The 144,179-nt window shown below is 47.3% G+C and overlaps 4 protein-coding genes across 5 annotated transcripts; 2 read left to right on the top strand and 2 right to left on the bottom strand.

Moving 5' to 3' along the window:
• The first annotated feature begins 31,094 nt into the window (after positions 1–31,094).
• LOC119402779 (uncharacterized) lies at positions 31,095–33,035 on the top strand. The gene is made up of 2 exons (XM_037669851.2): positions 31,095–31,426; positions 32,325–33,035. Exons 1-2 carry the CDS (start codon positions 31,145–31,147, stop codon positions 32,751–32,753), a joined length of 711 nt encoding a protein of 236 aa, XP_037525779.2. The 5' UTR covers positions 31,095–31,144; the 3' UTR covers positions 32,754–33,035.
• A 7,910-nt stretch (positions 33,036–40,945) lies between these two features.
• LOC119402026 (zinc finger protein 346) lies at positions 40,946–92,056 on the bottom strand. Of its 2 annotated transcripts, none has more exons than XM_037669090.2 (3): positions 91,857–92,056; positions 61,841–62,101; positions 40,946–41,839 (listed from the first exon to the last, which is right to left on the bottom strand). In XM_037669090.2, exons 2-3 carry the CDS (start codon positions 62,099–62,101, stop codon positions 41,417–41,419), a joined length of 684 nt encoding a protein of 227 aa, XP_037525018.1. In that variant the 5' UTR covers positions 91,857–92,056; the 3' UTR covers positions 40,946–41,416. The 2 variants fall into 2 exon arrangements, with proteins under 2 accessions (XP_037525018.1, XP_037525017.1); XM_037669089.2 differs by lacking the exon at positions 91,857–92,056 and adding an exon at positions 68,193–68,460.
• LOC119403277 (endothelin-converting enzyme 1) lies at positions 85,776–91,756 on the top strand. Its single transcript, XM_037670223.2, has 2 exons — positions 85,776–86,854; positions 90,174–91,756. Exons 1-2 carry the CDS (start codon positions 85,776–85,778, stop codon positions 91,618–91,620), a joined length of 2,526 nt encoding a protein of 841 aa, XP_037526151.1. The 3' UTR covers positions 91,621–91,756.
• Positions 92,057–96,939: 4,883 nt separating the features above from the next.
• Positions 96,940–138,775, bottom strand: LOC119402025 (uncharacterized). The gene is made up of 3 exons (XM_037669088.2): positions 138,163–138,775; positions 101,899–102,163; positions 96,940–98,482 (listed from the first exon to the last, which is right to left on the bottom strand). Exons 2-3 carry the CDS (start codon positions 102,158–102,160, stop codon positions 97,350–97,352), a joined length of 1,395 nt encoding a protein of 464 aa, XP_037525016.1. The 5' UTR covers positions 102,161–102,163; positions 138,163–138,775; the 3' UTR covers positions 96,940–97,349.
• Between the last annotated feature and the right edge of the window lie 5,404 nt (positions 138,776–144,179).

The raw sequence follows: 144,179 nt of genomic DNA, 5'->3' as shown, positions 1-144,179 counted from the left end.
TTAATTAATCCAATAAAATTTTATGTTCTACACTATGGTAAGCTTTTGAGATATCCGATGTTACCAGGGCTGCTATTTGTCAGTGACGGCGCGCTAATTTGATTCGGCTCTCCAAATCCACGTGGGCATGCCAAATAGAACATCCAGGTCTAAAGCCAATTTGGAAGTGGCTGAAAACGTCTTTTACAGCGAAAGCTGTTATGAGATCATTTCAACGGCCGTTTTTGGCGCCGTAGTTGTCCGCCGCCGCCGCCGCCGGTGTGCGTAACCACTGTCGCACGAAATAAAAAAAACTAATATAAAATATTTCCAGGATGGAACGGGGTTCGAACCTGGGCCCTCTGCGTGGGAGCCCAGTGTTGTACCTCAGAGCCATGCCGTTGCTTGGAACTGCCTTGCAAAACGACGCTATACAGGCCTCATGTCCAGAAGGAACCACATTACCATATGTAATTTAGTGTGGTAGAAGAGTGAAATAACAACCACGCACCACACAACGCGAATTCTGTAACCAGGCGTCACACAATGCGAATTGCGCAACGAGTGGGCTGTTGGATGCTTTCAACCCATTACAAGGGGCTCTGCAATAATTCTTCATCGTCATCAGGCACAAAAACAATAAAGTGCGCATAATGCCTTACATGTTTTTAGCGGGTACCACGGCTCTCCGTTGAATGACGAAAAATGGCATAGTGGCTGTTTCCCTACTTCACAGAAATTATGATGAGTTATAGCGTAGTGGGTTCCTCGCAAGTGCACTTGCATTGGTTGCCAAGGAAGCCCATAAGCCCATCATTCATTTCTTCAGGGTCTCAATAAAGTTCTTCCCTCCTCTCTCTTTCTTACGTCAACGTATGTTATATTGCATGGTGGGAGAGTGAAATAGCGACCGGGTGTCACATAATGCGAATTAAGTAACTGGTGAGCCGTTTAAAGCTTCCAATCCATTACAAGGGCTGAGCCACAATTCTTCATCGTCATCAGTCGTCACGTAAACAAAGTGCACATGATGCCTTACATATGTGTACCTGGAACCTCGCTTCTGCGCACAATGACGAATAATGGCGTTGTAGGTGCCTCCCAACTTCACAAATATTGTGATTTATGGCGCAGTGGGTACCTTGCTAGTGTACTTGTATTAGTAGCCCCAAGAGAGTTTACAACGGGCTCTAGAAATGCCGCTCTTCCAGCTTTCGCTGTGACTGTGCTGCGCTTTCCGCGCAGGCCTGGCGTTTTTTTTTTTCCTCTACCAATTTCATAATACGAGCATAAAGAATTATTTCTATTAATTTAACCAGATTAGAAGTTTGCGCAATTGGTCTAATATTGTCAAGGTTGTATCCTGCAGAGTTGTTTTTAAGAACTGGGATTATTTTAGCAATTTTCCAATTAGAAGGAAGCCATCAGCATTTGATAGAATGATTAGCTAATAAAATATCAGGGGCCTCCCTGAAAAGGATTTTTAACATTTTTGTAGTTATTCCATCATCACCTGGAGCGGAATTGGGCAGTCTTTGCATTACCGTGGCCACTTCCGTCGATGATATCTAGTTATAATCATCACTCGGTATTTGGACTTAAGTATACGGTGATAGGAGAGATGAAAACCTCCTTTCTAGGCCGTTTGCTATATCTTTTAGCATTTGCTTAATTTCTTCGTCAGAGCCCACCAAAGAATTTATGCTTAGACGCTGAAGAATATTCCTACTATGGAGAAATTTGAAAAGCGCATTTTTATTTTTGGCCTTGGATAGGTAATCGCGTAATGCTTAATGTCGTACTCATCCTTTGCTTTAGATACTGTGTGTTTGAATATGGTTCGGTAGAATTTATAGTCGCTCCAATTTTTCGGACACTGGTTATGTAATAAGCTTTTCCAGGCAGCTTTCCTTCTTTTAAAATCGCGTGAACAATCCGAATTCCACCAACGGTTGAACGAATGATTTTCCTTTGATTGAACCATAAATTCTGCCTTTTTTCTAGAAGTTTCCACAGCACTGCAAGTTATCTTTGAATTTTGTTCATCAGAAGCATCCGACACTGAACAAAATGCAGATATCAAGCAATTCTTGAATGTGATGTAGTTTAAAAATGTATTCGTTTGTTCAACAGCGAATGTCACTGGGTGGGAAATTTCGTCAATTGCTGGCAGGTGATCACTATTGTTGAAGGGCCCTGTCACTTTATTTACCTCATAAGCCATTCGTTTGTTCGCCAATTTTCTTTCACTAAGTTGTTCACTTATCGTCACTCTGCAAGAAAATATCTGTTGATTAATTCACTTTCACTAATTCACCGAAGTGCAGTATCTCTCAATTCATTCCCCTGATATCTCGGAAATCCGCCTAAACACAAACCACTTGTCATCGCCATCATGCACACCTCGCGTGTGCGCGACATTAAGAAGAAGATATCGCCGAAGACCCCAGTGCAAGCTGTGCTTGGTTCACCAATCGTCATGCATTACCACAATCCCGAAACTACTATGCCTTTCTCCGAAACAAGCAACGTCACCCAGATACCTCGGTCGAGCAACCGCAGCAACCTTAGGCATTCAACGATGCCCGCCACGAACCAGGATGACATGGGAGAGACACCGCTGATTACGCCTGACTCTCTAGCGACCAGTGGTGGCATGGATCCCGCTTACACTTACGTCGACGGCGACTACGATGAGAGTCCTTCTTGGCAAATATGGCCGTGGAATAACGAGCCACAACATAGCATTGCGGGTACTCCCACTGCATATCCGCATGATCTGCAGTCGGATGATCAGAACCTTCAATACAAACTCGAGAACATGCAGGAGCGAGCCGCACCTCGGAATAGCGCCGAAGTGCCGCAGGTAACGGGGCTGCCGTCATCGCGTGATCGGAACCACCCGGACGCTACGAGACAGCAACCATCGACTTCCCGCCAGCGAAAACAATCCGCAGTTCAGGACCACACGGCGTCGCGCCGGTCACGGAGTGGCGCTCCGAGTGGCGTAAACGTTGGCAGTGGAGGCGCGTCGCCTGGTAAGACCCGAGAGCATAAAACAGCGTCGATCAAGCTGCAGTCCACTGTCTCTCCACCCAAGGACGTCAATTGGAAACACCCGGACGCTACGAGACAGCAACCATCGACTTCTCGCCAGCGAAAACAATCCGCAGTTCAGGACCACACGGCGTCGCGCCGGTCACGGAGTGGCGCTCCGAGTGGCGTAAACGTTGGCAATGGAGCCGCGTCACCTGGTAAGATTCGAGAGCGTAAATCAGCGTCGATCAAGCTGCAGCCCACTGTCTCTCCACCCAAGGACGTCAATCACGAGGGAGCAGCGACGACGCCGGCGTTGGAAAGTGTCGTCCATCCGAGTGGTCGCGTCACGCCAGCGGTAGCTTTGCCGGGTATCAAGAAGCCCACGACGATGACGCCGGCGTTGGAAAGTCCATGTGTCGTCCCTCCGAGCGGTCGCGTCACGCCAGCGGTAGCTCTGCCGGGGATCAAGAAACCCACGACGGACAAAACCACCACACCTACGTCTCCTGCGTCGATGTGGCGACACGCATATGTGACGTCTCCTACGGCACAGATGCGAGTCACTCCCCAGCTAGGGGAGACTCCCGACACGCGGCCACCGTACGGTGGATTCGCCGGAGTCCCTGCCTACGTCGAAGATCCGAACGTCATCGTGTTCGTACCCAGGGCGCAATCCACTAGAGGACGCCTCGTACAAACCTCGACGGTGACGTCCGCTTCGCGGACGCCACCACAGGGAGCACCCGGTTCGGGCCCATCCGTGAGCCCGCCCTTCTACTCCCAAACTATTCCGTCGTCCCCGGTTGAAGACGAGCGAACGGAGTCATTACCAGCGCACGTCGGAATTCCTATCACGAGGGTGTATCTCCTCTGCTGCACAGTGGTGGCCACGTTGATCGTGCCGTTCGGAACTATACTGGTTTCCTACACGACCACGCATGGCGGATCGAGACCTGTTGTAAGAAGCCCGAGGACGTTTAACTATCACCTTACACTGCCTCTTACACAACCGACCATGTCAACCACTCCGCCACCTTCAGCCGCCTGTCTAGACCGGGTACACATTGATGACGTGCAAAGTGCGATAAACGCAACCGCTCAGGCGCACGTCACGCACGTTCCGAGGCGCATGAACCTCTTCTGCATCTACAACAACTCGCGCGTCTTGAAAGGCGCGGGTCGCCACTTCATTCCAGCAGACCTCCCACTTAACTACTGCACAAATATCATCTACTGGTCCCTGGCCATCAAAAACGGCTCAGTGAAAAGCCGGACGCCACTCTTCGATAGGACCCAGGGGTTGAGCAAGCTGCGCCAGCTGACCGACGCAGCAGGCCACCCGGACTCCAAGATCCTGGCTGCCATCGGCGGTTATCCCGAGGACAGCCCCGAGTTCTCACTTTTGGGCCACGATCCGCTCGCGATTGCGAGATTCACCACGAGCACTGCGAGCATCGTGAAAACACACCGGTTGCACGGAATAGCCATCCACTGGGTAACCCCGCATGCGCGGTGCCATGACCCTGGCGACGAGGCTACCCTTATCGAAATGGTGAAGCTACAGCGGACCGTCAACAACATTAATGGCTATCCCGTCGTCATCGCCGTTTTTTTGCCACACAGTACGGAGTATAGCAAGTCGTTGTGGCACGAACTCGAACCTATCGTCGACTACGCCTTCGTCGAGACGCAGGCGTTGTGGCTGGATACTGGACACTTCGACTTGGGCGTGTGCGACATCATCTCTGCAATAACGTCGATCCTTCTCAGTCAGGTGTCCGCAGACCCTAGAGACAGACGCAGGATCTGCGCCGGCGTGTCGCTCGCGCCGTGGATGGCAGAGGGACATAAGATGCAGGGCTTTTGGAACCTTTCCACGTCCTTCGCGACGCAGTTCCCTGGCGCGCCGGGAAGGGTTGCCGTCTCCGAAATCTGTGCCAGTCCATTATGTCGGTTGTCACAAAGCGCCGCACAGTGCTTGGCTTTGACACAGCGAGCGCTGTACTCCCCCCAGTCCGTAATTCCCGTGTACCTGTTTCTCGACTCGCCAAATCTCAACACCACATTGACTTGGGGTCCAGAGCCACGTCCGGGACCGAACGGCAGCTGCGTAGTGTTGTACGACATAGATCTGGATTCATATGACCAACAGTGCGCTTCCGCGTACTGGCCCAGCCTGAGCCATTTCGAAATAGCGTTGGCGGCGCTTTCTGTCACTTCGCCTTTCGCGGGAATTGCGCAGTGCTGAGTCCAAGCAGAGGCGACAGCAGCACCGAACCCATGTGTACCCTTGATGTGTCCACGGCAGCGGCAAAAACTTTTCCTGTCTATTATAAATAAAATGTGATGGTAATGCCTCAAGACTAGAATTGCATACTGCTAGTCATTGTCGAACTTTTCGTCTAACTTCTGTCAACATGTTACGAACTCCGCACTTCGACGCGTCACGCGCGTCGTCTTATTTCCTTTTATCTGCTCCTGATATATAACATCTTGAAGGATACGTTCATTGCGAAGCATGTTGTTTTACAGCGAAAGCTGTTATGAGGTCACAACAACAGTCGTTTTTGGCGCCGTAGTTTTCTGCCGCCGCCGCCGCCGCCGGTGTCCGTAACCCAGTATTCTACCACAGAGCCATGCCGGTGCTTGAAACTCCTTTTCAAAAAGACCCTATACAGGCTTCATGTCGGGATGTAACCACATGACATATGTAATATAACGTGGTAGAAGATTAAAACAACACCTAGGCGTCACACAACGCGAATTCTGTAACCAGTCGTCACACAATGCGAATTGCGCAACGAATGTATCGTTGAATGCGTTCAACCCATTACAAAGGGCTTATACATAATTCGTGATCAGGCACAGCATCAAAAAAGTGCACATAATGCCTTACAGATGTGTAGCGGGTACCATGGTTCTCCTCAGAATGAAGAAACATGGCGCTGCTCCCTTAATTCACAAAAATCATGATTTATGGCGTAGTGGGTACTTTACAAGTCTACTTGTATTAGTAGCCCCAAGAGAGTTTACAACAGGCTCTAGAAATAAGAAAGGGAAACTAAACAACCACCGTATGGATGACAACCACCGTATGGATTTCCTTGTGGCTTCTATCCCGACGCGTACCCCAGCGACACGTGCCCCTCGTGCGGACACACGGCGACACTCACACACATGCTCTGGGAGTGTAGAAACGCTCATCCCGGCTCTACCTCACACAAGTGGGAGACGTCCCTCAGAAGCTCGCTTCTCGCCGACCAGCAATGGGCTGTCCAGCAGGCCCACGAAGCGGCCGCCAGGTATTCTCTGTCGGTCCCTACGTGGGAGACGCCCGCTACGCGCTGAGCGCGTCCTGCAGGACGTAAATAAAGTTTTTCCAATCCAATCCAAATCGTGCTACAATCAGGTGGTTGTCTATTTTTCCTATCTCAACCCTTCCGCCACCTTGCGGGTTTCCGCAGAACTGATTTGCAGTAGGCTCTAGAAATGCCGCTCTTCCAGCTGTCGCTGTGACCGTGCTGCGTGTTCCGTACAGGCCTGACGTTTATTGTTGCTTTACAGCGAGAGCTGTTATGAGATCACAACAAGGGCCGTTCTTGGCGCCGTAGTTGTCCGCCGCCGAAATACTACTATCGCGCGAAATAAGAAAAACAAACAAAAATATTCAGGATTGAAAGAGGTTCGAACCTGGGTCCTTTGTCTGGTAGCCCAGTATTCTACCTCAGAGTCATGCCGGCGCTTGAAACTGCTTTGCAAAAAGACCCTATACAGGCTTCACATCGGGAAGGAACCACATTAGCATATGTAATGTAGTGTGGTAGAAGAGTAAAATAACAAACAGGCGTCAGAAAACGCCAATACTGTAACCAGGCGTCACACAATGCGAATTGCGCAACGAGTGGGTTTTTATTGCGATAGCAATTATATGGACAGTCTCGGCTGATTTTTGCCGTCGCCGTCGCCGCCGTCATGCACCGTATATGTATACGTCTATATATATATATATATATATATATATATATATATATATCAAAGCCACAAAGAAAAATAATTAAGAAAAGCTTTCCGACGCGCGGAATCGAACGGGCGACCTCCCGCATTCCAGCGCGCGGCGTTAGACGGTTACGTCACGAACAACACCGTCTTTCAGACTTCTAACGGCGTGCTATTTATATACACCACTTACATCAGCATGCTTTCTGAGTTACCACATAGATGGCGCGATGTCCACGCGTGGCGCGCTTTAAAGATCGTCGCCCCGTTCCTGCGAACGCCGTTGCTTTTCGCCCTACAGGGCGTGGTCGCCTTCGTGCGCTTATCTCGAGGAAAGAAGGGGGCGGCTGGGAGGGGGGGGGGGGCGGGGGGGTTGTATGTCTTGTGCTTTCCCCGCGATGTCTGCGCTGAAGTCACAGAGCGTACGAAGGTCGCTTCGACGCTGCAGCGGCCGCGTCTGCGAAAGGGGCGCGCTGTTCAAACAGAAATAAGTAACGACTGGGATAGTTAGTTCGCGCTCGTCCTGTGTGTACCTGTTCGTTCGTTTCGTGCGCCCTGCTTTATGTTTGAGCAGTGCGCTTCCAGTGTCGAGCTGTGACGCCGGATGGTTCGCGCTCGTACTGTGTGCGTTCTTTTCGTGCGTCCTTTGGGCTCGAGCGACGCGCTGGCAATTTCGAGCTGCTTTCCGTTCTTCGCGTTACATTCCAATTTATTGCTATCGCATTCATTTCTTCGCCGTTGCGGCGAAACTGTGACTTTTTGAATGCTTCCAACCCATTACAAAGGGCTCTGCCATAATTCTTCGTCGTCATCAGCCACAGCATCAACAAAGTGCGCATAATGCCTTACAGGTGTTTAGCGGGTGCCACGGTTCTCCGCAGATTGACGAAAAATTGCATTGCGGCTGCTTCCTTCACAAAAATTATGATGATTTATAGCGTAGTGGGTTCCTCACAAGTGCACTTCTATCGGTTGTCAAGGAAGCCCATAAGGCTCCCATGATCCATTTCCTCAGGCTATCAATGAAGTTAATTCCCTCTCTCTCTCTCTTTCTCAAGTTAGCGTATGTTATAAAGCGTGGTGGGAGAGTTAAATAACAACCAGGCGTCACACAATGCGAATTACGTAACTAGTGGGTGGTTTAAAGGGACACTAAAGGCAGATAACAACTTATGTCAGAGTGAAAGTTCAGTGTGTGAGAACACCCAAAGGGTCAATATATTAACAGCAGTGCTCTACTAATGAAGAAATTAAGGTAAATGTAGGAGACGACATGCGCCACGAGTGGGAAATTTTGGAAATTATCCTGATGACGTCAAGAGTTCCGAGTGCAATTAACCACTATTAAATAAACTAGTTGCGATAAAAAAAGAACCTTCCGTGCATCAGAAGACGTAATGAAATGCTACTTGTTAGTTTCTGTTTGATTTATGGAAAAATCCTCTTGGCGTTACCATCGGGAACGGCGCGAATGGCTCAAAAGTTCCGTTTTCGCCGAGCTGCGCTTCGCTCACGCGGTCACGTCTCAGTCGTAGTTTCGGTATCGCGTACTGCTGCGTGTGCTTGGCTCTCGCTATTTTCGCACTGTTGGTACTCTACTTCTGCTGCTGACCAAGCTAAGCTACTGGACTATTCAGTTTCAGAGTGGCCCATGGCTGCGTCTTGGCAAGGTTGATGGCTGCTGTTGCGCAAGAGACCGTAGCGTCGGCGGCCGGGCAGTAAAGGCGGGCAACGTTGGGCACGGCAACCCGTACGTCAGAAGGACCGTTGAGGCGGGTGATTTGAAGTGCGCTAAGCTGTGTGGACCACTAAAACGCTATTTTCTTTCAAAATAAGCATTTTGTTGGCACGAAAAAAGCACTACGAGGTTTCTGGAGTGCTATTTCAACAATCAACGCTGACTTAATATTTGCCTTTACTGTCCCTTTAAAGCTTCCAACCCATTACAAAGGGCTCAGCCATAATTCTTCATCGTCATCAACCGTGGCATCAACAAAGTGCACATAATGTCTTACAGATGGTACCTCAATTCTCCGCAGAATGACGAATAATGTCGTGGTGGGTGCTTCCCAACTTCACAAAAAAAAAGGATGGTTGATCCCTCCGTCATAGGAATCAGAAAAACACGAAAGTAAAGCGTGCCCTTAAAGAAGTAACTGAATGTTTACTGTACATCGATATAAGAGAGTTTGCACAATGTATATTGATGTCTGGCAGCTATAGCAACGTTTAACGTGGCTGCACCCACTTTGATGATTGGTGATACATCTCCATCCCGACGACTAATGTCCATGTTGAATGATTACACAAAACCTTGTGGTAGCTGTAGTAGTTAACGGTGAAAGCGTAATCAGAGAACGAGTTGTGATAGCCAGAAGAGCGCCGCATATTGGACGCAGAACCTGGTCGCCATCCCACGGCATGTTAAAATGTGATTGAACAGAACGCCCCGCCACGGTGGTCTAGAGGTTATGGCACTCGACTGCTGACCCGAAGGTCGCGGGATCGAATCCCGGCCGCGGCGGCTGCATTTTCGATGGAGGCGAAAATGTTTGAGGCCCGTGTACTTAGATTTAGGTGCACGTTAAAGAACCCCAGGTGGTCAAAATTTCCGGAGCCCTCCACTACGGCGTCTCTCATAATCACCCACATTCGACTCGCCCACATTCGACTCGCATCTCGATCGTTTAGAGGCGATTCTTGACGCTTTCCGTAGAGCCGGACTTCAATTGAACTCCTCCAAATGCCACTTTGCTCGTCGTCAAATCACCGTGCTTAGCCACCTCGTCGATGCCACAGGCGTGCGCCCAGATCCTGAGAAAATTCGCGCCGTTACCAACTTTCCTGTTCCGAGGTCCCCAAAGGATGTTCGAAGTTTTGTGGGGCTGTGCTCCTATTTCCGACGCTTTGTTAAGGACTTTGCGACCATTGCACGCCCCCTCACCGACCTCTTGAAGAAAGACGCCCCTTTTTACTGGGGCCCTGATCAAGCCTCTTCCTTTTCTCAACTTACGACCCTGCTTACCACTCCGCCAGTCTTGGCCCACTTTGATCCATCAGCTTCAACCGAGGTCCGCACTGACGCCAGTGGGCACGGCATAGGAGCAATGTTACTGCAACACCAACGTGGATACGACCGTGTTATAGCCTATGCAAGCCGGCTGCTATCTTCCGCAGGGCGCAACTATTCAATCACAGAGCGCGAGTGCCTCGCTCTTGTGTGGGCAGTCGCAAAGTTTCGTCCATACTTATACGGGCGCCCATTCCGTGTCGTCACCGATCATCACGCGCTCTGCTGGCTAGCCTCACTCAAGGATCCCACAGGACGACTTGCTCGCTGGGCGCTACGCCTGCAAGAATACACGTTCTCTGTAACGTATAAAACAGGGCGATTGCATCAGGATGCGGATTGTTTATCCCGCTACCCTGTGGAGGAAGCAGCCGATACTGACACCATCGCAGACGTTTTTTCTGTGTCGCAGCTGCTCAAAATTGGCGAAGAGCAACGCCGGGATGCATCTTTACGAGCCATCATTGACCAACTTGAGTCAGCACCTCGTGACGCGCTTCTACGAATGTATCTCGTCAAAGACGGGATCCTATACCGCCGCAACCTCGATCCACTCGGCTCCGACTTACTTCCCGTCATACCGGCACATCTGCGTTCGACTGTCCTTCACCAACTTCATGACGCTCCCTTGGCGGGCCACTTGGGCGTTTCCCGCACATACGACCGTGTACGTCGTCGGTTTTTTTGGCCTGGACTTGCCCGTTCTGTTCGACGCTATGTCGCCGCTTGTGAGCCCTGCCAGCGCCGCAAGAAGCCATCTGCCCTTCCAGCTGGCTGCCTTCAGTCGATCGAGGTTCCCGCTGAACCTTTTTTTCGAGTCGGTCTCGACCTGCTTGGCCCTTTCCCACTCTCCAGCTCCGGAAATAAATGGATTGCTGTCGCCACAGACTACGCGACGCGGTACGCTATCGCACGAGCACTTCCGACGAGTTGCGCTACCGACGTTGCGGACTTTCTGTTGTACGACATAATTTTAGTGCACGGAGCCCCACGCCAACTCCTCACTGACCGTGGCCGCACCTTCCTCTCAGCTGTCGTTGAAGAAATCCTACGGTCTTGCAATACCAAGCACAAGTTTACAACTTCGTACCATCCACAGACGAACGGTCTCACAGAGCGCCTCAACAGGACCATAACCGACATGCTCGCGAAATACGTCGCGGCTGATCACCAGGACTGGGACATTCATTTGCCATATGTGACGTTCGCCTATAATTCTTCGCGTCACGACACTGCCGGCTACTCGCCATTCTATCTCCTATACGGACGAGAACCCGCGCTACCCTTGGACACTTTGCTGCCCTCCGCCACCGAATATGCCGCCGAAGCCATCGCCCGCGCCGACCACGCGCGCCAACTCGCCCGTAACCGCCTAGAAGCTTCGCAGGAGCACCAAAGACAGCTCTATGATTGTCGTCATAGAGACGTGCACTTTTCCCCGGGTTCTCTTGTGCTTCTCTGGTCACCCACTCGGCGTGTGGGGCTTTCTGAGAAACTGCTGTCACGGTACACTGGACCATACTGTGTCGTTCGCCAGGTGACTGACGTCACGTATGAGATCATCCCAGCCGATCCAACGCCGTCATCGTCAGCTACGAGCGACATCGTTCACGTGTCTCGGCTCAAGCCTTATTACCCTCCTTCGACCACATCTGTGTAGATTAAGCACCGAGACGGTGCTTCTACCGCCGGGGGGTTATGATACCAGACAGCGTGGCTCTATGAAAGAGGAAGACGACGTCGCTTGCTGGTTGTTGCTGGACTGTCGCCATCTTGTCCACCCTGCGCTGTGCATTGTGAATAGTTATTAAACGAGCTACCTGTAACATTATAGTGGTTTTGGGACGTTAAACCCAAAAAAAAGATTGAACAGAACGGCCGAACTAGAGGGAAACGCAAAGCGCGTCTTGCCGCCCCGGTAGCCTGGCCGCGATTTTTCTCGGGGCGAGCGCGTGAGCAGGTAACGCGGTGTAATAGCCAGGTGAGGCAGGCGCGCGTCGCAGAGCTATTTTAAAGACGATAGTCTTTCTTGGGGAACTTAAACGCAGAAATTTTGGTCTGTCTTTCTGTCTGTCTGTCTTTCTGTTTGTCGGCACGTCCCTCGATTCAGCCACTCGGCCAAAGTTGAACCACTTGCCCAAGGGCCAGCCGTCTTGAACTGGTACGGCTGTTCATACTTGTGAACGTTGTCGATCAAAAAGTAAATATCATGCATATCTGAGGTGCAACATCACTAGGTAAGTATTAGGTGGCGCGTTCCTTTAATAGAAAATGCATACATACGTAATTTTAAGGACCCTAGTTTCTTAAGCTGCGCTGAAAATGCATAAGAATGGAAGCTTGAGCGAGTTGGTATGCGTTCATCTTTGTTGAAACAGCGCTCACTAGACGACGACGAAGTAAAAGAAGGCACAGGACAGGCGCTGCCTGTCCTGTGCCTTCTTTTACTTCGTCGTCGTCTAGTGAGCGCTGTTTCAACAAAGCTGAAAATGCGACTGCGCTGAAATTTGCCTTCCTCCGTGCCCTTCGCACGAGCTCATTGTTGTGTTTCGGTTTCGGTTCTGTATTGCACTGTACGAATGCCATGGGTTGGTGTTGAAAAACTTTAGTTTTGAGAAGGCCAAGAAGGTGAAAAAAAAATATTTAAAAAATGAAAAAGCAGCGTTGTGGGCGACCTTCAGGCTGCCGGTTGTGGGCGCCGCTTTGGCGTTCCTGTTTTACCCAGGCGACGTGTAAATAAAAGAGTGTGTGGAGAGTACTCGTTGAGTGCGGACGTTTCTCTGCTTCAGCGCTTCGCGCCAAACCGCGTTTTCGGGCTGGCTGGCGTCCCCGCCGGTCGCGTTGGTCACCGCCGGTCTTCGAAGTTGTCAATTGCATGCTCAATTTCCTGTATCGTAATGGGTCAATTAACGGTAGGCCACCTTCAAAAGTCGAATTTTTTTCACGAGGTCGATTTTTTTTTCTTCACGCCCAAGCATTAAAAAATATCTTGCAACAAAAATTATCCTCCTATCATCATTAGTTTGCAAGTTACAGCGAGTTTTCCATACTCCATGCACGTATAGCGAAGCGGAAACCACACTGTGTTTTTTTTTCGAAAGTAAGTGTTGTTTCGTCTATAATAATGCTATTCAAAATACCTTATAAATTTTATTGTGACTGTTACACAAGAGAATGTCATAACTTAAATATAACTTTGTGTTTCTAATTGTTTTTAAATCTTTAAAAACGGGCACAGGGGGACGCACGCCTCTTGCAAGCTCTGAAACCATTGCATTCTTCGCAAAATAAGAATTTGCTCCAAATCATGTGACGCCAACTTTCATAACTTTTTTCTCAGTGTGTACTTCGAACTGAAATTTTGTATAATAGTTTACAACGTATATACCTCTGCAATGAACTAGAATAAATGAAATTGATGGAATATTTTTAAATTCACAGCTAATTTTGCAAACAGGCTCAGTCTAAATTGGCTCTTTTTTCCAGTCTTTTTTGTTTTTTTAGCATTACTTCCTTGATATTTGCTGCATAATATTTATCCTAGTTCATTGCATAGCTCCAACCTGTAGTTACACAAATGCCAAAGTTTTACTGAATTAAGCCACCCATTAGTCACTTATCACGGCAGGCGTAACTACCACTTTTAAGGCAATTTTTGACAAAGATCACCTCCCAAAAAATAAATAATCAATATTTTGCACTATAAATGACTGGGTAAATTAAATATTACATGCTTGTTTTCAAGAAAAAGTTATTTCAACGCTGCTCCTAAAAAAAAAATTTTTTTAGTGGCCTACCACCTTAATCCAGTCAGTTACCCTTAATGACCACCGGTTATCCTGCCGACGTGCTACGTGCCCGGCCCATATCCATTTCTTCTTCCTGATTTCAACTATGATGTCCTTAACCCCCGTTTGTTCCCTGACCCACTCTGCTCTCTGCACGCGTGAGGGGGAGACAGAAAATTAGGTGGGTAGATGAGATTAAGAAGTTTGCAGGTATAACGTGGCAGCAGAAAGCACAGGACCGGGTTGAGTGGCGGAACATGGGAGAGGCCTTTGCCCTGCAGTGGGCGTAGACAGGCTGATGATGTTGATGATGACCACCTTAATGACTGCGCAATCATCGTCCTTCAAGGGGCTCAAGAGAGAAACAAAACTAGCCTTCAGGTGAACGTCATGATCATCAGAGAGAGAACTAAATGAACTTTCATAGTACTTTTCGAACTTCCAAGTAATGTCTCTTGTATCTGTTATAACAGCACCGTTCGCGTATAAGTCTGGAATTACGTTCGCGTATAAGTCTGGAATTACTGGACGCCGCCAGCGGCGCCGGCACGCCGATGGCGGCGTCCAGGCACCGCTTGTAGTCCAGGCCATGTTCATAAGAGGTGGTTCAGTTCTACTTCCTGCACTAGCGCAGGACAAAATGGGGAGATCGAAGTTGTTTCGATGTAAAGCCCCACTTCGCGCGGATTGAAGGCGTCACAGCCGCACTCACGCGAACTCTTCGGAGCGATACCTCCTCTGGACGATGAAAAATCCATAAACAGGAGAGGGGGGTGCTGTTGTTCACGTTTCGACAAACGGAATTTTCTTTAAGGTTGCAACCTTGGAGCCTTGAAGGAGAAAAGTCCTCTTGCCGAAACGTTGGCTCCAGCGACCCCCACTCTGTATACGAATTTTTCATCGCAAGCTTCCATTTTACCCTAACTCCTGCCTTCTTTTGAATCTCCTCTTGACGAGTAAGTCAATTTACGAGCTCATGACCACACCGAGGCACGAAAGCTGGCGTGACGAGCCTTATTGACCACCAGAGTTCAACCACCAGAGCCCTGGAGGCACAACCGCAATTGTGGGTACGTGCCATGCTTTACAAGCACATCATCATCGTCATTACCACCCCAGACCGACGACCGCAAGAGGGATGGATTAGACGCTGAATTTCTCTAAAAGCTTTCCGTGGCTCTTTTCGGGCAGTTTGAGGAAGGCTGCGCGTAGAACATTGCGAGGATTCAACTGCCGTAAGTACCGATCTCTTGTTTGCGCCACATTTCGCTTCTTTTAAAAATATAAGTGTTCTTTTGTTCGCATAGCGTGGACACCGATCTGTCAGCCCGTCTCCATAGCCTTCTTGTCCCCACATATGCGCTGATTGCGTCAGTGTGAAACAGTAGTAGGACTGACAGGCGGGTGAGTTTGGAACCTATCTGTTGATGGGTAGCGCGCAAACGGACAAGACACGAAGGAAGAAGATGGGACAAGCGCTGGTCTAACAACTGAAAGATTTTATTTTAAAATTCAGATATATACAGAAAACGTACCACATAAACGCTTACGACTAATCAATGAAAAGAATCTCTTGTTCTGATAGTGACACCGACGGTGCCACATGACAAAATGTGATAGCAATTGCACAAGCCAGCCGTTGGTGTCACATCGGAACGAGAGATTCTTTTCATTGATCAGTCGTAAGCTTGTGTGTGGTTTACGTTTTCTGTATATATTTGAATTTTTCAAATAAAATCATTCAGTTGTTAGACAAGCGCTTGCCCCGTCTTCTTCCTTCGTGTCTTGTCCGTTTGTGCGCTACTAATCAATGGACGTGAAACGGGGTCCACAATAACAATACAACAGTGCATGCATTTGCCACTTTCGTGTGCGATAATAGCGCCCACGGTCCGGAGTGCGATCTTCTATATCAAAGAAGTATTGACACAATTTTACTTTTCGCTTTTCAAGCGAAGCTTGTGTCGCCTCACAAGTGTCGTTGGCGTTTTAAGGTTTTAAGTACGACCGCAAAGAAACCCGGCGCCCCCGAGCGCAAAGAGATGTGGTCCTCGAAAATGCGCCCGTCACATGCGTAACTGCATGCGCCGTTTTCCAGTACATGATGCTCTCTCGATCATGGGCTTGTCGACGATCACCGTTTGTCATACGGTAATCTGATCTTTGATCCAGGCTCTCGAGGTGGCTTGTCGTTTCACGTTGTCACATTTCATTGTTGCCTGGATATGAACGCAAAAGAAAGAAAGAAAGAAAGAAAGAAAGAAAGAAAGAAAGAAAGAAAGAAAGAAAGAAAGAAAGAAAGAAAGAAAGAAAGAAAGAAAGAAAGAAAGAAAGAAAGAAAGAAAGAAAGAAAGAAAGAAAGAAAGAAAGAAAGAAAGAAAGAAAGAAAGAATAGCACAATGTGAGGCAAGACCGTCATGTTTCAGTTGCTCCCATTTTCCCGATAGGGGAACAGCTCCTGAATCTTTTTTCTTTACTGTGAATCGTTATTATGGACGGCTCAAACGATGGACTGCATTCCTGGGAAACAATAGCGTCCATATTAACGAAACATGCCTGCACGTGGTTTAAAGCACAGCGATTAGATCATTGAGGTTATACATGGCAAAACTATTTCGCGCAAGCGAACACTCAGCAACTCGTTCACGCCCTGATTGGTCAGAGTACAAACAGCTCACCTGTGTTCCACACTGCGCAAATAATTGCCCCTGTAAAGCATAGTCGCAAAAACCAACCAAGTGGAATTTCCGCTGTCACTTAACGCACATATCACGCTATACCGAACTCACTGTATTTAGTGAGTTGCGCTTTCGAGATTTTTTTTTTCGGTTGAATGCCAGATATAATGCGCACATGATGTTCATGTTCCAACGTCCACTAGTGTTAGTTCATAACTTATTTCCAATGGTTTGAATTATTGCTTATTTATATACCCTCTTGACCTAATCTTCCTTCTGTGAAGTGTCACTGCCCAATATTCGTACAGCTCGTGTGTTGTGTTCTGCCTCGTGTTCTTTTATTCTTATAGTTTATATTTTGTGTTGTTCTAACATTTCTTGTGCAACTTCTATAATACCCCATTACTAAATGTCCCATAGGACCTTGTAAGGTACGTCGAATTAATATAATTAATATACAATTATTTATTAGAATAAACATAATGGGCAATCATTCAAATGAGCCTCAAGCCATTTCCTCCCACTTGGCAAGTCGGCGTGGAATCGTGGCGAGAAAAGGTATAATTCGGTGCGCAATATAAATATTCACTGCGGCAACAAACCCCTAGTTGAATGTGTTCTTGTCATGCAAGGTCAAGTTACAGTTATAAATACAAACAAGTTTTCTTAACCCCTTAAGGGCTCATTTAACAAAAAAAATGTTCCAAAATTTTCAAATTTTTTTATGATGCGAAATGCTTCAGTAATGTGCTCAAAACAAAAAAAAAATAATTGTGAAAACTTTTTTCGGCAGATAATAATGTTTCATTGGCCATTCTTCGCTCCATCATGTATTACTCTATAATACATGGGGCATTTGAGGTGTATTCTACAAAAGATTTCTGCAACTCTAGAAAGTAAAGGTTGGAATTGAATTGCCGCGCACAAAATGCACTATTCCTTGATAGTTCACTTAGTGTGATAGCATTCGAAGCACGGAACTGCGCAGAGAGCCTTCTTGCACCACCTGCACCAGATCCTGGTTTCCTTGCGGATGTTTTTGCCATTTCCGTCAACATGTGACCATGTTTGTTTATAAAAAGCGCGGGAAACACATCGCGCGCATTCCGTCAACTGCGACGCAAACGCTCATTCAACAAAAGCGCCAATGACGGAACCCATGCTGCCATCTATGGTGTAAATAGAAAAGCACCATGGCTCGTAAAAACCTCTTGGAACATTGCAGAAGACCCATGACGACCACAGGTCGTCATAAGCAAAAAAGTGGCGACTGCTCATGACGAGCTTAGGTCGTCATAAGCCCTTAAGGGGTTAATACTGTATAAATTATTTAATCCCGGCTAGAACGTCGAGCCTTCGTGTGGGAGGAGCCGGGGCGATGACATCACGGCTTACCATACGTCCAAAAAACATAGGCTGCCCCGACGACAAACAACGCAAATAAATTTAGAGACGGGCGTGGCTAAACCACAATTCTCATTAAAAAAGCGAACATGAACCCAAAACTCAGGCACGTGTACGCTCCACTTGCGTATGTTCGCACTGCTCCCGTGCTCTTGTGTGCTTTCAAGTCTCGTTTTTCTTTTCTTTTCATTTGGGACACGTAAAATCTAATCAACCAAGCCCGATTAGAGGGGTGAGTAGGGGGATGAGCTGTGGCTGGGAACATCTTGGATCGGGCTAAATTCTTCTTTCGGTGACATTACCCAATTCTATAGAAAGTCGAAGTGCATATATGCACAACCTGGCCCAAAAGTGGACAGGTCTCAGGCGGTTGACTGGAGGCGTCTTCAAACCAAACTTATACGAACCCGGTACCTCTTAACCTCATGTTTCCGGAATTATACCCTGAGGCCAAATGTAAATTGCTATCACAGAGGAGCCACCCTAGACCATACACTCTGGTGTTGCGCAACAGTCAACAAGAGATTCGCAGTGTCCCCGCATGTACTAGTGGCGCGGTGTTGAGCCGCAGTGACCAGCTCAGATCTCCAGTGGCAACTTTGAGCGATCCACCCAGCAATCTCGGGAAGCTACCAAGAGACAGTGTCTTTTTACTGCCCTCGGCGCGACCTAGACCTATGCCACGAATCTGCAGGATATTTACTGGAAATTTCTCACTTGCTCACTTTCGTAAAAACTTCGTTCCCGCTAAAACTTTTCGTTCTGACTGCGGTAATGTGTTCAGGTGATATGTTCGAGGTCATGGGTTAGATTGCGGACCGAGGGTCGGAGTGGGAAAACGCTTTAGTGCACCACGTTTCGGGCGCATATCAAAGAAGTTTAGACATTGAGAAAAATTATTCGGAGCCCTCACCCTACTACATTCCTCACTCCGACTGCGCACTTTAAGAGCGGTGAACCCGACATGTCTTAACTCCGAAAAGTCCAAACGTCATTTCCGCATCACTAATAAAAAGAGTGACAGTTTCGCTGCAAGGCTGAAGCAATGAATTGATAGCAACAAATTTGAATATTACACGAAAAATGCTAGCAGCTCATTCCTTAAAGAAACGCGGCCGCTGCAGCAAGAGAAGTGACCTTGGTACAACGCAGACTTTGCGACGAGAGCACGACACGTACAAAGCTATGAGCCAGGTTGTTGATCCCCTCTAGAGATGAGCGCACGGCCACAGGTGACCGCTGCCCCCACTCTGGAGGATGTATGCGTTGCTGGCCGAGCGGTCCAACGCGTCGAGCCGCGGAGGAAGGGTCGCTGATTTGATTCCGCGGTCACGAGCTTCAGAGTCCCATGTAATTGCTATCACAATAATAAAGATTCACATACATCCATGACCATGTAGATTACATTCGTACACAATCCAAAGAAGCTTGAAGTAAAAAAATGGTGAAAGGGCATGGTAATGAATTGGTTCGCCAAACAATGCTCTTAACAGAAAGTTCCCTCCAGCACAAGAAAGCTCTATTATGACGCTACTATATGCTTGCTCTGCATCGTATAGAAAGATTCGGGAGACGAAAGGGATGACATACACCAACGCTGCTTGCGATGAAATGCCAGTTGGGCCATTCCATGCCAAATGTCCCAGTCATTTTGACGACCATCTCAAATGTATTCGAAAAAATTGTGCTGATTAAGTGCATTGAAAACAGTGGATTTTTAGAATACAATGGAGAGAAAAAAATTCGGTAACGTGAGAGCCTTCCGAATTTCCCAGAATGTCGTCTGGGTGTTGTTTGTAAGAAAAGTTACTCTAGGAGTATAGTTTCTTGTTTCAATACTAAATTTGGTTTACATATTAAGCAAAGGCGTTTGGGTAAGGTGTTTGAAGCTTAATAACATTACTGCAATTTTTCTGCCATATACGCCACCAGCAATTTTGCCGGAATGTTCTATGTTTGCATATTTCCTATTGCGATATTGGGCCATTTATGAATATTTGCGAAATCTATACTTAGTCCTCTGAAGGTATATTTTGCGTTCAGAATATTTTCGGACCACTGAGGTTTCTAAAGATTACGAGAAAAAAATCACAAATTTCAGAAAATCGTCATTTTGGTTCACATTGAGACGCAATTTATACCACGTTGTGCTCCAATTAAAAGTCAACTTTATACCTCAATCGAAAGCAAATAAAAGCAAATATGGCAAAAGCAAATATACAAAAGCAAACACGACAAGTTTTATCATTACAATTCTTTTAATGAAGACAATAATTTTTGAAGTTCCCCATTGATGGCTATCTTCCCATTTGGTCATACGACAGCTTCCTCATTGGAGGTTCCCGTTGCCGTCAATTGGGGAATTTCAAAAATAATTTTCTTCCTTAAAACGAAAATTGTAACGATAAAACTGTAACGACCCAGTTCAAAAAGATCACATAGTTCGCCATAGCAGGGTTGTCAGCAGAATATTTGAAACACGCTGATGTTAGCAGGTTTTACACATCTGGTTTCTATTATTTTTAACGGTAGGGATTACAATCCAGCCCGCGAGATTAATACATTCATGTATGTCGGGTTATATTATAAAGTTATCGTGCACTTGATGTTCGCTCTATCCACATTTTCTTACATCGCATTGTCAAGTACTATCGTCGTCTATCGATCTACGAAAGTTGTGACCCATCTGCAATCATCCGCAGATATGGCGACCAACACATGCGAGCTGTGTCAATCAACCAATCGCAGCGACGTGCAATGTCCGAAGCATCGCAGGCAGTTCGAAGCTGCGCGTGACACCAACGGGGCGGGCGAAGTTGTCGCGTCCTCTGTTACGTCAGGCACAGCCGAAGGCGACGGAGAGACCTTCAGCGAGAGCCCCTGTGCACTGAAGGCTCCGTTTCCTCGCATTTGTACCGGATGCCAAGTCCTAGTACGCCATCATGAAATGCACCACGGACCTGGTGTGCAAGTAAGTGAGTGTTATGAAAGGAGTACACGTTTATGATCCCCTCCTGGTGTTGCTTGCTGACCGCGGCTGTCGCTGTCTTCCTTATGTATTCGACTAATATGAGTCGAAGGCGAAAGCGATCTTTCTCTTTTTATTCTCACTCGATTGCATTGATCAGCCCACACCCGACAGCTTTCTGCACCTAGCGTGGTTTCGCGTTGCTTGCGTGGTCGGAGGCATTGCAAGCTTTCTGCACCTCACGACGTGCCTCCAGGGTCGGCCCCACTTATGACAAAGCGACGACTTTATGTGATGACGTCATTTTTATGTGACGTCAATATATTGTCAGATATTTTGGCAATCTGTGAAGTCATGACGACGTCATCTCGTGACGATCATTTTTTGCATCATTTGTGTTGTCGCCGACGGTCATTCTTAGTGTCTGAAAGACTTTCGCTTCAATAAGAAGATTGCTGCACATTTGTCGCGCCCATACCGAACTTCAGTTATTCCACCGCCAGTCGGCCAAGTGACTACCGGGCACGCACCTCCGGCCTCCCTCTTACTTCCGCTTTCTGATTCCGACGTCTACTTCACTTCAGCATCTTGCGCAGGACACAACACAAGGACACTCTGTCCTTGTGCGTCACGTACTTATTACGTCATACCACTTCCGTAAAACTTGAATGAAGTGGAAGGTTGTGCCTGACGTTCCGTAAGTGTCGCGATTTCGCATGTGTCAGATTTCGCCTGGCCCGTGCCGCTAGGGAACCAGTAACCTAAGCCGTGCTGGTTCTCATTATTTTGCGTACATCGTTACTGCCAGAACCAAGCTAGAAAGCTACGTGCCCGTCTAACAATGACGTCATACTTGACGTTTCCCCTCAGGTCACGTGGCCCTCCCGCATGTGACGGCGACCGGAAGTTTTGCTGCGAAACTGTTTAGGGTACGGAAGCGCGCTGTCGCACACTAGATCAGGGGTCTCAATCTCACCTCAGCTAACGGGTTGCAGTCACGAAATTTAGCCTCCCGGAAGGGCCGAGACAGAGCAGATTGGAGTGGGGTGAGGGGGGTATTCGAAGATGTCAGCTAACGCTGCCATTTAAAAGAAGGCATATATATATATATATATATATATATATATATATATGGGTCAATTCTGAAGGAGCTTTGACGTCAGGTTTCAAAAACCATCGATAGGGATCTACAGAATGACTGAAATCTGGATGCCGATTCTGAATTATAGTTATGTTCCACGCTGGTTATTCAGCAGATTAGAAGCAGCACGGCATAGGTTATACTGGCCCACGCTTGTTATATTCCACGGTTATGCTTTAACACATCATGACTGCATGGGGCACCTAAAGAAAAAAATGCTTGCGACTAGTCGCATCTCTGTAGCTCATACACATAGTTCTTAAGAAAAAAATTTGCAGTGGCTTAGCTCGGCTATGCTAGGATGTACGTAGCGTTAGCAAAGGTTCAGCTGATTATTCTTAGCTTTCCAGATTGTCTAGTATTATTAGCCTTCTTCTGTTCATTCTTCGTACGCTCAACCGCTAATTGCCAGGCAACTACTTCGGGATCCGATGAGATTAGCTTCTCGGCTCTTCTGCGCCATTGAGCAGCATTTGCGCTCTCCTTCTCCATGGCGTTACCCACCTGAAAACGCCAGTCAGAGGCGCTATCAAGCGGCTCCAGCACAGTGTCAGACGGCGACTGCACAGCGAAGGCGAATAGCTGCGCGCGCGCTGGCGCCAATACGTCTGCCAAGGCTACGACGTCACTCCTCTGGAAAGCGCAGACCGGCGGCGGCGAGTCGCGCGCGGTGGTGGCGCCAGTTTGTCTGCCGTGGCTACGACGCCACTCCTCCCGAACGCGCAGACAAGCAGCGGCGAGCCGCGCGCGGTGGCGGCGGAGAGCGCGTGAGATGCCGGCTCCGGTGACCCAGCCAATCCAGCTGTGTGACATCACTGATCCTCGCGCATGCGCAGCACGGCTCATGGCGATCCACGCGAAATCGGCTCCGGCTAGGCAAGTGTAGCTAACGCTATAATATAAGTATAGGACGAATACAGTCAAATGCGGGCCGAGCCGCTGGCGAGAGGTCCGCGAGCCGCATGCAGCCCGTGTGATGGAGACCCCTGCGCGAGATGATGAAATGGAACACCAACATGCCCAAACTTGCATTATTTCTACTTCCCTTCCGGGTATACCTAGCGAAGGGAGGCCTCTTAGGCTCGTTCGGTCATAGATTACCGTTGATACCATGTATATATCAATCCCCGTTACACCGGGTGCATGCGTGGAAGAGGGACTGGAAGGCACGTCGTGCCGTGTGCATATCTGACAATTGGGTCAAATACGACTATGCGCGGTAGCTCCAGTGTATGTAGATTCCGACAAGGCGCGAAGTATCTGAATTGGATTGACGCGTCACTGACGTATGCTTGTGCAAACTGCAAACCACATCACATCTTGTTGGCATTCTAGCCTATCAGAGACGTTGCTGCAGTCGCGTGAGCCAATCAGTCATGATATTACAGCCTGCTTCGGCAGTGCCTTGAACATTCCGTTGCTCCTACGTATGGAGCAAAAAAAAAAAAACATTTAGGACTGGAAACTCCACGATTTGTGAAGGCCAAGTAAGGTCACGGGCCTGCGGAGCAAATACGCTAGCGGCATCTAGCGGACGGCAAGGAAATTTCGTTTCGGATGACAAGGAAACCGATCGCGTGTGTTGCTCCCGTTCGACCACTGCGTGATCCGGCCGTAAGATTTATTAGGACCTTTTATCAGTACTTGCTTACCGTACGGCAAGTACGGAAATACCGTACTGTTGGAGTCGGCATGTTGCCTTTTTTTCGTCTGCAAGACCTCCATTAGCCACTTTGGTCATCTCATCAATTGCCATCCGCCATACGGGCATTCCGCGGCCAAAAAGTTTTCAAAAAAGCGGTTGAGCTGACCACGTCGGTAAGGTATTTTTGCATTTGCCGCACGGTATTACCGTCCCTGCTAAAACACCCTATTGTCGCTGCGACTTCCGCAAGGCGCCGCCACAACATAAACCTTCTATCAGTGCACATTTTTTGTGACGTTATCCGGCCACCCGCGCCCGGTCGCACTAATGGTCAGTGGCGTAGGCAGAAATTTTTTTCGGGGGGGGGGGGGGGGGGGGGGGGGGGGGGGGGGAGGCACCTCCTTGATCCGACATTGGGTCTGGGCAGATAAGTGGGGTCGAGTGCCATTTTGTGCTCTGCATCTCATGGGGAAAAAAATTTCGGGGGGTGGGGGGGCGCGGTGTGCCTCCCCCCCCCCCCTGGCTACGCCACTGCTAATGGTAGTTTTACCTCCTGAATATTCTCGCTCTGTGCCACTCTCTAAAGTACTCAAATTAAATGAAAGGCGGAATCTTGTGCTAAGTAAGATCTTTGATCTGTTTTCGAACGTTCGCTTTCCGCTCGCACGATTGGCCAGATGTCTGGTGTTCGACAACAAATCCTAACTCATGACCAAGCTCTTGAGCCGTAAACAAATGTTCGAAAAGCGAACGAAGACCAAGCGTGCCCGAAATTCAAGCCTGAAGACAAACGCTGTAGCCGAGACCGCATACGTTCGAGAACCGAACAAAAAACGAATGTCCACGAGATTCCTCCCCGGAAGCCCGGTTGGGATGAATACAATTCATGCCCACTTAACACACGGAAAAGAAATGGCAATAGGCAGCTTTAGAATAGCGTACGCAAAGCTTTGCGTTAGCATTTGTCGCCATTGCACACGCGTCGTACGCTATCCTCTATTGCGGGTCCCCGTCAATTGAACGAAATAGCGGGCCGCAAACGCTAACTTAGCGTACGCTGCTCTAAAACTGCCTATTAGGCAGTTTTAGAATAGCGTACGCTAAGTTAGCGGTCCTTGAGGTCGCCCGCTATTTCCGTCACTTAACGATAGCCTGCAAGAGGATAGCGTACGACGCATGCGCAGTAGCAACAAATGCTAACGCAAAGCTTTGCGTACGCTATTCTAAAAGTCCCTATTATATCAGTGAAAAATAAAGTATGCTGGCCCTCGTGAAGTGATATGCGCCACACACGTTGCTGCGCAATATCCTTGTTCTCACTCACTTCGCGGGATGTGACTCGTAATAACCCTGTGTATAACTACTACAGTGCTTTTGGCAAATCATGAGGCAAAACTTTTGCAGCAGCAGTGATTGATCGTGTGTGGGCTGACGCGCGATCATTGATGCGCATGTGGGCCGTCGGACAGCAGCCAGATGCTGCCTTGCAACGAGGAGAAAGGCATGAATCGGCAGATTGGCCATCGCCGCTCCTGCCGTCATTGCCGGCTGGCGCGTCTGACGCCACGGCCAGCTACCGGACGACGCCGTCAGACAGCGAACGGACCTCTCGCGAAGCAGATTGCGCTCACGTAAGTCGTGGTTTTCTTTTTCTTCCGATTTATACAGACCCTGCTGTGATGGCTTGATCTGCTTAATAACTTATGTGTTTGAATAATTAAATAAATGTATAAAGGCAGGAACAACTGAGAAGCTTGCGCGTGTAGATGATTTGTGTTGTGACGTCACACTCTACAAGACCAGAATTTCCATCACTTGTAGGAGGCAGCCGTCGTTCGCCGGGGGCTGCGGTCAAGGTGCAGCGAAAAAGCACGATAGCGCTTGCTCCCCAGTTATCGCATGCATGCTTGCCACTACTGTTTCCTCGCCATCAGCTGTATACGTCAAAATACCAGTAGTACCAGCTGTGCCGGCCGCTCCGATAACTGACGAATGATGTCCAAATTATACATGCTAGCTCCAAAAACCGGTTGCCACAGTAAGCAGGAAAATATCTAGAGGCGTGCTGTCACGTCTTCGAGGCGGCTGCCATTTCGTTGCAAGGCCGGCACAGTGAGAACCTTCGAGTCATAATGCTGATAAGTCGCATCTGCAAATCGTTGAAAAAAATGGCGCACGTTGAAGTCACTTGAATACTTTATCTTATAACCCCTGTGAACGTGTTACCAAATAATATCTGCGGTTTTACATACCTAAACCACCTTATGATTATAAGGAATGCCGTAGTGGAGGGCTCCGGAGATTTCGACCATCTGTGGCGGTATTTTGTAAGCATTCGTAAAACGGACGGAGGCGGTCCGTCCGTTTGAGTCGCACGTGACTAGTCAATGTGAGCACGCGATTCGTCGCGGCGCTCATCACGGCTCACATTGACCAATCGCGTGCGACCCAAACGGACGGACCGGCTCCATTCGTTTTAGGAATGCTTACAAAATACCGCCACTGGTGTTCTTTAACGTGCACTGACATCCCACAGTGCACGGGCCCCTAGCATTTCGTCGTCTTCGAAACGCGACCACCGCGGGCGGGATCGGACCCACAACTTTCTGGGCAGCATCTGAGCACCGTAACCACCGTGGCGGACCACGGGTTACCAAAGGCGCGGCATCCAGAGTGGTCACTGCGAAACCGGACAGCAGTACAAACCGGGGGCTTCCATTGAGTGGAGGCTAAGGTCTGCACGCGAGAACTTGGCACTTACCATTCCTGAAGATGATGCGAAGCCTTTTGGAAGTCGTCGTCCATCAGCTGGCGAGAGTGTAGTTGAAGCGCATGCGAAGTCACGGTTGCCGCCATCCTATGTAGCCTACTGGCACATCCAGAATTCGCGTAAACCAGAAACGTGAGACAGCACGTCAGGCGCTTCTCGGTAACATCGGTAAAAGTGATAATGCAGTCAGGGTCAAGAAGGCGATAGCAGGTGCGTTCGATTCGTCTGCACTTAATGAATGCAATTGTGGCAGAGAAGCACTTCGCAGCTCATTTCAGCGGTGCAAGCGCTGACGGGGTCCTCTCCACGGCACCGTTCATTTTAGAAAAGTGCGCGTGAAGTCCAGGCTAGGTTCCTGAACAGGGTCACTGTTTTGGCCCCTATGTTTCGAAAAATAACGTTGAATGTCTGTGGTTGCAGAGGCGTACACTGCACTTAACGTTGCACTTAAACGCGCCCATATCGGTGTAACACACATGCGAAAGTTGCTTGTCGCACACAGCCCGTATACCAAATATATATATATATAGTACAGGGGTCAACATGCTTGTCTAGAACGGCGCAGCGTCGTGCACTGGAGTGGACATGCGGCATCTATGGATAACACGTGGTTTGACGTAAAACACATCTGAGCATGTGCGGCCCCCAATGACGTGCGTGCCTTGCATTTTCTTTCCTTTTGTTTACCGCCGCGCCTACATCAACAGTTTTTGGTCGTCAGAAGCGCTGTCGGTGGTGTAGCGCAGCAGAAAATAAAATATTAATAAAGCACCTCGAACCGCCAGGCTCGGCGCCCGATGCAAGAGATGCTGCAAGATTATTTTCGGTTAGCTGTGTCACCATTACAGCAGTCCGTTGCACATGTCACATCGACTCAGAAGAAAAAAATCACAGCATATCCACGTGGTGAATGATGATGAGTGGGGCGAAGCTACGGAGGGAATCATCGGTAAACCGTGAATCTTCTGTGTAACGCCCCATCAATTATCATATAAATAGTGAGAAACACTGTGTGTATATTTCAACCATCAAACTTTTATTTTTCTTAAATAGATGATGCTTGGCTTGCGTTGTCCCTTCATTATCACGGCTTTATGGTCCATGAAATGAAGTGATAGCGGTTCCTGTACGGGTTGCAATTGGAAATTTGAAAATACCAGGTCTATACACGTCCCTCGGATGGTCGTTGGTTTCATATGATCAAAGTACGTGCACGTGAGAGCATATCTGGCTGACATATGTTGTATTAACCACTCATTGTTCTTTTCGATAATATCGACATTCAGGTCACCAACTAACACGGTCTATTCTTGTACTTGTCATAATTACACCATGCCGTGTCAATGAATGTCTTGATATTCCCACTCGACAAATTGGGTGCAAGGTACATGGTCATGATGATGCATCCATCAAAATCGATGGCGGCATATTCACCGTTGTGACTCTGCGCCGTTGGTAGTAGTTTCAGATCTCGTGCTTTTTAAAGACGATAGTCTTCCTTGGGGAACTTAAACGCAGAAATTTTGGTCTATCTGTCTGTCTTTCTGTTTGTCGGCACGTCACTCGTTTCAGTCACTCGGCCAAAGTTGAACCACTTGCCCAAGGGCCAGCCATCTTGAACGGCTGACTAGGTTCATACTTGTGTACATTGTCGATCAAAAAGCAAACATTACGCATATCTGAGGCGCAACATCACTAGGTAACTATTAGGTGGTATGTTCCTTTAATAGAAAATACATAGATACGTAATTCTAGAGACCCTAGTTTCTTAAGCTGCGCTGAAAATGCGACTGCGCTGAAACTTGCCTTCCTCCGTACCCTCTGCACGAGCTCATTGTTGTGTTTCGGTTTTGGTTCAGTATTGCACTGTACGATTGCCATGGGGCGCCGCTCTGGCATTCCTGTTTTACCCAGGCGACGTGTAAATAAAAGAGTGTGTGGAGAGTACTCGTTGAGTGCGGACGTTTCTTCTCCTTCGGCGCTTCGCGCCAAACCACGTGTTCGGACTGGTTAGCGTCCCCGCCGGTCGCGTTGGTCACCGCCGGTCTTCGCCTGCCGCTGCGTCGGGACTACCAGCCCGCAACACAGCACTCATATTTCCCGACGTATTGCCAGATGGCGTCCATATCTCACGCAGCGCCTCTTCTATCGTCTTTAGACGACATTTGCAGCGAAGCACGCAGATATGCGGCCAATGTTTTTCTGTTTGACGTATACGGCCACACCACCTGCAGGACGCTCTGCATCATCGATGCACACGACTGGAACGTATCCTTTGATATACGGTATGTTGGCTGTCTCGGTAAGACAGAGAACGTCCACCGCAGTAAGTATGGGGTCCCGTTCCACATCGTCTACAAGCTTGACATAAAAACAGCTAGGCTTGCATGGTAGGCGCGAAACTACAGAAGGCAACAACAAGTAAGGAAGACATAAGAGAACGGCAATCTTTTGCCAAGACGTTCGACCACTGCAAAATTAACGGCTATCTCGTGGGTGGGTCTCTGTAGCCTTGTCTTCCATCCGGCGACTCCGAGCGAAAGAGAAAGCGCGCCAAGAGGGAGCCTCATGGCGCGCGACTTCTTAAATGTCTTCGGGCGTCGTTGAAAACACGAGACGTAGTAAAGAAGAAATAACGCCACACAGGCGAACACGCAAAAAACGAGAGTCTCACTCGTCAACGTCGTCTTCTTCTACTACTGCATACCGGAACGCGCGCTTCTCACGAACTAGAGGTGGCCACTACAAACAAACAAATGGAGGATGGACAGACCCACGGCATAAGAAGCTTCGCCCCTAAAAGAAGGTGGCTTCCGCCTTAGGGTCGCCTAGGGCGAATGCATAAGCGACCGGGTGATTTTTTTTTTTTTTTGTAGCCACCTAGATAAAAATGAAGCCTCGCAAGATGAGTTTTCGGTAGGCTCTGTGGGAGCTCTGTGTGTGGTGGTACCAGTGTGACGACGACGACGAAGTGTGGCAGGCCAGAGCGAGCGGAGTGAGCGCGCGCGTTGCAGAGGATAGATGACGCTCGTTCATAACTGTTTCTCGACGTGGCATCGGCAGCATTAGTCACACGTTGATTTTCCTTGTGCGCGTCCGCATGTTCCATTTCAGCAGCACCTGCAGCTACCCCCTTGACGTGAGTCAGCGCATACAGTAATTCTTATTTCAGATAATTTCCATCGCAAGAACGGTCTTCTATAGGACGTTGCGACTTAGATCTTATTCGATACGTTTCTTTAACGCTGTCGAGAAAAAAAAGACGGAGTGCAACGTATGTCTTCGACATTATGCCCGTCGCGAATGTGGCCGTGCAAGCACCACTAGATTAAGCGACGCCCATACAATGTAAAATGCCTCCGTTCATTCATTTGCGAGGAGGGTTCCAGTCAACTACTTCGACGAGGACAGAAAGACATACGTACGACACACCTCTGGACTAGCAACTGAACTAGCTGCTAGTCCAGCGGCGTGCCGTTTGTATTTTTGTCCTCGTCCAAGTAGTTGGCTGGAACCCTCTTTTTTATGTGCAACCAACGAGCTCATGCAAGCACGATTCTCAATTATTCATTTGCTTTGTTGTGCATACATAGTACGCGCTGCGCTAACACTTTTAACAGCGATTGAAGACTAATTATTTGCGTTCTGTCCGCTCATGCCCATGCCATAGTTTTGTATCCGCCATCCAAAATGTATGGTAATAGCATATTCTCTTCAGGTGTTCAATTGTACTTGTTTATTGATTTCTTTTGAATTACTGTGCGTTATCTTGATATGTATATTTCCCTCCGTTAACAAAATTCTGACATAACGCTTACTGCGCTGCAGCATGTAAATAAATAAGAACAGTCAGCTGCGAATTTAGAACACCTCGTCATCATCATCTAAATTATAAGGTAAAATATTTGACGTAGGTCGGCCTTGCAGAATGAGTTGTTTTATAACTGATTTTTTTTTTCAAAGGACCCCTAAGCAACCTCTGGAAACTCATACAACGAGCGCGTTATTCTCCCCTGGCGTTTCCCGTCTTTTCGGCACAATTCATGACGCCAGCAGTCTGTTCACGTGACGTCATGAGGAAATGAGCTCTCGAATGGCCCATATACGGGGGATATCAGTAATGAATTGTCTCCTATCTTGTTTTGCCGTGCAGTCGTACGCCCGTTCTGCTTTGTCTCGCATGACTATCGTGCGTGGCCAACTGATTTCGCTTCGTTTTGTGCGTTTTCGAATACGGAAGCGTAGATAGCAGCGTGTACCCGAAAAGCGCGAAATCCTGGTAGGTTCAACGCTTGGTGCTGACGTTGTACACGTGTTCTATGAAGAAATAAGTAGCGAGCAGGAGATGGCGCCTGTAGGAAGGGTAATGAAGGCGAGAAAGAAACCACTCTTAGGCAGGGGGGTAGCCAGAAACTTTTTTCGGGGGTGGGGGGGGGGGGGTTCAACCACACTTTATGCATGTTCGCGCGTGCGTTTGTATGTGTGCGTGTATATATAGGCAAGCAATACTGAAAATTTCCGGGAGCGGGGGTTGGCTACGCCCCTGGTCTTAGGGGCCCTTCAACAGCAGCGTTAACAAATTCATGTCAACAAATCGCTTCGTTCGCAGTGGAGCCCGTTGGACCGAGTCTTCTTCTATCCGGAAGATCAAGCAGAAGCAGCCATAATGGAGGTCCCGGAATGCCATCTTTCGAGTTCAGAACGGCTGGATGACCGCGCACCACAGGAGTGCCAACATGTACCGCAGGAATCGCGAGAACCATCCTTCGAGAACGCAGCCAAGGCCTTTGAAGAAGGACCGGTCAGTCAGGAGAAAACGATGGACCATCAGGACGCAAAGGATCCGGTCCTTCGAGTGCGGGACGCTGGCGATTACTTCGGAGACCCGACGCCAAGGATCTCAAGACTGACGACGCTGCTGGCTGCTCAAGGGGCTTACAAAATGCTGGTAGGTTTCAGCTTGACCGTTTGTTGGCGTTTCCTCTCGAGATATAATTTCACACTCGAGGCAGCTTGTCGCTTGGTTGAGCCACACTTCGACTTCGAGTCTTGGTTGAGCAATAGTTCAGCGCTTCTCTCATTCAAATATTTTGCAGCTGCTTGCCCGTATGACAAGTCGAATACCTATAACAAAGCAAACAAGCTCGTAATTGTTACGTACATTTTTACGAGCTACGTGCATTGTTACGAGCTCGCGTCAGGTCGTAACACTGCAACGTTGTCGATACGCTCATCACGCTTAAGTAGCAAGTTTCATTAACGGTGCCACCTGAATTTGTATGTCATCTTTCTCACGCACGAGGTAACGCGCACAAGGTGTTGGAGTTGTCACGGTGATTTGGCTTTTACGGACATTTAGCTGTAAATGGTCAGTGCGTTCATCGATTACGTGTGCATGCGTGCGCGCGTAACGGGCAGGCTATCCTTTGTTTTGTTTTAAGTACAGCTTCTTCTGTGGGTCTTCTCCCACGCTCATTCTGTAACGTGGTACGATGAATATTTGTGATTGAGCTCAACTACCATATTTACCCGCATGCTATCAGCACCGATGAGCCCTAACCGATCCACTGTTTGATAAATGATGACTCATTGAGGCCATAGTAACGCCCAACGGTCGCTAATGGTCGTTACTGCTAACGATGGTTAATTAAAGCATTGCTTAAGTTGGCTAACTATTGGAAAATGTCAGATGCTGCTAAATCATGGCTGTTGCTGGCTAAATGATAATTGTCAGCAAGTGTTGGTTAATGTTTGCCACAAGCCGTTGCAAAGAACATTTTATTTCATGCAACCTCATGCCAATGACTGCACTGTCCACACATTCTTTTGTTCTTTGTGTATGGCAGGGAAATAGAAGTCAACAAGCGCTGAAAGAGTACGAGAAATCCTGCCTCGTCGCACCCAAAGAGGCGACGTCCACAGACACATCGCGACTACCGTGCGAAGCTTGCCGGCAACCGGAATTCTCCGACGTCGGCCGCTCCAGGAGACCTTCGAGCGAACAAGCGCAAAACGACGACCTCTACGATGACTCGGGCGACTCCGTGGAGCATTTGATGTCCAAGCTAGAAGAGCTAACGATCGAATCAAAGTGTTTCCAACGGTGTCATGTTCCGACTGCGTGCGAACACTTGGGCACGGAGAGCACCGACATCTTGGGAACAGTCGAGCGCCAACTGGAAGACATGGAGCTGAACCCACACCATGCCGAAACACCGATAGCTGCCTCTGGAGATGAACCGAAACGCACCGATATCGCTGGCCCGATGCCGTAGACACAGCCGCGGAAGCGATGCAAGACTCGCTGCATCGAAGCGAGGCCTTCCGCTGACTATTGACGGACGTTAAATGTCAACAGACGACCGAAGACACCGTGGCTTGTGTGGACGTCGCTTTGTCAGTAAGCGCATCTTCGCGGAGATGATGTCCCGATAGCTGGCTTTACGAGGCTGATGTTTAAACTTCTAGTCAGCAGTATGGATCTCCATTTCAAAAGTTTTCGGCAAAATCCACTTACTATTTTTTTTAATATAGGCAGCTAGTAGATCGCTTGAAATCTTTTTCTTTTAATAAAAATGAACTGCTTGCTTATACCGCCGACTGTCTTTTACGAACACGGTACGCTGCTTTTTACAAAATTGCCAATGATCCTAAGATCTATACAGTACCATATCATGCTTCAGCAAGCACCGGTTCAACTTGTGTGTACATGAGTGCCTATTGCTTTTCTTTTTTAGTCTTATTTTGCGTCCACTCTCAATAGAGTATGTCCATCACACCATGTCCGGATCTAGCCTGTCCTTAGACTTGCTTTCTCTTGCTGATGTCCCTTTTCAAGTTGTCGCGTTCAGGACTGACAGCGATGCAGCTGAGATAAAACCGAAGTTGGCCTATAACAATGCGCTTAGTTGGAATGCAACCTTTCGAGAATTTAGATGGGAATGTGTTAAAACGGGTGCGAATACATTCGGTCTAGCGTTTACTATCACGTGACTGCGGCGGTCGATGAAAAATCCAGGAAAGTAGCACAGGTCGTAAAATAATTCACACTGTCTCGTATGCACTCGCCCAAGAAGAATCGAAGGCGAAAGCCGACGTAACGTAGCTTTGCACTGCCTCCGGGATCGGAGTCAATAGCTTTCTTTGAGCCCTTGTGCCACAAGTTCACGTATGAATGAAGGAAAGAATATTACTTTTAAGGGCTCGGTTCTTAGTTAGGCACGATATTAATGAGAACAGACAATAAAGTTCACGTATGTCATTTACGTGATATAAGTGCTACAGCTTACCCCCTACCGGCACGTACGTTTATGTATGTGGCATGGCTGCAGAGATCCAGGCTGCCATAAGAACAGGCGCGCATTACCGTCTAAACACGCAGGATGTAGCCTGGCGCACTGAATGAGCGCCTCGTGTTCAGGCATTTAGAGTTTGATGTTTGCATTGCGTCATGCATTAACATGCACTAGCCATGCAAAGTAAGCTGTCATATATTTCATCGCTAACTCATCAACAGGTAGGTTTAGCATACCACCAGGCACGCAGGCAAGGGGGGGCGCCCCCCCCCCTCCCCGAAATTCGTCCGGCCTTCTATATTCCCGGGCAACTTTTGTTTTATTTTTGCCATGGAAATACTTTCTTTCGAACAATTACGCCTTGCCCCCCCCCCCCCCCCCGAAAAAAAATCCTGGCTACGTGCCTGCATACCACCACATAGCTGCACCACATCTACACGCTACATCAAGCCCGTTTTGCATTCTCTCAGGTATGTAGGATGCATGAGCAGCACAGATCTGCTAGAACACCTAAAGCTGACAGATGGCACAAACCACAGCACTAGAATCAGGGAAGTAGCTGTATAGAAGTCACTAACGAAAGCTGCTTATTATGCAAGGTAAAAAAATTGGAGGACGCTTGAGCTTCACCCTCAAGCGTGTAACACGATAGTGTAATAGGGCCCCGTGCGCATCGCCTTCTAAACTGCTAGCCAGGCTTCGGTTCTCGGTGCATGCCTCAACCGTGGCGCAAGGTAACGAACGACTGTGCGCGTAAAATGGGCGTTTCAAACTATCCTAGAATGCCTACACTTCAAGGGCCCACTACGCGTCTGTAAGGCAACACGCGAACCTACACAGCTGCTCACGTTGTTTATGCTTTTGCAGCTGATAACGATTAAATATGTCTGAGTGCCAGGGAGAACTGGGCCTCGACTTGGGCGAACCATAGCTCGGGCGAGTTCGCCCAATATGGCGGAAGCTTGACAGCGACACGCCAGGTGCAGTGTATACAGCAACGTGCGGGATGCCGTTTGCAGGAGTTCTGAGATCCTCAGCGGAACCGGCAGGCATGGCCAGAGTTGAGGAGGCGTTGTCAGGATGCTGCTGCATGGAATGATTGAGTTGGCGCGACCGTTCCTTAAGCTGTTGCCTTTGCTTCTGGATCAGTTCCTTTTGTGTGCAGAGCTGGCTCTGGAGTAGTTCCGGCTGTTGTCGTAAGGCCTCTTGCTCGTCCATGGCGGCGCGTTAAGGCCGAGACAGACGGTACGATTTTCCCTGCGATGCGGCGTCCGACACGGCGGTGGGAAAACCGGAATGGTGACCTTTCATAGCATCGGACAGCCACCATTCCCTCTCCCCCACCGCCGTGTCGGACGCCGCATCGCACGGAAAATCGTACCGTCTGTCTCGGCCTTTACTATTAGTTTTCCGGGTCATACCAGATGTGGGATGTCGTGTCGACAGAAGCACGAATCCGAGCATAAAAACGTAACAATCGTTTATTCGGTAGGCTGCAGCAGCGGGCGAGCATGATGACGTTAGGCACGTCTCGGTAGCGAAGCAATGATCTTCCGAGCTTGGCAGCCTGGCTTTGTAGCCACCGCCGGTGACGTATGCCTCGGGTGACGCTGCGGTGGCACCGTGGCTTATCGGAAAGCAGCGCAACGTGCAGCCGTCTCACGCCGGGCTGAATGATAACGAGGTGGAGGCTGCGCAGAATTATGCGCAGACTGTGTCGCCACAACACTGTCCTAGAATTCCTACTGCAAATACAGTTAAGTGCCCACTACGTGCATAATTCCTTTTGCGAATCAGCGAAGGGCCCACTACGCGTCCGTAAGGCAACACTCGAAGCTACGCAGCTGCTCATTTTGTTGATGCTTTTGCAGCTGATGATGATAAATTATGTCTGAGCGCTTTGTAATAGCTGGGATTTTAAAACACCCACTCGTAGCGCTATTCACATGTTTTGACGCCTGGCGCGATTCTACGCTTCTGTGACGCAATATTACATGCGTTAACTCCTTCCACTACGTGACATTTTTTTTCCGAAGCAGTTTCAAACAATAGAGTGGCTCTATGGTAGAACACCTGCTTGCCACGCAGACGGCCCGGGTTCGAAAGATTTTTATTATTTATTTGCATCTTTCTCGATTTTTCGGTCACGGAAAAGATTTTTCGCTCACAACCAGCGACGCGGACACCGGAATTTCTTCGAAACGAGCTCTGTAACGCTATCGCGTTAGAAGTGTCACGCTGAGTAGTAATCACTACTTCAGCCATTATACTGTGCGAGGAGGCTTGTTAGAGCCGCAAAAATAAAAAGTCAGTTTCACTGAATGCGATGGCAACAAAGGATAGCGCTCACTTTAGGAATTCTGTGTTCAACGCGAACCTTTCGATAAGAGCCCAACACGTACAAAGGTATCAGCCGTCTGCTGATCTCCTCCAAAGACGCGCGCGACCGCGGGCGACCACGCCCGGTCGAGCATAGTATATACGTACTACCTGCCGGAGGAGGCAGGCAGCCCCTGGCTCCCATATCCATGCGCCTCTCGTGCGACACGGAGAAGGCCGGCACATTCAATCTGTTTGAGCCGCGTTGTAGGCAGCGCTCGAGCACTTTCACTCGCACATAGAACGACGCGCGTGGCGGTGTTATCGGCTTGGACTAACTTTATACGGAACATGACGGCGACGTCAAAAATGCGATTGGAGTGTCCATACGTTACTACTGCAATCAAAGACGGGTGGCAATGACATCCTTAGGTTTCCCCACAAACTCACTCAACCATGGTTTCTGACCACTTTTTGTGAGCCGATCCAGAAAACTATGATCATCACAAACGGGTATGTGCCACAGAAATTGGGTTCATCCCGCTACTCAACACTGGTCCACTAAAAAAGAAGGCAACTGTTAGCCCTACAAATGGCTGCGAAGCGACGGCGGTGAGCCAGAGAGCCCAAGTACGTACGAGAGAAAACTAGGGAACGGGAAAGGCAACGGTGGCTGTGAGAAGACCCTGAAACGATGGAAGGTCTACGCCAACGACAACTTGCCTGTAGATCTATGAGAGGTGCAAACACTTGGTTTCAACGCGAGCTTCTGCTTCTGGAGTTTGGACAACCGTGTCGTGTCTGTGACTGTCTGTGGTTTAAGTCCAAGCTCTCTGCACTAAGAATCAACGTAGAAACAACCAAGCATCACCTAGCTAAAGCCTAGTAACAACCTAGAAGCAGCCTAGAAACTATCTAGAAGCAACCCATATTAGTCTTCAGAATCGTCCAGTTTCGCTGTTTCAAGACTAGCGCGGCTTAGCACAAGCTTCGCCAAATTTTTGTTTACTGGACATAATCCTTATCGCCAAGTCAGCGCAAACTTATGGCACAATCTTTACAGCCAACTTTAGCGTCAACTCACAAGTTAAGTACTGTGGATTATTGACAAGTCCACAATCAAGTGAGCACCAATTATTGAAAAACAGCACACACAAATGCGCACGCGACCGGCGCACCTTAGAGGCTGCATATGTGCACGCTCACCGGCACCGGGTCTTCTGCGTACGATGCCACCTAAATCTGTTGGCTTCACTGAACCACTCAGTTTCACTACGCTTGCGGTAACCAGCGCAAAATATTAGGTTATGGTAGCACCCTCTGCTACATCAGAAAAACAACCAGATGCACGGTATGCTCAGGCTGTCATTGGTAAGAGAATTTGAGACATAGTATTGCCACTAGTCCGCGGTTGTAGACATGCTAAATGTGTGGATGTTCTGTGCACGTCAACTTGAGGTGAATGGGGAACGTGTGTGTCAACCAGGCCACGGCTTCATTATCAGAAAAGGAATATGTATGTACATTTGCTTGGCAGGCGTGCTCACCCTATTCAATGTACGTACAGGTGAAGACTATTGCACTGTGCTTGCACGTCGTATGTTCTACTGTGTGACATTTTGTGCCCTTCTCGATGGCACTAACAACATGCACTTTGGGCAGGTAACGCATGCACCACATGTTCTCTAGATACACAAATGCCTCAGAGTCATGCCCTGTAACCATCCAAACAATGACAATGCCTGTAGTTCACTGGGATGCAATGAAGAAATTTGTTACAGAAGGCATTTGTGATTAGCATGTTTAAATAATAATTTAAGTCTGGATGACTTCTGCAACTTCATAGAGTATATGTGGATTCCACATAAATTCCGTTGATCCGCAAGAATTTCGTGGACTGCATGTGGGATGTTTCAACAGAGAAGGGGAGTAGAAGGCTTCATATAGGACAGCAGGGGGCTATGTCCAACGACGAAAATGGAAAATCTACAGACATAAGAAAGAGTAAGCTCATGTAATACGAGAGCATCTAGGAATGGCCGTCAATGTAGTGATGGTGATCACGTTTCTTTGCCTGTTCTAACCTCGCAATCATTAGTCGGTGTTTCAGATAACTGTGATAAGACATCGGCTGTAGAGACGCAACCCAGCACAAACATTAGCTGTGCCACAAGAATTTGAATGACCATCAAACCATAACAGGCGGTCAGTCATGGGCGCATTATCAAGAAAAGAAGGACTTTTGCAGGTAGGACTGATGATTGTTGGGGTTTAACGTCCCAAAACTATGATATGATTATGAGGGACACCGTAGTGAAGAGCTCCAGAAATTTCGACCACCTGGGGTTCTTTAAGGGAGTACCGACACAAAATTTCGAAGGCGAGATAACCTGTAGGATAGATTTGTGTGGACACACACACATCATCTACGAAATATCCACAGATAATATAGCCTAGAACATGTTTCAAATCATGTTTAAAGTGCGCGTTGCACCACTCCACGCGAAACACGCCTTTGGTGTTCTTATAAACAACCAACCACCACCTGCGTCATGAGTTTGTGTTGGCTGCCACGATTGTTGGAGGTGTTCTCTCCCACTCTCCCCTAGTAGACCTCTTCAACGGAAAGAAGGGGAGACCTGCACGGAAGTACAAAGGCTGATGCTCTCGCCTCAGCAGTGTATCTTGGAGGGGGTTACGCATATTTACAACGTCTCAAAGGGCATTGTAGCAGCACCCAGGAAGCCTTCGTTGAAAAGAGTTGTCGACGCGGTGCTCATGTGCACGTGGTTTTGTGTGCTCACGTAGCCAGCGATGTTTACATAAAAGCCAGTCTGGGTTCCGCCTCCCTCGGCGCTCTCTGAAATCGAAACTGCGACTGGGCGCTATAAAAGTGTCTCCAAATAATTAACGGTCACGTGCTCGAGCAAACGAGCTTCCCAGCCGTGATAAGTGGGTCGTTAACTACTTATTGCGACAGAAAAATGAAGATGCAAAATTTTGGAGTCAGTGCTCCTTTAACATGCACCTAAATCCAACTACACGGTTCTCAAGCATTTTCGCTTCCATCAAAACCACCGCGGCCACGATTCGCAGTTTGGGTTAACTGAAGCAGAAAAATAATCCCGTTAAAGCTAAAAGTTTCAAGGCGGTGACAGTTACTGTCGATCATGTGATGTCATCATTTTGCTGTTACTGTAATAACAGTAACGAAAATTGCACAAACAGGAGCAACAATTCGCGTTGTCTGGTTGGTTTACGGAGTTTAACATCCCAAAGCAACTCGGGCTGCGAGAGACACTGTAGCGGAGAATTCCAGACACTTTCAACCACTTGGGGTTCTCTAGCGTGCACCCACATCACACAGTACACAAGCCACTAGTATTTTGCCTCCATCAAAATGCAACCAACGGGGCTAGTATTGAACCCACATATTGAGTCAGCAGCCAAGCATCCTAATTACCGAGCCACCACGACAGCAACACGTATCTTTTCTTGCTTCAGCTTAGTTCCATGGCAGAGATTGCAGCCTTTTTGTGACTAATATATGCACCACTATTACTATCCCATTTCTTTTCTTTCATCAATAAAATGTGATCATTTTTTGCGCATTCATGGTCACACGCAGGCATTTAACTCATCATCGCTACCTCGAGCCACTGCACATTGGAACGATCTTCCTGATCACATTGTATCCATCCCTAATCATGAAACATTCCGTGCTAACCTCATTTTGTTGCACTAGTATTGCATAACGTTGTTGCACCTTGCTGTTTGTAATGCTTGATTCAATTCTTTTTTCTTTTTTTCGTCTTTTGTATTTCTCTTCATCGCTGTCTTGTATATACTGATGGCCCCCTTACTCAATGCCCTTCAACGGGCCTGTAAGGCATTTTGAATAAATAATAAATAATTACATATTTTGAGTAAACATAACATAAGAATGTTGCCATCATTTTGTAAAAACGTCAACACTGTGGCAAGTTACTTGAAAAAAAAAGCCAGGCCTGCGCAGAACACGAAGCACAGTCACAGCGAAAGCTGGAAGAGCAGCTGTTCTATAGCCCGCTGTAAACTCTCTTGGGGGCAACTAATACAAGTACACTTGCAGGGTATCCACCACGGCTTAAATCATCATAATTTTCTTAGGTAGGGAAGCACCCATTATGCCTTTATTCATCATTCTGCGAAGAAGCGAGGTACCCACTTCATATCTTGAATACATTACGTGCACTTTGTTGATTCTGTGGCTGATGATGATGAATTACGGCTGAGCCCTTTGTAGTGGGTGGGAAGCTTTAAACCACACACCCGTTGCACAATTCGCATTGTGCCACGCCTGGTTGTTGGCATGGCTCTGTGGCAGAATACTCAACTGCCACGCAGAGGTCCCGGGTTCGAATCCCATCTGATCCTGGACATTTTTTCTCATTTCGCGTGACGGCGGTTACGGACACCGGCGGTGGCGCCAGACAACTACAGCACCGAAAGCGGCTGCTGTTGTGATCTCAAAACAGCTTCCGCTGTAAAAGTAACAAGTTGTACTAAGGGCCATAGAACGAGAAACGAAATAAAAACTGAACAGAGACGGCCTAAGCACTGACTTACAATCCAAATATATATTACTTAATACATGAGTCCTGTTGTTCACACTGTTGCTTGTTTTCTATGGGCATGTACCAACCAGCTCAAATAAGCACTCTAGGGTAGATAGGGGCTACCTCAAACTGTAACATTTTACTGGTAATGTGTGATTAGTAAATAAATACCACCTACACCCGTAGGTGGTGTCAAGCTGCACCAGCCCTTCATAATGTCAGCTACAAAAGTCAATGACAAGTAAACACCACGAGGACTTTTCAGCTGCTCAAATGTATTTCACTTCAACACCAAGTAAGGCCATGATTACACACACAAACACACAGATATGGGAGTCAGAATGTTTAAAAAGTAAAAAGAAGCTGTGAGATTTTTTCTGTCATGACAATGTTGTCACGACAACATTTCTCTTAGTTGTCATCCCGTCATATAAAGTGAGCATTACAAATTTCGTTTGTAATGCTCGCCACTCGAGGCTTCACAGAAAACACAATGTAGGCATCACTTCACAAATGCCGAAGCAGTGCACGCTAGACCGGGAAAATGCACCGACTGTGTTAAAAGAAGGGGGGGGGGGTGACAAGTGATTTCTATGGAATTTTCGGGTGCCAACACGTCACACTTACGAGGAGGCAATTTGGGTCATCAATCTGTCCAGCCCGCAGCAATGCCCCGAACCACCACCCGTGTAAAACCAATCTTCGATACGGTGCATGCGGCAACCTTCACAGGCCGCCGTATCCATCGTAGTGACCGGCACCGGCCGGATACTCGCTGTACTGGTCGTACGAGCCTCCGTACTCGTCGTAACCGCCGTTGGGACCTCCGGTGACCTCGTCTTCCTGGTGCTCTGTTTTCAGCCTCTTCTGCAATGGCTCGTCGCGTTGTTCGCTTTTATATCCCTCTTGTGTGACAGCCCACTGCTTGTTCTTCCGATGTGCCTCCGTCTCCAGGTGAAGGACCTTGTACTCCATGCTCTTGAAGAGCACGATGCCGCAGTACTCGCACGAGAGGTCTTTCCCCGACGACTGCGCCTGAGTTGAACCGGTGACCGAAGAAGTGGAGGTGTCGAGCGGCGTGGCCGACGACGCGTCGGTTGATTCCTGAATCGTGCCTTGGCTCTTGAGTGCCCGCTGGTGCCTTTTTCCCTGCAACACAGGAAGTGCGAAGCATCGAACCGATTTTTATTCGAGTGTACACAGTTACGCTTCGCAAAGAAAGGACAAAATGCATTAATGTGTGACGGGGTCCTCCCATATGAAACAACAGTTTGCACACAAGCACTGGCGACACAAACGGAAGGGATGATGTACATACAAGACTTACACAAGGAAACACACAGAAATGTAAATGTGCACGTACAGTATTGAATGCTTACACACAGATAAAATAAGAATTCGCAGGAATGCATAAAACTGCAAACGCTGTTTCAATGTTGTACACGCACATCATTTTGCAGAAATGAAAAATATACACTACCGTAAAATCCCGAGCAAGTGCCCCCCCTACAGAGAAAGATAATCCGACAAGATTTGGAGGGGGGCCCTTGCTCGGTCACAGATCAAAATTCAAGATGGTGGAGGAAGAGCCATGCGTGCTTCCAATGAAATGCATTATTGAATAGGCATGTATTCACTGTCGTTATTGGCCCTCGTCAAGCGAATAAAAACACTAAATTAAGCTTAGAATAACAGAGAGCTAAGCTAGTTGTTAAGTATTCATTCTAAAAAGACAGGGCATGCAAACACGGACACAAGAAAGAAGTCAGGACACCACAAACGCCGACTAACAACTGAAGAGACGCACAACGGCTGAAAAGAAAGAAGGCACGAAAACTTATCTGCACATGCCCATGCAACAGGCAAACCCATCAATCCGACACGCGTGGCGGTCTACGTGGAAGATAACTGTTAAGGCATTTGATTTCATCTTTATGCAAGTTAATCGACTGTTGGCTCACGCATGCGCTACCACTATTCTCGATATGCCATGCTTCAATCGTCAGGCGCGTTTCTTCATTTCTATGCCGGTACAACACTGCGCATTCATCAAATTTTGGCGTGCACTTACAATCTCGACAATGTAAAGATAGATTAGAAGGCGAGCCTCCTGTTAGCGATCTCTTATGTTCCAACAATCTCTGGTTGATGCATCGGCCCGTCTGTCCTACGTAGAAGCGGCCGCAGCTGAAAGGAATCTTATACACCACACTCGTAGGGCAATCAGTGAATTTGTTGGTGTGTTTTACGAAACAAATATCGGTCCGCTTCTTGTCTTTTACTCCCTCATTCTTCCTCTACACAGCGGCACAAATCTTACCTAGCTTATTGGCAGCCGTGAAAACAACATTAACGCCGTATCTACTTCCTACTTTCTTTAGCCTGTGAGATACGCGATGGATGTACGGTATACCTACGACACGTTTCTTCCTATCGCTTTCTGCGACCATGCTCGGACTTAACACAAAAGACTTCTTTAAACGTTCAGCGACCGTGGCCACTGCATCACGAGGATACCCTACATCCACAAGGCGCGTAACCTGTGCGTTAAAGCTATCACTCATTTTGTGCTCACACGACTTGGTGAGGGCTGACTTAAGGCAAGACATGGCGATGCCGCTTTTTACAACTTTCGAGTGCTTTCACGAAAAATTTAACAGTGGTTTCGAAGATCTAGGCGGTTTCAGCGGTTTCCTGAACCACGTGGCAAAATTACAATACGATTACAGTGATGCAATTGTTTGAAGCCACTTTGGTGCAGCTTCTGGAGCAGATAAAACCCCCCACTTTGAAGCAGCAAATGAGTCTTTTGGAGCAGTTAGCAGTCCCACATTTTCAAACACAAACATTTATGTCTCTAATATGGAGCAGTTGAACCATGCTTAATGAAATGGATATATGCACTTGAATGCATGTTTATTTATAAAATTCCAGAAGAGAAAATTATTTTATTGCTCTTCATTTCCTTCTGCCCAACCCTCAGTTTCTTCGGCCTCATGATCATCAATGGCCACACATTTGCTGGCAATACAATTCACTCTGATTTTTTAGTTACTGCATGGAGGCGCAAGCTGTGTTAATATTCCATGCAATTTTGCTTACTACCGAAAAAAAAAACTATTCTAATGAGTTCTTGCTTTCAGTACAACCTAGCCCTATGTTGTGTGGTGAAGTACAGTCAGGGACAAAATTTTGCGAGATGCCGGAGCGCTGTTTGATAGCTCCCTATGGGACACAAGGCAGGGCGGGGCGCACGTCGAGGCTCCCTAGGTATCACATAGTCTAACATCGATATGCACACTGCGCCGCCTAGTGTCCCAGAAGCAGCTATCGAAAGGCGCTCCGGCATCTCGCAAAATTTTGTCCCTGACTGTGCATGCTGTCGCGATTCCTGGCCAAAATCATTGGGCTGGTCTTTTGTGGGCAGTTAGCAAAATACAGGGCTTAAAGACACTAAAGGCAAATATTAAGTCGACGTTGATTGTTGAAATAGCGGTCCAGAAACCTCGTAGTGCTACTTTTATGCCAAGGAAGTGTACATCTTGAAACAAAATCACGTTTTAGTGGTCCGCATCGCGTTAGCGCACTTCAAATCACCCGCCTGAAAGCAGTATTTCGCACGTCACTGTTGGCATGCCCAACGTTGCCCGCCTTTACTGCACGGCGGCGTGCACCATTCGGGCATCCGGCAATATCACATGCATGCGGTATTTTGTCGAACTTTCTGTCAGAGCGACTTTCACGAGCGTGCAAAACACACGGCAGTCCGCGATACCGAAACTACCACTGAGACGCGACTGCGTGAGCGAAGCAGGGCGCCGGGCGAAGCGCAGTTTGGCGAAAACGGAACTTTCGAACGCGCACCGTTCCCCATGGCAACGCTAAAGAGGTTCTTTTTTTCCATGAATCAAACAGAAATGAAGAAGCAGCATTTTATTACGTCTCTTGATGCACGGAAGGTTCTTTTTTTATTGCAGCTAGTTTGATTACTGGTGATTAATTGTATTCAGACTCTCCCACGTCATCGGGATCACTTCCAAAATGTCCAACTCGTGGCGCTCATCGTGATACATTTAGCTTAATTTCTCAGTAAGTAGGGCACTGCTGTTGATAATACTGCTGTTTTAGACGTTGTCATACATTGCGCATTCATTCTGACAAATTATTTGCCTTTAGTGTCCCTTTAATAATTAACTGATACTTTGGGCCTGAAATAATCGCTGTGTTTAATGAAATTCATAGTGATAGAAGGCTTCGCATCTCAACTGACAAGTTCTTTAACATGAACATTTGCCAAAGTCGAAACAGAGGACTGAGACACCAGTATATATATATGCTGCGACTCCATGTCTTCTCAGCGAAATTTCGCAGTCCTCTGCCATGAATGGAAATGCTGATAAATCCTGACCGTAGTGTCTTATTAAAATAAGTGCTTTGCATGACCTCTTCTTGAAGTTAATTAGAATGAACAGTACAACCAATTTTTATTGAAAACAAAACTAAAAAACATACCGGCTTGTTCAAGCACATACACACACTGCTCACTAATTAACGCAATCAATAAAGTAAAAGGCTGCCGTCCTACAAAAACTCGTAGCTGCACAGAGTGCTACTTTTCCCTAACTCCACAACAGTTAGAAACTATATTTACCCAATTTAATTATGCTATGTTGCATAACGAGATAGCAGTAGTTGTAGAAAACACTATTTACGCAATACGGGGTAGTTGGCATTATACTTGACAGTGGTGCACCCAGTCATCCCCCCTTTTCAGCAGAGAACGCTAACATATAAAATTGCCGCTGAATTGATTCCATAACCCTGCACAACTTTAGAAGGTAGTGGCCATATCAAAGGCGGATGCACACAGACTTGCACCAATGTGTGTGCTCAACACTGACGTCATGAGCCGGACGGACGGTGACCCCAATATCGGAAAGCATGGCCGAGAACATGAGCGGGACTATTAATTTAGCCCGCAGAGACAAACACCTCCCACGCTTCGGTCACCTGAGCTGCACCTCTCCTGTCATAAGTTGTACCCGACTGTGATGTGGATTGTGGCGTGTGGCCGTGACACTACAAGGAAGTCTGTAATGAGGCAGCTGGTACTGATCACTATATGGCCATGACAACCGAAGAGCCAGTGATGGTGATTGTCGAAGTGAAGATTACAGACTGCGAGTAAAAAAAACGCCACAAGGGACCGAGCCAAATGGGAGAGCGGGCGGACGTCTCGAACGGCAGCTCGTTCACCGGCAGTACAAGTGCTAGGGTGTCGGTGACGGGGAATTCTGCTACCGTGCGGACCTGTGCCAAGATCCCGCTTTTCACTCTTCTCTTCTCTGGCGTGCCAGCGGCCTGCTGTCCAAGCCGCCTGGTGCGACGCATCCTGCTGGGACCAGAGCCCGATGTTCTAGGAGCCGAGGCGTTCCAGAAGTGGCTAGCTAGCCACTAGCCAGCTACAGCAGCGGCCTGGTGTTCAACCGGCTTGCTGCACCTTGCTGCTAAACCCATCACGACAAGAGCAATGTTTTGACAAGTGCAACGAAGGTGACGACGAGCCATCGCAAGTATCCCCAGCTGCGCCTAGCCCTTGGTCACGCAGAGCCGCTGCTGCGATGACTACCATCACGGCCACTGCAACGACGACAACGCACACTGGCGAGTGCATTGCACGAGTGCTACGCACATTGCAGAATAGACGGACAGATTTCAGAACTTTATCTAGTTCTTGTGAACGCAATGTGTGCCGTGTAATGTAGTGTGTAATGTAGTCTGTGTTCCACGTGTAAGGCTCTCGACTACTCTGTCAATTATCAAACAGATCCTGGGCAAAAACCTTAGTGCATTTCCATCACACCGACTATAGAAACATAGTAGGCTGCTGGGGAAAAAAACAAAAACAAACTTGCGCATGTGGGCACAGAAATCCCGAAACCAACAAACACTTATAGCCTGGTGACTAAGCTGATGTAACAGCCATGATGTCCAAGCTTGTCGGTCTCTTCGTCCTTTCGAGGATGCAAAGCACACTGTCCACTATGTGGCTCCCTCCCTAGCGATGAAGGCGTTGCCGTCGAGCGGTTTATCTTGTTGAGATGGCGTTGCCAGCGTCTACATGAGCTGGCTTCAAACGGTCTATGGAAATCATCTCTTTGCGTCCGTTAAAGGGACACTAAAGGCAAATATTAAGTCGACGTTGATTGTTGAAATAGCGGTCCAGAATCCTCGTAGTGCTGCTTTTGTGCCAAGGAAGTGCTTATTTTGAAATAAAATCACATTTTTAGTGGTCCGCATCGCGTTAGCGCGCTTCAAATCTCCCGCCTGAAAATACGACTTTCATACGTCACTGTTGCCGTGCCCAACGTTGCCCGCTTTTACTGCGCGGCCGCCGAGCCGACACTAGTAGCAGCCGAGCGGAAGTAGCGGAACCCACAGTAGCAACAGCGGCGCTGCGGCAAAGACTTGCTCGGATGGGCACATTCAAAGCCTTCACCAAGTTGCGGTTGGTCTCGTAATCCTCAGTACGAAAGTGCAGCGAGCACACACGCAGAGGTTTTGACTGTTTAGCACACTGGCGCAATGGCATGACACTAAGCCACTTCGAGCGTAAGGGTTCATTCCGCGGCACCCAGGAAAAGACACACCGGTTTCCTTGCTGCAGCACTGGCGTTGTGCACCATTCGGGCATCCGGCAATATCACACGCATGCGGCATTTTGTCGAACTTTCTGTCAGAGCGACTTTCACGAGCGCGCAAAACACGCACGGCAGTACGCGATCCCGAAACTACCACTGAGACGGGCGAGGCACAGTTCGGCGAAAACGGAACCTTTGAACCACGCACGCCGTTCCCCATGGCAACGCCACGGAGGTTTTGTTTTCCATGAATCAAGCGGAAACGAACAAACAGCATTTTATTATGTCTTTTGATGCTCGGAATGTTCTTTTTTTACTGCTGCTAGTTTGATTACTAGTGATTTATTGTAGGCCGACTTCCATACGTCATCGGGATCACTTCGAAAATGTCCCACTCGTGGCGCTCATCATGTGATACATTTAGCTTAAAGGGACACTAAAGGCAAATATTAAGTCTACGTTGATTGTTGAAATAGCGGTCCAGAAGCCTCGTAGCGCTGCTTTTGTGCCAGGGAAGTGCTTATTTTGAAATAAAATCACGTTTTTAGTGGTCCGCATCGCGTTAGCGCGCTTCAAATCTCCCGCCTGAAAATATGACTCTCATACGTCACTGCTGCCGTGCCCAACGTTGCCCGCTTTTACTGCGCGGCCGCCGACACTAGTAGCAGCCGAGCGGAAGTAGCGGGACCCACAGTAGCAACAACGGCGCTGCGGCAAAGACTTGCTCGGATGGGCACATTGAAAGCCGTCACCAAGTTGCGGTTGGTCTCGTAATCCTCAGTACGAAAGTGCAGCGAGCACACACGCAGAGGTTTTGACTGTTTAGCACACTGGCGCAATGGCATGACACTAAGCCACTTCGAGCGTAAGGGTTCATTCCGCGGCACCCAGTGAAAAGACACACCGGTTTCCTTGCTGCAGCGCTGGCGTTGTGCACCATTCGGGCATCCGGCAATATCACACGCATGCGGCATTTTGTCGAACTTCCTGTCAGAGCGACTTTCACGAGCGCGCAAAACACGCACGGCAGTACGCGATTCCAAAACTACCACTGAGACGGGCGAGGCACAGCTCGGCGAAAACGGAACCTTTGAAACACGCGCGCCGTTCCCCATGGCAACGCCACGGAGGTTTTGTTTTCCATGAATCAAGCGGAAACGAACAAAAAGCATTTTATTACGTCTTTTGATGCTCGGAATGTTCTTTTTTTACTGCTGCTAGTTTGATTACTAGTGATTTATTGTAGGCCGACTTCCCTACGTCATCGGGATCACTTCGAAAATGTCCCACTCGTGGCGCTCATCATGTGATACATTTAGCTTAATTTCTCGGTAAGTAGGGCACTGCTGTTTATAATGTTGCCGTTTTAGAAGTTGTCATACATTGGGCTTTCACTCTGACATAAATTGTTATTTGCCTTTAGTGTCCCTTTAATTTCTCGGTAAGTAGGGCACTGCTGTTGATAATATTGCCGTTTTAGAAGTTGTCATACATTGGGCTCTCACTCTGACATAAATTGTTATTTGCCTTTAGTGTCCCTTTAACAAGGAGTGTATAGTACTTACGATCGCGCTTGAGGACTTTAAAAGGACCGTCGTAAGGTGCTTGTAATGAAGTACAAATAGCATCGTGACGGATGGAGACGTGGCTCGTGTGAAGTAATGAGGGGCTCATATAAACGGTCTTGCAATCATGACGAAGCGGCAATGGTACAACAGTAGCAGTAGTAGTTCGCAGGCGGCCGGCGTAAGAGTGTACCTAAGCAGATGTCGGTTCCGAGGCAAAGAACTCGCCGGGTATGCGAAGTGCTGTGCCAAAAACTAGTTCCGCTGACGAGCACTGTGAGTCTTCTTTCACCGCGGTGCGAAGAGCTAGTAGAACCAAAGGTGGGCGCTTGGTCCATGGAACTGTTGAGTCTTGCGCACACGGTGATGCTTTCAGTCGACGGTGGAAGCGTTCTACCGTGCCGTTCAAACACGGGTGGTATGCTGTGGTTCGTATGTGCATTACGACTAGAAGACTGGAGAGAGCTCGAAAGAGGGACGATTCAAACTGTCTCCCTCGGTTTTTCGTTATGGTGTTTGGCACGCCTTAACGAGCAATCCAGGTGTGCACGAGAGCCTGCGCAACAGATTCTGCAGTGATGTTGCTTAGCGGCATTGCTTCTGGCCAGCGTGTAAATCGGTTGATACAAGTGAGTATATATCGTTGGTTCGCGGACGGTGGTAGTGGACCCACAATGTCGACGTGAGCGTGGCCAAAACGGACATCTGGGGGTGGAAAATGACCAGGTGCACTCATGGTGTGTCTGTTGACCTCGGCACACTAGCACTGGAAACACGACCGCGCCCAGCAACGGACGCCGGCATTCATACGCGGCCACAGGCAGCGGGAGGTGACGTGACATTGTGTTGCCCGCACTCCTGGATGCGATAAGGAGTGTAGAGCGTCGAAAACTTGCTGTCGGAATTGTTGTGAGACATACGGTCGGGGCCGACCTAGAGACGCGTCGCAAATGACTATATAGTCGCAGCCAGGTAATAAGACCTCTTTGAAGCGCAGGGAAGTTGTTCGCAGTTTAGAGTGTTGGAAGTTCAGAGTCTGTGTGTTGAGCAGTAGCTGGGCGAATGAATTCAATGCCCGAACGAGGTGCTTGGCTTGCGTTGATGTGAATTCGTGACGGAGCGTCAGCAACGGGATTGTTGGCACCTCTAATATGTCGAATCTTAGTAGTGAACTGGGAAACATAGGCAAGCTTGCGAATTTCGCGTGGCGTGTGCGAGGACCCGTTGTAAGTAATACCATAAATCAGTGGCTTGTGGTCGTCGAGAATAAAGAACTGGCGACTTTCGAGGTTGTGACGGAAGTGGTGGACTGCGAGGTAGATTGCCAGCAGCTCGCGGCCGAAAGTGCTGTAGCGGATTTCTTGCACTGTCAGCTTCCTTGAAAAGAAAGATAAGGGCTGCCATGTATTGTCAACCAGCTGTTGAAGAACAGAGCCAACAGCTATGTCAAAGGTGTCCATCTTAACGGAAATTGGTGCATCTGGTTTCGGGTGTGCCACAAGAGTGGCGGAAGCGAGAGCATTTTTGGCAGTGTTAAAAGCACATTCGGCAGCATTCGTCCATAGTATAAAACGTGTTTGCTTGTGGTTTCCCAGAGAGCAGACTGAGCAGCAGCTGCAAGATGGAACCACAAGGAATGAAAAGGCGGTAGTAATTGATGAGGCCCTGAAATTCCGCAATTTCTTTGTGGTCAATAGTTGTGGGTAATCTTTCAAGGGACACTAAAGAGCAAAACGATTTTTCTCGCATTAGTAAAGTAGTCTTCCACGATACCAAAAACACCACGCTTTCTGCGAGGAGACTTAATAAGCGAGAAAACACGCAAAAAGAAAATACAGGTGGCGATGCCAACTTGGAATTCCAGCACCATTTGCCGTGACGTCACATATTTTTGACGGCGCCTGCTTGGGCCTGCGTAGTTCGTAATCGGTTACATCGAAGTACATTGTCCTTTGAGGGGGCCAGAGACTTGACATAACGTTTTTGTGGAAATTTCGTCGAGCCAGTGGCGCTAAAATACGTTAAATGTTCTTTGAAGTCTTTTACGTCACGAATTACAAAGTTCGGCGCGAAATTTAAGAATGAAACTTTGAACTTTGTTTTCTCCTCTAATAATAAACCTATGGTGGTGAAATAAACTACACAAGAGTTCTCCGAGTACACTTTATCAATCTAAACCAATTCATTGTTTCTCTTTAGTGTCCCTTTAATGACTTGAACACAGAGTGAGATGGGCAGGATGCCGCGCTGGTCAACTCGATGCCCGAGGAAATCGACGCCGAACTCGCTCTTTGAGACGTTGATAACGAGGCCATATTGATAGAGACATTCGAAGACCTTATGTAGGTCCGATTCATGTTCCACAGCAGATCAACTGAAAACAAGAATGTCGACTAAATAGACGAAACAACAGGTCAGCCCACGTAGCACTTATCAACGAACCTCTGGAATGTTTGAGCAGCATTTCTGAGACCGAAGGGCATGCGGACATATTCAAACATGCCGAAAGGTGCGATGATTGCAGTTTTAGGAATGTCGGAAGGCTCCACAGGGATTTGGTGGTAAACTTTTGCTAGATACACTTTGCTGAATATGCAGCAACCGTGAAGCAATGCGGTGAAGTCGTGAATGTGAGGAGTAGGATACCTGTTGGGAATCGTCACTTTGTTTAACGCGCAGTAATTGCCACATAACCTCCAATCACCTGTCTTCTTTGGAACCATGTGTAAAGCAGATGCCCAAGCGCTAGCAGAAGGACAAAAGAAACCTAACTCGAGCGTATGATCAAATTTTGCAATTTTCAGGCGGACAGGTGCTAAGCGGTGAGGTCGGGTTTTTCCACTTTGTGCGCTATATCAGGAGAATGAATTCAGAAATACTGTACCTTGGTAAGGAAATGAAAATGAATTAATAAACAGAGATTTTCTTGCAGAGTGACTATAAGTGAACAATGTACACTGCTAGTAGCAGCTTTGTATGCTATCCACGCAATCATAGATAGCATCCACACAGTTCATGTGTGCCGAGTAAAATCGAAAACGAAACAATTCTGACCCAACCGCTGAAGTCTAGGTCACCAACAATGCGATTTTGGTAAGATTGTGGATGGCGACCATGCATTTTTGAAGGCCCACGGCCGTTTTGGTTGTTCAAGAACGCCGTTTTCGCTCCTTTGCAGCACTTCGTGCTTGGTGCGCTCTGAGAATTCTCCGAATGAACCGGGTTGCGGCCAAATATAACCAAATTAACGAGACTGGTGCCATTAAATAATACATGTGCTCGCAGGGACCAGAGAACACATCCAAATTATCTGATTTTCCAAATTAACAGGGATCGAATTAACAAGGTTTGATGGCATCCCTCTTGAAATAAATAAAATTGAATTGAATCAAAAAGATATTGTTACTGGGGGAAGTGCCAGCTGTTATCATTCTTCCTGACAAGCGTGATAGGGGAAGCCCAGGGGCTGGAAGAATATCGCAGGCAAGCATATTGTCATGAGGTTGTGGCGTCGACGAAGGCAGCAGTCGGCGTGTCCCAAGATGAAACTCTTTATTTGGCCGAACTTGTGGCCAGGAAACATAAAGTCAAACTACAGCAATACACACTGCGCACTGATAGCAGCGAACAGAGCGTCGGCTGTTGATAATCTGCTCTGCGGTAAGGCACGTCAGCATTTATGCATGCAGCATTGAACATTCGAGCCTTATCGCTGGTGGCTGCATTAGTTCAAGAATAATCTCAACTGTTCGCGAATGCGCGCTTAAGCCTATAGGAAGGTTCTAAGATAATCTGGAAGGTTCTCAGACATTAGGGCGCGGCTTGGGCAAGGCGGCGGCTATGCGTGCAACGGACTAGTTACATAAAAATGACAAAAAGAAGCGTGCATGGCAATATTGTCAACTTCCATCTGTATGTGTTGGCCCTCAGTAAACACGATAAAGTCGTCGGTAATTCGGACTGGCATTGCCGGTGTTGATTCGATGCTCTAAAATGGTTGTTTGGCCCAGTGGTCAGCCATTAAAGACAAACAATCGGGACATCTCTTCAAAAGCCTAGTCCAAAATTCACGATAGGGAGACGTGCGGCATTGTCCTTTACACTGCTGACCGTGTGTGCGAACGTGACATTCTGCGAACAGACGATGGTAGTTTTGGGTGACATGACGTAGTAATCAGCAGCCACAGGTGGACTGGGAGAGACATCGATATACATCACTGCTAGAGGAAGTAGGAAGACAATCGGTGGAACATAGCCTACTCGGTGCAGGACCAGGAGGCTCAACAGCGTATGTTAGGGGGAGTTGGACAGCACCCACAGAGCAGCCAATAAGGGCGGAATGCGCCAACAGAAACTCCTAAGTTGATTTCATGCAGGCACTGCTCCGATGCGTAAAACAAAACAAGAATATGGCCTCCGGCAACAGTGACACCGGCGGTACGAATCCCATTAACAGCTGGAGTTGCACCATCGGCTATGCAGACTACAGCGATCGGATAAGAGTCAGAAGAAGTAGAAAAACGGTGCTAAAAAGACAGGATGAAAAAGGGACACAGACCACAGCGCTATTAGTCAGTGCTGTGGCCTTTGCCCTTCCCTGTCCTGTCTCTTAGTGCTGTTTTTCTATACTCATAATCACTAACCGACCAGCCCAAATCCATACCCTACTGCAGGAGTCAGAACCTTTAGTTGAGCACGGAGGTTCGATTTATAACCAATGTGTGAGCGCGCGCTAGTGTCAATGAGTGCTGTTACAGGTGTGCTGTTTAAATCTACTTTGATCAGGCTGTTATGTCCAGGTAGTGTAAGTCTAGGAATTTCAGATCGTGTCGTCAAGGCAGGCTCACCTCAAGAAGCTGCGCCAGTTAGTTTTCAGAGGAGCGGCAAGAGTAGGAGGGGGAAGAAGAGCGACAACGTAGAGGCGAACAGGACAGGCATCAGGATGGCAATGAGGAGCGGAAGCCCCCACACCCCAAATTTTCGCCTGCCCTCCTTTTGCCTGCGTCATCACGTGCACCAGAAGGGTAACTTGACAGACAATTCATGTCCTCGTAATATCTGGGGTTTAACATCCCAAAACCACGATATGATTATGAGGGACGCCGTAGTGGAGGGCTCCGGAAATTTTGACCACCTGGGGTTCTTTAACGCGCACCTAAATCTAAGTACACAGCCTCAAACATTTTCGCCTCCATCGAAAATGCAGCCGCCGCAGCCAAGATTCGATCCCACGACCTTCGAGTCAGCAGTCGAACGCCATAACCACTAGACCACTGTGGCGGGGCAATTCATGTCCTTGTGCAGGTCGCTGGGACTGTTGAGTGACGGAATAGACAGGCTCCTCTATCTGTGGCGCCCAGCAACCAAAACAACCTGTGGAATCCTTCAGTGAGGACAACCACCACGATGCGCAATCGCCCGTGACAAATGAAAATGGGTGTCTATAAGTATGGCCAGAACATCGCAATTGCCCAAACTAAAGCCAGAAACTCAAGTTCAGTGGCGAAATAGTTGTGTTTCGGCATTGAGAGGAGGCAGCTGGCATAAGCAGTAGCATGTTTGTGGACGCTAGCATTGCCTTAGTGCTGCGCAAATGCTACGGCTGCTGGCATCAGTATGAACTTTGGTAGGTGGAGAAGCATCAATATGGGCAAGCACTGATGGCACTGTTAGAGGTTGATTGCATGAGAGAACAGACCTCGTATGCTCCCGCTGAAAGGGACGTCTTTCTTTAGGAGCTCTGCAAGTGGCCATGCCATCGCCCTGAAATATTTACAGAAAAGCTGTCTTTGCCTAGCATATGCCATAGTAGTAGCAGGTGTCCGCTGAAACGCCATTGGCTAAGCTGGCAGGTCACATGATCTCGCTTTGACCAATCACGTGCAATCTAGCGGTGGATCAAGATGCGTAGGCTTCGTGCAGTCCGCACCACTGTGCACTGCTGAGGAGCAAGCTGCTTATGAGGAACGTAGGCGCGAACTAGACCGTGAATGGAAATGATGTCGCCATGCCAAAAACGCAGCATTGTGAGCTGGCAAAGAGGGGGGCCAAGCACCAGTGATGAACCAGTTACGCCAAACTGAATCTGTGAACCTGGGGCAATTCACCAATGGAGCGCCGACCATCTGCACGGAGCGGATGGGCCGATGATCTTTACAAAATGGGGGTTGTATGAGCAAAAGCAAATACTACGTAGCTGTGCACACCTTTGGCACATTTCAGGACAGGAAAGTCACTTACTGCACAGATTTCCTCTGGGTCCTGTTGTGCTGCATTCATGTCAACCATGCGTCTGAGCAAAGTGATTTGGCGACGGCCAAAGTCGCACTTTGATCGAGTTCAGTTGCAGGTGGGTTTGATGAGAAGCATTTGATGTGCATTTCAAGAGGAAGCACAAACATTATTACATTATCCGAGCAACAGAGGCACGAGAACCACCAGGCATTGAAGGAGAGAGTTCATGTATTCATACGTGGCAGGTGCGCTGCAGGATCCAAACGACATTACCACGAATCGAAAAAGCGATCAGGTGCTAGAAAGGCAGCTTTTTCACAGTCCAAATCGTTCGGCAAAGCCCTGTTACGTACAGTCATCACTACATAAAGTGACATAGACGTAGCGTGGGCGCAATTTTACAGGGGCACAGATATTTGGCTTAGTTGGAAACTGTTCATCCTTGAGAAGCGCAAAAGAAACACAGGGACTAGGAAGAGATACACACCGGACAAGCGCTTCTCAAGGATCTACAAGGGCCACAGACAACGCGCCGCCGCTCATTCCCAGGCCTCCTTAAGCGGCCGCAAGTTCTTGATGCTTATGCCCCGTTTAAAGATACAGAGCATTTAAGGGGGGACGAGGGTCTTAAAATAGCAAAAAATCGTAAAAATTGTCAACTTTTGGAAATCACTATTTCAGGTATTTGTAGTCCAAATTATGCTCTGGAAAAATATTATGTTATGGCAAAATGGCCTTTTTTTTTCTTACATGTTCAAAAAATTAAATTTAAAATGTTTTTACATCTTGAAACGCGATTTTCTCAGCATTGTTATTTTTGTGAAGTGAATCTGCCTTACGGAAGTTTTGAGGAGGTTTCTATGAACATATTTAAACAAACTTGGTATCATTTTTTCCAGCAGCACCTGAACTACAGGCTAAAGCTCTTCTTTTTTTCTGAACATCGATGCAATTGTAATTATTTGATAAGTACCAGCTAATTACTGGAAGCTAACTTTTACCTTCCAAGTTTGAAAATTATTTCTGATCAAAGAAACAGCTGTTTTGACATCTAATTTGCTTTAGCCTGTGAGGTGGACCTTTTAGAAGAGCCACGTAGTCCTGAAAAGCAACCTTTTGTATTCTAAGTTACCATAACAACCCGTAAGGAATTTCCTAATTACAATGAGGAAATTTGTCATAACTTCCTTTCTAAATGAAATATTTGAAATATGTTTGCAGATTTGAAATCTCCGTTCAATTATACACATGCACGCCAGTTTTCATTAAGATAGGACAATAAATAAAAAAAAATTTTTCGAGACCCTCATCCCCCCTTAATGTCACCGTAAGAAAAACGATGCGGGACAGCGTTCACTTCAAGCCTGCCGGCTCTGCGGCTGCTGTGGTAAAGTGCATATTCAATAGCCTTAATGGGAGATCTTGCCTACCATCACCTGAAAGCATAACGAAAGGTGAAAGCACGAGGCAAGGTGGCCCCCTCACAAGATGGCAAGTGCTGTTGACACTCACTGCAATGGTAAGCTTGAAGTGAAATTATTATACAAGCAATGATGTTACTGAAGGCTTCTGATTTGGAGCAATTTTCGGAGCAGGAAAATTTTCATTTTGAAGCACTTTGGAGCAGCAAAAATTTCCATCTTGGAGCACTTTGGAGCAGATAATTTTGCATCTGGGAGCACTCTGGAGCAGCTAATTTCACATCCTGGAGTACGTTGGAGAAGCAAGTTGCGTTTACATTCAAGAACCTGAGTAATTATTATGGGGCTCTTATGAAGAGCTCATGGAGAAAATCACCTCAGGAGCCCTTCATGTTCCACTCGATAACACCAAAAATAAAGGCGTCATGCAGTTGAGTGTACTGGAATAACCTCTTCAGCGATTATTTCAGTGACTCGAAGGCGACAGCCATCTTCCCTTCTTTATTTTTCTCACTCGACGCATTGATCCTCCCTCGCCCCTCGCTGAAAGGTTTCTGCAGCTAACATGGTTATGCACCGCCTCTAGGATTGGAGGCATTGCAACCTTTCTTCATCTCACCTGGTTTTGCGGTGCCTCCATCATTGACACACCGATCACAAAGGCAGTGCAAAGCGACTATGTCATGTGACGATGTCATCATGTGACGCCACGGTGTATGACATCATGACGCCGCAAGTTTTGGTGATCTATGACGTCATCCCGTGATAATGACGCTTTTTTTCATCGCTCGTGTTGACGCCGCCAATGCCGACGGTTAATTCTTGCGTTTGATGAGGCACTTTAGGCTTTCGCATTGATGTTTGCATATCAAGCGTTAACAGCCTGGCCATTAACAACCTGGCCTCCACCACATCACCTCTGTACCGTGCGTTAAGCAGCTTCGCTGGTTATCCACTTCACAGAGTAGAATAGCTCCTCAATTTTAACGCGAGAGCGTTAAAGAGCTCGTTTCGCAGAAATTCCGCCGTCAGCGTCGTTGGTTTCGAGCGAAAAATCATCATCTTGTCCGTGACCGAAAAAAATCGAGAAAGATGCAAATAAAATAAATAATAAAAAATTTTCGGTTCGAGTGAGAATCGAGCCCAGTTCGTCTGCGTGGCAAGCAGGTGTTCTACCTCAGAGCTACGCCATTGCTTGGAATTCCACTGAAATTAACTTTCATGCTTCACAAAAACACGCGTCCTGTGTACAGGTGTCACAGTACAAGATGTAATATCGCAGTAAAACAGGGTACAAGCGTACATTGCAATCGGGTGTCACACCATGTGAACTGCATAACGAGTTGGTGGTTTAAAGCCGGCCACCCATTACAAAAGGAACACACATTACTGTGCGTATTCCCTTACGAACACGTAGTGGGGGCATCACAACTTGGAGAAAGTATCACGCGTCTAACTGCTGCTGGTTTAAAGCATGCCCCCCATTACAAAGGGCATACACATTAGTGCGCGCATTCTCTTACACGCACGTTGTCATAAAAGTGCTGTTGAAGAGGCCGGAAACCTTTACTATAGGTATGTCGTGTGTGTGCGCGTGTGGCTGGCTGGCTGGGCGACTGAAGATAATCACAAGTGAAACAGAGCACGATGAGGATGGCGCCGGATATAACTATCGCGTTCAACTCTTAAAGGCCAAGCTTAAGAGTCCCCCAATTTTTTTGTCTTTTTTTTTGTCGACAGCAATTATATGGGCCCACTCGACGGGTTTTTGCCGTCGCCGTCACTTTCCGTATAAAGTCAAAATTGATAACATCACCTCACGCATCATATGTTCCACCCGCGATTAAAAGCTCGCAAGCACAGGCGACAACGCGGCTGAAGGGGAGGTGAAACGAGCCGGCCGTCTCCGCTGCGCGGAGGGCACTGCGATAACATCAACCCGCGTGCTACGTCTGCCATCGATTGCTCATCAAAGAGCAATCAAAGCGCTCATCAAAGAAGAAACGCCCTGCCCGTTTTTCGTAAAGAGAATGAAGGGAGTCAGGGGGGGAGGGGGACAGTTCGTAAACTTGCTGCGCTCTCAACGCTTACTTTGCATTAGAGAATTGACAGCACGAAAACCACTCTGGTCCCTGGAGCAGCTATATTCCCTTAAACCATCGTTTTGTAGAGTTACACGAGATCGGATCCAAAAGAGTTAGCTGCTAGCCTTACTTCACACAATACAATTTGTTGGTATCACATTCATTGCTTTTTTTTAACCGTCAGCTACTGACCCTGGAAGAAGAGGGGTGGACGTGTAACATGGCGTAACCGCTTCACAGTGGGCCTTCCGACACTAGGGCCGTCAGCGGCGGGCCCGCTACTGACAGTTGCGCATATTAAAACCGAATTGGGCTGCTCCGACCTGGAGGCATGCTTTCATTAAGAGATGACATTTTAAAAATAAGCGAGCAAATAATTCCCATTGGGACTCTATAGCACTCACGAGCTCGAAAGGGCAGAGCCTCCTTGGGGGTACTTCCCGCAAGAGCGATTACAAACCCAGGTGTGCTGGTGGAAGGAATTACGAAAAAGCTCTTCTAGATGAAGATCCATCGATAAAGTATACACTTGAGGAAAAGTGTCAATGCGTTCCCACCGCTGATATGCTCTTCCAAGGACGCAAAGGACGTAAAATTCGATATTGTTCCATACTATATCTATTCCTAGCGTTCCCAGATTTCATTCCGTGATGTCCAGCAACAGAAGTGAGACATTTTAGCGGCACGCGTGTAGTTATTACCGAACATCGCTTTAATTACGCGCCATGCGACGCTTGAAACGAGCTACCAGCAGCGTTTCTAGAACAGACGATGTCTGCAGATGGATCGCCGCCACACTTTCTCGCTACCCAATTGTCCTAGACGTCACAAACCTCTGCGGAGAGCGTGTTTTGCCGTTGAGACGACTTGTACAACATAAGCTGCGTCGGCACCGTGCATGGCATTGTGGCTTACTCGGGATGCACATGCGAGCACAGTTTATGCAGTGGAATATTTCTTGGTCCGTGGTTGTGACTTTGGCGGCCCCAAGATCAAGCTGAAAATGTTTTGACGTGCCTGCGGTGCGATTGCCGGTGATAGGCACCTCCAAGCTCGAGACTCTGGTGCAGTTTGGCGCAATTTTTGTCGATATTATCAGGATGGGCGCAGTAAATCCAATTTGGCGCACTTTGGCGCAGTTGGTGCAGGAGTGGAATCACTGTACAAGTAAATACGGTTAATAAAGAAAGCAGCACAGCTCTTCTACAAGCTCAAGTGGTGGATCTGGTGCAATCTCTCTATTCCTTTTTTCTTTTCCAAGGGAGCAACCATACTGGCTATGCCCTGCGACAGTGGGTGCCTTCCAATACTCACCGTAGACAGCTAAATAGACAACTAAGTGGACAGCGGCCATCTTAAGTCCCATTCCAATTCTCACGTAGCCGGCAAAATAGACAGCTTCGAGAAGACAGCATCGGAGACAAAAACGATGCAGGCTACTTTGCTGTGCAAACAAGAATGCGGCTCAGCGAAATGCTTGCGTAGCTCGGATCTCGCCGGTATGGTCGTCTGTACACCAGTAGGCGCTTTTCCAGGCGCTCAATGTAAGCCGCGTTAAATTTTTCATAGGTTTGAACACGAAAGAGGCTAAAGAAAGAACATTTACGTTTGTTTTTCTTAGCTTTCTCTTCTCGACGCGAGGTGGCATCACGTCACGTAGACGTCTTCTAGACGCGTTCCATTTCTCGGACAACATGAGCTCGATGCTGTCTTCTAAGCTGTCAGCGTAGACTGTCTACGATGCTGTCCAGAATTGAAACACAGCTAATATTATCAACTCCAGCAGATGCTGCATGGTGTTCCGGTGTTCCTGATAGGCGGTAAGCTGGGCCAGAGGTATCGCTCACGGCGGTACTTCCAGTACTCGCAGTTCCAGTATTCGCAGAGTCAGAATGGGTTGTGTAGGCATGAAAAGGGCCTTGTGTGCAACAGTAGCCAGAATAGGTCCAGATCGAGGATCTCCAACAGCTGCGACAGCAACGAGGTATCTGTTCAATCCGACAACAGTGGAAGCAACATGTGTGTCGTCATTACCAACCCATCCAGATCGTTTCTGTAAAGATGACTGAAAATTAAATATGGGGCAAGGTGGCATCCCAGAATAGCAGTAGGCATCAGGGCGGCTGGTCGTACAGACGGAGTCTACGCTCATGCTGATCAATTCCTGGTGGAAAACCACTTGAACAACAGAGATTGGAAATGCAGGTTGGGTAGAGGAGCTGATTTTCAAGGTGGCTGGATGTGCGACCTCAGGCTCACGCCGGATAATTCTTGTTGGGGGTTGTTACGGTGGGAAATGTCGCCACAAGAAAACGTCGACACGGTGTTGGGTAACTGAACAAACTGTTGACCGTTTAACATTGGCTTTTGGCAAGTTTCAGGCAGTGGAATCCCGGAATAACTGAAGTGCACTCGATAAACATCGCAATACCAACAGCCATGAAGCGAGAATTGGCAAAAAGCAGCACTCGCTAGAGTGTCCCAATAAATTCGCGACACTGGGTACAGCGCCGACACGGCCTCCTGCGCCAGAGTTGGCTAGTGGAGATGGCAAAGTGCGCATGGCAAACTCTTTGCAGAGGCTTGCAGCTTCAAGGCCTTTTAGAGGCAATTCAGAGGCAGCTATTGTCTGCTCAAGACCACTGCTGCTAGCACATCTCAGGGACACGCAGCGTGTAGTTACCGTATTTACTCGTATCTAAGCCGATGTTTTCTGCGAAAAAACGATGTGCGAAAGTGGGGGGGGGGGGGATCGGCTTAGATTCGAGTAAATACGGATGAGAGTGTGCGGTAATAAATGCCAGTCGCCGAATTTTCAAATGTCAGCCGCTTGTGTTTCTCGTTACGAAATGGTATCTGCACTGCTCCGCTTACCCAATTTGCAAACACAGGAGAAACTGAATTCTCGTAGAATAAGTCAGCACTTCTGTAAGTTCGCTTTTCCATAAGCTTCAGCATAAAACAAATTTTAGACAGGTCGATTCAATTATTCATGGGTACTAACATCCCAAAGCAACAACACTTACAAGGGAAATTTCTTAAGAGAATATTTCAGCCATTCCTGATGCGGGACATATCATTAGTGGAGCCAGCTGACCAATGGGAAAAGGCACTTGAGAAAGAGAAGTTTTGTGAATTCAGCCCATGATTTTTTTGTGGATGCACTTACGCTAGGCAGTGGTAATGCAAACTCAGCACAACGCACCTTATTGTGTGCCATCAGGGCCGCTTCGCAGTTCATCGAAACGTTGCACAGCTTGCAAGCAAACGGCAGCGGGTGTCTTAGTATGGAGGTTCCCTTGACGGCGCCCGCTGCTTTGGTGTTCGTAGCCGCAGCTGGCGCGTCGGTCTGGTTCAGGGCCGCCATTTTCTTCTTGTGCTTGGCGCTTTGCATGTGGTCCATGTAAGGCACGGGACCGGTGAACTGCATGCAGCATTCTTTGCAGGACAACGGTGTCGAAGGCATCTGCGAAGGATGACACCGGAGCAGAGTTGCAGAGATGCCCAGGAACGAAGTCATACCACTGCTAGGCAACGGATAATTATTTCAGTTCTACTAGTAGGAAATCTTCAACCCATTACAATTAGATCAATCAGACCCGCACATTCGGGCATGCAAGCTACAAGACTTACACACTGTTTCACACGAATTCCACAAGACATTATGGAGACATTGATTATGCAGAAATCAATGCCGTGTGTAGCAATTTGCACACACGCACTTTTTAAGAAAAAACATGGTATTTAGGGAGTATTTCTGCCACATAACAATAATCATCCTCCAGCTTGCTCAAGTTCCTTTTCTTGAAGATTCGGCTCTCGCCATTTTCCTATTAAGAATGCTGTCACACTAATATAGCGCACATGCTCTTCCTGACCAGGAAAAGGCCAGGACCACACTGATAACGTGAGGAAAGCCCATGAGGTGGATGTCACTTATAGTTGCATGGCAGAAATACCACCCAAATACTCAAGTTTTGGTTAGAGTGTACGGCAATGCAGCATACGTTGGTGTTATAGAAAGTGTTACTAGGCGGACCAATGTTATTTTGTAAGATGAGCAATCAGCATGTGTGAAACAAGTGTGCACAACGAGAATACCTGTTACATCAATGTGAGATGAGCAACATTTTGTGCTCAACTGAAGAAGCATTACAAGGTGTCCCAGGAACGAGTTGACAGGGCAAATGCTACATTCAGGCCTGCTCTTGGAGGTGCGCTGTTTGAATTGCGCTAACGACATCTGGACCACTAAAGCGTGATTTTCGTTTAAACGAAGCATTTCCTTGGCACGAAAGAAGCACTACGAAGCTTCTGGAAGTCGATTTCAGCAATCCACATTGAATATTTGCCTTCAGTGTCCCTTTAATGAAAGGCAGAGAGTTTCTCACTGTTTTCTCATAACATGTGTTTCCTCATAACATCACAACCCGCCGCCGCATCTAGTTAGCAGCTGCCCCTGCTTTGAGATGAAGCACTATTTTAGGACATTACTCAACTGGCCTATCTGACTGGTTTCTTGGCATTTGTACTGGAAAACAAAGTGCGAGCGGCTGTATTTGTGGTGACACTCACAGATCAGTGAGACAAATGCAAAGAGTGCAGTCCGCAATCAACAGAAATATATGGCGCACTGGCAGTGGATCGTGGACTGAGCTTTGCCCCTGCCGCTGAGCAGAAGAGCTGAGGGAAAAAAAACTACAGCTTCGAGGAGGAAACCTTTAATTGCCCGTAGCTCCTCAGACACAAGGTTCTCCGCTTAAATTGCTGAGAAAGCAATTTCATTCAAGTTGTAGCCTAACCGCTTACATGAATTTTAAAATAACTTTCAGGGACCTTAAAGGACTCCCGACACTGAAACTGAAACCTCGAGATGTTTGTGTTGTTTGATTGTCCTGTATACATGGGCACTTCTGATCCATTACTAGTGGCAAACGTTAGCCTTAAGATATTTTAACTTGGTTTTAAAGTAAGAGTCAGTGCTCATCTGAGTTGGCAGCACCTCGCCACATCGCCTCTGGTGTGATGTAGAACGAGGCCCCGTGTAACGTTCCACGAGTAAAGTGAATGTTGTCGACGTCACAGGAACAATAAACCCGGCGAGGGCTATTATTCCTCACCTCTCTTGCTCTGTTGTCGGGCTGCTCTCAAGGTAGTTCTGGCTGCTTAGGACAGAAATGCTTTTCTTTTTCCTGAGGGGACACGCGCTTGACAGGCTTTACTCATACCCAATGACCCAAATCGTTCGAATATTTACCGCGCACGGGGGCCCCCGATTTCAAAACTGCGCTTTCAATGTCACCAACACTCAAGTGCACGTGATCTTAGATGCTCCCCCACTGCGGGGCACTAATTTCTTATAGTTTTAGGTGGGCGTTTCAAAGTGACACAAAAGTCGTTGCAATTAACAACACTAGCATTAAAAACACGATACGATGGAGCATTTACGATTCAATTTTGGGATTACCAGACACAACACTACAAATTACAGTAAAAAAGTCACAAACAAAAATGTTGGTGTCAGGGGTCCTTTAAGAAAAGCATTGGCATACTGAATTTGGAACGAAAGATAGCTTTATAGGTTGGTGGTTTTGATAGAAGGGCCAGAGAAAAGGTTATGATGTATTGTCTTATTTTCATCCATTTGTTAATATACCTTCAAGACCCATAGGGCTTTCAGGGAGGCAGATACAATATGAACACAAAACTAAATAGCAACAGCGATGCAAAGGAAAAACAATAGTTCACAGCGACACCACAAAGTGTTCCGTAGCTGCAGACTTGAACAGTTGGTCCTCAGGGGCAGTATGCCAACATACCTGGGTAAACGTGCAGAGCAGCACTGAGAAAGCACAAAGAATGGATGACAGGCTGTACGCAAAGTACCCAGTTATCTGAATTAGACGTGTGAATTAGTATGTGAACAGAAAGCCTCAATTTAGCATAAAAAGCGCTGTTTTCGCACGCCGTACAGGATACCAACTCGCAAACTACATCACTCCAGCATTCTCCTCCGTACGTCTTCTGTGCTGAGGTTCCCTGAAATTCAGAATCCAGTCCCCAGAACGAAGCTACGGTACCTACTAGAGACTGCACCATACACAACAAGAGACAGCGCTGACAGTAGCTGCGGCCGAATTTCACTTAAAGGGGCACTGACACGAACATTTTCAGTTGTTTCTTTTTGCGTCAAATGAAAGGCCAAGCCCTCAAGAGCCTAGAAAATGTACTGCTAAGCATGAGTGCACCCTGAAAAAATAATTACAGTAAGTTTTTTCGGAAGCTAGTTTCGGTTCCTACTGTACCCTGAAGTCACAACACGGCATGAGCTTCTCGTCACATGCTCGCGCAAGATATCGTGGCTCGCGCACCGTGATTCCGTTGGTGATGCACAAGTGGCCATTTTGGAAGCTTTGGTGCCTGACATCATCACAACTAGCCAGACTGCTGCGTGAGGTCACTAGAATTGGTACTGTAGCCTGACGTCAAGCTAGTGTCGATGTCGGTGGGTGCGCCGTGAAAAAATTGGCTTTAATATGAAAATAAAATATCTTACCAGCATTTGCTGAGCCTCACACTTGCTCAGAGCCGTCTCTGTATGCAGGAGATTTATATGACAGTGTAAACACACCCCCGAAAAATGATGTCAGTAACCCCTTTAAAGCTGTTTGCGAGCTTGGTCAGGCCACAATGAATTTACTAGCAGCGTCAGTGGCATCAACTCGATCACCTGAGGAATGTCAAAGTCAGGTGATGCCAAAGGCGGAGCAAGCGGGTAGATGGCCCTGGTACCAACGAAATAAAGAACAGTTGGGCTTGCGCTCTAGTGCTGGAACAAAGTCACATCTCATTTTCACATCCGCTCTACAGTTGTGACCTAAGCATGATTTAAACATGCAACCTTCTAGCATGATCTTCTAATCTCTCACATGCGTGAGTGTCAGCAGGATTGTTTCTTGGGTGGTGCAAACCTGTGTTGCATTGTGGTTGGGGGAGGGGGCAGAGCACTGGTGTAGCTTGGGTGCAAGTGCTGGTGTGGCTTAGAGGAGGGCAAGTGCCCCTTCGGCTCCCCCATACACTTTACATACTTTTCATTCCTATTCAAGACCGTCAATGAAACCAAACACAGCATAAGCAAGCTTGTTGTGATACTGTATTGAAATGCCGTTGTACAGGACATTGTCTGCAGAAATATGACTTTCAGGGCTCGCAGCTCACAACTTTTCTGTGCCAACGCCAATGAATCAGCGGGTTAACCTCCTTATTCTCACAAGTTAAAGTCGAACACTATATGCGCGAAAATCTATGCGACAGAAAATGACTGATGTAACGGAGATGTCGTTGTTTAAGCTACCGTTGAGCAAACTGAATGCCATTCACACAATGGCTTTGGCGACGAATATCTAGTATAGCTGGCAAGACAGCGGCTACTCTGCAATGAAACTGGTGTGATGACAGTGATATGTAATGTAAAGCAATACGTTTTGTAGTACAAAGAGGCATAAAATAATTCTAGAAGTCTAGCATTAATTTTTTTTCTTCTGACGTGTGTGAACGTTCAGTTATTTGCTCTTTCTGTACAGTGCTGGCAGTGAATCACGACATACATCCCGTTCCGGCTTCTTGCTATTGGCCAGTCGGTCATATAGTTTCTGGGCGACACTTTACAGATTTGTGAAACTGAGCGGTCAACCAGGCAATCTGTGTGCACGAAAGCCACTTTCGTCGCTTTCTGCATCCCTATTAGCCGTCGCATGGATTTTCCCGTATATGGGGTTTTGGCTTTAGGGACTTCAAGTTAATTTGGCAACCTGGTGTTTTTTTATGCGTGCCTACATTTAAGCACCACAAAAATTTTTGAAATTCACCCCATTGAAGTGCGGGCGACGTAACTAGGAACCAGGACTGTGCCTCTGCGGTTAGAAGCACAGCGCCTCGGCCACTTAGTCACCACAACGGCTAGCTAGAGTAATGAAAATTAGAAATCTCACCCACAATTCCCTCCTGTCAGAAGAATCATTGCAGTAAAAGATGCGACACACACTGAGCACTCTGTGTACTATTTGTATCACTCATAACTTCACTAACGCTCATGAATATTGATAGCTTGCACGTGACGTCATAGACACTCTACATGGCTCCAACATGGCGGTTTATATTACAGTATAATCAACAGTATATGACATAGTATTGCGACGATTAACCTGCTTAAGTGTGATAATGACGTCGCCGGAATGTCAATGGGCCTCTCTGGATGAATAACGAAGGAACCAGCATGCGATGCAATGATAACACTAATGTGACATCACAAAGTTCGTGTCCAACCATGTTGATGCTCTAACGTGGCTGTTTCAATGACGTCAGTGCAAGCCATCTACTGCACGTAGCAATAGATGGCTTGCACTGATGTCACTGAAACTGCCATGTTGGTGCACTGCATGGTAGAACACAAGTCGTGCTAATGTTACCATTGCATCACTTGTAAGTTCTTTTGTTATTGAAGCACAGAGGCCAATAACAGTGTGGCCGCATCATTATCATATTGGATCGTGTTAAGCACAATGTCATCGTGCTGCTTTTACATCATCAAAGCCACCATGTTGGTGAACCAGTACGTTATGAAGCTGCGTCCACGACGTCATGTGCCAGCTATCTATAACCAACTTCGTTCAACATGGTTATGTTGAACATTGCTACGTTTAGTTTTTAGCAGCGTGTGTGATCTTATCCCGAGTTCTTTTTTTTTTTTTCGTCCTTAGTTATGGAGCGGGTCCAACCACTGGTAAGCAATGCCCAAGAGTTAATTGAGAGACCCAAATTAGGGACTTTTGAATATTACAGACGGCTTCTAAGGCACAAGAGCGGCTTTTTTCAGCCGTTTCTTCGCAAATGTGAAACCACCAACAGCCTGAAATAAGATTATATTTACGCGAAATCATAACCACGTCCGACAATCTGAACTAGTTCACTACGAAACCGTGTCAGGAGTGCTAGTCACTACTGTGTTTGCATTGATGACGTGAACTTCATGCAAGTAACGTTAGCTTTGCGGCAAGTGGTCCCATTTGCATTAGGCTACTATATGGGGAACCAGCACCACCGCTAGGTGTTGCACTCTGCAAGGCTGACAATTGAGGAAAAACACACGGCACTGATGATTAGCTTGGTGGGGCAAAAAGCTCATGCATTCAACTTTCGGCAGTGCATAACACCGCCATGGTTCCAAATGCGTACTTGACGCCGGCGCTAGGATAAACACGCGAGCGTGCGTACAGAAATTCTCGAATGCCCGCAGTAAAGGCGTAAACTGGGGGAGGGGGGCTGTATGTTCCGTGTACGAATCAGAACGGTGCGGAAATCGCAGTTATACGAACACTGCTTACGACAATAATGAAGGGAAGATCGTTGCGAGGCAGTGGTGGGCTTACTTGAAAGGTTGTTCACACCGTTTCTAGTTAGAACTCGCGTATCGCACAGGGAGGACAGTTGGCCCTAGCCAAAACACCAAGCACAATAGAAATTATTTTAGCGAAATATCGTGCGAGTTAAGCACTTACCTTGGCTGCAGATTTTTCGAATGCCGGCGAAATCGTTCTATACCACGCACACGCAGCCTCTCCTCACCGCCGGTAGTGTTTACTTTCGACAGGCCCCCGACTCCGGAGTCGTTGAACCGCTCGAGCTCGCTCAATTCGATAGCGCCGGTCTTTCGTGTCTTGGTAATGAAACGGAACAACGTATTTAGGATGAGATCGTAAGGTTTTACCGCAACATGCAAAGCGCGGTGAGCCCTTCGGCGCCGCCGAGTTGCTGTGCCGCTCGCTGCAGCGCTGGTTACGCTTGTGGCCTCCGAGATCCACGGCGTAAGCGCTGCTCATAGACAAATGACCATTGCTGCCATTGCTTCTAAAAACAGCTAGCGCAATCTCTCGGCCATCTACGCGTGTGATCTCAATCTGTGCGTGATTGCCCCCGAGATTACAACGTACATTTTTTTTTGTGTGTTCCTATCTTTATATTGGTGACGAAAAAATTTTCTGTAGACGTGTAAGAAAAAAACACCGTGCACCTGTGTGACACCCATAAACCTAGTCATAACCAAGGAAGTTCGATTTTTTCTAAACTCCTTGGTCATAACTAGCTATTGATAATATTTAAGGCACCTAAGGAGGTTTTAAAAAATTGCTGGAATGATAATTATGCCTCAAGAGTAAAGCTTTACCCACCCTAATATGGCGGCGGCCTCCGCCATCTTAGTAGGGTCAGGTTAAAACGTTAGCGTTCACCGAAGATAAGGGAGCGTTTTCCTACTAAGCCCTACAAGTTTAATGTGGCAAATCTTTCCGGAGAGATATTGCTCAATGTGTGTCTCTACGTTACTGATTTTCTCAAGAACCCTTAATCTCGGCAAATATCATTGGAGCTCAAATCATGAACGCCTACAGGGGCGTAGCCAAGGGGGGGGTTGGGGGGGTTCAAACCCCCCCCCCCCCCGAAATTTTTCAGTTTTGCTTGCGTATATAGGCACGCACACATACAAACGCACGCACGAACATACATAAAGTATGGTTGAACCCCCCCCCCCGAAAAAAATTTCTGGCTACGCCCCTGAACGCCTATCTCTTATTTTAGCATTTGCCTACCGTTTACAATGACAGCACGAAAAAAACTTTATTTTAAGCGGGAACGACCCGAAAAGTACATGTTTTCGAGGTAAGAGGTGTGTAAACACCGGCTTCACTTTAGCCGGTAAGGCAATGCGGACGCCTACGCTCCAGTATATATATATATATATATATATATATATATATATATATATATATATATATATAATCTCCTTCTTAGAGTGTATTATAATATTCTAGTATTCTAGTACACTCTAGCCCAAGGAGGTTAAAAAATATTGGTGGAGCGGCGATTATTGCGCAAGAGTGAAGCCGTACCCACCAAAAGATGGCGGCTGCGCCCGCCATCTTAGGAGGGGCACAATAAATCACCGGCAATTGCCGAAGGAAAGCAAGCGTTCCCCGCGCACGCCAGGCGAGTTTAATATGGCAACTTTCGCGGGGCAGATACTGCTCCAAGTTTGTATTTGCGGTACTAGTCTTCGTTAGTAAGCCTCAGAGTCATGGCAAATTTTATTGGGAATCAATCGCCAGTACTCCACTCGACGGGTTACTCTTGTCGGCCACAACGATCTTTTATTTTATAATTAACGTAGTATTTACACTAACAGATCAAAGCCATTTGATCTCTAAGTAGGCACCACCAGAAAAGAGCATGTTTCCGAGCTCTTTGGTGGGCAGAAGCTGGCTTCACTTTTGCTGGCAGGGCATAGCTAGAGCTTCCACTCCAGAATATTTTTTTAAAACCTCCTTGCTCTAGTCTTGTAGACAAATGATGACTGCTTCTAAAAACAGTTAGCGCCATCTCTCGGCCACCTAGGCGCTTGACATATTGCCTCCGAGATAGCACTGCCATAATTTTTCTTTTCTCTGGTTTTAGCGAAGAAAATTCTCTTGTCGGCTACAGCGGGTCACATTTATGTGACACCTTTAAATTTAGTAATAACTAGCTGATTATAAATATTTAAGGCACGCAAGGTTGTGCGAAAACTCCTGGAGTGGAGGTCACTCATGCCCGCCTAAGTGTCGAGGTGAAGCCTCGAAAACTTGGCCGCCGGCCATCTTGTTCAGGGCAAAAGAAAGCGGCAAGTGCCCGAAACAGTGTCTAAATTTCCGCAGCCCTCCACCACGGCGTGCTGCGCTGCGCGGCACACGAGATGACTCCAGAGAACTCTTACGTCCATGTATTTTTTAAAGGTAGTACAAACTCCTCCTCTCAGGGCCGTTTCCTCCTCGCCCGTCACTCTCAGCCGCCGTCAGCGTGCGAGACTCGCAAGGCGAGACCGGCTCGCATAGGCCTCCAACGCTCAAGTTTGCGCAGCGCCATCCGCCGCCCCAGCGGAGAGAGGGCAAAACTCCGGTAGCTGGGACGGGTCGCTCTTGCTTGGTTTTCCCATCGCGCGCGCGGAGAACGTGCTCCCTGGGGCTTTTATCTCGCATTTTTCACGCTATGGGTGCCGTTCCTTCGTCGTACTCGAAAGCAGACACGCAGTCCTGCTGCATTGTGAACTGTCACAAAAGTTTAAAAATGTCGAAGAGCCGAAAACTTCCTGTCATGTTCTACCGTTTCCAATGCAAGCAGTCCGAGGAGCAGAGGCGTCAAGAGTGGATTATGGCAGTTAGCCGCGATGCTTTCGCGGTCTTGTCACCGTGAAGCAGTTTCTGTCGTACACAGTATTACGAACTATTAACGGGGAGAAACGCGATGATCGTGCTCATTTGAAAGGGAAGTGCGTTTGTGAACCGAAGTTACAACAAATAGACAGCCGCTGTACGTTTCGAGATTGCGCGCTGGCTTTCCGAGTCAACCATTTGTAATGTTACAGCAGCGGAGCATTTGGGCTTATTACACCACAGTTTAAATAACGTACCGTGAGTACTAAGTGTTTAATTCAGCTGATTGCGGTACATTTCCCGTCGCGGCTCCCTGTAAACAGAATTAAGATGTATGTTTGCACTGAGCGTTTATATTGGCCTTGCATGCGACACGCCGTGATTGCTTAGAAGGCTGAAGTGTTGCGCTGCTAAAATCGCGGTCATGGGTTCGATTCATGCATACAGCAGCTGCATTTCGATGGGAGCGAAATGCACTAACACCGGCGTACTTAGATTTACGTACACGTTAAAGAAACCCAGGTGGCCGAAATTAATCCGAATTAATCCACCACGGCGTGCCTCGTATTAATGTCATGCGTTCGGCACGTAATAAAAAGCCTTGCATGCCGCTTTGGAAACGAGCTGAAAAAAGAACCAAGGTGGCAATTAAATTTTCGATGGCTTCGCGAATTCAGATGCGCTTATTATTGGGCACAAATCTCGGCATAATAATAAACATGCGCGATCCCAGTGGGTATTGTATAGTATCAGGGGCGTAGCCAGAAATTTTTTCGGGGGGGGGGGGGGTCCAACCATACTTTATGTATGTTTGTGCGTGCGTTTGTATGTGTGCGTGTACATATACGCAAGCAAAATTGAAAATTTTCGGGGAGGGTTTGAACCACCCCTACCCCCCCTTGGCTACGCCCCTGTATAGTATGATGCTGACCAAGCGAGCTGTCGAAACAACCAAAGCGACATTGGAATAAGCGAACACGGTGCGTGATCAGACGTCGATATTATTCGAAATGAATCACGCCTCTGCAAGAAACATGCATCGTCGAAGTGGGCATGAAATATCTATTTATTTTTTGTTTCCGTATATCATTATGCTGTCAAAGGGAGCTCTAAAAAAATCCAAGGCGACATTAAACTTGCGATCCGACGTTGTTATCATTCGATGCAAACCTCGGCAAAAGTGAAACTCCCACGAAACTGAACACTGCGCATTGCGATGCAGCCAGTGACTCAACAGGGCAGATGTAAATTTATGCTCTTCACAATGAGCTCATAATAAATTTAAAGCCGCACGACAAACTTGGCATCCAAGCAATTGAAAAGTTATCAATAGAAAACGCACGCGAAAGCGTGCTGGATGGTTGCTGACAGCTCCGAGTATACACGACTGCCGCAACGAATGTGCGTTTTACCGGTAACATAATTACAGAACTCGCGCAGTCACCTCCCTACTCATGTCAAAGAAATGCGCCCGTTCAGCATCTGCACGCGCTCGCACTAACAGCATCGCCCTTGACGACCTGCTCTGTCCCGAAAAGGTGGTCGATCAACCGTCCTCCTCTGGTAAGATTCCCACCGTTAAAACGTTTCTTTCCATATCTGGGATCTTTCTAAACCTTCAGAGCAAGCGACACGTGAAGCTGCACGTGCACGGCGAGCAGAGAACAGCGCGTGCAGGGTGCCTGAACGTGCGGAGACAGCGCAGTCAAAAGGCTGGTGTGGGGACAGGAGCGACCGGTTTTCGCAAGAAAGGCGGCGAAACGCGTGCGACGCAGCGCCCCCTGGCCGAGCTTGGGAGGCCTATGCGGCGCGTCGAAGCGCTTGCCTGAAACGCGATAATTCTGCGCGCAGATTCACAAAGCTGTTCGTAGGTAAGATGTGTAGTAAAAATACTTTGTGGTTGGTCGGTACCTTATCTAGCATTTTGTAAAAGCAACAAATCGCACACTGGTGCACGTACGTAAGAAACCCCATTGCGACATCTTACGAGCGAACAGCTTTCTGGATCTAGGGCCTGTTTTGACAACGTGAAAAACCTAGCATTTGCGCATTTATAATTGAGTTCATAAGTGCGGGATGCGTCGCTCACACCACGCAAACAAGAGGCAGAACATGTTAACGTAATCGTAGGAAGTCTTTCCTGCTGCCGTTTTTCTTTTCGGATACCGTGGTGTTTGTTGACTACAGACGCGTTTCGGAAAATCAAGCTAAATCACTGAGAAACGCGGATTAATTAGAAATACATAAAAAACCGACAACACGAAGAATAAAAAACGCTTTCCCCCGCTTCAAATAAGCATATAGTTCAGAGAAAAAATAATTAGAGGGTTAGAAAACAAACATGCGTTTAAAATTATAGTTTGCAGACGGACAGCGTCACAGCATATTGCTATGTAAACTGCGCTCATCAATCGATGCTACGTACGTGCCGTGTCTTCTTTTTTTTTTATCGTACACATTTCATCACAACCCTCGATATATGAACTTTGGCAACATGAACGCTAAAAAAAAAAGAAACTCCGGCTTTCCCAGAGTAAGTTTTGAACGACTTGCGGCAAAGGAATTTTGTAAAATCTACGGGCTGCGCCAGGGCTGAGAGAGAAAGCAGAGCTCTTTCAAAAATATCTTCCTACGTTGCAGCAATTTTTCTCAATATGATTAGGAAATTGCGAACACTAAGGATTTCGCTGTAATTACTGTCGGCAGATTCAGGTACTGGTGTCCAGTACGAGAGAGCTAAAAATTTCACCATCTCCCACTAAAGGGAACTATGTGTGGATGCGAAGGCGCGCATGGGTCGACTTAGAGTTCCGTTCATCACGGGCACCTTGCCCGATGTTAACGCGTCCTTGCATGTGGAGCACACCATGCATTCACTGTAGTTGCTGTTGCAGTTACTCGTCCCGAACTCTTGATGGAGCACGCCACGCGGGTTCATCGCGCGTCTGCAGAATCTCGTTCCCCGACGCCATCACGTGATTGCTGAGAGAGTGTAAGAGGGAGAGGCCACAGCGTCTTACCCAGTCCCTTACACAGGCCCGAACGCGCTAGCGCGTGCAAGCACACGTGGTGTCTGCGTTACGCCAAGGTAGAACAGCATACGGCAGCCCGGCGTGTTTTTTTTTTGCGGGGGGGGGGGGGGGGAAGGGTGGGACTTGCTGAAGGCCTTAATGGACTATTATATAAAGACATATTTTCAGTATTTATTTTCAGTAAAACACCCCCTCCATCAGAATTTCGGAAGGGGGTGGGCGGGGGCGGGCCTCTAGCACTCTCCCCCCCCCCCCCCTCTAGCTACGGACCTGACTCGGTTACAACATAACAGAACATTCCAGCTCTGCCCAAAGCCATCACTGCCCCTCCTCCCACAAATAATTTGCATAAATGCCCGATCTATAATAGTGCTTAACCGTTTTTTTTTTTTTTTTTTGACACATGCACTTCACGAGTGTTGCAGGTAGTTGACTTTTCCATGCAGTCTGCAGACGCACGTACGTTTGTGTCGCTGGTTTTAGGTAGTATACACAGCTAATGAAATCGACACACAATTAAGCAAACAAAAACACAGGGTTGTGGTTTCTCAACTGTAGTCTAATGACTTCTCACTTAGATTGAAAGGAATTAAAGGGAACGAAAAATCACCCTTTCCGGAAAGTCGGTGGGATCTGAACCCACAACCTTCGCATTACGCGTCCGATGCTCCACCATTTGAGCTACAACGGAGGGCGATCTCTCGCCCACTTTATGTAATGTATTTATTCATGTGTGCTTATTACCCGCTAGTTTTAGAAAACTTGAAGGTTCTGCCCTTCGGTAAAAAATTGCTGTTTTTGTGATATATGTACGAACAATGCGGGTTGTTGACTTTCCCACAAAGAGGCACGTTTGTGTCGCTGGTTTTGGGTCGGAAACTTGAATGTCCTGACAAATTTTTTCAGGGTCTCTGGCATCGTTATTCCGCAAAACTTGATGTTTTAGTTAGTAACGACGACCCTTTCACTCCCACTATGCGTGCTGTTTACATTAGCCGAGAAAAAGTGCTTACGGTTGGATCGGAAACCACCTAGCACGACTCTCATTCACAGGTGAAGGACAGGCGCGCCGCGGTTTCGTGGGCGTAGCTGTATTCTTAGATTGTAACCTATAGTCGGATACAGTGCTGGGCAGTATCGAAGATACATGTATCTTCGATACTATCTTAGATACTTTTAGGGGCGAAGCTCCTTAAGGCGGCACCCGTTCGTCCCTCGTAGTCGTAGTCGTAGTAGTCGTAGTGCGTAACCAGTCTTACGCTTTGACCTCCAAGGTGGTGCCGGTGGGAGATTTTTCCTGTGCGTTGTTGAACAATAAAAAATTCGCAGCGTGCGCGTTAACTAAAAGCCGAATTCTTCTGTCTCTCATTCCCCATTAGCAGCCATTGGCATGTTCCAGTAGGAAACGTTAGTAGAAGTAGAAGTGTAAGTGTTAGCTAAAAGCCGACTTCTTCTGTCTCTCATTCCCATTAGCAGCCATTGTTTACTTCCAAGGTAGTGCCTGGTGAGATTTCTCCTGTGCGTGATTAAACAATAAAAATTTTGTTCAAAACGCTGTTGATTGATGAAATAAACCAACGAAAGACGCCAGATGTTTTGTAAAAGCAAAACGAAAGAAGGCCAGATGTTTCTAAAGCAAAACGAAAAGACGCCAGCTGCTTAACGAAAGACGCCAGATGTTTTCTAAAGCAATGGTTTTCTAAACAATGAAAATTCACAGCGTACATGTAAAATTAAAGTGAGCTGCAAGTCGTCATAACTCATTGAACCTTTAGTATAAACGCGCCCGATCTCACGTCGGTGATGATGTACTGGGCAGAATTCACGGAAGATTCACAGTTTACCGATGAACCTCCGCAGCTTCGCCCACTCATCATCATTCACTCCGTGGATATGCTGTGATTTTTTTAACGCGGTAGCGTTAGAGAGCTCGTGTCGCAGAAATTCCGCTGTCGGCGTCGGCACCGTTGTTGTGAGCGAAAAATCATCCGTGAGCGAAAAATCGAGAAAGTAGCAAATAAAATAAACGATAAAATCTTCGGTCCCAATGAGGATCGAACCCAGGCCGTTCGCGTGGCAAGCAGGTGTCTTACCACAAAGCCACGATGTTGCTTACAGCTGCTTCGGACAAAAACACTACATAAATGCCATGTAGTAGAAGGAGTCTCCTTAAAGGCCAACTCCGGCGATTTTTCGAGGTCGATGGATCTCAATGAAATTCGCTGGGTACGTTCCTTTGCACGTTTCCGTCATTTATGCCAAATTACAGGCTTGAGACATGCGCAGATTGTTTGCAAATGAATTTTAAAGATTCTCTGCAAACGCCCTCCTGGCTTCCCACAATTATTGGCAACATTGTGTCCGTGACGTCAGTATTGGGAAGGCGGCGGAAGTGACGCAGCCGAGGGCACCGCTAACTTCGGCGCTTCGGCCGCTACAGCGAGCATCTGCTGTGCACAAGGCGACAGACAGCGTTGGTTTGGCCGGCGCTTCGCTGGTCATCCCGGCTGTTACAGTTTTCATACTCCGCGCCGGCGTGACCGGCATGCCTTGCACGACTTCCGGTTCGTTCTTAACAACGTCTACGTCATACGTAGACAGTACACTCGGTTGGGTTTCGGTTTCAGTTTTGCGCTTTTTGCCTATTTAAAATTATTCTCCAATTTGCCGAGTATTTCTGCTATCGGGCCCGTAACAAGAGCGTCTCAGGAACATAAAAGCACCATTACTTTAACATGGCCAAAAAATCGCCGGAGTTGGCCTTTAACGCATTTTGTTCGGCAGGTGTCACGACGAAAACGAGCCCATACGGTAGGCGCATTCGCGAGGCCATCAAACTACGTCGAAAAACGCCGGGATAGTGCAGCCATCGCCGCTAAATACACACACGAGCTTTCAAACAGCTCTAAAAATGGACAACTATGTCCATCTAGAGGAAAACATATCAAGCCAACGCAGCAAACGCTAGATAATGTGCTGCCATCTGTGAGGCATTGTGAGAAATATGTCTCGACTTTTCATGGCATCCGAGAGGGCCGGCGCGCGGCGTATATCTTGGAGGCCATATGCGACTCTTGCTTTAGATCGAAAGCCTGTAAAATTCGCGCGCGTGCGTGCGTGTGTGAGTGTAGCAATACACATTAATAAGTATGCACTTAGTGGTTGAAGTGCGCACTAGGGGCCGGATTTCGCTGTCGCGTTCAACTCTTAAAGGCGAAGCTTAAGGGTCCCCCAATTTTTTGGATATCTTGTATCTGTATCGCGATACGTCGCGCAAAACAAGTATCTGTATCTGTAGTTCCGATACATTGAAGAATGTATCGTGTATCTTAAGATACAAGATACTGCGATCGCACCACCACCGTGCGAAGCAATAAACGTTGGCTGAGCTCGAGCTTCTCAAGCTGATGCTGCTGCCACTAATTCACCGGAATAAAACTAAAGGCAGTGACGTTATTTTATCTTTCCGCACGAGTTTGCCAGCGAGGATAGGCGATGAGCGTCCCTATATATTGCTTGAGCAGAGGTACGAGGTGGCGCTCGCGTCGTCTCGACAGATAAGCGCGCGAACGTCTGCGCCCAGCCGAACTTTTGTTTAATCGTTTTTTTTTTTTTTTTAGTTTTGTCAGTGCCATGACACTTGGCACTTAGCCACTCTCCTGTGCCGCGTCTTTCAATGCGTGCGGCGTCTTTCGCACACATGCTGATGCCGCTGTAAAGTCATTATCGAAGTTCCTCTTGTGTGATCCTTCGTTACGAAGTCTAAAGAATGCAAGAATGGCGGGTTGCTTTGCCTCTCGTGGCTTTCACACTTAAACGATTTGAAGGATCTCGTGAATGTAGAGAGAGAGAAAGAATAAGGTTGAAAGGCAGGGAGGTTAACCAGGGCTGAGCCCGGTAGGCTACCCTGCACTGGGGAAGGGGGGAGGGGTTAGAGAGAGGAGGAGAGAAAAGTCACTGTTGCCGTCGACGTAACGGCTGTTTTGCGCTTGACACCACAGGCAGTCAGTCAGTCCCGTGGCTGAAAACAGAGCAGCGCCTTTGTTGCCTTATGCAACTTGTATGCGCGGTCCCATGCAACCAAAAATCTTGTCGATGGTGAAGTCATGGTCGTGCTGCTAGTGTTCTCAAACAAAAGACTTCTGAAGGCTTGCGAGAACTGGAGTGATCAAATGTGCCGATGCTGGATTTAACAGAACACGCATTCACCTAACAGATGCTATCTTGGCTTACGTCTGTCTTTCTTTCATTCAGAGTTTTTAAAATCATAATTTGATTGTTAGCAGAAGTTCTTTCTTAGCTGTCCTTCTTTTCCATCCCGTACATTACCTATGTCTCTATCTTGTTTTTTTTTTTTCTGCCGGTCTGCTTACTGCAATATGCCTTTAACGTGCTGCCAATGTAAGCTCACTGCTTTATTCCTAGTTTTAACTGTCTGCGTCACTTTTGCCGTTGTTCTTCTACAAGTGGAATATAAGTTTATATACTTATATTCCACTTGAATTTACTGTTATGTAAAGGTGATGTTGAGAACAAATATATAATAATCTGGGCGCACCTGGAGTGTGCAGTAACGATAATTCTGCTTACTGCTAACTAAATTAGCAAATTTGAGTTTGCATTATAATAACGTAAATTATTAGGCGCCATCTTTAATACGTTGGAAAATACGTTGGCAAACACTGTTATGCCAAATGCTCCGTTTTTCCCATGAGCGTCCCAAAGAGTCGTTTTACGCCATTTTCCATAGGCACTGAATTTAATTATCGTAGCTATTAGGGGTTACCCGCCGCGGTGGTCCAGTGCTTATGGCGCTTGACTGCTGGCTCGAAGGTCACGGTAGCCGGATTTCGATGGAGGGAAAATGGTAGAGGCCCGTGTGCTTATATGTATGTTTTAGAACCACAGGTGGTCAAAATTTTCGGAGCCCTCCATACAGAGTCTTTCATAATCATATCGTGGTTGTTCGACGTAAAACGCAACAGTTATTATTAGCTATAGGGGTGTCTCCTGTATCGCGTTTCTGTGCTTATTCGCTGTGTTTGATACGGAACCACTTTTCTATTTTACTTAGATATATTTGTTTTCGTTGTTTAGGCTTCCCTGAATCCTTTTACTGTTGCTAATCACCAGGTAATCGGATCTATAAGTGCCAATGTGAATAGCGGCGGTGTCCTGCAGCGCTTTGCGCAACTGTACAATGCGTCTGAAACGTTTCTGGGCTGCAAATGTTCCTGGTGACGTACACCTGTCTGGTGATCCGTTATTGCGAAAACCGTAATATGTTTATCGGCAAGTTAGAACTCCATATCGGTATTTGCACCATCGTGCGGATGCTTCTTATTGAAGTTCATGTGGTTACTTGGCAACCCGCTTGCTGGTCAGCAAGCAGAGCAGCCGACTAGCTCTCATCAGTTACAAAAGCTACAAGCAAGAATCGCTATCAGCGAAATGTATAAAGAGCTGTCTTGTTAAGCAACTAAAACAACGCCAATAAGTTGTTTCGGAATGAAACAGATATACCTTCAGCAAGAAGTACAAAACTTTTGAGATACTAAGAGAGTTTTCTTTCAAATAAAACACAATTGGTCGCAGTTAATAAATTTTCAAGCGAACATTTATGTGCATAGGCGTTTAATGTTGCATTGTATAGATATACATATATATTAACAAATTTGAGAATGTATCGTAGTATCTTAAGATACAATTGGAATGTATCGTATCGGATACAATCAGTGTTGCAGTATCTTGTATCTGTATCCCAAATACTTCTTGCCTGAGTATCTTGTATCGTATCGCGATACAATTTCAAAGTGTCTTTGCCCAGCTCTGGGCGGATACAACTTTAGAAGCCAGCGGCATTTACTACTCAAAGGCGGATGAACACAAGCCTGCACCAATGGGCGCGCACTCGGGACTGATGTCATGAGCGGGACGGCCGGTGGCTATGCCTTCGGAGAACATCGGCGCGTGCATGAGCGGGACTACTTCGTTAGTCGCGGAGGCGATCGGCTGCCGCGCTTCGGTCGTCTGGGCGGGGCCTCTCCTGACTCCTGCTGGCCAGCTCTGCTCCGGACGTACAGGTGCGGGTCCACAGCAAGAGCCCTGGAGGTCGCTTTCAACGTCGATTGGGGGCCATCTGTTGGGGTCGCAGAACCCATCACTCCCTATACCGATAATAAGGTTTAATGGCTGACTGACTGCAGCCAGCTATTTCCTTAAAGGGACACTAAAGGCAAATATTAAGTCGACGTTGATTGTTGAAAGAGTGGTCCAGAAACCTCGTAGTGCTACTTTTATGCCAAGGAAGTGCTTATTTTGAAATAAAATCATGTTTTAGTGGTCCGCATCGCGTTAGTGCACTTCAAATCACCCGCCTGAAATCAGACTTTCAAACGTCACTGCTGCCGTGCCCAACGTTGCCCGCCTTTACAGCGCGGCCGCCGACAATAGTAGCAGCAGAGCGAAAGTAGCGGGACCCACAGCAGCAACACCGGCCCTCGAAGCCATCGAAGCTTGCCGCAATTGCCGCAATGGATGTGGACGGAGAACTTGACAACGAGACATTGGCTCGCGACGCTGGGCTCCAATTCAGCGACTTGAGACCCGATGAACGCGGTATGCTGCTGAGGGCTCGTAGTGCCAGCGTCGTTGCATGCGGCATTTTGTAGAACTTTCTGTCAGAGCGACTTTCACGAGCGCGCAAAACACACGCGGCAGATACGCGATCCCGAAACTACCACTGAGACGCGACCGCGTGAGCGAAGCAGGGTACCGGGCCATGCCCGGGCGAAGCGCAGTTCGGCGAAAACGGAACCTTTGAACCACGCGCGCCGTTCCCCATGGCAACGCCACAAAGGTTCTTTTTTCCATGAATCAAACGGAAACGAACAAACAGCATTTTATTACGTCTTTTGATGCACGGAAGATTCTTTTAGATGCGAAGTATCTCTTGCTCGGGGGTATGTAAGGCGGCGTGGTAATCCGCACGCAGCGTTGTCCGCACTCACACTACGCATGCGCGACTCTTCTTCCCTCTCTCCAACAGCTGCGCGTTACTCTCTCCACTTCTCTACCAGCACTTGCTTGCGCTTCTCCTGCGTTCTCGCTTCTGCTCTCACGGCGCATACGCTACTCTCCTCCTCTAGTCTCCTCTCCTTCAAATAGTTGAGCGCTGCACGCGTTCAGTCCAGCGCTTGCCTCGGTAGGCTCCTCTGAAATGCGGGCTCGACATGCCGAAATTTTCTCCTGCGCAGCGCCGCGATGAGGGCCAGCGCATGCGCGTCCGCTCCCCCTTCTCGCTTCTCTCCTACGCTGCCTCTCTCTCGCGCGCCTGTCGGCGTTCCCCGCACACCCTGTGAGAATTAACGACCAGGCTAGAGGGAAGACACGACGCGCGTAGTGTTCCTCTTCGCGTTCCACGACGCGAGGTCGGTAGCATGCCCAGCGAACGCCAACGGAACGCGATCGTGCAAGTGCTCCGGCTTCGCATCGCCTCATGGTCCCCTTTAGCGGGAGATCGTGTAATTTTTTTTATTGCTGCTAGTTTGATTACTAGTGATTTATTGTAGGCAGACTCCCATACGTCATCCATGGCCTCCGAGATTAGCCGGCGGCGCGCCGCCGGCTAATCTCGGAGGCCATGCGTCATCGGGATCACTTCGAAAATGTCCCACTCGTGGCGCTCATCATGTGATACATTTAGCTTAATTTCTCGATACGTAGGGCATTGCTGTTGATAATATTGCCGTTTTAGAAGTTGTCATACATTGAGCTTTCACTCTGCCATAAATTGTTATTTGCCTTTGGTGTCCCTTTAATTGTGTCTGTAACTTGACCACCAAGTGAATAGTTTGCCAACACTGACCATGGTGCAAACTGGCGCTTAACTATGAGCCATCCCCTGTTTCTTTTCGGTCGATGTACTGATTATTGCTATATATAGATACATGGATGTATACTATACATGGATTTGCTTCCTTTCCGTCCTCATATCTCTCCTCCCCACCCTCATATCATTTCCCCTCACCTTCACTTTCTTTGACCCCTTGCCATACTATACATGGATAGGCTAGGCCTTACCATACCCCTCCTCATTTTCATCCTCTTCACCCTCACTTTCCCACTCTTTGCTATGCTATACCCTCTCCCCTCTTTCTAACTTCCCTTTGCAGCCCCCTTGGTGTACTATACTTTGCTATACATGGCTCTGCAGTGATTTATCGGTTTATGTAAGCTTGCGTTTTGCCTGCGTGACGCCAAGCTAGGACATGGGATGACATGAGGAGACATCCCGGGCCGCTGACGTGCTGCGCACTTAAGAAAAGATGTGTCAACTAACTCTGCCATTTGAAAGAATGCCTTTCCCATATCTCATATATGGGTCATTTCTGAAGGGGATTAGACGTCATATATATATCGAGAAATATATCGATACGGATGTCCAGAACGACTGAAATTTCGTGAGGCACCGCATGAGGTGCCTCACAAAAAAAAAAAAACGAGAAAAATGCATAAGACCCGTCTCGTCTTTGCGTATTAGAAAAATTAATTAGGCGTCATTCATCGCAATAGGCGAGAAACTAATGAGGGTAACGTTTGTCAAAGTCACGAAACTTTATTTCTTGTGAAGCACAAAATAACTACTAAAGTTCTAAACACGCTGACTTGAAGTTGATTCCTGGCAACACTTAGGTGCGACGAGAGAAGAAATGTCCACGTTAGACAATTTTAGTTTATCTTTAGCGTGATAGTGGGGGTTGAAGGAATAGCGTTACCGTGCTGCAAACGTTCGTTGCGGACAGCGCGTTTTAATATAGCGGGATTGCGCTTACGTGGTCAGCTGTGACTGCGGCGACACATGGCGGAGGTTGAGTGCGCTAAAACAATTGAAAAGAAAAAGAAAAACTGAAAACGCTCGTCGTCTGTATCCCCGCATGCAGCAATCTTACTACATTTTCAATAATAATAAAAGTAAATAAATATGACCCCCGCACCAAAAGCGAAATTATATACGTTGCAGATTTGTTCACATCGACGTTCTTGTTCGAAACGGGAAGCGATCTCAAAAGCTCCTCTAAGTTATCCGTAATACTCGGTCGTCGAAGCCGCCTGAAGGCAAGCGAAGCCATTTAACACTGCCAGCGAACGAAGTGAATCCTTCAACAGTAACGCCAACTACAGCTCGAAGCAGGCGTCCGAAACCGCCGCCATGTTTTCGTGCACTATACGTAAACCACGCAAACACGGTAACGCTAGATCTGAGAAATAGCGTGCGCACGGTAAACGTGACGGGTCGTTTAGAATTCTGCGCATGCGCATTTAAATCCCGCTATTCCGTTAGGCACGCTATTCCGATAAGCCACTACACTGTAACTGTCTATTAACTTCTTGTGTGGAAGCGATCCTCATGGTCGATCACAGCTGTTCATCCTCAACCAGACTTGTCCGCTTTCGGCAAGGAGAACAGTTGTTAACATAGCGTGAGCGTAGTATGTTGTCGACGTAGCGCCGGGCCATGGCGGGCGGCTAGCGAAAGGTCCGCAGGCCGCGTTTTGAGACTCCTGGTTGCCCTGGTTTAGAGGAAATGGTTTGCTATTTGAGAGTGCTGCACGTGGCCTACTACGGCCTACATGCCCATAAAAATAATAAGTCATTAAAAGATTTTGTATGAAAAAAATGTCCCATGGTTTAGAGTATTATGTACTCTGCTACGATAGTATCCGCAGTACAAGAGTTCAATCAATCAATCAATCAATCAATCAATCAATCAATCAATCAATCAATCAATCAATCAATCAATCAATCAATCAATCAATCAATCAATGTTACATTCCTACAACTGCGGATAGCCAAACCTCCAAACACAGTTGGCGCTGCCCCAACACGAAGCTGCACTCAGAATTTTCATTAGGCGCTATTGTAATCGTCGGTGAACTTTCTTTTTTTCGAGCTTCTTTCCGAGTCGTTTAAATAAGCCTACTCTTCGTCTCTTCAGAGTCAAGGTTACTCAAGGGCGAATAATTTATCTTGATGCACCCGTTCGCTCACCGCCTTCCTGTTCTAGTCGGTACAAGTGTGAGCGCCCTGAATAGGCGTAGTAATTGGTTATTTTGAAAATCACTCATTCATTCATTCATTCATTCATTCATTCATTCATTCATTCATTCATTCATTCATTCATTCATTCATTCATTCATAATGTGTCTATCGTAGGAGTATAGACCACTCAGAGTCATCATCACTCGTACGGAACGTGAGTCACAAATCTCTCGGGCACATTTTGTGTACACATATAAGAACAAACACTTCCAAGAGTGCTTTCAAAGCTACAACATCCTTTACAGGAATAGAGAGTTTGAGAATTGGGGTCCCAAGGAGCTTGGGGACCCAAGACGTTTGCGAGCCGCCAGGGCGCATGCGCAGAACCCAAGCCACTCTTGTGCTCGCGTTGTCCCAAGGCCCAAAAACCGAAAACCAGCGTGGGTCCCCAAGGCGTCTTGGGTCGCCAGCGAGACGAACTAGAAGCAGCGCGGGTCACGACGCAGTATGGCCCGCGTCTCGAATAATTTTAATTTCGCCACGTGTGGCGCCCCGAGCCTTTGTCCCAATTCTCAAACTCTGCTGATCCTCCGAAGGCACGAGCAGCCTACCCAACTGAGCTTGGGGACCCAGTGTCTTGGGTCCTCAATTCTCAAACTCTCTAATATGTGAAACAGCGACACCCTAAACAACAGTAAGGGTTAGAAGAGCCAAGTTAGTAGAGCAGTCGTGAAAATGCTTCACCACTAATCTTCGTTTAGCGCGAAAGCCTCGGATGCCTCATCAAACGCGAAAAGTCACAGTCAGCGTCGGCGAGTTCCCGAGTGACGCAAAAAGCATCGTCATGTGATGACGGCGCTCTATGACGTCAGCACATGACAACGATTTTTTGCCAGGGGTCTCAAGCACGCGGTGCACGGGCAGCATGCGGTGCGCGGACCTTTAGTTAGCGCCCCGGCCTGAACATGACTGCCTTCGTCCCGTATATTTCATGAGGCACCCAATGCGGTCGCCGTGTGTTGAAGCAGTACCGTGCCACAAAAAAGTCCAAATAAATGGCGTCCTGATTTTAGTAATTCCGAAGGCTATTATCGATATGTTTCTCGAGTCCTGAAGCCTAACGCCTAATTCCCTTGAGAAATTACCCACATATTAGAAATGGGAAAAGCCTTCTTTCAAAGCAGCGTTAGCTGACAATCTGTGCCCTAACGTGTTTGAGAACCCTGACCTACGTGATACATTGCAAGGAAAGGAGCAAAAATGTAGAATAAAAAATAAAGAATATAAAGAACGTAATAAAGAATGTGAGGTAACTGGGCTTTGGTAAAGGCTAGGCCTAAAAGCTTGTTATGTTTGGTTTAACTGGCCCCAAATCTGCAAAGTTTACTATGCAGCAACCACGGGATATTCCTTAGCTAAATGAAAGAATGAAAGCGATAAAAGGATCAAAACCTAATTTGGCTGGTCATTCAAAAAGCTCGTGGTCGCTAGAACCGAAAAACGTCCTCAAGGGTAACTAGTGGATGCTCTGATAACGTTAAGTATGGATCGATCCGCGAAGTGGGTTCATGCCACAGATTAGGATCATCATCATTGTCGTCAGTCATCAGCTTTAGCCGCAGTAAATTCTCGCGGAGAAGCGGCAGGCCTTTGATATTTAGTCTCCTACCTTCAATCCTTCTCATTACCGCATATTCATCAACAAAACAGCTTTTTTTCGTAATTCTTGCGCACTCTGCCATCCCTCTGTCGTTTCCATGAGTGCTTTCAACTTCGCTATGGCTATCGACATCACCGCGACAGCCGGACGGCGGCGGGTGGCGGCGAGATGGGGGTCGACAAGCCGACCAAGACGTTCTTCTCCGAACAACCGCGGTGCGACCAGACGTTCAAGATGACCGACGACAACAACGTCGTCTATTTGAACCTTCGCTCGGTCCTCTTCTTCGTAGGCTGCGTCACGACCATCATAATATGCAGCGTGACGCTCTTCAACATCGTGGCGTCTCGGTTCTCGACGCCCGGAAGCCTCGAGGTCGACACCCCGCCGTCCGCCGGCCAGGCCCCGTTGTCCTCGCCGGTGTACTACGCGCCGGTCTCCGGTGTCGCGTCGCCGTCCCGCGTTCCCGCGGCCATCCTCCGCAAGAAGGGCGCCCCGAAGCGCAGCTCCAAGACGCACAAGAGACACAAGAAGCACAAGAGGCGACGCCACAGCCGGAGACGTAGCCCGCGCGCCAACCGCAGCAAGACGGACAACGGAGATGGCGTCGATGCCTCGGAGGCGGCGCTGAACGCCATGCAGGCCCAACAGGACGCCCCAGACTCGGCGTTCGTCAACAACTACGACTCCTGGAAGGAGATTGCCGACGACGGAAGCGGGGAGCGGCGACGGCGGAGCGAGTGCGCCAAGCCCCAGTGTCGGTGGCTGAGCCGGTACCTGACGTCCAAGCTGGACTGGACCATCAAGCCCTGCCACGACTTCTACTCGCACGTCTGTTCGGCCAAGTGGTTCACATCGACACCGCAGGAGGCCACTGGAAACGAGCGAGGTGGGGACGAGCAGGACTCTCTTGACTTCCGGACGCAGGCGGTGGCCCGGCTGATGAACGAGCTGACGGCGTACCTTAAGAACAAGGTGTCCACCATGCCTTGGGAGCGCAATGCGGCTGCGTTCTTCGCGGACTGTTTGAAGCCCAAGATCCCGCGCACGCTGAGTAGCATCAGGCCTCGCTTTCCGATCTGGCCCCTAGAGAAGATCACCTCGGTCAGCACGCTGCCCAAGCTGGTGGCGTACGTGGCGAAATTCTTTCGGTCCACGCCGCTTCTGAAGACGTACGTCGGCGATCTGCGCTCAACGCTCAGGAACGACACGCTCTACGTGGACTCGCCCGTGCTGCCCTTGGCGAGGTAACTCTCAAAACCTTGCGGAAGTCATAGGTACACGTTTAAGAGCATACTTCCGCGGTACTTTTCACCGATTTGTTTATGACTGGCGCATGTCTGAATATGAGCATGTTGATGCAGTCCCTTTCCTCGTGACACACGCTCGCCGCGGAAATACTCTCAGTTACCGTATTTACTCGATTGTAACGCGACCACGATTGTAACGCTAGGGGTGACTTTTCATTGTGTCCAGGGAAAAAAAAACAATAAACTTCGGTATTCGATTGTAACGCGAGGGTCGGCTTTAAGTAACAAAAATCTGGGGGAAAAAAACGCGTTGCATTCGAGTTCACACAGCACATAGGCATGTGCACCGACAAGGCAAAGTGGGTGAGGGGGTGGGGCACCCCCCTTTTGAACACCGAAGGGGGACGCCAAGTTTCCCCGTACCTTCATTGTGTCGGACGTGCACAGTAATTGTTTAAAGTCAAGGGCTAGGACCATGTAAGTTCGTGACAATGTCAGCCGAGGATCGTTCATGTTGCATTCCAAGATCTGTTCAACTGTTTCCTCCCCACATTTAGCGTCGGAATAGCGAGGACCAAAGGTGGGTCGTTGGGAGAAGCATCGCTTCATTTCCTATTTTTGCATCCATTACAAAGCTTCTTTTTTGGACTCGACACCCGGCCTTGAAGGAGGGGGGTGCGCTGATACTTCATCATTCCTAATTGAGAACCCTGTGCACGCTTATGGTTAAATATATTGCCTGCACACCAGGGGCGTAGCCAGAAATTTTTTTCGGGGGGGGTTCATCCATACTTTATGTATGTTCGTGCGTGCGTTTGTATGTGTGCGTGCCTATATACGCAAGCAAAACTGAAAAATTTCGGGGGGGGGGGGGTTTGAACCCCCCAACCCCCCCCTTGGCTACGCCCCTGCTGCACACAGCAAAACATGTATCGAATTACACCAATCATTTACTCTATCATGGGGGCCGAAAGTGAACACCCTATACTATAGACTATGTTACGTAAGACGTAATGGCGCCGCCACCTTGGGCTGTTAAACGAATGCGTTCTTATTTTTTGTATCTCTTGACGTGAACTGATAGGGTCAGGAAAGCCGAATGCACCTACCCAACCGTTTTTATGCGTATACGCCCACCTTAGCGCTCTTTTAGTTTTTCAAGATAAAAAACAGCGATGTTAAAAACCCAATATGGCGGCACCGAAACCCATCCGCAAAACAGTCTATAGATCACTGCTAAACAAATTGACGTTAAATAATGTTTTGTAATAATAATAATGACACGTGCGTTTCTTATTATCAGTTTTGCTGTATTCGGTTTTCGCCCACAAAGACTGTCAGCAACGCTCAGCGCGAACCGCGCCTCGTTGTTCGAGAAGCTTCGCGATCATTGTAGATCGTTTTGTTAAGGTTGCGCGCAAGACGCGCACACTCGAGCTTATTCTAGAATTCGCACGACAGCCAGCGATAACGCTGGAATATTCGACGGCACATGTTTAAATGCCGACGCGCTTCACCGCTTGCCAGCTGATCGACGGTCGACGCTCTGTCCGCCGCTATCAGTGTATTGCTGTAGTTTGACTTTCAGTTTCTCGGCCACAAGTTCGGCCAAATAAAGAGTTTCATCTCGGACGTGTTGACTGCTGCCTTCGTCGACGTCACGACCACGTGACAATAATGTATGTGATGGTTAATAACTCGCCGCATATATTGTTCAGAAGTTCCTGACCGACTTCACATTCAGTCGCAAGTGTTTGTCGCCACAGTTGGTGGTGTTTCACCCTAGTGGCTCGCTAAATATGGAACCCAGCCGTACAGTCTTGATGAGAGGCCGATTATGATGCCGATTCTGCTCAGCTCTTAATAAATACGCGCGTATCAGCAGGGTCTATGTGTGGCTGACTACAGTAGGTACGACAAACCTGGCAAATGCATGCCAGTGTTCAGAACATATAGTGTACGCTCTCAGCCGCTGCGGTATAACTTATACTGGCCTTGGTGTTGGGCTTCCGAATTGGAGATTGGGAACTCGATCCCGTCGCTGCGACCGCATTTCTGAATTTCCATAGCGGCGAAATGCAATGCGCACACACAGTTTTCTACACGTTAACGAATCTGGGATTGTCAAACTTATTTGGTAGTCCTCCATAATACAGCGTGCTTTATAAACGAAATGTGGTTTTGGCACGTATACGCAAGTTCGCAGCTTTTTATCCTTTCGTTTGCCGTCTCCCTCAAAGGGGCAAACTGTTCAAAGTATACCAGGGGTCAAACATTTCCGAACGGTCGCGTGTCTTTACATCATACGGTGCGAACGCATAGGTTTCGTCACGGTTCGGTTAATTAGCCGCCGTATAATATTCCCGGTGCCCACACTTCACATCGAACTGGGCACATTAACTGAAGGCTGCCACCCTTCTACTTTTTTCAGCTTCATTCCGTTTCCGCACAGCCACAGATTGGAACAGCCTACCCCACAAAATCGCGGCCTAAAGGGACACTAAAGAGAAACAATGAATCGGCTTAGATCGATAAATTGTGCTCCGATAACTCTAACGTCGTTAATTTTGCCATCATAGGTTTATTAATAGAGGAGAAAATCAAGTTCAAAGTTTCATTTTTATATTTTGTGCCGAAATCTCCATGCGTGACGTCACGGATTTCAAAGTGTATTTATCGTGTTTTGGCTCCATTGGCTCAACAAAATTACCCCAAACTCTTTATGTTAAGTCTATGGCCCCCTCAGATGACAATGTACTTTATTTTTACCGATTAGGAACTACGTAGTTCCTAGTAGGCGCCGTCAAAACATGTGACGTCACGGCGAATGTTGCGGAAACTTCAAGGTGGCGTCGCCACCCACAATTTGTTTTTGCGTCTTTTCTCGCTTACTAAGCGCCTTCTCACAGCAAGCGTGGTGTTTTTGGTATCGTGAAAGAGTACTTTACTGATATATCAGTAAAGTACTCTTCAGTATCAGTAAAATACACTAAAGAGCAAACCAATTTTTCTCATATATGAGAAAAATCGTTTTGCTCTTTAGTGTCCCTTTAACTAATGCAGCCCCTTCTTACAAAAAATAATCAATCATTTTGGCAATAAAAAGTACTGGATGTCATTTTCGTAACCTCTGTTGTTTGTATACACTCCATTAAATTATGTAACCATATTACACATGTGTGCCATGTTTAACTCTACACTTACTCCCCTTTGATGTTTAACTAATTTATAATGGATATAGTATATATGCGTACCCACCCCTTATGTAATGCCCCTGTTGAGCTTTTAAGGTAACGAAATGAAATGTGTGCTGCAGGTACCAGTACCTGCATCCAACGGCCAAAGAAGAAGACTACAAAAAAGTGATACGAGCGGCACTTCAAGGCCGACGGGCTAGCGCGCTGCCGCAAGCTATCGTGAAGCTGGAACTCGCCCTGGCCCGCATCGTGTCGCGGGACTTCGTTACCCTCGCCGACCGCGCAGTTGAGACCGAAAACCTTCTCACCGGCGACGAGTTCTGGGACCCACTCATGATGGCCCTGGTAGGCAACCGGCGCGAGGTCCGCGCCCTGGACCACAAATACCTCATGAACCTCATGTCCGTGCTGCGAAACGCGACGTCGCCACTGGACGTGGCCAATCTGATCATCTACTCGACTCTGACTCAGATCGCGCCGCTAATCCAGAACATGTCGTTCCTGATACCTCTAGGACTCGAGCAGACGGTGACGGGCGTCCCCATGCAGGTCCAGGGCTGCCTAAGCCTCACCGAGAAGTCCTACCGACACGGCATGAGGCTGCTCGCGCTTAAAGCTCTGGGAGTCACCGAGTGGTCCCCAGAGAAGCCCAAGGCCCGAGTGATACAGAACCTGATCGCCGACCTCAAGAAGGCTCTCAAGAAGTACGTCCGTGCCTGGTTCACCGAGACGGAGAGTCGGCGGGACGCCCTGAAGCGACTCAGGACCCTGAAAATTGACCTGCTCGGGGCCACGCCCCACGACGAGCTCACGTACGCCCGAAACGAGAAGTACTTCGGCAAGCCGCGGCAAGCAGCTGCCCTGCTCGAAGAGGTGCCCGGTCGCGACCTTAACTACGGGGGAGACTTCTTCCCGGGTTCGACGTTCTCGACGGAGCCCAAGTACGTGGCCGAGACGCACACGCTGTACCTGCCGCCGGCCATGTTCGGGCTCATCGACAAGATGCCAGAGTTCGACGACCCGCTCCTGATGGTGCCGCTGATCGGCGCGCCCGTCCTGAAGGCGATGCTCGCAGTCGTCGACGGCCGCGGCACGCAAACCTTCATCCGGGACTCCTCGGTAAGCACGCACTGGTGGTCTCCGGCCGACGACACCAAGCTAACGAAAATCATGTCCTGCTACCGAGACCTGTATGCACTGTCTCTCAAAGACATGCTCATAAACAGCAACCACCAAGCCTTCTTCGAGGAGTTCATCGCCCAGGGCGCGTTGCTCGACCCCCTGCACAGGTTCTACAAGGAGAAGGTGTCCAAGTACCACCCTGACGGCCTTCGGATCGAACCGGAGTTTACGGCCGACATGCTCTTCTTCATCGTGTACACGATGGGCATGTGCGAGCCACGGGGCACCGAACGTTACAAGGTGAAACACAGGATGGGCATACCTGCCCGCATTCTGGTGAATGCGCACCTGGGTAGCAGCGACCGCTTCAGACGCGCGTTCAAGTGCAAGCACAGCGACGAGATGATGCCGCTGCATACGTGTTCATACTGGGATGAACACTGAACGCTGAGAGTGAAGACCGACCTTCACGCGCGATTCTATCCCTGTTCACGTAACGTGTACATCGAGTGTGTTCCACATGCCGGGTCCCCACCCGCCCCCAACCCATCATTTTTTTTGCTCGAACACTAGCTTTTACACGGAAGAGCGCAGTCATGCGAAGATATGAATAAAAAAGTGCTGATTTCATATGCACCATCTAAACTATGCCTGGTACTTGTCAGTGGTAATGCACTCACCTTGCGGCTACTTTGGGTCTTCCTGTGAGGTACTGTGGCACAGATACCATTTTAAACATCGATGACTCCCCTTCGCGGAAAGGGTCCCTAAACCACCTTCGGTATTTTTAAACATTTCAAGCAAACACGCGCAGCTAGTTCAGAATGCCGTCGCGATCAGCGGTGCCAAATACGGCAGCGCTACACGCCGTGGGTGCGCCACACACACAACAAAAAATAAAGACATCCTATGCTCATCGCAGGGCCAGGCCGGGCCTTTCGGTATCTCCAGCGTGACGTCACCATGAGAATCTGGTCCTGTCAGCAGCAGCAAGAGCATGTTTATCTGCCTGCAGGTACTCACGCTCTCTACTTTTCCTTCTCGCAAGGCGAGGAGGAGCAATCGGCCAGGAGGGGAGACGAGCCAACGAACGGAGCGTAGCGATGGAAAGGGCGAAACGTGCGAGGGCCATGTTTCGATCACGAAACGCGTGTAACTCCGCTATTATGGCACCAGTTCGAAAAATTCTCGCGGCTACGTTTTCGTTGTAGACTCGTGCACAGGTGCAATAGGGCCACTAAATTTCGACCTCCGGGTGGTTTAGGGGCCTTTTAAGCTGTGAGACTAAAATAAGAGGCGATCACATTGCAACCAAGTTTTCTTTTTTCTTTAATTCATCAACAAGCTGCTTAAACACGTTCCATCACAGCAGTAAGTAAATTGCTACAATGGCAGAAACACCGCCGCTCACCGTTCTTGACAAGGATTGCGATTCAACACCGACACCTTAAAAAAAAGCCGAGGATAGTAAACCTCGCAACAACAAATAGTTCTGATCCAGCGCGATTGTGGCCACGAAATCACGTGTCAAGGCGCACAGTTCCTTGAAAGTGCGTTAAGTACTTCGTGCGCTAAGAAGAAAAACGCCCCTGTGGCATTTGCAGATCGCATTGTCCCACACGCACACGCACACACAAATAAAAATGATCAGAAAAATTGACGTCCAGAACATACAAAAATATCCACAGATGGTCCGCCTCGAACCAAAACAGCTGTAAACTTGAAAATATACCAAACAGGGATAAAAAAAGAAAAGAAAGGAACATGTAGGAAACATTTGTTCGATATTTAGTTATTCTACGTTGCACGATATTAATACGGTGCAGCGCAGTAAACGCCAGAGTTCGTCAGAACCAATCAGTGGCCGGACGGCACACATCTGCAAGACGTTGTTCTAAGTGTCCCACACTCAAGCAATATAAGTTAGCATTGTTGGAAGTCCAATTGCAGAAGTGTGAAAGAATAAAAGTGACACTGTCAGTACTTCACTGCTATTCGGCAATGAATTCAGAGAGAATATATGCAGCTGTTATATGCCTACGTTCCAAGTAATCGTTTTATATGTCTAACGAATATAACCTTACTGAGCGTGCAGTGAACATTTATCACTCGTGGAATTGTGAAACATATTAGAGCATGGTAAATACCTACAAACAGTTTAATGGAAGTTCTGCGTGAGAGAGTGGTATGAAGGGCAGTCTTATTAAAGCTAGCTGCTAAAAAAATTCTGTCTAGATAAGGTTAGATTTGCTTCGTCATTCCCGACGTTGTTTCCCTCCGCCGGGACGCGAGACGGATGTTTCCGGAATTTGGTGATAAATAGCGAATTGACGTGCAGATCCACGGGGAACGTGCCCAACAGAGTGTAGCGTGAAGAAACTTCCTGCATGAATTTGTAGATTGATTTCAATCCACTTATCAAACACGTTTTTTTTTTACGGCTCAACAGAGCGGGAAAGTTGCTGCGCGCATAGGAATAAGCATACGCCGATTCGGCATCAGGTCTGGTTGATGCGCTGCCTAGTTTCCACAAGTGTGCGCGGTTCAGGCAACAAAATGGTACCACGTCACTTTCCTAAGTAGGTTCAAACGTGCTAAGCAAACGTAGACTTATGGAAGCTCTTGACACATGAGAGATGGTGTCCTGCATATGAGCACGAGAATGAATCTAAGGGTATGGATTGGTCTTGCCTTAAAACGTACATGGGCTTGTGATTCTTGTGTTTAGGATTAAGCCAATCCTGTCACGTCTTCCGCGCAACGGCTTTGGCTCAAAAAAACGAGAACAGATCATTGTTTCATTTCAACTAAACTAGTTTCCCTCGTCGATATTTCCTTGGCCTCCGTAACAATGACTACGACAAAAATAAAGACGAATGTTTAGCAGCGAGATGGCCCGCGTAGCCGCAGTCACATTTGAAACGACGAGATGTAATGTCCATCGCATGTAAAATCAGCAGGTATTCCTTAGTTTTCTTTTGTTTGTTTGTTTGTTTGTTTGTTTGTTTGTTTGTTTGTTTGCCGCATACACGCACAGCACAATGAGTAAGCAACGTGACGTTATTTTATATATTAACCACGGTCGACGCGAATGGAGAAGACTGGGTGGTGAGCGAGTACAAGGACTTGCGGATGCGCAAATTGGACCCTATATCATGACTCTCATCATTTGCAAGCTTGGATGAGAGGAGGAAGACTTGAGTCGCCATGTTCCTGCGTTGTGGTGGGTCTACACATACGAGACCAAACGACAGTGACGTGCTCGTGCTTACAAAACACTTTCGCTCCAATCTTTTACTCGCATCGCAGATAACGCTGCTGTAAGGTAGACTACGGAGAGAGGCAGCAATATCTGTCACTTAAGGGTCGCACGAGAATGGATGGGGCGTACTGCGCTTGACATAACCAGATTCGATTCCGTGAACCACGACATAATGTCTGGTACTGCGTAAGAAAGAGATTAGAGAGCTGCTTTAAACCAAGGCACGTGCCTTCGCAATACGCTTGTGAAGACACCGTCTTGATGAACTTCATGAGCTCGAGTCAGAATCGTTTGCGGTGGGCTACTGAGCGAGCAACTCGGAGTGACCGTTAAAATGCGCTGAAAGCTCCGGTGAGAAACGGGGATGGGTGACAAAGCATGTTCCTTTTCTTGGTTAAAAGTCAACCTATACTCCTGACTGATATACCTCATCTGTTTGTGCTATATCGTCCAACGTACGTAACCAAATTTTGTCAAGGTGTTTCGGTATTAATACGACTAAAGACGTCATTCTAAAGATCGCAACTTCCGTGAACTTCCCGGTGTGGCTCAGCTACAAAAAACATATATATCACGTATCTATGATGTTGCCATGTATGTTATATGATCTCGCATGCAGGTGTGTGCTTCTCATTGTGACCTGATATGTTCATGTTATTGGGTGGTGGAGATATGTAAGGTAATGTGTACTTTTTATCGTCGTGGCGCCAATGCCAAAAAGAAAGAGAGAGACATACTACTCAATGAATATTTCTGTACAGCTGTTTACTCTCCTCCCTCATGGAAATGGCAAATGTCTTCTATCATGCGACTGATAACAAACCAAATCTACTTGTGCTTGTATATGTGCCTTGGTCGTGCTTAATTACGATGAGCCATTTGCGAATGACTGGTATCAGAGACACAACAACATAAGGTCTGTCAACGACCATGATTCTCTTCTCTACGTTTTACTTATACGCCATAACCACATCAATGTTTGTTTGTTTTTTTCTCAGGAAATATTGAGCGCATCGAGACACTTTCAGCACACCAATCACGCTGGCTGATTTGGCTACGAGAAAGGAGCACGAGCAACAAGCCGTAATTTTCAATACTGAGTACTTTGAACATTGAAGGCGAGCGCATGAAGGAGCGCATGCCTTATCTATATCTTCATCAAGAGCCGACACAAACCAGCACCTAAAAACGCTAGCACGTCATACATTACAGAAGTGGCACTCACACAATTTTGCTGTTGTATGAATTCGCTGCTAAGCCTTCTAACTGGCCTTCTGCAAGGTGATGAATATTACTTTATCTACATTCGACAAAGCGCACCCTTTTTAGATGGGAATGGTCGACAGCGCCGATCGTAATGATCATGGTTGAGAATACGCTGTCCTTAGAAGGTAAACGGCTCCATGCTCCATCACAAGCATGAAGACTTACCAACTAGCCCCTATTGCCGCCTTATTAGCATGTAAACGGCTCACCTTACACGTCCGCTCCAGACGTGCCATATCTAAATGGAAGACCTTTCGTACTGACCAAGATCTTGGGTTCATGTTCATTTACATCATGGTCGCACAAATTCACAACAGCGCTGTTGCAATTGCACCGGAAAACAACCAGGCTTAGGGGAACGTTTGTCCACATGCAGTGCTGAGAATCCCCACAGGTTGACAATTTCAGCGTACATGAACACAGGAGTCCCTTCTTTTTTTAGCTGCACAAGTCATTCAAACCTCTGTCCTCTGTGCAGGGTTGCCAACCGGGCTTAGTCCTGATTAGCCACACCTGCTTTTAATTTATCCTGGTCTTTTAGTCAACCAACACCTGTCCATCATATCTTACAAGACTAAGGTCCCCTAGAGAATGCACGTATACGGATCAGTCTCGCCAGCAGACTGCGCCTGGTGAGGAGTTTTGATTTCCACGAGGACGCACACGCGCCAAAAAAAAAAAAAGAAAAACAAATCGGAAAGAAGCTTCGCAAACAATCAACCAACAAGAAAAAAGAAAACGTTCTTTCACTGGCATACGATCATGCACTCCCGTATCGAACAAATCTGCTGCCCAACAGTTCATGTCTGTACAAAACTTGATCTGGAGCCCAGCTGATGGTCGCCACATGTAAGAACAAAAAAAAATGTATTTATAAAAAAAAACAGCAGAAAGCCCACAGAAACACATCCTTTTATCGCTGTTTCAGCGTCTTGCATTCTTACTTTTCTGCAGGAGACTCGGCTAAGTGATTCATAGTGAAAAGGCAGCAGATCCAACGTTTCCTGTCGGAATCCACAAGCAGTGAAGTTTGCAGCATGCCGAAGTCATTATTGATCGGTGTTCTGCAGGGGCGTAGCCAGAAATTTTTTTCGGGGGGGGGGGGGGTTTCAACCATACTTTATGTATGTTCGTGCGTGCGTTTGTATGTGTGCATGCCTATATACGCAAGCAAAACTGAAAAATTTCGGGGGGGCGGCTGAACCCCCCCCCCCCTTGGCTACGCCCCTGGTGTTCTGTCATGTTTCGCTTAGGTCCCATGTCTGCGAAGTCTACAATGCACCTCTCAACGTATACGTGCTTTCAATGTATCTGTGCTTTCAACGTATACGTGTTGACGGAGCTTTCACGGCATCAGTCATGTCAGTACTTATAAACTAGGCAGCACACCGCCGTTTATATTAATTAGAACAAGAAACATTGTATAGGTACACCTGCGCGTAAAAAAAGAAAGATGCAGTATGGACGTCACCTCATTGCACAAAAGAAGCAGGTGTTTCCGAGGGCTTTCTAGAACAACATCCAGGTCGACCACTCATCCCTTTCACGAGGGGATTTAGCACGTTGGCGACCATCAGCTAGCGCTCGCATTGCACAAGAAACTTTGTTCGTAACGCGCTACAGTTCCCAACTATGAATCCGCGGCTCACGTCACGTGGTACATGCCGTCGACGAGGAAGTCCATCTTGGAATAGTGCCTCCTCTGCCACACGTCCAGAATCCTTCGGCCGATAAGGCCCATAACGACGAAGATTAGGAGCAGGCCGAGACACAGGCCTATCACAAGGCTTATCGAGGGCGACGCCTTGGCGGCCGTCAGGTCGACGTTCAACGTCGTCGGCGCGAAGATCTGGATGGGTCCCCTGAGGTCGTTGGTCTTGGCCTCCACATCGGTCGACTTCTCGGTCGCGTTCGGGCTCAGGGTAGTGACGCTGGTCGCGTTTGTCGATGGGTTTGAGGCCTTCATGGGGGCCGACAGCCTGGACCACCAGGCGTCGCCGTCGAAGGTGTTCGTGGGAAGGATCTTCTTCATGGAAGCCTCCAAAGCGGACGACACCGTCGTGGTGGTGCTAGTCGTCCCTTCGGTCGATGTAGACGCTACTGGCATGTCGGAATACGCTGGTGGTGACATGTCGTCGCTGGCGGGCGTGGTGGAGGACGATCGGGGAGACGATTCTGTCGTTGATGACGTCACGGAAAACGACGCCCCAGAAACATGATTGGCACTGTCCGTAGATGAAGATGTCTGTTCGTGAAGTTCGGAGTGAGTCCTAGACTCGGCCACGTGGTTCAGAAGGTCTAATATACCGCTAAGGCCTAGAGGCACTCGCGTCGTGGACGCCGTGGAAGCATTCACACCGTACGCTGCGGTGACGCTCTCCGTCGTCGCGGCGGGGCTGTTGGCATCGCTGTCTTCCGTGTTGAGCTTCGGAGCCGACGCGACCGTCGTCGTAGACTTGTACCCGAAGGCTGGAGTGGTGACGTTGGCAGTCGTCACTTCCGCGACGAACGGTAACGTCGTGTCGGGAGTCGGTGAAGACGTCGATGTCGAACTCGATGTGGCATTGGTGGACGTCAGATTGCCGGTGTGCACCTCGACGTTGCTGTACTTGGGCCAACCGGCAACGACCCGCCTTAGGAAGGCGGTTGCCGTTCGGTCCAGGCTAAGAAGCCTGGCGGATTTCTTGAAGATGCATTTCTCCGGCGGGTTGCAGTTGAACAGGGCACAAAGAACGGTACCTTTGTCTTGGACCTTGACAGTGGCGACGCTGCAGTCATCTGCACAAAGATGCAGAAGAAAAAAAGAATACGAGGTCACACGTTTGTACAGCAACTGATAATACGTAATTTGTTCCAGCTAGTTCGTACTCGTCAAGCTAACTTGAAGAAAAGTGCAATGAGATAGGAAGATGCGTCCAATGGCGTTTTGTTAGTAGTATCCCCGCGCGTACTGCATATTTCCTCGTTGCGAAAGCTTCGTCAAATAGTGAGAGTCGACTGCCTAAGTAATGAATTACTTGCATAAGAGCGATAATTCGGACGGATAATTCCGCATCGCACAGGAATAGATTGCGCTCGTGGAATCTTTATTTCCAGATGCCGCATTTGGCATCGTGATGGCACATGAAGAGTACATGTTGTGCTGTAAATCGTTCACCTTTGTTCTAAGCACAGTGCCCGTGCTAAATCATTCCTTGTTAGTTTTTCTGCGTCTGAAATTTTTGGTGCGGAACGTAAAAAAAAAAGCCAGCAGATCCCACGCATTGTGGGAATCGATGTAATGCGAAGCAGCCAGCAAAGAGCTGCATACATCGTCTTGTATGTCATTGAGGAAAATGCGTGTCATGGTTTTCATATAAAGTCCTATTATTTATGTTCGTCACACAGTAACGTCGCGCAATGCCAACTTCGGGGTAGATCAGGTCAGCGAAACGGCCGCCAGCGCACCATGAGCGTAGCACGTAAGTCATGCTGTACATGACATCTGTGTCATGACTTTCATGTTAACTCGTGTTATTTATGTTCGTCACACAGTCACATCGCAAGATACCAATTTCACTTTATATCAAGCTAGCGAAACGGCCGCCAGCGCACCATGAGCGTGGCACGGAAGTCATGCTGTACATGACATCTGTTTCATGACTTTCATGTTAACTCGTGTTATTTATGTTCGTCACACAGTCACATCGCAAGATACCAATTTCACTTTATATCAAGCTAGCGAAACGGCCGCCAGCGCACCATGAGCGTGGCACGGAAGTCATGCTGTACATGACATCTGTGTCATGACTTTCATGTTAACTCGTGTTATTTATGTTCGTCACACAGTCACATCGCAAGATACCAATTTCACTTTATATCAAGCTAGCGAAGCGGCCGCCAGCGCACCATGAGCGCGGCACGGAAGTCATGCTGTACATGACATCTGTGTCATGACTTTCATGTTAACTCGTGTTATTTATGTTCGTCACACAGTCACATCGCAAGATACGAATTTCACTGTATATCAAGCTAGCGAAACGGCCTCCAGCGCACCATGAGCGTCGCACGTAAGTCATGCTGTACATGACATGCGTGTCGTGATTTTCATGTTATGACTTGTCATTTATGTTCGTCATACAGTCATGTTACGCCATACCAATTTTGGTGAACATTCGATTAACCAAGCGACCAGGAGAGCACAGTCGTAGGCTGCTAGATAGATAGATAGATAGATAGATAGATAGATAGATAGATAGATAGATAGATAGATAGATAGATAGATAGATAGATAGATAGATAGATAGATAGATAGATAGATAGATAGATAGATAGATAGATAGATAGATAGATAGATAGATAGATAGATAGATAGATAGATAGATAGATAGATAGATAGATAGATAGATAGATAGATAGATAGATAGATAGATAGATAGATAGATAGATAGATAGATAGATAGATAGATAGATAGATAGATAGATAGATAGATAGATAGATAGATAGATAGATAGATAGATAGATAGATAGATACGCTCAAAGTCGCAGAAGTTCGCTAAGAAATGCTTCGCATTTAAAAGAATTTTGGCAGATCCCACGTACCGTGGGAATCGACGTGATGCGAAGCATGCAGCGGGAAGGTGACTGTGGCGTAATTTCTTACACTGCTTGTTCACCCCGTAACAAAAAACTATCATCATCATAAACGGGTATGCGCCACAGAAATTGGACAAATCCCGCTACTCACCACTGGCCCACTAAATTTGAAGAAGAAAACTATCGTCATCAAACAGGTATGCGCCACTGTGTGGCTTATCAGAAAATTATCGTCATCATAAACGGTTATGTGCTACAGCAATTCGGCAAGTCGTACTACACATAACTTCCACTAAAATGGAAGAAGGCAACAGTTAGCCCAACAAATGCCTGCAAAGCGAGGGCGGCGAGCCGAAGATCCCGAATACGTACAAGGAGAGAATACTAGGGAATGGGAGAGGCAACGGCGGTTGCGAGAAAACCCAGAAGCGATGGAAGGCCTACGCCAACGACGACGTGTCCGTAGATCTATGAGAGGTGCGAACGCTTGGTTTCAGCGCAAGGTTCTGTCTCTGGAGTTTGGACATCCCTGTCGTGGCTGTGACTGTCGGTGATTCAACTCGAACCTCTCTGCGCTGAGAATCAACGTAGAAACAACCTAGCATGACCTAGCTAAAGCCTAGCTACGACCTGTAAGCAACCTAGAAACAACCTGCATCACCTAGCTAAGGCCTAGAAACAAGAAACAACCAGATTAGTCTTCAGAATCGTGCAGTTTCGCTGTTTGAAGCCTTGCGTGGCTTAGTTTAAGCTTCTCTTCCAACACTTCTCTTTCCAACTCCTTTCTATGCTATACTATATAAGGTTATGCTATGGTTTCCCCTCTCACCTCCTCCTTTCCCTCCTCCATACCCTATCATCAGTTCTCCTCCCCCTCACTTCCGTTTCCCATCCCCCTGATAATCTAGATTTATACAAGGCTATGCACTGCTGTAACCTCCCCTCCTTCCCTTTCTCCTCACCATCACATCCCTCCTCCTCCGCCATACTTCTCTTTCCTACCACCTTGTTATACTATACTATGGAAGGAAGGAAGGAAGAAAACAAAATATAAGGCAGGGAGGTTAACCAGGCACATGCCCGGTTGGATACCTTACGCTGGGAGAATGGGAAATGTGTAATATAAAGATTAGAGAGAGAGAGAGAGGGAAAGAAAGATGGAAAATATCAGTAAATGCCCTGACGCGTATGTTGCGTTAGCACTCTTGAATAGACAAAGCATCGCTATAGTATGCCAGGAGCTGCTTGGAACATACCCGCTTTCTGAGGTGCATACCCACCCAGTTTTGTGCGTGACGCCAACCGGAGTTTTGCGAAGCTTACACAGCTTCTGCTGTTAATATCAGCCACCTAAGACTTGGGAAACTGCGCAGAGCCCTGTCGCTCGTTTATGCTCAATCGCAAGGCTTATAGAAATGTATTAACGTCTTGAATTGGGCTAGCTGGTACATACTGATTTTTGAACGAAGAAACAGCCCCACATACACGGGAGAGGACAAAAACACGGCGCCGTGTTTGTGTCCGCTCGTCTTCGTGTTGTTCTAGCGCTGTTTCTTCGCTCATAGAAATGCACACACAGCCGCTTCCTCTGTCTTTCAAGCTCCTCCTACGCACGTACCTCTCTTGCAGCAGCGGTCGACGCACTCCTGCAGCTTCCCGGACCGGGTCGGCTCGATAAGGCTGACGTTGGCGCCGGAAGCCTTGGAGGCGGTCTCATCCAGCGCCTGGCCCGTCTGCCACACGCCCGGGGGGTCGCACTGGCTCTCCGCGCCCATGGCCCGAGCTGAGGGCCAGGACTGCGTCAGCAGCAATGCGGCAGCCACCAGAACGAGACGTCGCACAGAGCTGCACGACGACACCGCGGTGGCGTCGTGCTCCATGGTCTGGAAGCGATGAGATAGAAAGCTTCAGCGTCTCGTTTCGTTTGTCGACAAACAACTCACGCAGACTGTGTTTGAGACTGCAACGCCACGTTGAATCTACTAATATCTTTTTTTTTTTAAGGAAAGCTCTACATGGCTAGGAAGTGGGAAAATGTGGTGGTCCGCGAGTGCGCAGAAAGTATAATGAAGACACAGTGCTAGCATACGCCACCTTGGAAGGTTTCCGAGCTCGCACTAGTTTCTCTTGAGGTTTTGTCACCATATTTAGCTGGTTACGATGCCCGCAGCAGCATGAATCGCTACCCATAAAATCCTTTAGGTCAGGGGTCTCAAACACGTGGCCCGCGGCTTCACACGAAATAAAGTTTTGTGCTAAATAGTACTCGCCTTATTTTCTCGCCTATTGCAATTAATAGCGCTTTGTGATGGTAAGGTACAGAGACTGGACTGGCATCAAGCATTTTCTTTTTTTTTTTTTCGTGAGGCACCACATGTGGTCGCTATAATTTGAAACATCATCTTGGAACGAAAACTCTATATTTCAGAATCGGCGTACAGATTTTAGTCATTGTGCAAATTAGTATCGATCTGTTCTTCGAAACCTCACGTCAAATCCCCTTCAAAAATGACCCTATATGGGATATGGGAAAGGTGTTCTTTCAAATGGCGACGTTAGGTGACATTTAGTGCAAACTCTCTCCGCACCCCCCCCCCCCCTACTCCCGCTCCCACCATCTTCACTGACACGGCCCTTGTGTGACTAAACTTCGTGACTACGGCCCGATAGCTGAGGTGAGCTTGATTGAGACCGCTGCTTTAGGTGTTCTTAATATCATTTAAGCTAACATCGCCAAACGCAGAGTTTGAAGCGCGCATCTCTTATATGTGGTGATAGCGAAACCAAAAGCTACAACAGAAGACACTTCGATAGATCCCAGCTCGTGATAAACACCGGGCAGCATGTTTCCGCTTTGCCGGTTAACCATATGTACGGAGTGCTTTGGCGGCGTTTTTTCTTGTAACGCTACCCTTCTCACTTATATCTTCACAAGGCAGCGTTATCTGAGACTGGAGCACATCACCAGGTCGGGGTCACGTGACCATGGGCAGCAACGTCACGTATGACGTCACACCACTGCCACGCAATTTCAACGAAAGGCGCGGTTCTGCCTGCCGTTGCACAAGTGTCGCAATTTTTAGGCGGAAGCCGTATATATTTGTCAACGAGTAAACAAAGATTTCCAGATTACGCGAGACGGTTGCGTCCATACGAGTGATGAAAGAAAAACTAAGCAATAAAAGACGCTTACAAGTCACGCGATACTCAAGTACATGCATGTGGGCCGAGGGCGTACCGAAAGGCCCATTACCTCAATGTAACATGGCATATCAGTGAAAAAAAAAAAGAAAAAAAAAAACACGTTAGGAGCAGAAAGCCTTTGGGGGGCCGGAGGTTGGAGGAGATGGAGCATCAATACAATAGGATGAGAAGAAAAAGAAGATGGTTTTCTCCTTCGAGTCATCTTAGGGCAAACGCATAAGGAAGCGTGTGAAATTTTTGCCGGTGTAAAGGGGGCAGAGGGCAGTAACCTACGCCGTGCCGCTTCGCGGTTCTTACTGTTTTGCCAGCGTCCGTACTCTCGAAGTCAGGGTCGACAGCGACGTGCAACTGTACCGATGACGTCACACGGAATGTTACACGGGACCCTTAGCTTTTGAAGTGCAAATTGATTCTCCCTTCCAAAACGCGATTGCAGTCGCAGCCATTTCTAGAGAGCCGCGAAAAAGCACCAGCTTGCTACGAAATTCCACGCCACTTCAGTAAATAATGATTAAAACAAATCAAACTTCGAAACGTTTTCTTCTGAAAAATTAAAAACAAAAATTTAAAAATTTAAGGCATCTTCGCACTGGTGGTGCAAGCCTGAAAGAAGTGCGGAATTGGGCAGCCTTCTTTGTTTCTCTTCGGTTCTCTCTTTCTTTCCTCCTCTCTTTCTTTCTTTTCCTCTTCTCCAGTTTTTCTCTGTCTTTTTTCCTGTCTTTATGTCTATTTATTTATATTTTTCTTCCTATTTTCCCCTTTTCTTTCTCTCTTTTTCTATAGCTCGCTTGCTTCCTGCTTTTTTTTCTATTTTTATACGTGGTTTTGCCTGCGTTACGCCTGGCGACGACAGCATACGACAGCGTACGACAGCCCGGGCCTCCAAAGTGCTCCGCACTTAAAGGTTGAATAAAGAAACGCTCAGTAAGTCAGCACAAAATCCAATATGTCCCATTTCTCGTTTCACTGCGGTTTTGCGTCATTACCGCAGCTCCCGCAAGATATCGTTTCTGTCCGCTTGTCGCGCTGCTTCGTTTCTCGTTCGTGCGGGAACATTCGCCGTTGCGGTCTCACGATCGAAATTGCCCCCGACGCGTTCGGAGCGGCTGAGTTAACACTTCTTTGAAATGTCCCGTTACACGACATAGAACATCAGATGTAATGGGAATCCCGGTTATTGGCTCGTAAAATGGAAATGGCCGCCACGCTTTACTGCTGACGGCGACGAAAGCAATATGGCGTTTGGCTATCGGAACTGTGGCGTGAGATATGGAGTAAACGGCAAGAGCAGAGACTGCGTACTACGAAAAGTACAATGAAAAAAAAAATTCATTCTAAGGCTTTACGTGTCAGAGAGAAAGATGGTGATGCCTTAAGTTGGAGGTATGTGGATGTCGCAATGCAGAAGAGTGGTTTATATCACATTTTCGCACAGTCTATAAACTAGAACATTCGAAATATAACCTACCATTCATTCTAAATCAGGGGTCTCAACCACGCGGCCAGTGGTCCACATGCGGCCCACGACTTCACGAGGAATAATATGTTTGTGTCTTTTCTAAATGGTATTCGCATTATTTACTCACCTGTGGCGATTAATAACGCTTTGTACGGGTAAGCTACAGATACGGGAAGGATCTCAAGCATTTTTTGTTTCTTGAGGCACCGCATGCGTTCACCATGTGCGGAAAAAACCGCGGAAAAAAAAATCTGTATTTCCCATTCGGGGTCCAGATCTTAGTCCTTCTGGGGATCAGTATCGATATGTTTCTGGGATTCTGAAGCCAAATATCTACAGAAACCATCCATCTATAGGATATGGAAAATGCGTTCTTCCAAATGGTGGCGTTAGGTAACATTTTGTTCAGTGTTTGCTATCCCGGCAAACTTCATAATCTCAACCGACCCCCTAAACTTTCGGCCTCCCCATCGCAAGCTTACCTTCTCTTGGAATCCGGTCTGTCACCCTCAATGGCCAGCGGTTATCTTGCCTACGAGCTGCATGGCCTGCAAATACCGATTCCTTCTTGTCCCTTAAGGTTACACCTGTCATTTTTGTTCCCATGGTTCGCTACCATCTATATCCCACTCTATATGTAACCTCACATGATTATGGTGAATAAACTCAAACTCAATTAAGTATCTACAGCATTACAAATTCATTCGCACAGTAGACTTGATATTGAGTAGATACCGTGTCCCCGGACGTGAGTTCTTAAGTTACAAAGATAAGGCGGGGGCAGATAGGCCGTGGTAAAGGAGACACTAGACACACTCCTCCCTCGCTAATGCGTAGTTGTCCGTGACCGAAAAACGTTGAGAGGACCACGAAGTGTTCTATAATGGGACGTGTCGAAACATGAAGAAAAATCTGTGGGTGGGCCCGCGACTGTACACGGGAGAGTGGGGAGTGGTGTGCCATTTCCTGGCTCACTTTATAATATACCGATATCCAAACCGTACGCGCCCTCAGTCGATGAACACATTCTGCCCTTTTGGTGAGTACGCCCGCACCTTGCCCGTGCACACCCTTGGACATTCTTTCCACGTCTCCTTGCCTCGAGCCCTGGCTGCAGTACAAATGCAACAGAAAAGAACGTGGGAAAGCCTACGGGCGGTTCGCGATGAGAACTCGAGTCCCGATAAGGCAGTAAAAAGAGCGTACCCCCTCTCCCTTTTCCTTCCCACCTCCCGCCACCGCCGGAAGGCAGGTGATTTCACCGGTGTCTCTCCCGAGAGAAACCTTGTGGAATCACGGCCAAAGGTTTCCCCGCCCTAAAAGTGCCGAAAAGGGAGCGCGCGGTGCGAAGCGAAATGGAGCGACCGTATGTATTTTACCACGAGGTCCTATAATTCACAGTTGATCGCAATTTTACAAAGGAAACATTTGGCTCACGTGCCTTCTTTACGTTATCATCACGGTAACGTTACTTCGAGGTCCTCAACGGTAAGCGTGCTATCAGCGTGACATAGTATTATTGACAGGAAAGTTGCACGAGCCGAGTTTTCAAGAAATGAAACGCGAGCAATCTGGGTGACGATTACTGTTCCGTGGCAAACTCAAATACTCGACTTTTTCGTGTTTTTTTTTTGTTTATAATTAAAAAATCGAGTATTTGGGGAGTATTTCTGCCACACAACTATAATCGTCATCTGGCTTGCTATATTCTATATTGGTATATTGGTATATTCTATGTTCCTATATTGGTATGTTAAAACCATATTCTCGCCACTTTCCTACCAAGTATGCTATGTCACGCTTAGGGCGCGAACGGCGTTGGTGACCGGGAAGTGCCGGCACCGCGGTGATAACGCGAGGAAGTTGCCTGAGGTCGATGACGATTATAGTTGTGTGGCAGAAATACTCCCCAAATACTCTATTTTTTTCTTAGAGTGTAAGAGTGTGCGCGAGAGCGGTTCCAAAGTGCGAAAGTAACTCGAACTCAGTGACGTCACATTGACGTGCAAAGGGCGCACTTTCCGCGTGAAATTCGAGGACAGTTTAGCCTTTGCTTCCTCCAGTAATGATCAATCTACGCGCGCCAAATGACCCCGCCACGGTGGTCCAGTGGGTATGGTGCCCGACTGCTGACCCGAAGGTCGCGGGATCGAATCCCTGCCGTGGCGACCGCATTTCGGTGGAGGCGAAATGCTGTATAGAGGCATGTGTGCTTACATTTAGGTGCACGTTGAAGAACCTGCACATGGTCGAAATTTCCGGAGCCCTCCACTACAGCATCTCTCATAATCATATCGTGGTTCTGGGACGTAAAATCCCAAAAATTATTATTACCTATGCCAAATGCACGGTAGTAAACTCTGGAAGGCTACTTTTCCTGCGTCATATTGTTGTTTCTCTTATACGCACACGAAGTATTGAAAACGTCCACTCCATTAGACCGTACGGATAGCGCTCCTTCCGGCAAGACTGAATACACTTCGCCGCAACGCGATGAACAAAGCGCAAAATAATGAGAGGGGAAAAGTGCCCTAAGAAGGACGCAGATAGGAAGGCGCGGTAACTTCGCGAAACGGAGACAGCGTCCGCGAACAGAGAACCAAGTCCTAGAACAAAGCCAAAGATGCGCGTCAGAAAAGATAGAGTGTGTTTCGCGAGTTTAAGTGAAGAAAACAAGTACTCGCGCTTGAACTGGGTCACACCCTTTTTCTCGGTGTCGAAAAGAGTCGCGCACGAGAAGCGCGCAAGTCGCAGAGAACTCGGCGGTGCAGAATTGAAGACTCGGGCGGTAATGCTAAATTTCGCCTCGGGCACTCGGCGCACAAAGCGCTTGCTTCGCAGAAAGGCGAAGGAAATTGAACGTCAAATTTGCATAGAGAGAGAGAGAAAAAAAAGAAAAGAGGAACGGCAGGGAAGTTACCAAGCTTTAGCTCGGTTGGCTGCTCTAACGTGGGGTGGGGAAAAGGAGTGTGATAGATAGATAGATAGATAGATAGATAGATAGATAGATAGATAGATAGATAGATAGATAGATAGATAGATAGATAGATAGATAGATAGATAGATAGATAGATAGATAGATAGATAGATAGATAGATAGATAGATAGATAGATAGATAGATAGATAGATAGATAGATAGATAGATAGATAGATAGATAGATAGATAGATAGATAGATAGATAGATAGATAGATAGATAGATAGATAGATAGATAGATAGATAGATAGATAGATAGATAGATAGATAGATAGATAGATAGATAGATAGATAGATAGATAGATAGATAGATAGATAGATAGATAGATAGATAGATAGATAGATAGATAGATAGATAGATAGATAGATAGATAGATAGATAGATAGATAGATAGATAGATAGATAGATAGATAGACAGACAGACAGACAGACAGACAGACAGACAGACAGATAGATAGATAGATAGATAGATAGATAGATAGATAGATAGATAGATAGATAGATAGATAGATAGATAGATAGACCTAATGAGGCTTCCGTGCTCAACAAATCTTTAAAAGAGCGCAGCTGAACGCAATTATTTCATTGTTGCTTTATATTCTTTCTACCTCCCCATTTTAATTTCCATGTCAGTCGTTAACTTGAAATAGTCAGCTCTTGTATTATATATCTGTTCGTATGGTTTCTGCCCTTAATTTCCTTTTTTTTCTTTACTGCACTCCTGCGCAGCTGTGTCTTCCAATTTTATCTTTTCTTTTTTTATTTCTGACCTTTGGGAAATTAAAGCGCACCCTTACAAAAGCGTTTGTTCATGGGCATATACGGAAATGAATGAATGAATGTTTATTTCCAACACTAAAGGAAAATGCAGAGCGGAAGAGAATGGGGAGCTCTATATCGAGGCTCACATACCGGTGCCACACAGTCCACTGCTGAACGCGATTAAGCTCAATCGGGATCGAATCTCTGATCAGTGATTGGCTCTCTTCTACGGCTTGCGTAATGGAGCGAATCATGACCAAGAAATTCAATCCGGATGGAGCTCGATCACGGTCAAAAGTGACCGCGTGAAACCTGTATTAGCGTATACGCTCACCGCCGGGTGTACAAAGAAACACACGCCAGTTTACAAGAAAGTACAAGCAATCAATAAATAAAGACAGAAAGTACGGTTAAACAAAGATGTCAGAACTTAACTCCTCCTTAATGTATCTTTCGCTAAAAAAATCAGCGAAATAATGCTGTCCACGAAAGATTACAATATGCGAATACAGGGCGAAAGATATTTTACCCTTCATGTAGCTATACTGAAAATTGCATTCTGATTTTGTACATGCGAGTGAAGTCCGTAGGCAATTTCACATCTCATCTCGACCACAAGGTAATTCCTATTCATGCACCATTCCTCAATTTACCGGACAGCCTATATGTAGGAAGCTTCATTTGATGGCAGTTGCCATGACAACCGAAATGCCAGTGCTCCGACCACTGAGCGTTTACAACATAACGTGTTCGTGTCCCGTTCTACAGGCTTGTTACTAGTATTACTATCACTCCTCGTTGTTGTTGGTGTTTTCCGAGTGTACAGTATAAGTAGGCCTGGTTAGGATCTGGTTAGGACCTGGTTAGGCCTGCTTAGGGGGGTGGGGGGAAGGAAGATGTGAAATTTGTATCGTAAGTAGTATAGCACAATCATCATCTAATCATTAGAACCACACACACACACACACACACACACACACACACACACACACACACACACACACACACACACACACACACACACACACACACACACACACACACACACACACACACACACACACACACACACACACACACACACTACACTGTTTACAAAGTTTCGGTCAGGCTTGTGGCCCGCAAGAAAGGCAGCAGAGCGTTTCTGGCGCGTAACGCACGGGTGCTGCTTTATCATGGGCCCGGAATGTGGCGCAGTATCATAATCGGCACCCAACCCCTGGAGCAGCATGTCAGGCGAATAGCCAGGCAAACCATCTCCAGCTTTTCATTACAACATTTCTCTCTCTGTCTCTCTCTCTCTCTCTCATCTAATCATCATAAATGCGTTGCTCGCCACCTCTGCACGTGAGCTCCTAACAACGTCGTTACACTGCGCTGTCCGAAGTTCGCGTGTTTCGTTGCAACATATAACCATTGAGCAAGCGCGAGCTCCCCACAATTTGCACTGCGGCCCGAGAACTTCCCACTATCTATATATGTATATATTAATGCCCGGAAACAGGACGATGGCCTTTCGTTCGCCCAGCACTCCCTCGAGAAAACAATACTAATAAAGATATAAAGTGCATTAAGGAGAATGTACCGAAGATAGCGCACTCCCGGTTGTCTTATCGAGGCCTTTTTTTTTTTCTTTTAGTTTTTGTCACCCTGTCTTTACTTCTGCGCAATTCTGCAATGTCATCCTGCATAGCTTCTTCGCCGCGTTCTGCTTGTTTCCCGTTGTTTCCGCCATCAGCGAAACAGTCCACACAGTTTCCTTTGCCGATGTTTCGTACATCCGCTCTCGCCGTTTCTCGTTCGTTTGAGGCCACCCACTTCCGGTCGGGAATTGCGTCATTCCCACGCCGCCCATTTCGCTCATTGCGACGGAAAGAAACCCAACGCTACATATATGTACGACACATCACGCTCTTTCGGGAAATTACAAGACAAGAGATAGGAGGCACCTATGAACTAAAAGTCGTTCAATCTCGCCCGAAAATGTCCCTGGAAAGATGCCTAAGTTCGGAATTGGTAACAACCGAAGGACTTAAAAAAAAAAAGCCAGGCCTGCGCCGAAACCGCAGCACAGTCACAGCGAAAGCTGGAAGAGCGGCGTTTCTAGAGCCCGTTAAGCTCTCTTGGGGCTACAATACAAGTACACCAGAAAGGTACCCACTACGCCATAAATCACAATTTTTGTGAAGTTGGGAAGCACCTACTAAGCCATTATTCGTCATTCTGCGGAGAAGCGAGGCACCAGCTACACGTCTGTAAGGCATTATGTGCACTTTGTTGACTCGACGACTGATGACGATGAAGAATTATGGCTCAGCCCTTTGAAATGGGTTGGAATCGTTAAACGGCCCACCAGTTATGTAATTTGCAGTTTTTCAAAAGCAATATCACGGCATGAAAACATTCTACCATTAAGGTTTTCTTCCCCGAGATTTCCTGGAACACCTCCGTGGGTCCTGCCTAAACCGCCTGTTAGCCTTGTGATTCCTGGGATCACGAAGAAGTCCCTAGTTTCCCCAATTGGCCTCAAACAACAGACCCTACAACACATTTATACAGCGTACGGCGGCACCTTGCACGTGTTCACCGATGGATCTACCACGCTATGTACCTCTGCTGCAGCCTTTGTCATCCCACAAATGGTTATAGCTCGACGGTTCAAAATAGACCACAAGACCACATCAACTGCCGCAGAGCTTGTTGCTATCCGGGAGGCAATCAGATTCATTTCTGGAGAGCAACCTCGTACATGGACGATATTCTGCGATGCAAAACCCGCTTTGCAAACCATTAACTGCGTCATGAGACAAGGTCCATACTATATTTTAGCCATAGAAATTATGGAGCTTCTTCACGTTGCTTCAACAAATGGCCACCTCGTCACCTTCCAGTGGATTCCTGCCCACTGCGGCATAACGGGAAACGAAGACGCAGACGCCGAAGCTAAAGGAGCCTTGACCAGTGGCCCCGAAGTGCGCACTGCGTTTTCACGGCCAGACACGAACGCCCTGCTTCGGTACGTAATGCGTAACCTTACACTTGAGCACTGGTCCAAACCGGAGCGACGACACCGGCGATTACACAAATGGGACCCCGAAACGAGGTTCTCTATGCCTCGTAAATTAAAACGACATACCACAAGTATTATTCACCGAATTCGTCTTGGTGTGGCCTTCACAAGACGTTATGCTCATATCATCGGCTGCAGTGACACCGGTCCCAACTGTGATCACTGTCAAGTGCCAGAAACACTTGAGCACATATTTTGTACCTGCCCAGCATACGCACGCGAACGACAGAAACTGATTTCCTCTACTGAAGGAGTGCATAATGGGCCATTAACTGATGAGGTTGTGCTGGGTCCTTGGCCTGACGCCAACAGCACAACTGTGGTCATAAGAGCGGTCGCAGCTTTCCTACAAGCCACTGGACTGGATGCGCGGCTATAGCACTGCACCACCTAGACGGGACTGTACATACTCACCTCCCTTACTTACCATCGTCATCCATCATTCTTTTTTCTCCCCTTTCCCCACCCCCGGTGTAGAGTAGCAGGCTAGAGCATAATATCGCTCAGGCCGACCTCTCTGCCTTTCTGTAAATAAACCTCTCTCTCTCTCTCTGCATTGGGTGACGCCCAATCGCTATTTCCCTCTCCCGTCATGCTGTATAACATACGTTGACGTGGGAGAGAGACGGGGGGGGGGGGCGAAGAACTTTACTGAGACCCCGAGAAAATGGATCATGCACTTATGGGCTTCCTTGGCAACCAATACAAGTGCACTTGCGAGGAACCCACTACGCTATAAATCATTGTAATTTTACTGACACCCCGAGGAAGTGGATCATGCGCTTATGGGCTTCCTTGGCAACCAATACAAGTGCACTTGCGAGGAACCCACTGCGGTATAAATCATTGTAATTTTACTGACACCCCGAGGAAGTGGATCATGCGCTTATGGGCTTCCTTGGCAACCAATACAAGTGCACTTGCGAGGAACCCACTACGGTATAAATCATTGTAATTTTTGAGAAGTAGAGCAGCAGGCACTGTGCCATTTTTCGTCATTCTACGGAGAGCGTTGGTACCTGCTAAACGCATGTAAGGCATTAGGCGCACTTTGTTGATGCTGTGCCTGATGACGATGAAGAATTATGGCACAGCCCTTTGTAATGGGTTGGAAGCATTCAACAACCTACTCGTTGCGCAATTCGCATTGTGTGACGCCTGGTTACAGAATTCGCGTTGTGCGACGCTTGGTGCTTATTTTACTCTTCTTCCACGCTATATTGCATATGCTAATGGGGTTCCTTCCCGACATGAAGCCTGTATAGGACCTTTTTGCAAAGCAGTTTCAAGCACCGGCATGGCTCAGAGGTTGAATACTGGGCTCCCACGCAGAGGGCCCAGGTTCGAAGCTCGTTCCATCCTGGAATTTTTTTCTTATACTGGTTACGGACACCGGCGGCGGCGGCGGCGGCGGCGGCAGCGGCGGACAACTACGGCGCCAATAACGGCCGGTGAAATGATCTCATAACAGCTTTCGCTGTAAAAAAATTATAGTAAAAGCCATCCTCGCATGATTGCTACATAGTAAATGTACACACTCGTCACGGCACTTTGGTGGTTATGGCGCTTGAATGCTGACCCGAAGGTCGAGGGTTCGAACCCCAGCCGCGGTGGCCGCATTTCGGTGGCGGCGAAATGTTGGAGGCCCGTGTACTTAAATTTAAGTGCACGTTAAGGAACAGCAGATGGTCAAAACTTCTGGAACCCTACATTAAGGCGTCCCTCTCAATCATATCGGGGTTTTGGGACGTGAAACCCAGGAATTGTTACTAGTAGTAAATGTCCAGCGTTGTGAGTGGTTATCTCTACCGACATTCGATCGAAGGGAGCCTGGACAGCATTCCGTCGGCGTTGCGTCAAAATGCACCGACTTCCACGAATGGGATTCTTGAACATATCAGCGCTATCGACAATGCGCAAAGCCTCTTAATGCGCCCATGCTTGTGCACGCGCTAGATTCTTAAATATCGCCTGATAACTTGTGATAAAGCACACACCTGTAACGTAGAGGATAGGGCGTCTGAACTCGGTTCTAGAGCGCCAGAGCTCAAATCCCCCCGTTAGAACATATCTAACATTTTTATTTATGTTTATCCGATGTGCTATTGCACATGCGCCGACGTCATGCAGTCGCGTGTACTTGAGCGTGGGTCAGTGACGGCACAGCAAAAGCTGGATCGTGCACCCATACGATATCCGTCACGCTTTTTAAATAAGTCCCATTCGTGCTTAATAATAATATCTGGTGTTTAACGTCCCAAAACCACGATATGATTATTATGAGGGACGCTGTAGCGGAGGGCTCCGGAAATTTCGACCATCTGGAGTTCTTTCGCGTGCAGCTAAATCTAAGTACACGGGCCTCAAACATTTTCGCCGCCATCGAAAATGCAGCCGCCGCGGCCGGGATTCGATCTTGCGAGCGCCATAACTAGTAGACCATCGTGGCTGGGCTCCATTCGTATTTAAAAGAATTAATTGAGGTGCAAGCTACCGCCGTTTCCTAACAGCAGAGACAACGCAGCGCTTGCTAGTACTCCCCCCCCCCCCCCCCCCCCCCCCCCCCCCCCAGAAATAGAGCCTTTTCAGCGGGAGTACGCTCACAGCTCGAGTGCTCTTGTTCTGATAATATAAAGGCTAGGCTAATTAGAAACTGAACAAAAATTAGACCTTGTTGTTCTCGAGAATCACTACGATCAAAATAAACGATTGATTTCTCCCTTGTCTTGGACCACGTGACTTTTGATAGTGCATTCCGGATTGTAGCAACTCGTGCCTCTCAAGATGCAAATCGCGACGGCTTTTCATCATTTCTGAGAACACAACGGCCTATAGACGTACTGAAGAGTTGTGTCACTCTTTGACGAACGTTGGCCATAGGAACGTGCTTACAACCGTTTCCATACAAGTGGACATGTTGAGCATTTCACGCAGTCTCTTCCTATGGATCCTTTTGGAGAGGATTGAAGGCAACCTACATGATGATTTATGAGTGCTTCATGAGGATATTGATACGTTTGAATGTTACAAGCTTCCTCTGAATTAAGATATGCGGCTGAACGTATAAGACTAGAAAGACAAAGCAAGAAGTGCAGCTAGATGAAAGTACCTCCTACCTCCTACCTCCCCCCCCCCCCCACCGCGTATAAAGTGACCTTTAATGTGGCAGGCTGCCACCCCCCCCCCCCCCCCCCCCCATAACGAGGCATCCAAAAATATAGGCTGTGTGTTCGCTTTTATGATGTTATTGTGTTGTGTGGTGCGATAGTAGTAATATCTGGTGTTTTATTTGCCAAAATTACGATATCATTATGAGGCATGCACGCCGTGGGCTCCGGAAATTTCGACTATCTGACGTTCTTCAACCTGCATCGACATCGTCCAGTGCACGGTCTCTAGCATTTTGCCGCCACCAAATCGTGGCCGGGATCGAACCCGCAACCTTCGGGTCAGCAGTCGAGCACTGCAGGTAAGAGGGAGACAAAGCAAGAAGCGATGCTATTTGACAGCAGTCTCCCCCCCCCTCCCCCCGCCTCCTTGCGTGAAAGAGCGTTTCATATTGGTGGCAACTGCACTCCATTCCGAAGAAGCCAAAAATATAGACTATTCGTTCATTTTGATGATGGCCGTGCGTAGTCTAGTGCGAGTAGTGTTCATTTACTCCTTCAGGCACACGCCCAGGCCTGTCCCCCCCCCCCCCCCCCGAAATTGGTGTGTGCAATATAGAGTGCAGAAAGAGCGTATAGGTCAGCGGTGAAGTCGGGGGGGGGGGGGGGGGGCGGCTTGCATTTTTAACGCGCGACAACGAACGGCCGACGTGACAGGCATCCGGCTTGAGCCAAGAGCGGCGACTGCGAAGGACACCCAAGGAGCCGCGTAAAGGCCGTGTCCGTGTGTAAAGGTTTCAAAAAGACAAACACACAAAGAAAAAGGAAGAAGAAATGGAAAAAAAAAAGTGAAGAGAGACGGGAGGCTGGGCGAAACAAAATGGCGAGAGGAACATCGTCGATGAAAGGGTAAAAGGTTACGGCCACTAGGGTGGCTTATAACCTAATTTCTATCCCGCCCGCGTTACGCGAGCGTGGACCCACACTTCGGGCGCGATCGATACTTTTTGGAAAGGGAAACAAAAGGAAAAGCGCGCAGAGACAAACTCGGAAAGAGAAAAAAAGAGGTCGGCAGGTGGACGCTTTTGAGGGAAAAGCCCCGCAATAAAAGCAGCGTCGGCTCGCGTTTAAACGTGGCCGTAGGAATATGATAAATAATAAATATGTCGTGTTTTACGTACCGAAACCACGACACGATTATGAGCCTCGTCGTACAGAGTAAGGGACTCTGGGTTAATTTCGACCACCTCGGGTTCTTTACCGTGCACCTAATAATTCTAAACACACGGGTGTTGTACTTCGCGACCTCTGCAATGCGACTGCGGTGGTCGGGAATCGAACCCGCGTTCTCGATCTGCGGTAGAAACAAAGTGCTCATATATAGCGTCGTTGAATTTAAAGCATTGCGGTTCTCACGGCCATAAAGCAGGGAAGCGAGAGAACTGTCGACATGGTCGCTTGAATTAATTCCGTCTTCGCATTGCCTAAAAAAAAGGAGGGGAGAAAAAAAGAAAAAACGCAATGCCCTCTCAAACTGTGGCTAGTGAATATTCGTTTGCAAAAAGGAACGAGGGAAAAAAATAATAAATTTCACTCTGCTATACCGATTATGGTCAAGAGTGGCTTTCACGAAGCGGTTTTTTTTTTTTTTCGCGTAGGAATGCGCTTTGTCACAACGCTCTTTGTGACAACTGTGGTAGCGAGGATACCTTAGAGCTCATCTTCTACTACTGTCCTCACTACAACTTGCAGAGGCGATCACCTGCAATCCTTGACCACAGACCGATGTCGGTAGCAATCATAGCCCGATACCTTTACTCATGCGGACGTGTCCCATCATTTGTTTAAAGTGCAAAGTTATGGCCATGCAAAGTCGATGTTTAGGGGCACCACCAGATTTTTCGCATTTCTTTATTTCTGTTTTTACGAGTCAGAACAGCGATATGGTTATGACGAACGCCGTAGCTGGGGTCTCCGGATTAAATTTCGACCACCTGGGGTTCTTCAACGTGCACCTAAATCTATAAGTATGCGCGTGTGTTCTTGCATTTCGCCCCCATCGAAACACGGCCTCCGTGACCGAGGATGGAAGTATAGAGGACAGGGACAGTACGGAGGGGGACTATTCACGTATGTACTGAAAAAAAAAAAAAAAGTTAGCGCAGCTTGCTCTACTAAGTCGGGCAAGGCTGAATTACAGCAGAGTTGCTGGGCCCGTTTCAGTTTCTCTATTTAAGCATCTGCACAGAACGCTTGGGCTGTCATTGGGCGCGTGCCAGCTCATGATGATGATAATTTTCTATCAACGACACACGGCAAACCTGGACCATAACAGCCCTGCTGTAAAACGACAGGCGCATGTTTCGTTGAGCACTTGTGGAACGACTTTCTCGAGATAGATAACCCGGTCCAGCACACACGGCCGAGTGCACAGATAACCGGATAACGCGCTACAGCGGACCCGCAGTGATATGTCACGTACAGCGGTCGCCCGGTGGGGCTGCAGACTAGACCTCCCGCAATATTATGTATATTTCTGTGGTAACCACGAGTGGAATTGGAATATGTAAGACACGTCCATTGAGGGAAGTGCACTGTTTGTATTCCCTTTGTGTACTATCGTGGGCACTTTGAGAGGGAACACGCTAACGCGTGGCGTATACACTCAAACCCGACGGTGGGCGATTCACGGCGGCGACTGAGGGATACAGTGCGGAAAGGGCGCCACGATTCAGCTAAACGTTGGCGATCCCGCCTCTGCTGATACAAAACTGTAGCTGATTGCTTCACACCGGCCCCTTGTAGTGATAGGGCGCGAAACAAAGCAGAGCGTGGCGATCACTGTTTAGCCTGTTCATCCGCTCGTTCGTTTGCGTGCGTGCGTGCGTGCGTGCGTGTGTGTGTGTGTGTGTGGTGTCGTCTGCTTTATGTGATGATACATATTAGCTTCTATGTATGTTTACCACATATTGTCTTCTAAAGAAAGGTGATGATGATGATGAAATGACCTTTATTTGGTCCTGGAGAACCCCCATCAGACAACCCCCGAAGGGGGGTCCGCCGCAGTTGCTGGCCGCGCCCACGCCGGTACTGGAAGACCGTGGCCCTCCGCCCGTTCGCAGGCCTTCTGGACTGCCGACAGCTGGACTGAGAGCTCGTGGCTTTTAAGAGCCCAGTCCTCTTCTGTGCTGAACATTGCGCTAAGTAACGCCGGGCACTGCCAGAGTATATGAGCGAGTGTGCAATTATCCGCCCCACAGCTAGGGCATCCTGGATTTATGTGTTGCACACATATTTACGGCAAGTAGAAGACTTAGCCGAAATGAAGGCCGGTATAACTATACTAAAATGATACTCCTAATCATGCTTGACCTACACTCTAAGCTCTGCCCACTTTATGGGCGGGTTGAACCCATCGGGAAGGGTTCACGATAACAAAGGAACAGAAATCGCATGAAAAATAGTATTTGCACGTCTTTTCTTTTGGTCGTGTCACTTGGTTTCACTGCGGACCGAGCCAGAGTCGCTCAGTAATGGTATTGCCGACGTATAATATCATGTAATGACGCATCACCCTTAAATGCAGCCTTTCACAGAACACCCATTGCTAGAGGCCTTCCTTAAGGGGGACCTCTAATTCTAGTGTGGCCTGCGAGGTTTATTTTGAGTGATTCACTGCCGACAGCCGCCGCGGCGGTTAAGCGTACAAGTCGTGCTTCTAAGCACCATAGGTCGAGCGTCGTTCTATTCTCAGCTGAAAGAGGTCGCATTCCGATGTCAGGAACAACGCGAAAATGAACGCTCTATAAAGAAGTACGGGCGGCTAAATTGGTCTGCAGTCCTCCTCAACGGCTCACTTCCCAACAACACCGCCGCTTTGTAACGTGACTATTATTATTATTATTATTATTATTATTATTATTATTATTATTATTATTATTATTAGTAGTAGTAGTAGTAGTAGTAGTAGTAGTAGTAGTAGTAGTAGTAGTAGTGAGAGAGAAATAGATGGAAAGGAAAAGTCATGGAGGTTAATCTCGTAGTAATAACCGGTTTGCTACTCTGCATAGACCTGCAATTTCATACGCCACACTGCGTTGACAGTGGGATTTAAAGCGACGAGCTTTACGCGTTTAATTAGTAGTTTTCTTATACCTCTATCACGGTATTCTAACAACTATTACATGCTTGCGACTCCCTGGCGAACAGGTTTGAACAGTGATCGAGGACAGATGTCATATTTTTTTTATCTGGGCCAATTAAAAAAAAAACTAATAGGGTAATTTTTCCAATGTAGATTTTAGAAAAAGCCAATAAAAATGTTTAGGGGCTAAGGCAATCGGTCGAAAGGACGTAAATGCTAAACGTTAGGCTGATTAAATGTAAGAAAGTATGTTAAAAATAATTATTATGTACGTGCCCCAAATTGTTAAAGTAGTGTGTTAGCTCTTAGGTAGTGGTTATTGCAGTGGTTGGAGAAAATCGAGCCTCCAATGCGTAAAACAAGGGTCTATTTATGATAAACCGCAGCCCGACTCCGTGGTTTGCTGCTTTAGCGCGTGCTTCGAGCCAACCTTCCTCTTTCTCTTCGTCGATATTTTTCCAACAGTGGTAGCCTAAGGTAGTGTTAGCTTGCGTGTGTGTGTTTGTGTGCACATGTGTTTGTGTGTGTGTTATGCGTGCGTGTGTGTATGTGTTTGTGTATGCGTGCGTGCGTGTGTGTTGCACATATAAGCACACAAAATGTTGCAGTCCCCGTTACATATACACAATATTGGCGTTCATTTCGTCGTTGCTATTTAGGGGGATGAGGAGATTAGAATTTAATAAAGAAATGCATAGGTAACTTGGTTCGTGACAGCTTGTCGCTGTGGGCGACAAGGTGTCACGATCAAATATCTAGTAAAGCAAGTGCCATGCTGTGCCAGCAGCACCGAATACGCAAGATAACTTGTCAGGACTCCTCCCTCTCTCTCTCTTTCTTTCTCTCTCACTCATTTCCACACACAGTCTCTCTCCCTCTTTTTCACTTCGTCGTATCCGGACAACTACAGCAGCGGCGCAATCTGATTACGGTCCGTCTAGGCTGTTTGCACGAAAGCCTTGTCGCCGTCCTATCGTCTCGTCATTTCGTTCGTAAAGCACTTGTGTTGCCAAGAGCGTGGAAGAGCCGGCGGAAGGAGGGAGAGGAGGATGAGTTGAGAGAAGGAGAAGCTCGAAGAAGGATTGCGTCGATGTATGCTGCCGCCGTCCAACGGCCTTTGCACCACGCGCGCACTCAATATTTCCGGCCAAATAAAAGCAACGCTACCCGGCAAAGAGTCTGTTGTACCCCGCCGAGACTACAGGCCGGATCGGGCGTCGAGGACAAGGGAAATAGATGGCATTTCAACTCGACCATCGCGCAATCTATTACGTTTAGGAAACAAAACAAAGAACTAAACGGTGGCTCTCTGAGTGGTTTTGACGGCGGGGAGTCAATAGCCGCTGGTCTGCAGCTTCGTCGAAACACGTTGTCCCTTAATGAACTGGCACACAACAAGGAAGCAACTCCACACTCACCAAACACCTCTTTTTTTTTTTTTTTAGTTAACTTCTAAGCACGCACGGGATGTATTGGTGATTTCTTCATTGATAACGCCGACTTACAACTTCTGATACGAAGCGTCTGAATTACTGTATCCATTCTAAATGTAGCCTACTCTAGAATGCAGACCGATCATTCGCGACATCGTTGAGCGAAGCAAGATGAAAAAAAAAATTAATTAGTTATTCGGTGTTTAATAGAACGCGAAGAAATGTCAAAGACAACAAACGCTGTTCTCATATAATGCCGACCCAGAAAGTCGTCTGATCTATGCCAGTATCAGAGAGAAATCTATAGTTGCAGCTGTAATAATGACCTGGAATCAGTGGCGTAGCCAGGGGGGGGGGGGCACACCGGGCCTGTGCCCCCCCCCCCCAAATATTTTTTGCCATGGCATACAGAGCCCAAAATGACACTCGACCACATCTGCCTGCCCGGCCCCCACTTCAGATCAAGGAGGTGCCCCCCCCCCCGCCCCCCCACGAAAAAGATTTCTGCCTACGCCCCTGCCTGGAATGAGGCCGTCGAAGTTTTGCGCTCCGCAATATTTGGGGGAACGCTGGAATTCTGATTAGAAATGAGTTCGCGAGCATACAAGCATAAAGTTTCCTTGCGTCAAAGGCGGCGCTCGGTTGAATTCCAGAAGAGAGTGATATCTCTGAAAATTATCTTTGAAGTTTATGGAGAACATTAGTTTTTTTTTTTCATGTAGTGTAAGCTCACTGTATTTGTTCAATTTATTGACGCGTTATTAACCTGGCTTCATATATTTGCTTATCAAAATGTCCCACGTCCCTCTGAACAGACATCTGCGTTTCTGTGGATCTGTGTGCCTGCTTGTGTGTGTTTTGTTTTTCGTATCCATGACACAACTTTTAGGTTGAGTGCTAAAACTGAGTGACTTGAACGATATACCTTGCCTCACATTGAATGCGATTGTATGTGATTTTTCCGTGGGAACGGCAATTTAATATCGTCTATTTTCTGCGCAAAAAGGGCAGCCGTTGCGATCTAAAGAAACTAGACCACCTTTCCTATATATTTAAAAAGATGTTGACATATATGCACTCACCCGCCACGGTGGTCTATAGTGATTAAGGTGCTCAACTGCTGACCCGCAGGTCGCGGGATCGAATCCCGGCCGCGGCGGCCGAATTTTCGATGGAGGCAAAAACGCTAGAGGCCCGTTTAGGTGCACGTTGAAGAACCCCAGGTGGTCGAAATTTCCGGAGCCCTCCACTACGGCGTCTCTCATAATCATATGGTGGTTTTGCGACGTTAAACCCCAACAATTATTATTATTATATGCACTCAGTTATATCGATAAAGGTGATTTTTTCTAGAGGAGGCCCAAAAATAAAACTGTGAGAAAGCCTGCTACCATAACACGATACAGCGATTTCGCAAAAAAAGGAGAGGGGTTTTTTAATGTAACAAAGAAAAAAATAGTATTTGCTATAGTATTGCTGAGCCCGACCAACATACAGCATCCGAATTTTAACGCCGTACCGAATACACCATAAGTTATGGTACGCGCGCCAAGAGACTACCATTACCGGTACACGTGTAATTAACGCAGCCGCTGGAATATAGCATAGGCAAAGCAATCTTTGTCGCTGTCTAGGTCTTCCCTCTAAGGAGACTAATGTGGTCTGGTTGGTTACTGGCTTCATATAGAACATGGTTTTTACTCTTGGCGTTCGTCTTCTGCGTTTTTGCTGCGTCCTGTCTTAATGCGCGCAGCTAAAACTATGTTCGACATCGCATACGTCTTGAGTTGCCGGAAGACGACCTAACGTTGCCAAGATGGCGACGTATATCTGCAGGCGCCCCGAGCATGACCGCACCCATACTCGAAGTTGACCTTCAGTCGTGGTCGACACTATACGCTGTCCTTCTCGGGTGTGACTTCATCTCGGCTTTCTCGTGCAGGAACCGGTATTTCTTACGCGGCCCATTGGGACGAGACGCGTCATCAGGGCCTGAATCTAAATTACTTTTCGTAAGGGGATAGTTAAATTGACACTAGGAAGAATGGCATATATATATATATATATATATATATATATATATGAGTGCTATAGCTATTGTTATCAGAAGGAGCAAATCATAAGCCTAGAGCTTAATGTAGAGGTAACCCTCTGCGGACCATGAACGATATCCCTTCGATATCTCTGACTGAAAAGGGAACTACAATATTTGACGATAGCCTCGACGATTTACTTTACGTAGCTAAACGGAAAGGCGAGCTATTTGGTACTGAATCATACTTACATATTAAAAGCCCTAAGACGACAGGGACAAGAAAGGGCGCAACACCCTTTCCTGCTCATGTCGTCTTAGCGCTTTTAATATACAAGTACTTTACGTAGCTGCGGTAATTTTGTATACTTTCTTGCGTTGGGAGGCACTCAATCGTGTTGCAACACACTCAATCATGTACCAACAAACTCCACCAGGTAACAACACACTCAGACATGTAACAACACACACCTTGTAGCAAATATTCCAGTTCTTATCATTATTCAGCGCGTCACCCATAACAAGCATATGCCGTGGTAATTAATTTTTTTACATAATTAAGGAGACTGGCCTAATGCAGAGTAAATGTTTACGCTGCACGGTGTCACTTTTATCAGTGAAGTTCCCGTGTCACATTTAGGAAAAATATATAAATATGCGTGCCTTTTAAGCAATAAACCGCAATTCGTGGAGAGATCGCTGTTTTGATCATTAATGACTCCAATGCCGTAAATTTTGTTAGAATAAGTTCACTTTCAGAAAATAATATGAAGGACGAATTCCTTTCTTTTTTTCCATTTCTCGCCGAAACAAAAACGCCGTCCCGCGACTTTGACATTAGGGATCTCAATTGTTTTTCTCTTGCATTTCGGCCCACATTCGCTCAATAAAGGTTCCTGAAACTTTTGAACACAAAGTAAAAGTTCTTGTGGCAAGAATGTCGCTTTTAGTATTGCGGGAAAGTAACTACGTTATTATAAGAAAAAAAAAGAACAAAAAAACAAGAAAACGAGGGAGTACCGTCCCATGTTTTAGCGTCTTTTGATTCCGAACCATATACGCTTATACCATAGCACATATTGCCGTTTTCTTACATTGGTTATCACGTCAAGGGCTTGATTACAAGCGCTGCCAGTCACTCCGCAGACACCACCGGCCATCGAGCTACGTGGCATGACAGCAATGCGGCGCTGCAAATTGCCCGGCCTTCTGGGCGAGCAATTAATTACTCTTAGCGTGTTCCCTCTCGACAGCACCCGGCAATATCAGCGTAACATTCGTTGTCATGGCAGCGGACAAATGCCTCCTAAGCTTCGGACCGAGACAGTGCAAGCCGTGGGAAAGGCAGTGCTAGCTGGTATCCACGGTAAAGCTTCTTACCACGGAAACAATGAAAAACAAGCCGACCACACGTAAACCACGCCATCTAGTTCCTTCGTCAGGCGTGCGCTATTTATAGGCCTGCCGTCACGTGTGTGGGGGACGGTTGATGAATAGGACTAGATAAGGCACTTGAATATGAATCCTTAGCATTTGGAATTCAGTAAACCAGGGTTTTTTACACAGTCTTCCGGTCAAACTTCTCGTCGGAATCAAAAAAGAAAAACAAAGAAGACGAAGGCGTTTTCAGTCTCAAAATTCTTAGAAAAAGGGTTCCATAATCGGCTACAACTTTAGAAGTCTGCGGCGTTTCCTCCTCAAAGGCGGGTGCACACGAGCCTGCACCAATGGGCTCGCACTCCAGACTGACGTTATGAGCCGGACGGCCGGTGACCCCGCCTCCAGAGGGCATTGCCGAGTGTATGAGCGGGACTATCTCTTTAGTCGAGGAGGCGAACACCTACCTTTCTTCGGCCATCTGGGTGGGGTCTCTATAGACTATATTATAGTAATTTGCGTGATACCACACACTATAACCGGAACTAAATGTACATCAAAACATTTATTATTATTGACTAAAGTGTATAGGCTGTGGATACTACTGTATTTACTCGCCTTTACCAACAGCATAATAATTGTTGAGGTTTGACGTCCCAAAACCACGATATGATTATGAGAGACGCTGTAGTGAAGGGTTCCGGAAATTTCGACCACCTGGGGTTCTGTAACTTTCACCTAAATCTAAGCACACGGGCCTCCAGCATTTTCGCCTCCATCGAAAATACGGCCGCCGCCGCCGCTGTGATTTGATCTCGCGGTCGGGATTTGATCCCGCTACCTTCGCGTCAGCAGTCGAGCACCATAACCACTGGACCACCGTGGCGGGTGCTTTTTACCAACACCGGCTATAGCGTTTGCTAGTCTTAGCTGCTCATGGGTTTCCGCTCTCTTAATATTGTAATAAAGTCACATGTGTCTGCCTCATATGTCTGCCTGTCTTACTCGAGTTGATGCTTATCACACTACGGCCATTCCTCTTGGAGGATGTTTATTAATTCTTTTCACCATCGAGGAAGCTCCAAGTTCCATCGCACCTCCCCCGCCGTGATGCAACTTTACTGTGCCGCCTGTGGTTAGGAGTAGCTTTCACGAAGGCGTACTCTTTTCGCATAGGAATGGCAGACACCTCAAAATGTGACTCGTGCAATAGCAACGGAACGATAGAACATCTACTGTGTTTCTGTGGACGTTTTGTGAACGAACGAAACATTCTGCGCGATGCGCTGAACAAGTTAGACGACAGACCGTTTTCCGAAGAGAAGATCGTCGGATCGTGGCCCTACGCATCGCAGGCCAGCAAAGCGACGCGAGCATTACTGCTGTTTTTAAAAACGACCGGCTTAAACGACCGCTTGTAGGCATTCAATGGACAGGTGCATATGTACCCTGACAGTGCCTTCTTCCCTCTTCTTTCTTTCTTTTAATCCCTTCATCCCTTCCCCCAGCGTAGGGTAGCAAACCGGACGCGCGTCTGGTTAACCTCCCTGCCTTTCCTTCATTTCCTTCCTCCTCCTCCTCCTCCTCCTCCTCCTCCTCCTTTTCACCATATAAGGCTATTTTATTACAGCTCTTTCACTTTATTTATGAATAACGTCTGATTAAATGCAAAAAGCTCTGTTTGTCGGCTAGCAAATGTGAGTCGTTCCCTCGGTGCCGTTTATTGTTTTTTTTTTCTGCTAAGAAGGTTAATAGTGGAACGCGAACAAAGAGAGTGAGTGAGTGAGTGAGTGAGTGAGTGAGTGAGTGAGTGAGTGAGTGAGTGAGTGAGTGAGTGAGTGAGTGAGTGAGTGAGTGAGTGAGTGAGTGAGTGAGTGAGTGAGTGAGTGAGTGAGTGAGTGAGTGAGTGAGTGAGTGAGTGAGTGAGTGAGTGAGTGAGTGAGTGAGTGAGTGAGTGAGTGAGTGAGTGAGTGAGTGAGTGAGTGAGCGATTTCAGTTGGACGTGTATATCGACTTTCCTGTACAAAAGAAGTGAATCCACGAAAGCTATTGATATCAGTATACAACGTGATCTGACGTTTCTCGATATGTGCTGTACAAAAGAAGTGAATCCACGGAAGCTATTGATATCAGTATACAACGTGATCTGACGTTTCTCGATATGTGCTGTACAAAAGAAGTGAATCCACGGAAGCTATTGATATCAGTATACAACGTGATCTGACGTTTCTCGATATGTGCTGTACAAAAGAAGTGAATCCACGGAAGCTATTGATATCAGTATGCAACGTGATCTGACGTTTCTCGATATGTGCTGTACAAAAGAAGTGAATCCACGGAAGCTATTGATATCAGTATACAACGTGATCTGACGTTTCTCGATATGTGCTGTACAAAAGAAGTGAATCCACGGAAGCTATTGATATCAGTATACAACGTGATCTGACGTTTCTCGATATGTGCTGTACAAAAGAAGTGAATCCACGGAAGCTATTGATATCGGTATACAACGTGATCTGACGTTTCTCGATATGCGCTGTACAAAAGAAGTGAATCCACGGAAGCTATTGATATCAGTATACAACGTGATCTGACGTTTCTCGATATGTGCTGTACAAAAGAAGTGAATCCACGGAAGCTATTAATATCAGTATACAACGTGATCTGACGTTTCTCGATATGAGCTCTCTTTACGCTTCACTCATTTTTTAAACCGATGGCACGAAATTTAGGTACGGTGGCCATCAACTTAATTATTAGTACCCTTCATAATTTTGACCTGCTACCTTTACCGGGTATTTATGTTCTTTTGCTGATGAACATGAGGCGAGTTCAATTCCCTCTCGCGGCGGCGCCGTATTTCTTAGGAGCAGAAAGCGGTAAAGCTTGTGTAATTAAACTCAGATGTCCGGTCTCGCCTAAAAGCCGAAACTTAAGCCGAAGCTCCTTTCTATGCAGCCGTGGTACAGGCGCGCATGGGTATAGCCTCAGGACGTCAAATCTAATCAGTCAACATTGGGTTCAGCTGTTTATGATTTTCTTTTATTATCTTTTTCCTCGAGGGGTCTAGCAGTAAAGATGAGGGAGGCGGTGAAGGCGACGTTGATAAATAAACCTTATAGTTGTACTAGCTGACGAAGTCACTGCCCCAGGCGGAGAAAATTAATTTAAAAATGTGTGTTTTGTTTCTTCGAGTGAAGGACCGAAAATCCTTTTTTTTTTCTTATTTTGTATGCGTGTGTGTGTTGAGCGTCTATGTGTGTTAGGTAGATTTTCGAGCAATGAACGAGTTATTTCATTGTAGTTGATTAATGTTGATTATAAAGCAACACTGGCCTTTTCACGGGGCTGTGCTTTCGTTACAACGAAGCATTTGTGTTGCTATAGTGACCAGTGCTTGCCACTTTCCCAGTTCTAGTACTTGTTCTAATAAACACGAGTTTACATTATAGTGTTTCTGTTTCCTTTATACTATAAATATTCACGTAAAAGTGAATGAACAAAACATAGTACACGTTGACATTTACATGACTGGGTGATGACGTTTGCGGCTCTTTATATTGTTACGGGACCCTTCTCCGCCCGTGACAATATTTTTCTCATACAATAATTATCGATTTCTTGTGGCCCTATATTTTAAAAACATCTGTGACAAAGAATTGTGTAAATGTCAACGCGTGCTACGTTTCATTCATTACCTTTTACGTGAATAATTATAGTATGAAGGAAACAGAAGCACCACACATTAAATTCGTGCTTATTAGCACATACCGAATATTTTACCGTGTACCCAAGCTTGTACCAAGCAAACATCCACGCTTGTACCATTCGACGTGGGAATGCCCCAAACCGCCCGGCCTACCTAGAATACCAAATCCCTTCCCAAGCTTTCGCTCAATCCCAAACTTGTACCATGTACCCAAACTTGAACCATTTGACGAGGCAATGCCGCGTACCACCCGGCCTAACCAGAATAGCCCATACCTCCCACTCCCAGTGGGAAGCCGCTATTTCCAGCACAGCGTTGGAAGACCAGCGAAGGCTGAATGACCGAGCCAGCCGGATAGGAGCATCAAGTGGTGCCCTGGGCTGAGGGCTCCACCCTTTGGGCCTTCACGAGCAAGACGAACGAAAGTAAAGTTTTCTGCTGCCACTACTGCCGCACTGACATCGCACGGCTGGGATCGAACCCGCGTCTTCGGGTCAACAGCCGAGCACCGTAACCACAGCACCGCACTGGCCTCGAGTTTCTGCGTTAACCTCAAAGTTTCGGCCTCATTTGCTGGAACTCGCAATTTGCTTCCGTTCAACTCGGCTCATATTGGAAACCCTTTCGGCCGCACGCTCGTCCGACCAGTCTTTCTTTTTTTCCAAAAAAAAGAAAAAAATTAAAAAGACGCCGCGATATTGGGGTCCCCGTTCGTGTACAAACCCACTAAGGCCGCATGTAATGGGTTCGAACTGGAGCCGGCAATACGGAAAGAGCGCCTGGGGCTGACTTTAAGCACATAAGCCGTCGGTCTAGAACGCATCGTCGCTTGGTTTAAAAAGCGGGCCCGCTGTACGCGTGAGCGGGTTTGAAAAACGAAGAAAACGCGGAAGAATGCATATGCTCTCGCGCTGCGCCGCAACACGCAATAAATCGCCGTAGCCCGCCCTGCGTAAGCATTATTATTGCGACGCGAAAAAACATGTTGATGCATAGTGCAGACGAAGGCCCCCCTGCGGCACATCGCTCACTGTCTATTCTCTTTACGATATGAGATTATGAAAATGTGCGTGTCCTCGGTTAACGACGAAAATCGGATTCCCTTCTTAAAAAAAAAAAAAAATCAAAGCTCTTTTCGTGTCTTACGCAACATGCGAAATAGTAAAAACATGCCCCCAAAACTAGGACGTGTTATCACGGATTAAAAGTGAGGAAATGTGTTGCATATGGTTAGCAGAAGGAAATTATTATTTTATTATCCTCAACATTGTCATGATTGTCATCGTCATCATCATCGTCATTATTATTATTATTATTATTATTATTATTATTATTATTATTATTATTATTATTATTATTATTATTATTATTATTATTATTATTATTATTGTTGTTGTTGTTGTTGATGCTGCTGCTGCTGTTGTTGGCTTTTTTTTAGAGTGTGGCGTTGACGCAAGAAACTCTCAACATCAATCAAGTGCTTTGATACTTTCTTCTTAACTTGCGTTTTGTTTTATATGTAAGCTGTGCTTGTCGCCATTGTCCTCTTACTTTTTTATTGCATGTTTGTTTACCGGTATCATGCGCTGGCTGCTTCTCTCACGATATGTTTATGTATATTTTCCTTCTCTTACTTTTACACACCCGTGGTTTCTCTTTAACTGTATGCGTGCTTGGAGGATTGTTCCTGGACACTTTACGAAAATGATTGATTGAGTGATTGATTGATTGATTGATTGATTGATTGATTGATTGATTGATTGATTGATTGGTTGATTGATTGATTGATTGATTGATTGATTGATTGATTGATTGATTGATTGATTGATGCGCGTGTACGGGGTGTCACAAGTGTCGCGCACCAAGATTTCTTTTAAAAGAGGAATTACTTTACGTGAACAAAACCTAGTGGAAGGCTCCGGAAACGTAGACCATCTGGTGTTCTTTAACCTGCACCCAAATCTAAATACACGGTCCTCTAGCATTTTGCCTCTATCGAAATGCGATTGCCACGACCGGTATCGAACCCACGTCCTTCGGGTCAGCAGCCGACTATATTGCAAACGCGAATGTCACGCTTATTCGGAGGTTTAGTTCAACAGATTGAAAGTTGAGATGGTACCCACTTAACTGTTTAGTACCGAGATTACCTTTTGTCAGGCAAACATTTAGGATATGTGAAGTTCTTGCTGGATCGAAGCATATCCGCCGTCTAGTACTATATTTTAGCAGTGCAAGACTGTGAAATGGCTAAACAAAATAGCTTACTCACACTGGCAGCTAAGCAGGCTTAAGTGTCGCGCTGCTGAGCTCGAGGGCGCGGGTTCGGCTCCCGGGCACGGTGGCCGCATTTCGATGGAAGAGAAATGCAAGAACACCCGCGTACTTAGATGTAAGTGTACGTTGAAGAACTCCAGCTGGTCAAACTTAATCCGTAGCCTCCCCCACCCCTCCCCATCCGGCATGCCCCAGTGATGTAGTGCTTTTGGCACGTAAAACTCCGTAACTACATTAGTCAGTTTTTTATTAAAGCTAAACATGGCTGGACAGTCATCTTGTATTGTTTTTACCCACCTACACGGAGGTCTGTCGAAGGCGTTTATCATTATTACATTAGTACGTCACGCGTTCTTCATTAGCTCTCTATATAAATGAACATAGCAAGCATTTCAGTTCAGGTCCTGTTAGTAGGACAAAAACAGCTTCCACTAGTGGCGCAAGGATGGAACCAACAGCGGAGCTAGCACGTGTTCGGTCTCCCGAGGAAGAAGCTGCTCACCCAAGCGCGTGGCGGGAACATGTGACGTCATGAGCGTCGGCAGGATTTCGTCTTGGGGGGGGGGGGGGGGGGGGGGTGCAAGCCTGTGTTGCATCGCGGCTGGGAGAGGGGGAGAGCGCTGGTGTAGCTTGGGTGGGGGCAAGTGCCGGTGTGGCTTGAGGGGGGCAAGTGCCCCTTTTGCACCCCCCTGCTGACGCCCATGTGCGACGTTAGAAGTGTCCTTTCTGAAATAAACGAGTGAGTTGTGAGTTAGCGCTGTGTTCCGTGTTCCTTCCTTCTTCGGTCCGTGTGTGGTTGCGCTGCCGTTCCATTACGAAGTGCGACCAACTAGTCCAAGTCTTATTACAATCGAGTTGCGGGATTTTGGTGGGAACATGTCACGTGATCAGTGTTACGTCAATTTACGTCACGCGACTAGTGTTACGTGCTATCACTGTTTCTTTCTCAGGTATTGCGCTCTGTTTCGTCCATCAAATTTTTGCGCAAGTTTCCTTCTATCTCTTTCTCTCTAAGTGCAGTTCTTTCTCGGTCTTTCTACCTTTTTATGTCTTTAATTCCATTTCTCTCTCTCTCTCTCTCTACTCGTGCTCTCACCCATCAGGGCTATTGCATCCCACCCCTGACAGATCGGCGCACGCGTTCTGTGAGCGAAGCAGAAGATGAAGAAGAGGACAAAGACAGCGCGTGCCGGTTCATGATGATGATAATTTCTGTTCGCACGACCCGGCGCAATGAAAAGCTTAAGCAGCTACGCTGCTAAAAAAAAAAAGCTTGCAGTGTTTGAAGCAAAACACTGTACGGGTGCTAACTTGCAACTACATCTCTTCAACTTGAAGAGTATGGACCAACATCAGTTGGTCCGTACTCTCACAAACGTGGAGATACAAGCGTGGAGAAGACAAGACAGTACGCACGAAATAGCTATATAAACACTGCAACAAAAACATTCATCCTAATCATTGCCGTCTAGTGAGCCAGCCGATACACGAGGTCATCGATTGTGCCCGGAGATTCGAGTCGGTGGCCCGCAGACACACGTATACATCAGCATAAACGCGCGGTGCACCCAAAGAAACAAAAGCACTAACACCGGCGGTCGTGCCACCGCGGCTTGTCTATCTTTAGTACGAAGACAGCAAGCAGGCACGCGCTCGAACTTTCCACTCCGATGGTCATCACTGCCCCGAACAAGCTGAAACGCCGCAGGCTTCCCCACCCAGTCCTGGGGAATGTATTTTTTCCGTTCCGGAATTCGCGCAACAGAGTGAACTTTCAGTTTACGACGGCGCAAGCGACCGTGCGCTGTTGTATAAACACGCGTCAGAGAGCAACACAGTCGGGACGGCTGCGTGGTTAAGGGTTGCAATGTAGAGGAACGCCCGGCTGAACCGCTCGTGGCCTCACAGCTAAAGAAACGAGGTAGTTTCGAAAGATCTTCGCGGCTGCATTTGAGTCATGTATAAGTTCTGCTGGAACTACAAAAGAAACATTGCGTGAAACCAATTTCGGAGTTTCTTGTATACATAATGCTGGATGATTCAGATCACCCGAGTTTGTTTTCTCGAGCCCTCTGTAAGGAGTGCCGAGGAGATGTACTAAAATGTTTGTTTGTTAAGACGAAAGCCTTAATGCCTCATCAAACGGGAAATGTGACCGTCGGCGTCAACACGAGTGATGCTAAAAAATTTATCCTCATCTTCATGTGATGACGTCACCCAATGACGTCATCATGGGGTCACCAGTCAACCAAATTTGTGACGTCATGTAACGGGGCATTGCATTATGACGTCATCTCGTGACATCGTCGATTGGTCAAAGGTGGGCCGATCCCGGAGCCACTGAAAAACCACTCGAGGTGAAGATAGTTTCCGAGGCCTCCGATCTCGGAGGCATTGGAACAACGTGCAAACCACGTTGGACGTAGGAGGCTATCGGGTGTGGGGGAACAATAGAATCGAAAAGAAAAAAAGATTGATTTCGCCTTTTAGTCGTCTTGGGCAGATGCACAAGGGACCGCGTGACTTTTCTTGTTCTTCGGTCAACTGCAGATGATCACTGAAACGCTAACCGCTAAGACCATCCATGTACGCCAGCCAGTCTGGCAACGCGCTCGAAGAATTCCGGTGCACAAGCATTCAGTTCTTCCGTGCCCACTGTATGTGTCGGTCTCGTTTCATGCATGGAGACAGTAGTGGTGTACGAACTCACGTCACCACCACGTGCTGCATGCTAAAGCAACAGGAGTTGATATCACATCCCCGTAACCCTTTGAAACTCACATAAGAGTATTGATAATCGGTGACTAAGGTGGCGATCATGGAATCATAGAGATCCTACAACCGCACGGATTTACTTCAAGCAGGAGGATGGCTAAATCTTCACTGCGCGAAGCAGCGCACTCTGTGCTCGAGGTTGACGGCTCTCAGTCCGGAAAGCCGTTGGCGAAATGCTGCGGCACGAGCCTTGTTCACGGGACTTCGCCGATCTTCCAAGTTCTGTACCTAACATTGCAGAGAGGAGAAAAAAAAAACTAGCAAACAGATGTGTGACGAACTACTCCTCCCTTTTTTGTGTTCCATGCTTGGAAATTTTTTTTTATTAAATTTAAAAGGTCGCCCGTAGATGCGACGTAACACAGAACACAAAAAGCTCGCCGTACCTACGCGAACAAATTTGTTCAGCGCGCGAAGTCTACAGGAAGGAGCAATGGAACGGAAATGACGCATTGCGAGACGTTGCAGATTTCAGCGATTTCTGGCGGGTGGCCAGCCGTTCTCTTCGTTTCTTTCGGAGGAAGATTGAGCAATATAGCAAGCGTGCGCACTTACAATGCTCGCGTGCAGTGCGCTCTCAACTTCATGCTCCTTTCTTTTACCTATTTAGACCATTAGCTAGCCCGGTCTGCCTGCACAGCCAGTGACGTAATACGCATAGCCTCTTCGACCATTCCATTGCGGCGCCGGCAAAGGGTGTCCAATCCTTTCACTTGCAGCGAACGCTGCAAGAAGAATTGTCGAGACTATCCTGCTTGATGTTTCGGTACTCAATCCAGTACATTTTACGCACGGGCACTACACCAGGGGCGTAGCCAGAAATTTTTTTCGGGGGGGGGTTCAACCATACTTTATGTATGTTCGTGCGTGCGTTTGTATGCGTGCGTGCCTATATACGCAAGCAAAACTGAAAAATTTCGGGGGGGGTTTGAACCCCCCCAACCCCCCCCTTGGCTACGCCCCTGCACTACACGTTTCAGTACGCTTTTCCCACGAAGGAATCTAAGAAGCTGATGTGGGTGCCGTACCGAATCCCATCGATGTATGTTTTAAAAGCAGATATAAATACACAAACATACGAGGGAGAGAGATGAAAAGAACATTAAGCACATGCGTAAGAAAGACTCCTGTAACTATGCTACATGAGGAATCGCCACGCTTGAACAGATATTTTCCGCAGCTGGTGCAGACGATTTGTGGAAGGAAAACTCGACAACCATCCGTTTGCAGCAGAAAGACGAGGAAGTCTATGCGGATTCCTCAGAAAGCAGGTCTCTCAGTTGACAAAACTTTGCCCCGGGATGATTAGTGTTGTCACTGTAGCTTCGCTATAGTGCGGGTAGACATTTTTTGGGGGGGTTGGTCAAACACCGTGCACCAGTTCTTGAAGGCATTCGGGGGCATGCGGCGAATTGAAACTGTTTGTCGAATTAAAGCACAACACTTATGTCTTCGTAGACTACGGATGTTTCGAAGGGTACCACAGCGCTAGCAGACACGGGCGAGGAAGAGAAAACGGGACAAGGTTTGTATTCCTCGTCCCTGTCTGCTAGGGCTGCGGTACCTTTCGATGCATTTAACCAACTAGCCCAAAAAGCAACATTGACAAACTTTATTTCAGATGTTTCTCCATGCGATTCCCGGCACCGTGCCAAGGGCACACACCACAAGTTCAGCAAGTGGCCTCTGCAGGCCTCAGTGACAGACTGTGGTGTCAATATGCCCTCTCGCACGAAGCACCACTCTTCGTACTCCCTTTCTTTCTTTTCATCCCTTTATCCTTCTTCCCCAGTGCAGGGTAGTAAACCGAACGTGCGTCTGGTGGACTCCCCTGCCTTTCATTTTCATCGTCTCTCTCTCTCCTTCTGTATGGGTTTGGTTTAAACAGCGCATTCTAACCCTGTAACTCTGTGTATCTATGTATGCAAATCAAATAAATAAATAAATAAATAAATAAATAAATAAATAAATAAATAAATAAATAAATAAATAAATAAATAAATAAATAAATAACAGTGTATCGGGAAAAGGGTCAACACTGGACGGCGAGTGGGCCTGTGGTCCTGCGCTACCGTGGAGGCCTGATTCGATTATTCCCGCCGCATATCGACCTGGTGTTGCACTATCTCCGGGATGCGGCTGAATTGCTGTTTCTTTCGGCCACGAGCGGACTGACCGATAGACTGATTGTTCGGACAGACCCGATGAACAATGCTAGGCATTAAAGTGTTCCCCGTTACTACGCAGCTTAACCACTTCGCTATTAGTCGTCTGTGGACATGTCTTCTTAAGCAAACTACCCCACAGCCAACTCCTTGGTCACCCAGAGTGCCTTTTACACTTACTCCAAGAGTGAGCAGCAGATGTCCACTTCAGCGGCTGGGGCAAACAAACAACGACAAATCACGTTTACTCGATTTATTCCCTCCATCTGAAAGATTAAAGAGGCGTTGCGCCCCTCTAGGTGGCGGTTGTCAGCTTCCTCCCTCTCTATGTTATCTGTATATCCATGTATGTTTGTGTACAGATATCAAATAATAATAATAATAATAATAATAATAATAATAATAATAATAATAATAATAATAATAATAATAATAATAATGGACCAACATGCCCTTCTACAGCTATACTACACTGCATACTTAGTAAAACTTGTTGTTGAGCTAGTTGGTACATGATTACTGAAATACAAAAAAGACGTGCAACAATCAAGGAAGCCTCGAGTTCTTCCTTGATGGTTACGCGCCTTTTTTGTAGTTCAGTATACGATTCATGCGTCATTTTCTTTCTTCCTTTATTCATAGTTTGATTCCCGCAATGAATTTAGCACGACGGAAATGCGTTTTCGTTTTGTTACTTATATAAACGCCGACTGCAAAGCTAGGGAGTGACAGAGAAAATGCAAAAAAACGAAGCTGTAAAAAAAAACGAATACATGAAATATCAGTTTATGATATCGTCCTGATTATCATAGTGAACCAAAACTGATTTGGTGTATAAGAAGTGATTGTGGTTCGCAGAACTTGGCTCTTAGTGCCCTTCGTGCAGTCGTTGACGGCTCTGGTCCAAATAATGCCTAAAACAATTGTTTGCTACATGAAGATGAGTTATTGTAAGGTCGTGTGTTTGTCCTCTAGCTTAACCAGATGATAAATGTGATTATATTTATGTCTATTTTCTAGTTCGCTTTAGCTGATTGATAAAGCAGTTGTAGTCGCAACCTGCAATTTCTTTTATGCATACATCGCGATTTAGATGTGTCAAGTACAGCTGAGTTATCTTTGTACGCCCTGAACGGTTCTAAATAAACCGGTAAACTTTCGCTCCGTAAGCGTCCAAGTTTCTTAATGTTTATCTTGGTGTACGGGTCTCGTATAACAACTTGTAAATACGAGTAGCATCTTACTGCAGTTAAAATGACCTTAGTAGACAGGGGTGTAGGCAAACATTTTTTTTCGGGGGGGGGGGGGGGCACCTACTTGACCTGAAGTGGGGGTCGGGCAGGCAAATGTGATCGAGTGTCATTTCGAGCTCTGTATGCCATGGCAAAAAAATTCGGGGGGGGGGGGGCACGGGCCTGGTGTGACCCCCCCCCCTGGCTACTCCACTGTCAGTAGACGCTCTCAAGACTTCTTATAGACGTTTTCATAAGTGATGGTGTCGTACAATACGCGGGATTGGAATTAACTATGAAGCCTTCGTAATCCACAAAATCGAGTAATCTTTAAACTATGCGAAAGGAGATGTCAAGTGTGGAATGTAGGTTTCGACAAACAGGACGCATTTCCTGCAAAGTAACGTTCGTGCGCCGCGATCGCTCTAGCTGTCTTCAACGCAGAGTCTTGGCTTCTGCAACTGCTTTGCAAAAACCATTGTCACAAAGCGCTGAAAGAATGACACGTGTCACTATATAGGACAGTATATATATATATATAAAAAAAGTAACCATGGAATGTCGAGCTGTCACGCTTTAGAAAACAACTTTTGCTTCGTTGAACTGAGAGTGTGTTACGCGATGACTGCAATTACCAGAATAACGAGAGCGTTGATGTTCGAGCTAACACTTCTAAGCTGTTTTGCTTCTGGCAGTTGGTGTTATTCGCGAGATTTTTGCAAATTCGATATGACAGTCATTATGTCGTTATTTACTACGTAGTATCTATTTTTATTTTTCGTAGAGCTAGTTGCCGCATTTGACAACAAATTTAGTTGTGTCTTGCGTGAGCCTACGGCATGAACTAGTTCGATTAGTTGTATCTGTTTTGTAATGCTGATTATTTTTATTAATTCTTGCTGTTGATCTGCCCGTTTACATGCTTGTGGGCTGATTACACAGCATTATGATTATTGTATGCACCTAATTATTCTGTCACACATAGCCAAACTGCTCAATTATCATTATTAGTCTGCATATTCACCCCATCCATGTAATTACTGCACGCCCGCTTGAGAACTCAGAAGTTAACTACAGTTCAAGAAACTCTGATGTCTCAATCGCAACTAAGGATCATTCTCCTCACGACTGTGCATTGTCCTTGCTGAGGAGTGATGCTGTCGAGAATTACGTTAACTAAGGCTCATTGTCCTTGCGAGTGTGCATTGTCCTTGCGCAGGATGGACGCTGTCGTGAATTAAGTTAAATTTTAATTCCTCGACAGTGTATATCCCCTCGCTGTTAGTCTGTATTAATTGATGAAACGCCGGAAGAATTTGAGTCACCTAGGGTCCATTAAGGTGCACTTTTGTTCTTTTCTTTTTTTGAAGCGACCGTCGTGGCAGGGAATCGAACACACGTCTTCGAGCTTCGCATTGAAACACCTCACCCACTGAGCTGCCATGCGCGGCGGGTGCTTAATTCATCACTTTTTCAATGTGACTTTGATCACCAAACACGATACTGACCGTGCGCGCTTTAGTACAGTTACTGCGAGTAGGACGCACGCTACACCGCAATAAGCAAACATTCCAAGCCTTGAGCACCTAGCCAATAAAACTGTTCAGTAATCCACTTGGTATACGTCGCGGTGCAATCTATCCGTGTGAGATAAGGGACACCCAGATACTATTATAGGTTCTAGAGCTTTGTCGCCTTGCATGCGGCATTGAAAATACGAAAAGTAGAACGCGTTTTAGCTGTTTCGTGTATTCTGACAAGTCACGTCCGGATTTCACCATGTCAACCCGAATCGTGGCTTCTTTATCGGGTTGCGACGTCGACAAATCTAAAAATAGTTCGGTGAAAAGCGTTTGTTCGTTCTTTTTTTCAAATCTGCGGCAGCCGTATCCCGTCCCATCGTCACTTTTCGATTCCGCGTAAGCCGAGGAATGATACGTGTGTTCCGCAAACAGCGTTTAACATTGCGGGCAGGTCGAGTTTATTTATGCGACGCAGAGCGGCCCGCTTATCATTCAGAGGACCTCGATCACCACCCACCTACAATGTCCCAGTGTATCGCACACAAGGTGTACAAGGCAAAAGAAGTCACCCCGATCACGTGCTATACGCAGGATCGATTAATAGAGAAAAGCATCTAACACACACCTCCGCTTACCTTTGAGTTAGAAATCCTGGATGCTCAAAACAACGGAAGAGACCGACCTCGAGCGAAGCAACCACCGTCGACACAAGCCCTCGAGCCGCGTCTCGCTGCGGCACAACCAGTTTTCCGCGAGACGCGCCGAAGGAGAGGGGTGCGGAAAAAAAGTTGATCTGGCGAAAGGAGGATGTTTCGGTGGAAGCGCACGGTGGTGCGTTGATCTTTACGCGCAAACACACATCCAAGCCGTGGCTTCGAAAGAAGTCGCGGGTACGATCACTTTTTCACGTAAGCCGGGCGGGGCCGCAACTTATCACGTCGTCTGGTCGCACAGCACAACAAAGCAGACGACAGAAGTGGAGAGAGTTTTGTAGGCGACAGAACTTATCGCCAGGCCCCACGGAAGAACTTGCAAACTTGCCAGGCGATGACGAGGTATCCGTTGTCGCGAGCAACCCGTCGAGCGGTAATCCTGCAATTGGGTCGTTCGTTCGACGGCTGCGGTGCGGCGAATACGTGATCGCCTTCAACAACGCGACGCGGGGCGCGGGCCCGCTTCTTGCTTTTGCGGGCAGGCACCCTCCAACGGTGCAACGCGGCGGTACGTGCGATGCGATGGGACGGCCGGAAAACCACGGGCCGCTCAGTCGACACGGCCCTCTTCTCTCTCCCTTTCCTTCTCGCGCTCTACACTGCTCTCTTTCTTTTTCGTACCCTCACACTCTCACGCTCTTATTTTCTCCGCCCCTTTCGGTTTTCCCCGTCCTCCTCGCCAATTCTTCACCACGGCTGCGAGAGCTTGTGTCGGTATTTGTAGCGGCGCTTCATACGCCTGCTTGATTCTGTTTAGCTCATCATCTTCGTTTTATTTTCGTTCCCGGAGGGCATGTCCGGTTCGGGAACAAAGAAACAAAGAAACCAAAAATGACCGTACTCTGTGGCGCCGCCTGCCCGCTAAAGGAGAGGGCACAAGACTGCCCCTGAGCGGCTTCTGAGATTACCGAGAACTGGCTGCCATCTCGGAGGCGTTTTCGAGAGTACATGCTGTTTGGCGATCTTGAAGTCCTTGGGAGCTTGCCGTGGCTTTCGGGATGTACATATGCGGCTTGTAGCGAGTCCGAGTGGAAACTGCGGCCTCGAGTGTCACTCGGAGGTCATGCGCCCGTCGTGACAACACGCAACGGCTTCGAAGGCAAAACGGCGGGTTTTTTAAAAAAACGAATTTCACTGGAAGGGACGTATGCGTATTTCTGTAGCGGTAATTTATGGCGCCGTAAACGCGGATCGCACAAACGGTTAAAGGAGTCCTGACGCAAAAATTTTCGCCCCGAGTTTTCTTGCTGCAATGTGTTGCTGGGGGCCTGTTAGTCATAACACGGCACATCGTTTGCTGCAGCGTGCGACAGATAATTAATTACGAGCTCCTCATTACCGACACAGTCTCAGTTTCGGTTTGACAGAGCTCCAAAAACGACAAGCCGCCGAGTGCAACTATCACCACCTGGCGAGTGAAACGCTCGGTCACGTGAGCACACAGAACAGTGATGCATTTCCGCGCGGTCTGTCGTCGTTGGGCTCATCGTCGTCTGATGGCGACGATTTTCTTGCGGCGGGGATGGAAGGAATTTTCGACGTGGCGAATCACTTCAGGTTTGACCCGCTGGCGAGGAGCGATTCGTCGGGAAGCGCGTCAAAACAGAAATGGCGGCTACGACGTCATCGTAACTTGTACCGACTGCAACGGTTACGTAGGGGAAGTAGGGGGGTCACCTCGGGTCACCTCCGAGGGTGTCAATGCACTAGGTGCGGCCTATAATGCTGGATCGCACTCGCGAACTTCAAAATTCATATAAAATACCTTCCAAGCTTTATTCGCTGCCGATATTTTGCAGATGGTACACGCACGTACACGGGAATCGATCCAGCAGGCTATCTCGGCCGCGAAATTTTGTGTCAGTACCCCTTTAAGAACATTTTAAGAAGTTATAAGACTTACTGGCATTCACTGGTTGCATCACCTCGTATTTATGCATGCACTGCGTTAAATTGCGAAACACGAAGTCTTCACGAGTAAGCTAACCGGTGACACTGGGAGAAGGAGAATGAAAGGAGTCTCACGAATGCAAATACAGCCCTCAAGATCGTACACAACGCAGGCTTTGGCAAAAAGTGCATCTCATTTTAAATACTTCGTCTTTATGCAAGTTCTCTTAGTGATAGTCATAGTAGCAGTAGTATAAGCAGCAGCCGTTTTAGCAGTAGTGTTGTAGCAGCAGCTGTAGAAAGCAATGCGGCATACGATTAAGCCGTATGAAACATTATGCCCTTAATCAAGCCTTCATAGTGGTAGCAGTAGTAGAAGTGGTAGTAGGCTGCAGCAGTAGCTGTAGCAGTAGTACGCGAACAAACTATAGAAATCAGACTTTGCAATTCCTACTGCCAACGATCTTAAACACATGTGAAACAGGTGGTAGTCGCATACTCACCCTAACACCTAAAGAACATAAAAAATACTTTGTAAGGTGCCGTGTATACGCGTCTCGTTTTTGTTCGGGCGTATGTGTTATACCATTGGAGCACTTAATATTTGCTGCAAGTTTCATAGTTCTACTTTTTTAGTTTAACCGACTACCTGTATGTATCATGTAATCAATTACAACTTTGTTGGTAGTACTATACTGCTAGTAGTACTAGTGGTGGTCGCAGTATGTTGTAGTAATAGCATTGCTACTACTACTAATAGGGATAGCAGTACAAGGAATATTCCGCAGGTACTCAATGGTTATAACCAAAGATGTTTCCCGAAGATGTTAGTACACCAGCTCGCCCAGATCGCCGTATTAGTTCAGTACATAACCAAAGGAGCTGAACACTGCTGAAAAAAAGAAGCATAATTTAGGGCGCGGCTAAAACGAGCATAACCCCCATCAGCGGTTTTGTCAACCTCGCGCGAAAACTCATTAGCGAAGCCATTTTTTCGCTTGCGCAGCACGTCGTTCCTTAATGCTTGCGCACGTTTTTGCTGCTTCCAGTCGCTTGCGGCAGCACGTGACATAAGGATATAAGCCTGGGATTTCCTGCAGCGCGTCCGCTGAGAATGCGACGCGCACTTAAAATTTGACTCGGGGATAACGGGGGAACACGTTCCTTCGACAGCAGTTTTATTGAACGAATAACAGGACCATTTTGAGAAATTGCAGTACCTATCTTCATTATTGGTATATTTTACACAGTGGGCTGGCGCATTTCTTTAGTAGTACTGGGGGCTCCTCTTCGAGTAAAAAAACAACAACTAAAAGAACGAAAATATTGCTAGATACATGAGACGGCAAGATGTCACAAATTTTCACCAAGTTCTGCGAACCATTAAAGGAAGACACCGAAGGTAGTAAATGAAAACGATACTTTATAAACGCTTGCACCCGTTGGGGTATCTTTCTATCCCACAACAATAATGGTCACCTGGTGTTCTTTCAATTCCAGTGTTGAAAATTCGGTGCTTGATACTTTCCTGCCAAGAATGCTATATTAACTGCGAAGCGCTTGAATGGACCAGGACACGAGGAAGAACACAACACGAGCGTTATCCTCTTCCCGGTGTCCTTCTCCTGGTGTCCTTGACCTTTCAAGCGTTTTGCAGTTACTGTGTCACACCATCAAGGCCGAGCATCACCATTGGTCAAGAATGCTACGTCGCGTCGATAGCGCGTGTGCCGTCCGTGGCACGGAAGTGCCAAGAGCACAGCGTCAAAGCAAGAAAAGACACGCAGTCCAGATGGTAATTTTTATTGTGTGAAAGAAATCAGTCTCGAAAGAAAGCAACTGTGAGAATATATACCTAGCTGGAACCGGCATGTGCCCTATTGGCTTGTAAATGGAATCAGTTTCTTCCCAATTGTTTCCAAAGTAGTACCAGTTGGCCTGTAACTGAGGCCACTTCAAAACCATGTGTACGCAGTTAAAACAAGTTAGTCAGATGGTGTTCTATTGAGTTATAAGTGGAAACAATTGTTTCCCAATTGGTTTCTAACTGGAACCAGTTGCCCTTTAACTGGTACCACATGGAAGCCAACCTTACCCACTTAGAAACAGCTGAAACCCGCTGGTGCTCTGTTGAGTTGTAATTTGAACCAGCTGTTCTCCAACAGGTTTCTAACTAGGACCGCTCCGTTTCCGATTGGAACCACTGATCCAATCGTCAGTTAAGCAAAGTTTGAGATTGGGCTAGTTGGTAATCCACCTTCAACAACCAGCGCAGAACGGGCAAGGGACAAGAAAGGGAACATAGACGAGCGCTGTCTGTGTTCCCTTTCTTGTCCGTTGTCCGTTCTGCGCTGGTTGTTGAAGACGTCAGTTAAGGCCAGTTGAGACAAGTTGGATTCCCTCTTACATATTTTCAGCTGACTACGGGACTCGAACAGTTCAGGAAATAAATGAAAACACACACACACACACACACACACACACACACACACACACACACACACACACACACACACACACACACACACACACACACACACACACACACACACACACACACACACACACACACACACACACACACACACACGTTGAGAGTTCTGAAGATAAGGTTGATGACGTACAGTCGAGTGCGAAATTCTAGCGACCACAGGAGCGCGTGCGAAACTGCCTCGTTGCGCCTTCTGACGGCTAAGTTGGAGAGTGCGTACTGCGCACTCTCCTATCTATCTATCTATCTATCTATCTATCTATCTATCTATCTATCTATCTATCTATCTATCTATCTATCTATCTATCTATCTATCTATCTATCTATCTATCTATCTATCTATCTATCTATCTATCTATCTATCTATCTATCTATCTATCTATCTATCTATCTATCTATCTATCTATCTATCTATCTATCTATCTATCTATCTATCTATCTATCTATCTATCTATCTATCTATCTATCTATCTATCTATCTATCTATCTATCTATCTATCTATCTATCTATCTATCTATCTATCTGCTGGCATGGTTTAGTTATACTTTTCACCTAAATAATCGCACACCTGAAACAGTAGCTTAGCGGCCGGCTTATTGGGCTGTAGGATGCGAGTTCGATTCCCAGCGGCACCATCTCTGTGGTGTCGTCGGTAAAAATTAAGTACTTAAAGTAGGGGTCCGCGAATATTCTAGTTTCGAATTCCAATCGAATAGTTCTAAATCGAATAATTCGATTCGATTTTCGGATAGCTGGTATTCGAAGTTTCGAATAATTCGACAGGACGAATACCTAAAACGCGACAAAGGCCAATGGCGCAACTTGGTTAGGATGGTGTGGCTAAAGCTAACGCTAACGTCGCCTTTCGTTAAGCTTTCAGCAACATCCTGGTTCAAAAGCGAGCGCATGTTGATCTCAAAGGAGATTATGCCTTTTCCGCACGTAGAAAAACACATGAGAAAACTGTCAAGTCCTTCACAACATCGCTCCCGAAACGAAGGCACGGACTTCTTGCGTAGTTCGGTCGCATATGCCGCACGCGCCGTAAGACGACCTGACTTTGGCCTGCGAAACCCTCGGTGATTGGCTTTGCATGTAAAAATTTGTTCACGCTGGGCAGTCGCCACTGCCGCACCGCACCACTAATTCAGAAACTCCAATCGTTCCGGCGCGCAGTTAAAACGCTGCTGTGAACGGGCGCCCGAACACTTGGGCCCGGAGCAACTGTGGCGAATAAGCACGACATTACCGTTGTCAGATGAGCCGTATTGCACGACCATAGGGAAAGAAAACTAGCTACCGTACCCCCCTCTGTTAGGAGGTTTGGAGTGGCGCTGCTGACTGGAATAGCGGCTCTTCTATCAACATACTTGCACGTCCATAAAAACTGAAACAAAAGCCACTCTCGAACAAGTGCGTAATGAAGCTTTCGGCACGCCGTAGCGTCCCTGATTTTTCCTTTGTCTTGCCGTAACTGGCGGTACACATTTCGTGTAAATATACTATTCGATATTCGATTCGATATTCGATATTTTTGCCACTATTCGGCACTATTCG

This window comes from Rhipicephalus sanguineus, chromosome 8, assembly GCF_013339695.2.
Source record: "Rhipicephalus sanguineus isolate Rsan-2018 chromosome 8, BIME_Rsan_1.4, whole genome shotgun sequence".
Classification (NCBI taxonomy): domain Eukaryota; kingdom Metazoa; phylum Arthropoda; class Arachnida; order Ixodida; family Ixodidae; genus Rhipicephalus; species Rhipicephalus sanguineus.
The sequence above is the reverse complement of the archived record's forward strand: the minus strand, read 5'-3'. Positions and strand labels throughout refer to the sequence as shown.

Coding starts and splice junctions, on each gene's coding strand:
- LOC119402779 (XM_037669851.2), top strand. CDS start 31,145: ATGGAGGTCCCGGAATGCCATCTTTCGAGTTCAGAACGGCTGGATGAC. Junction 31,427..32,324: donor AAGGGGCTTACAAAATGCTG/GTAGGTTTCAGC, acceptor TGTGTATGGCAG/GGAAATAGAAGTCAACAAGC.
- LOC119403277 (XM_037670223.2), top strand. CDS start 85,776: ATGGGGGTCGACAAGCCGACCAAGACGTTCTTCTCCGAACAACCGCGG. Junction 86,855..90,173: donor CCCGTGCTGCCCTTGGCGAG/GTAACTCTCAAA, acceptor TGTGTGCTGCAG/GTACCAGTACCTGCATCCAA.
- LOC119402026 (XM_037669090.2), bottom strand. CDS start 62,101: ATGCCTTCGACACCGTTGTCCTGCAAAGAATGCTGCATGCAGTTCACC. Junction 41,840..61,840: donor CCCTGATGGCACACAATAAG/GTGCGTTGTGCT, acceptor CCTGTGTTGCAG/GGAAAAAGGCACCAGCGGGC.
- LOC119402025 (XM_037669088.2), bottom strand. CDS start 102,160: ATGGAGCACGACGCCACCGCGGTGTCGTCGTGCAGCTCTGTGCGACGT. Junction 98,483..101,898: donor CGACCGCTGCTGCAAGAGAG/GTACGTGCGTAG, acceptor ATCTTTGTGCAG/ATGACTGCAGCGTCGCCACT.